Below are 119,500 nucleotides of genomic sequence, written 5' to 3' on the forward strand. Positions count from 1 at the left end.
TTTTTTAACATTCTAATTTATTTTTTAATCATAATATTAGATCAAATATTATGTGTCATTTTTTAATTGATCGTCATGTCACAATCACTAGAGAGTGTGTTGCACACAGTTCATGTTTTTAGATGGTTGTAGAAAATCTCAAATAAGTATAAATTTTAACTAGTAAAAGGTGTTTAATGGGTATAAAGCTGGATTTAAGTGTCTAAGTAAATTTTTCGGACAACTTTAAGGGGTCGCAAATGACATAAGCATTATATTTAGGAAAACTTACATAGATATATTATATTAAGAAAAAATATTTACCATCTATAGCAATAATATTTTTATTTTTAGTAAACACTCATAATACATTTATAATACAGTTTTAATACATATTACAGAGAATAATTTATAAAACACGTATAATATAAATTTTATTGATGAATAACATATTTATCACACCCTATAATACATTTATAATATATTGTGTCGATTTCTTACAAAGCAAGCATAATATATTTTAAAAATATTTATAACACATTTATACCACATGCATAATTCACCTTTAATACATAATGCAGATTTATCATAGTATTGCTATGTATTACTATAAATAGTAATAAATAAAAAATATTGCTAAAATTAGTAATTATTTATTAAAAAGTACTTACTCAAATAATTTTTCCTTATATTTATTCATATATATTTTTCTTTTGGCCCACGTGCTGGCCTAGCCTCGCTCAAACTACACATGCCAACGAACTTACTTGAACCAAACTAAAAACTCAAGTTCTAAATCACAAGGTAGGTCGGGTTAGCCCAACAGATCAAGTTCATACTGACGGCTCTTTATGCACATTTCACCATGTTCCAATTCGTAAGAACAAGACCAAATCATGTGAGAAATAATAGCTATTCTTATACGCGTAAGTATACTTGTCGACAACCAGGGAACAAACAGGTTGTCTCTGGTGTGAATCATCAAAATTATTTTTCAACTACAATATTGCTTTTTCAATCCAATAGTCGTCGATATCAATAGGCAAGTGTTATGACCCGACACCTAATCTTGAAGAAGGAGAAAAAACTTAGAGTCTTGGATAGGTTTGTAAAAGACTATAGATTCTTGAGGATTATTGTAGAAAAGTCTTGAAAGACACAGAGTTCTCAGAATTCTCTAGAATGTGTAGAGAATTCTAAAGTAAGGATTTCTTTGTAAATATGGAAGAACTTGTATAGAAATTTTTATTTAGACTTAATCCCCTTAGAAGTAGTATAAATAGAAGGGGCATTCATTTGTAACAAGCCATCCAGAAATCAAGCATTCTTCCAAGTATACAAAGCCTTCTTCATAAAAGCTCTCTTGTCTTTCTTTAATCTAGTGATCTAGTCTTAAATTCTTACTTGAGCTTGCAAGATCGTGAAAGATTCGTAAATAAGTTGTCAAGTGCCGCATGGAGGTCTTGGTTGAAGTCTAAGTTCGTGACAACGTGCTATCAGAACAAGGTTCTACTAAGTAAAATGGCAAGTGAGGGAGACATAAACGCCATTACCGCCACCAACGTCAAGCAAGATGTTGGAAGAAAGCACCATAGGGGAAAGAAGAACTCTAAGAGAAATGAGAAGGTGCTGCTCGAGCCTACACCAAATAAGGCCCTAATATCCTACTCACCCTCGACCACTAAGGTGAGTGACAATGAGCGAAGTTAGGAGCCCGTAGACAACACGCCCGGCATAGAGTGGATCGCAAGGGTAGATACTGCCCGGCAGGCCGTATAGATATTGGGCAAGCGCTTGAACAAGTTCGACGGCAAGTTTAAGACTTTGGAGGAATTCACCCTTGAGGAAAATGATAACATCCGGAAGGAGTTGGATGTGCGCAAGGTGGCCGAGTACGACTTATAGGAGATGATTACTTTCTTCGAGTGTCGGCTCATGGACGTGCTGAGCATGATAGAGACCATGAAGGCCGAGATGGTAGCACTCAAGGGAGATATAGAAGCGGGAAGATGTGTGACGCCCGGTGCGGACAAGGAGACCAAGATTGAGGCTCCCAAGCCACCCGTGTTCAAAGGTGCCTGTGATGCACAAAAGGTGAAGAACTTCCTTTGGCATTTGGAGAATTACTTCAAGTGTAATAAAGTGAGGAATAACGAGATGAGGATCAACACGGCTGTGCTATACCTAAGAGATGGCCATATTGTGGTGGAAGCGCAAGGAGTCCAAGATCGAAAAGGGCCTATGCACAATCAACACCTGGGAGCAGTTCCAAGACGAGTTTAAAAAGGCCTTCTTCCCAACAATGTCATCTATTAGGCCAAACACAAATTTTGGGAATTGAAGCAAACGGGCAGCATACGGGCCAATGTGAAGGAGTTCAATACCCTTAAACTTCAAATCTCCAACCTCACGGATGAAGACATGCTCTTCCACTTCATGGATGGGCTGTAAAGTTGGGCCAAAACGGAGTTGGGGTGTCGCTAAGTCAGCACCATCGATGAGGCCATCATCCAAGTCGAAGCCCCAATGAACTTTAGGCATGACAGGTATGATAGGAGCAAGGTCAAAGAAACAAGGAGTAGTCATGCCAGAGGTGGGGGAGATCGTAATAAGGGCAAGGAGCAACACCCTTCCACCAAGAGCCATGATGCCAACAAGTTCGACGGCAGAGAGTTCGGACGACAAGGCTATGATGAAAAGAAGGAGCAGACTACGAAGTGAAGCGGTTGCTATATATATGAAGGTCATCATGGCTATGCTAGGTGCCCGGATATGAAGAACCTTGGTGCCATATTGCGGGAGAGAAAGGACAAGGAAGTAGACCAATGACAGAGTTTGGTCATGACCCAACTAGGCATGATCGAGCTATGCGGAGCCATCACGAAGCAAACTGAGAAGGTGGGAGATTACTCTACATAGTATGTTGACATATCCATCAACCGACGGCCAGCTCGTGCTTTAGTGGACTTCGGAGCAGAAGCCAACATCATAACCAAGACGACGGCAACAAGGTTGGGGCTAAGTTATGGGCCAAGCAATACCCGCCTAAATACAGTCAATGCCTCACTAACTCCTGTGTGCGGAGTCACCCATGAGTGGATATCATGTTGGGAAAGTAGCAAGGTAAGACCAGTTTCACTGTCGCCCCCTTAGATATCTTTGATACAATACTTGGGCAGGAATTCTTCTAACGGTGCCACATGATCATCGATCCCTTCCTCCAACAACTTTTGCTGATGGAGTGAGGGGGGCCATGCATGGTACCTCTAGTCAAGGCGCCAAAAACAAAAGGACAAGCACACCCGTCGGCCATGCAGCTTGTGAAGGGCCTAAAGAAGGGGGAGCCAACGTCCATAGCCACTATTGCGAGCTCGGATGAAAATAATGGTGCTAAAGAGGCTCAAACCTTGCATAGAGAAAGTGCTTGAGGAAAACAAAGACGTGATGTCCGAAGAGTTATAGAGACATCTACCTTCGAGGTGCGAGGTAGACCATAGGATCAAGATGGAGCCATGAGCGAGGCCACCCGCATACCCGTCATACCGCATGGCTCCACCAGAGTTAGAGGAGCTGAGGAAGCAGTTGAAGGAGCTCCTCAAGACCGGTCATATCCGTCCATCCAAGGCACCTTATGGCGCTCCAATTTTATTTCAAAAGAAGAAGGATGGCTAATTGCGCCTATGCGTAGACTACCGGGCGCTCAACAAGGTGACCGTGAAGAACAAGTATCCCATCCCGCTCATTGCCGACTTGTTTGATAGACTTGTACAGGTTAAGTACTTTACCACGATGGATCTAAGGAATGGCTACTACTAGGTACGCATAGTGGGGGGAGATGAACAGAAGACAATATGTGTGATGAGGTACGGAGCTTACGAGTGGTTGGTGATGCTCTTCGGCTTAACCGACGCACCCGCTACCTTTTGCACACTAATGAACAAGATCTTCCACCCCTACTTGGATCAGTTCGTGTAGTCTACTTGGATAACATAGTCATCTATAGCAACACCTTGGAGGAGCATATGGAGCATTTGAGAAAAGTGTTCCAAGTCTTGCACGAGAATGAGCTCTTCATCAAGCGAGAGAAGTGCGAGTTTGCCCAACATGATGTGCACTTCTTGGGAAATGTTATCAGCCAGGGAGAACTACGGATGGATGAGGCAAAAGTTTGGGCCATCCAAGAGTGGGAGGTGCCAACAAAGGTAACCAAACTTAGATCTTTTCTTGGACTGTCTAACTATTACCGCAGGTTCATAAGTGCCTACTCTGCCAAAACCGCTCCACTTACTAAGCTACTGAAGAAAAACAAGATATGGGTTTGGAGTGAGGAGTGCAAGAAGGCCTTTGAATACCTCAAGACTATCGTAACAGAGGAGCCGGTCCTAGCATTGCCTGACTTCTCCAAGACATTCGAAGTGCACACGGATGCCTCTAACTATGCCATTGAAGGAGTATTTATGCAAAAAAAGTACCCTATTTCCATCGAGAGCCGCACGCTGAACGATAAAGAACGGCGGTACATCGTGCAGGAATAGGAGATGACGACCATCGTTCATTGCCTACGCACGTGGAAGCACTACTTACTTAGCTCCAAGTTCTTAGTCAAGACCGACAATGTGGCCACTAGCTACTTCCAATCACAAAAGAAGCTCACACCAAAGCAAGTTAGGTGGCAAGACTTTTTGGCCGAGTTCGACTATGAATTAGAGTACAAGCCAGGCAAAGGCAACATTATGGCCGATGCCTTGAGCAGAAAGTTCGAGCTGGATGCCATCACTACAGCACGTTGTGACATCCAAGATGCAATCAAGGATGGACTGCAGCATGATCTAGAGGCAAAGAGGCTTATGGAGTTAGACGCTCAGGGCAAGACAAGATGCTTCTAGATAAAAGACGGACTTCTGCTTACCGGCGAAGGATCTACGTGCCGAAATTCGGAACCATCAGGCGGGGATCATGAAGGAAAGTCATGACACATTATGGGCCGGGCATCTAGGGCAGCGTCGTACAAGGGCATTGATTGAGGCAATTTACTACTGGCCACGCATGCGGGACGATATTGAATGTTATGTACAAACTTGTCTTGTGTGCCAGCAAGACAAGGTGGAGCAACGTCAACCAGGAGAACTCTTGGAACCCTTGCCCATAGTGAAGCGTCCATAGGAGAGCGTGACCATGGACTTCATCACTTGCATGACGAAGTCCAACGGGTATGGGACGATTATGGTGGACATGTTCTCCAACTATGCTAGATTCATGCCCGCCACGACAGGTTACACCACCAAGGAGGCTGCCAAGCTATTTTTCAAGAATGTGGTGAAGTATTTGAGATTGCCATGACACATCATTAGCGATAGAGACCCCCGCTTTTGGAGAGAATTGTTCGAGATTCTTGGCACAATGTTAATTTCTCCACTAGTTTCCACCCGCAAACGACGGCTAGACGGAGCGAGTCAATGCCTTGCTGGAGTGCTACTTGAGGCACTTTGTGAGCTCACATCAAAAGGATTGGGCAAGGCTATTGGACGTAGCCCAATTCTCATACAACTTGCAGCGGAGAGAGGCCACAGGGCGGACACCGTTTGAACTAACCACAGGCCAACAGCCACAAACTCTACATTCACTACCGGCTGCATTCGAGGGCAAGAGTTTGGGGGATTATCATATGGCCAAGGGCTTTGAGGAACAGCTCGACACCGCCAAGTCTTATTTGGAGAAGGCAAAGAAAAAGATGAAAAAGTTTGCCGACCGCAAGCGTCGCCCCACAGATTACAAAATTGAAGACATGATCTTGGTCAAGTTCAACCCAAGGCAAGTTAAAGCATTGCGAGGCATGCATCAAAACTTGGTACGAAAGTATGAGAGCCCGTTCAGGATCGTTGCCAAGGTTGGCAAGATCTTATATAGGTTGGAGCTACCACCGCATTTGAAGGTTCATCTTGTCTTCCATGCTAGTGTCCTCAAGCCGTACCATGAAGACAAGGATGATCCTAGTCGAGGAGAATCAAGTCGGGCGCCACTCACAATTACCGCCTTCCATGATCGAGACATCGAGGCCATTATGGACTACCAAGCCAAGCAAAAACGAGGGCAACAAGCCACTGCTATGTTCCTAGTCCATTGGAAGGGACAATCTCCAGAGGAGGCCACATGGGAGAGATATCAAGACCTGTGGCAATTTAGAGATAAAATTCGAGAGTTCTTACAACAGCAATGCGTCGCGGTCGTCGCCACATCAGGTGGGGGAGAATGTTATGACTCGACACTTGATCTTGAAAAAGGGAGAAGAACCTAGAGTCTTGGAGAGATTTGTAAAAGACTCTAGATTCTTGTGGATTATTGTAGAAAAGTCTTGAAAGACATAGAGTTCTCTAGAATTCTATAGAGTGTGTAGAGAATTCTAGAGTAGAGACTTTTTTGCAAATATGGAAGAACTTGTATAAAAAAATTTATTTACACTTAAGCCCTTTAGGAGTAGTATAAATAAAATGGGCATTCATTTGTAACAAACCATTCAGAAATCAAGCATTCTTTCAAGTATACAAAACCTTCTTCATAAAAGCTCTATGTCTTTCTTTAATCTAGCGTTCGCTTAGCGATCTAATCTTAAAGGCTTACTTGAGCTTGCAAGATCGTGAAAAATTCGTGAGTAAGTTGTCAAGTGCCACATGGAGGTCTTAACTGAAGTCTAAGTCAGTGACACAAGGGCCCAAATATTTCTTCCAAGAAGCTCCTTCTCATTTTGACTAATATTTGCACTTCCCCCTCTGGAAGAATAGCATATCACAGAACAATCATTGGATTATTAGAATCATAAAACATAATAAATTAGCATAAAACAGGATTTAACATTCAGAGCTTCTGTACAGACACCCCCATTTCTTGATCAACAATGGAGCTCATTGGCCCTAAACATAACCCAGTGAACCAGGTACAAAAATGATTGAAAACTTGTCTTGGTCTCTGATAATTCCTTGGACTTCTTCACAACAAAACAGCTTTGAACTTTTCAAGTACATGGTTTTCCTGCCCCATCTTCCCAGGATGGAAGAGAGATTCTCTATTCAAATACTTCAGCATTGAGATTGAAGAATTTTTTGTCCTGGTAAGAGAGAAGAAATTATCATTAGTTTCTACTTTCTAACACAAACAAAAACCTTCAAGCGGTGAGTACAATTGTAAAGTTTCACATATCCATTGTGCCTAAAAGATCACCATATGATTGAGAGATTGTATTAGCTTCAAGAATGTGCTCCAAGGAAATTGTACATAACCCTTCTATGATTAACATGAAGGACTATTCAATATATGGACATCAATGTTTAAGAAAAAGGACGAACACAAACAATTTTTTATTGCTAAGAACTAATGAGTAAACTACTAATGACCGTTTTATTGCTAAGAACTAATGAGTAAACTACTAATGACCGTCAAATTACAGTGAAGAGCCGGAAACTAATATAGCAAGAGTTGCAGACTATGCAAAACCAACTGACCTCCAATTGAGCTCAAGGGAAACCAAACACTATGACCTCTAGATGAGTACAGCCAGGTGTGAAGGATTAGGATTCATCAAGTCCGAAAAATATGTTGGTAAATGAGAATTCAAAGTTACAGAACGCAACGTGAAAGAAGAATCTACAAAAGTTGATGACAGCGCAAAACATTTATTCAAACTTATAATATTTTAGAAGACTTTAAGTATTTTGATGAGTAGAGACAACAGACAAGTATGTCTTCAATAATCAAAGAATCAATCATGTCAAGCTAAAGAAAACAATCACCTAATGCTCAAGTTTGCTGCTGTATGAAATTAGTGAATGAAGCCCCGTTAAGCCTACTGACATGACAAAAACTGGCAGTTTCACCATCTCGAGCTATTCTCTCTTTTCTTCTACCGGAGGAAGAATGTAATGCTTCATTCTGACTGATACTCGTCTGCTTTGTTGAAGATATATTCTTGTGCTGCTTGGTAGCATTCGTTTCTGGCTGACTATAAGCCGCATTCTGGCTCCCACTGGAGAAGGATATTCTTGAATCTGAATTTTCCCCTTCTGGACTTCTCCAAAACTTAGGACTCAAAAATTCTGCACGAGGGATCATGCAGCATGTACTTCCTGTAAAATCAGTATCTGAAATCCTCCCTGTTGTTATTGCCAAATCATGTTGCATTTCATCGAGTAATCTCTCCAACCCATTTACACGTTTCTCTAAGGAATTCATTCCATTTCGTGAGCTGCCAATAAATCCCTGCAATGATGAAGAGATAGGCTGAGCTCAGCATGCGTCTCTTGGCACAAATATATAACTCATTCCTCTTAAATCGGGGAGACTGCAGGATGTGACATCAACTAAATGGAGACCAAAAGTTAAATATGATGTTCGAAGAGGTGCCGAGGGAAGAAGAGAAATGTACCTGGAGGAGGTCCAACAAACTGGACTGTTGATTTTCAATCTGAACGAGCTGTTTGCTGACAGAACAGAAATTCTCGTACTCTCTATGACTCAAGAGTGCATCTTCATCGATGTTTTCATCAGGTACATCCATGTTGTCATTGTAGTCCTCATAGAGTGGAATAACCCGAGAACCAAACTGTGAATTACCATATCTGTGGAACTTTTCATCAGGTGGTCTGTTGAATAGAGTTGACTTTACTTCTGAGTTTGAACTGCTACAACTAACTGAATCCACTGAATCTTGAACTCTAAAATTTTGACTCCTCTTTTCTTCACAAGCTACATCCAATGAAGAAGCCTGTGAAACAGTGTGCTTTGCTTTTGCCTTGGGGGATTTTCTAAAATCCAATTTACAGGAGCTCGTAACATTTGATTTTGTGCGGCGGAACCTAATAGAACTATTTTTCTGGGAGGTGATTGAGGAAGAACTACTGGATGCAAGTGACTTGGTTGAGCGGATTGCTTTCTTCGGCTGAGGGGTTTCCATGACTGTATCACTCGAACTTTTGGATGGAGTTGGAGAACAAGCACCACTACCACAATCTGGATACACAAATTCATAGTTCTGTAAATGTGGCGCCTCATAGGATAACTTTAGTAGCAGAATGTAGGTGAATAAAGTATTGCATTTACAATAAGAGGTTAAAGATGGAAAAGGGAAAAATCCACAGCAATCTCTTGCAGAAACATGCCATACAATTACGTAACAGTTGACATAAAAATAGCATCAAGGACAGGGAGACGAAGATGCACCATTTGGAAAGGGAAAATAGCCCGAAAGCTCACTATAACCCAATGTTGGAACAAAGTTATTATGATGCAGATGTGGCTATAATAGTATAGTTACTAAAAGGATTGAAATTTTCAGACAATGAAACTGGAAGTCTGGAAACAAAGGGTTAATTAAAGCCCAAGATTCCCTGGACCTGGACTCATCTGACAAGATAAGTTTCTAAGCATGTGATGATCAATCAGTAACAACAAGGGATTTGTCTGGACTCTGGAAAACATAAAAACTAGAAAAAAAAGATTTTAAGAAGAAAAGGAGTTCACAAGTTTTAATTTGTTCAGGACAAGTCAAATAGTAAAAAGCTCGGTATAATCTTCAGTAAGCTTCATTTGAGCCACAAATTCCATTTCCGTAGTGTTGAGGAATTCAGATTCCACTTCAGTCAGTCAACATTCAAGGAAACTTGTGTTTACACAATATCTCTAACAAACTAGAAATCAAATCTTATTTGAGTATTGTTATTTGTTCACTGCTCTTTCTTAACATGGGACTAGCCATTTTTGAATCCCCTCATTTCTTTGATTGAAAGAAAGACTATTGATACATAGGGTACTCAGTGCACTAAAGCTCTCGCTATGCACAGACCGAACCACAAGGGTTTGTTGAATTGTTTCACGACTAGAACCATGACATCCTCGTCACATAGAGACAATTTTACAAGTTAAGAAACTTAAAAAGACTATTGATAAAACATAGTAATACCATATGAAATCTAGGGACATTTTTATGAAGAAAATATAAAATTGTTTCCACAGAAAAGCTTAGGTTTTATTGGAAGTTACCTTTCTGTGGAAACTTGGATTGTGATCGAGGCAAAACATCATCTGAAGTGCCCGGAACTTCCTTCCACCATTCTAACGCCCGATTCATGGTTTCTCTCACAACCTTCACCTGTAGATTCAAAGCAGAGCATTCTATAAGCCAGTATTTCTCATTTAATTTTCAATATTTTAGATTAGAATAAGATCAGCAGTCTATAACTCCATTTCAAAAACAAATGACAAAAAAGGTAATGAAGTTATTCTTTCAATTATATCTAAACTTCATGGTAAATCAGATTTACACAGTTGTACACTTGAGTTCATGTATTTATACCTTATCGAATCTTCTGTTATCCAACGACGTTATACAGAACGCCTTCAACTCTGACAACAACTCTCTCTCGGAAACAGCCAACCGTCCCAATGTCTCCGCCGCAGCCTTCCGCACAGTCCAATCTTCACTACTCAACAACTCAGCCGTAATCGGAACCAACCTATTCAATACATTCTTATTCGAAGCACCACCAACACTAACAATACTACCAATGAGCGACAGCAACGCCGGTTTGGCTTTGAAGCTATCATTCTTCACCAATTTCATGAGCTTCGACAACATTTTCTTCAGCTCCGCCGGCTCAGGATCAGGTGATGATTCAATTGCCGCCGCAAGGCAAAGTGAAGCTCCGATCTGCGAGTTATTATCCTGTTCGTGCATGATAGCATCAATTAAAGGCTTCAAAATAGACGAAAACGGCGGTTGAGTAATTTCCGACGCAATGGAGGAAACAGCTTCTACACAAGCAGAGCGAACAGCTGTGTCAGGGTCACGAAGTCGCCGGAGTACAGTAGAAAGCATTTTCGCTAGATGCGGTGAAAGTGCGTCTCCGTGAGAAGACGAGAGAACTCCGATAAGCCGAACACATTGCCGGCGCACCGGCGATTTATCGGAAGAGTCGGTACTCGAAATACAAGTCAAAAATGCACCAAAACCTTCACTATTAAGACTCCTAGCTATAGACTCAAGGTCATTCGTCGCAACGGTGAGTGTATCACGGTCAGATAATCTATTGAGACAAGTATTTACTCTGTTTTTCAGATCACTAGGTAGTCTCTGCAGCGCCATTGTTGGCAAAATGGAAAATATACAGTCGGAAGAGAAGTAGCAGTGATACCGGAGACAGAAGTATAGATCGCCGGAGAAAGGTTGAAGTTACAGCCGGCGACGGTTACAGTGGCGGTGGTGGAATGAGAGGGGGAAAAAAGGAAAGTGAAGTGGGAAAGGTGAGTCAATGAAGCTGGTTTTATATGTTACAGAAGGAACGTGGGAAGGAGGAGAGCGATAAGTTTGGCAGGGAATTTATTGTCTGCACGATGGACCAGCTGGTTACATTGGAACTTCTTTTAAATTAAAATAATTTTACTTTAATTATTATAATTATAAAAAAATATTAATTGAACTATATTCAAAAATATGAAATTGTGGTCGCAATTACTGTAATTTTTAATCCAATTGTTGTTGTTATAGGTTTATTTATTAATAAGAATTATTAATTGAACAATATTGTTGTTTATCAAATTGAGAAATTGTGATCGAAAATATAACAATATCTAATTGAAAATTATCTTTAATCGGAATTAAAGTAACATCAATATCGAATCAGTCCGCTCTTTATCTTGAAAGAATCCATACGTGGCCACCAACTTTTCCAAAATAAGAGGAGATTTGTTGTTTATTGCTCATGGAAACATACAACATACATTATAATCAAGTCATTTACCTTAGAATACTCTTCAATTATCATTATGATAGGGCTATGTTTTTAACAAGAGTTTTTAATTGGATAATATTGGTTAAATATTATCAAAATGTGAAATTGTTTTCGCAATTAACGTAAATTTAATTCTATTATTATTATTATTATTATTATTATTATTATTATTATTAGGTCTATTTTTTTAACAAGCATTATTAATTGAACAATATTGATCAAATATTTTATTTTTTTCAAAATATGAAATTATGGTGGGAATTACAGTAATATCAAATCTAAATTATTGTTATGATTAATATATAGGTACCTACTGAATCTTTTTTTCAATGTCACAAGATTGTCCTATCACATCAGTAGATATATTTATCACAGTTACTATATTCTTCTCTACTACAGGAAGATTACTGTACTCCCTATCAACTTTGGTAGTATATACTTTGTTTTTACCATATAAATAACAGAAGGTTAATCCCTATATATATATACTTTCATTGTTTGATACGCAAACTAAATTATTTTAGATTATAAATTTTAGATCGATTTACCTTATTCCTGAGATTAGAGATGCAATAAAATATCACAAATTGAATGAGATATCTCAGTATAAATGAATAAAATTTATACTGATAGATAGGATAAGTTCATATTATTTGTGAAATACAACATAAATTTTCATCTCAAGATATTTTATTTTATCCATCGTACAAACGACTCCCCCAGTTCTACATATGCGATATGGGTATTTTAAGGGGCCAAAGAATATCTCACTTTTAAAAAAAATAAAGACAACCTTTTAGTTGAAACTTTTGATAACATGAATTGGATAATATTGTTGATACCCAATATTGTCATTTTTTCTAATTATTGTAATTGCATAGAGTGATTGCAACTCAAACTTAAATATGAACTTAATAGATAATTAAACTCTTAAACATTTGAACTAAATTTGCTTAAATTGAACAAATCAATTCCAAATAAAATATTTTAATTAGATATTTTTCTTTCCGATAACATTTATTTTGAAATAAAAAAAGTACATTATAAATTATTAAGAATATGCGTCAACGGGCCAAAAAAAATACTGTAAGTTTTTCCACTTCACACAGTACAATTCATGTTCCTATATGATTGGCTTTAATTTGCATTATTGTTCATTGAACTAAATAATAGGTGAAGAAAATGAATATTGCAATCTAGCATTAGCTAGGTCGTCTTGGTCATATATCATGATATATTATAAGGCCAACTCACTTTTGTAAGTCTACAGCACATGAAAAACTAGAAGAAGACAGTTCAATTATATTTTCACGCAATTTAATTAATATATGTACATAGATCCCACATATAATTAATAACCTACTCTCCTTTTTCATTATGGTATGTTTCTTTATTTTATGTACTTTTTATTTTTTAAGAATGATCGGAGTAATATAGGGTTGAATCTCACTATATTGTGGTAGCATTAACACATCATCACTTATAATATTTTGTCGCGTATTCAGATCGCATATCTAATTCATGAGCCTATAATTTTTTAAATGTCGCTCCACAAAGCATGTTCAAATTAAAAAAGAAGAATTGGATTTTAATTTGCAATCAAGAAATTGCGAGTTGAATTTAATAGTTCGATTGAATTATCCTGCTAAGATTTTTGATCATTTAACATTTTTCAAAAAATTGAACTCTTGTAAGTCTTGTCTCTTTTTTATTTTCCACTTAGTAATATGATATATTTTTTTAAAACTTCTTTTGATATATTTTCTTTTTTTTCCCTTTGCAAGTTATTTACTATGTACTATATATCTGTCGAGGTAAAGTCAAGATTTAAAATTTAATTTAAATTCTTTTATTTGTATTAAAAGATTAGCTAAAAAAATATTATATTAAATTATTTTTTAAAAAATAAATATAAAATCTAACACGTAAGTTTCTCCGCTCCCAACCATCAAAAAATACGTTATCTTAAAGCTAGACTAGACCAGGGTGTTTGGCTTAATCATTTTCATGCAAAATACTAAGATTCCATATTTGACAAAAGTTGTAGCTAAGGCCTAATGATTAAGACAAAAACACAACCTGCAATATAATTATGAGAAATAATACACTTTTCACTTATTGCATTAGTCTCTTCAATCGTGATTACTAACCAAAAAATAGGCATTATTGTTCCTTACAAATATTCGGTTTGTAACATGGTCTATGAGATATTCCTAGCTAATCATTTTTACATTTTCTATTTCCTTCTTGTTGTTTTTTCTCTTTTAGGGTTTGCTTGACAGAGGAACTAGTGAGTTCTAAATTATTTATTTCAGGATTATTACTTTACCCTTAATGTGGAATAAATATAATATTAGTACAATTTTGACTTTTAACGTGATAAGTTATCTTGTGATTTTATCGTAATCAAACATAAAATAAATTCATCCTAAAATTAATTTTGAAATTAGTTATCTCTTATCTCTCGTACCAAATCAGGGCTCGTTTGGATAGGGAACAATTATTCCAAAATTAATTATCGTAAAATTAGTTATACAAAAATTTTTATCCTATAGTCATGAATTAGGATAATAAATCACGAAATACATTATCACAGCAATGCCCGTTAGGCCATTTCGAGTACGAGTCCTCCTTCTTTTATAAAAGATACCTTTCGTATATTTAAATTGAAAATTCTGGACTATTCGATAATTACGGTTAATTACTTGAGGGGTAACTTTAGACAACTAATTTAATTGATGGACTAAATTATTAATTTAGTTAAAATCTTATACTACTTTATTTATTAAAAAGAGTTAGTAGGGTTAGCCACTTTTAGTACATGATTAATTTAGAAAAGAAAAGAAAGAAGAAGGAGAATTAACATGTTGCCGCGTCGAACACAAAGCAAGCAACGAAGTGGTCCAGTAAGTAATCCGATCATGTGCTGATGTGCCTGCATACATACAATTATGCACTGCTTTGTGCGGCTTTGAGCAGATAAACACCAAATTACATTGATTTGGAAGTCCAACGAAAAGGGAAGGCTCAAGTCTCGGAGTGATTATTTGATTACTTGAGGCAAGTGAATTTCTAAAACCTTAGTTTAAGCTTGTAGATGCCTATATTTCCGTGTTATATGTACTGGGGAGTAATGGAAATTGAACTGGGTTATTGACTGTATGATTGACCTTAAAATTAGAGATGAAGGGTATAAAATGGTGATCTAATGACATATATTAGTGGAATTGATATGTTGTGATTATGAATTTATTTTGGACATGTGAAATGACTATGTTGATGTGAGATAGGAAAAATTATTGTTGTTATTATGTTATTATCGTGAATCATATGAACATGAATTGATTGCATTGGCTCTGACATATTGTGTTGAGATTGAAAATGATATGAAACAAAAGGGTCGGGTCACACGCTCCGTGGCAGGTATTATGGAACAAAGGGGTCGGGCCACATGCTCCGTGGCAGGTAACATGGACAGAAATGTCCCCCATGGATTCCGCACTGTAATTCAGTGGATGTGTACCGATAGGACAAACATGCATCATCTCATTGCATTGCATCGCAATTTGTTGATATTTGTGAATTCGTGTTTACCACTTATTCATTTGTATATGTTGAACTTGACTTGATACGATTCACTTGATGAGACTACTAATGAATATTCGAGGACTGTATTATTATTATTGTGTAGAGTGTAGAGTTGGGCTGGTTTTATGCAGGTTGTAGTTAAGGAGATTCGGTTGGGATGACAGGAGTACTTGTATCTATTGAGCTTTGTTTAGTTTAGTTATCCACTTGCTGAGTACCGTGCTGTTTGGTACTCACCCATTGCTTCTACACTTGTTTAGGTTGTGAGCACAGACCTGCTTGATCTCCTACGGTTTACTACCACTTTCGAGGCTATTATCTCGAGTGTTGAGATAGCTGTTACATACATCTAGCGGACACCTCTTACTCTTTTAATATGTTTTAGTCCTATTTTAGAGACAAAGAAATCGTGACTGTATTTTCTTTCATATTTCAGTAATGAATTAGTGGCTTGTACACATGACAATCAATCTTGGGGGAGTTTGAGTTTGTTTTACTTGTTTTCGGTTAAGTTAAATTTGAATTTATTTCTTTTTCTTCCGCATCTATTTTCCGTTGGGTATTAAACTGACTTATCTTGGTGGGTTGAAATGAGTGTCATCACACCCATATTTGGATCGTGACAATCATATAATTTTATTTCAACTAAACATAGAATAAACTCATCCAAAAATTAATTTCGATTTTCACGTGAGTCTCTCAAATTTATCCATGTTTGGATCACGTCAGTGCAACCTAACATCTATTTATTTATCCTTTTTTCATGCCAAGTGTCATGTTTTGAAAATGTTGCGCCAATGGATATGAATATATTGAAGTACAAATAAACTAACCTTAAATGTAACGATTAATTGCTGAATAAAGTTACGTATATCGATATTAAGAGTGTCAGAATTAATTATGCAGAATTTGATTATTTTTAGTTAGTTTGATTATCATATTTCAAATCAAGCCAAGAAAATTAAAATAGAATTGTATGAGTGAATCATGTGATCAGGCTAAAAATGAAAGAGTCAAAAAAAGAAAATGGTTGTATAAAGAACAATATTACCTTAGGTAAAAAAGATTAAACACCATAGCCTTATATTGCACGAATATAACAAAAAGCAATAAAAGTGAAGCGTGGGTTCTTTGGTCTACTCAATCATTATTCTGGATTTAGTTATTTTGAGATAGACCCTTGTGGTCGGGCCCTTCCCCGGACCCTGCGCATAGCGGGAGCTTTAGTGCACCGAGCTGCCCTTTTTTAGTTATTTTGAGATAAGATGGAATAACTTATTCCATTATATAGATGTGATAAGTTATCCCACCACTATGATATAAATAGTGGGATAAGTTATCCCAAACTTGTCAACCAAATAAGAAACTAAAATTTTATCACTAGATTATTTTTTTATCCTAGAATTATTTATGTTTACCCCTTACACCAAACGACCCCTAAGTATGTACACTTCTTGATTAATCCAACTTTATAAATCAAGACTTTATAATATAATTATTTGATAGTGTTTAATTTAATTAATTTAAATTCACGTTGCTGGAGACTTGTTAAGAACAATTACTCAAATTTTCTTCATTTTCAGAGTTCGTACTATTTCCGGTTACATACCTTCGTCTTTGTTGGATACTTATGTGATCATTTAATTTAATTTAATTTTAGGTCTGTTTTTTACACTTCACTCTATAATTACTTGCAGTAGTGCGGCATGTTAGTGAAAAGGAAGAGTAGCCACTAGCCAAAGCCTAATAGGTCATTTGGTACGTAAGATAAGATGGAATGTTTCAGGATTAAATTTGATACTAAATTTATATTATGTTTGATTAATGGTATAATTTATTCTGAAATTAATTAATAACGTCAATCAAACATGATATAAATTTAATCAGAGGCAAAATTGAAATTTCAATTTTATGTGTTCTGAATTTTACAATGAAGATTTTAAGTTATTTTGGTTTTATAGTTTATTATTAATACAACAACAATAACAACAACAACAACAACAATGACCCAGTGAAATCCCACAACGTGGGGTCTGAAAAGGGTAAAGTGTACGCAGACCTGACTCCTACCAAGGTAGGACAGCTGTTTTTGAAAGACCCTCGGCTCAGTATAGTTTATTATTAATACATATTTAGTAAATTTATTAACTCAAATATCCTTTTTAGCAAAATCTTCTAGGTTCAGTTGACCCTAAGTGAATGTGAGCTATACTAACTTCGCCCTTGAATCTAATATCAAACTTTTAATCTTGAGATATCCACCTTATTCTATCGAATTTGAAATATATTTTACCTATCATATGAGATAATTAATTCATAAATTATGATTTTGAGATAATTTAATCTGTGCACCAAATGTTTCATTATAATATAAGGCTTTAAAGAATCGTTTGGTGTGAGGTATAAAGTATAATAATCTCAATAATAAAATACAATACTATTTTATTCTGCATTTGATTTGAAATATTAGACAATTCTAAAATTATTTATACCTTAATAATGAAATAAGTTATTTTATATATACGATAAAATAATTTATCCATGAATAATTAATTTCGAAATAATTTATACGATCCCTAACTCAAGAAGAGAGAGCTCATATGTATGGTGATTGACATGTGAGGAAGATATGGGAGACCCTGAATTTTCTTTAAACTACAGGCTATCACGTGATCTGACTGACACAAGGGTAGATGGAAACTTGTTGAACAGTAAATGGATTACTTCTTCTTTTAGTTAAGGGAAAAAGCTAAATATATTTTAGAACTATTTAAAATGAGTTAATTTTATTCTTCATTTCGTTTTTGACTTAAAAATATTTTTATTGTTACATTTTTAGTTTAGAATTATCTTGTAAGTATTAAAAATACTCTTCTTACAAACTGTTGCTCCAAAACAAGAAAAATGAGTCAGTTGTATTTTTGAACTATTCAAAATAGGATCATTTTGCCCTTCATTTAAAATTCTAAACAATATGAAATTAATTTTAACTATTTTAATGACATTTATATAAAGTCAATTTTATATTTTATATATAAGTTAAATTACTTGTATTATTTTTTCATCTAAATATGTATGCTATTATTTTTTTTTCAAAACTATTATACTGGCTTCGACTAAAATTTGAAATGACTTAGAGTTACAATAAGTAATATAATGTGTCAAGATATAACTGAATTTAATTTATTTTATAATAACATTTTTAGAGTTTTAATAAAATAAATGAATTCAAAGAACATATTATCCAATCTCCCCCCTCCCCCTCCCCCCCACTCAAAAGAACAACATCATTGTTTTTCTACTCGGAATAGTTCGAGGATAAAAGTGTCTCATTTTTTCTTATTTAGAGCAATCGTTGGTAAGAATGATAGTTTTGGGCTATTTTAATGATAAAAGACATTTTTGAGCCAAAAACATAGCAAAGAGTAAAACTGACTCATTTTGAATAGTCACAATTATATTTAGCCCTTTTATCTTCAATTAATTAGATTTGCATATTACATGATCTATTTTTTGATACAATATTTTCAAATAAAAAGTAAATCTCAGATGCTATGCTCCTTGGCATTTTGTGCTTATAAATTATAACACAAAAAAAGAAAAGTTCCATAATGTTTTGTCTGTCCTTTGGTTTGTAACTACCCTTTTAGTGCCAAAACCAAATATAAAAAGATAAAAGATAATTTCATTTTTATCTTTTTGGAGTTGTGTTTCATAGAGGCGTTTACTCTAACTTCTAAGATACTAATAAGATTATATATAAAATTATACTAAATATATTATTATTATTATTATTATTATTATTATTATTATTATTATTATTATTATTATTTATGAGGCATTTAGTAATAAAAATTTGAGATTTCAAGATACATGCATGAATTAATGTAACAAAATTTTGTAATAATTGGTTAACGTACATACACTTGAAAGCTAGATTAAAAATATTTGGATAAAATTATTTAATTTTGTGATCACATGCATGATTCTACCAAATGATCTAATTAAAACTTGTACTCCTGCCGTCATGTGATTAAACATGATCTAAAGGCCCAAGAATTAGATTCAACTTCATGATGACATTATAGTAATAATTTTTATTTCTTCAACTTTTAATTTATCGACATCTCTTATGAAAAATCTAGCATAGGCTAACGTTAATTATATTCAAGCGACTCTTGTGATACACATGTGTGCATGTGAGACAATACCTCTTACTATTGAAAAGAGACGTTAATTTACGTTTTGCTTCACATGCATGAGAATTAGTTCAATATTTTAAAAATAGTTTTCAAAAAATGGGTGATCGAAAGGTGAATTACTCTGCCTATTTTGGTGATCGTTATTTTTTCGTTGATTCGTTTAATTGCTTTATTTTGTCTCATTATTTATTTCGTAATTGATCGATTCCACCTCCAAAGCTACCTTATACTTCTTCTCTTTTTTCTTTAAGATAGAAATCTCTCTTACTGACTATCTTTTTCTTTATATGCAATATCAATATCATGCATTCACCATTACTACTCTTTAATTTCTGAATGGGGAAACAATTATTTCCTTTAATGTGGTGCATGTGAACATGGTAAATGAGGAGAAAATGAGGTCTATGAAATATGAATCAACTTGTTAAAGAAAAGTAGGCACTAGACTACTCTACACTTTTATAGATGCTAAGCTTTTTAACCAAAATTACAAAAGCCAGAAAATAAAGCCCAAGTTGGTGAAAAACAGAAATGTCCCGTGAATATAATTGATACAAGCTAGAAGAATATGTATCAATCATAGTAGAAGGAATCCAAAGGAGGACCAATAAACTAGATCGTAATAGACGTTGTAAGTACTCATTCATTCTTAATCAGAGATTTGAAGTTTGAGCTTTGAATACAAAATCATTTTTATCATGAAGTATTTTTACTTTCTAATGTGAAACTTTTTGGGCCAAATCTAAATTTAATATCGAACTCTTATACAAATATCGAATACCAATTTGAAAAAAATAAATAATCAAAGAGGAACAAAGGAAAGTATAAAATGTGAAATATTGATAAAAGTGTTACATATAAATATCCCCTTGATCTAGAAATAAGATAGGGACAATCCCTTTGGGTTTGAAACCATGTGACACATTTTGGATTCGATTGGAAGTTGGAACATTATTTGGCATATTGCCATGTACTGTTGTTATCAGATGGATTTTTTTATTATCTTCAAATTTTTGTGATTTATCTAATAAAAAAAATACTCTTACTACAATTTTTCTTTTTAGAGAAATTAAAAGTGTGACATTTTCAAGCCTGTCTAGACAATTTTAGGAGAATTTATAGTTTTTTTCCAGAATTATTATTAGAGAAAGGGATGAAATTCTTGGATACATATGGTTATCTAGAAGCTTTAATGTTCAACAATATTTTTTAAGAAAGGGAACTCCAAAGTATACTAAAAGAAGATAAATTTTGGACGATTTTATTGCGGAGGTGGTTGACAGTAACATAGATAAATTGTGTCAAATTGTGACGATGTTTATAATATGATACAATTCGCGATGATTAAGAATTATTGAATTTTCATAACTTTTGATCGGATTAAATAGTAATACGTAGTTTTTTTTTAAAGTTCATAAATAATATGTTAGAATGGAATCGTCAAAATTGGACTTTCTAACAAAAAATTGAATCGAAGGTCAAGTGAGCAATTGAAAAATAAAACCTAACGTGTTTTATGCTTTAGTGTAAAGGTAAGTCACCTATAGTCACTTTTGGGAATGATGTTTAAAACATAATCAAAATTTATACTATCGTATTGGACATGCATCCATACTATATTTATTAATTATTTCTATACTTTTAAATAATTGTGTATTCTATCACTAATTAAGAATTTTCTACTATATATTTAGGAACATACATGTAGATACATGTATTTTTCTATCAGATACACTACAATTGGGGAGAGAGGCGAGAGAGATGGGGAGAGAGACAAGTGTGATAGTCATGTATCCCATTACATGTGAATCACACTAGATGCACACTAGATACATGCATATGTATATATCTGGTGTGATTCGCATGGATACTAGTTAAATAGGAGAGTAATGAGCAAGATGGGAAGGAGGCGAGGGAGGCGGGCGAGATTTGTCTATGTATCCCAAATATATGTGAATCCATTTGGATACAGTTTATCTAGAACAAATTACATCTGATTTTGATCTCATGTATCCGGAAATACATGTATCTGAATGCACCAAAATTTGATAAGATTTGTAATATTACAAAGTAGAATGTATCTAAGGAATTAGCTCCTAGACTAATGTGAGTTCCGTAAATTTCCCAAATTTATAATGTATTTAAAAAATAATCACTTGTATGTCTGAAGCAACTCACAAAAAGTTTAAGACAATGCAAATAGCCAATACTAACTTCGTTCCTTCGCCTTTATTAGAGGCTTGACTTTTGAGTTTGAGCTTTAAAAATGAAAAAACTTTCGATAAAAATCACGTTATTCTCCTTAGTGAGTCTACCCAACGAGAATTCAAACGCCACTAGTTGAGCCAATATTATTTGCTAATATCGAATAATTAAATGAAAATATTTTTGATAGTGATATGTTCTAATTAGTTGTCAACCCTGAAAATTCATTTTAATAATTCATACTATATATCAATTACAATTTGATATGCTCACCAAACATATAATTATTTCATGTGACATACTAACTAATTAGTTCCAACTGTCAGTGTTAAAGCAGTAGAAGCAAACAAAATTTAAACTAATAGAGAAAGGAAATCAAGTACCAAGTATTCATTGACTTATTCCAGACCTTTGTGTGCTTGCTATTATTAGTTTGTCCTCTCTTCTTACTTTTTTTCCGTTCATTGTGGTCTGAAGTTTGATTAATTTAAATTAAACGTTAAATAAAATTTATTTAATGATAACATTTATTACCAAGGATTTGATAGATTTATGTCAATAGGGCTCAGAAGTAATGTGAATTCCAGTTTCTACCAAAAATTCTTCAATATCCACCTTCCAAATCACTTATGTAGGATTAATTAACTAACTTTTTCTTATATTAAATGGAAATAACATGAACTTTATCTTCTAAAATTAAAATCTAGATATTTGAAGATTTTTTATTTTTTTCATTTTTTTGCTTAGGAAGTTCAAATTTTTTAGGAATTTTGTAGCATAGTGTGACTTGTTAAAAAAGAAGGAAAATTGGAAAAACTGTAAGGGTGTGTTTTGTAGGGAGGAAATTATTTTTCGATTTTTTCATATTTAGTTGGTCAAAATATTTTTTTAAGAAAACTAATTTCTTTAAAAATGAGGAAAATGATTTTTTAGGATATGTTCAATATGAAGGAAAATATTTTTCATGTTTTCTAGAAAAACAAGTTGTATAAGTAATATTCCAAGTACCCAATGCCCCTGACCCCCAGTTCCCACCACACTTCCATATTTACAGTGTTCTGCTAAATTACATATAAATTCTTTTAAGATAAATATCTTTTTACTTTTGTATCAAAAAAAAAATCAACTTGTTTTTCAAAAATAAATAAATATTCCATGACAAAAAAATCCCTCCCTACCAAACCCATCCAAAAAAAATAAAAAGATTTGATTGGTCAATCTCAATCCCAACAACCAAAATTAAATTGTTTTGAATTTAAAGGATATGTGCCGACCATCAAACAATTTCGACGAAGAATAGTAGATGCTCTGGTCAAAGATATCGGAACATATTAACTATGGACTTATTTTTTGGCAATTTACTGATTCGACTAATATAAATTAGCTTGTTTTATATTGCTTATTTAAGAGGCTCACTCTACTTAAACTGATTTCTTTCAAAAAAAAATCGCTATAACTTCTTAATCAGTAAAGTCAAAAAGAATTTAAAAGGTTAATCAAAGAGAGAGACTACACTGAAATTAAGTTGACAAACTTCTGAAGAAGCAATGCACATAAAATATTAAGCAAATCTCACATTAAAGGAGATAAAGAGAAGTGATATATAAGAAGGGACATAAGTTCATGATATGGTACACACATTTATAGGCTAGATGATGATAGAACTTAAGGGACAAATCAGTAAACTTTGTTGGGTCAAAGCACACAATGTGTTCTGTCATGAACTTCAATTGTGATAAATATGGTAATAGAGCCAGACTCCCGAGGACACTGGTGGCATAAGCCTTAGTGAGGATGTTGGGTCCTATGTGAGGCTCCTGAAAAAGGTTGAGTTAATAAGAAGTACAGAAAGACTTCTAGATTGAAATTTTTTGAACGAGTGCATATGATATTTTAGACAAATAATTCATTGAAAAGAAAAAGAAAAATGAAGTGTTATTAGATAAATCATAAGTTCATATGGTATATATACACATTTATTGGATTCGATGATAACATAACCCAAGGTACAAGTCTGTGAGGTCAGCTACAACAAAGCATTCAATATAGTAAAATTTCCATAAGGTAACATCTATATTTGGACATCAATATTTAACATGTACCCAATTTTTTTTTAAATATATGTTTACTCACTTCGGAACTTATGGCTAATTTGTTTAGATATTTCTATCGGAATTTAGACAAAAGTGATTGATCTTTAGCCACATGTGAATGAATTTCAGTCAAAAATGTCCGTACTTCAGACAAAAATGGTTAAAAAGCCAGGTAAAAAGATTAACCTTTAGCCATGTATGGATGAAGTTCAAGCAAAAACGATTGAATTTTAGCCATACAAAACTTCATACATTTTATATGAAGATAGGCTTTGTCAATTCAGACGGTGCATATTTAAAGCTATTCTGAAGTGGTAAATATGCAAAAAATTTATAAACTTAGACCATAACTCACCAAAATTGAGTATATATACGCTTTCCCTGATAATACATGTCATAAGCTTGAATCGTAACATAACCAATTATCCATATTTACTAATTACAATAAACTTTAAATTAAACTTGCTTTTAATTTGATGGGACCATTTATTTTTATTGTTTTTTTTTCTTTTACGGGGTGGGAGGGGTGGGGATACGAGGCATTGAGATTTAGAATGAAAAATAGAATTAGCAATGAATGGAACCAAATAAATTCTATCAATAAATGGTACGATGGTGGTCCTATATTTCAACAAGATATGCTGGTTGACTCATAAGTGTTCCTCAATTAATAGGAACATTTTGTCTAAAATTGTAGGCGCCATTCCATCTCATTAAAAACAAAAGGAAAGAGAAAAAATACAGAACTTGTGTTGTACATATTGATGGTGTGTGTATATATAATTTTATTTTTTATTTTCTTTTGGTTTCCCACCTAGTGTTCGGTATTCACATTAGAGCCCGACTAAATCTAGATTCGCACTGGAAAGTCCCACATTGGGGGTAAAGCGTTCTCTAACAAAAACGACTTTATATCTTAAGGGACTCAAACCCGAGACCTTTGGTTAAAGATAAAGACCGTACTTACCACTCCATCACAATTCTGATTGGTGGAAAATATATATGTTTGGTCATCACTAGCTAGTTACAAGAAGTCACATGACTCTATAAATTTCCTCCTTTCAATTCCTTATGACAAGTCCCTATTTCTAGCTTATCTTCATGTGTACATTAATCATGGATGTTGTAGGTATCATCATCTTTTTATATAAGTCTCTTTTTATGCTCAATGAACTTTTTGGCTCTCTTGTTCATGTTTATCCTATGAGGACCATCACCAAGAATATAATTAAGACCCCATTTGTGAATATTCATTACCATGATTGTGACTCCTCAAATTTGTGTGTATGGCTAGTTGATCAAAGCCACCAATTAGCACCAAATGTCCATTGTTTAATTCCTAAGTGTTGATTAAGACATGTAAGTAAAATTCCTACTTTTAGGATTACATTAGCCAAGTTAGAGCTTCTTTGTCGTGAACGATAATAATGTATATCTGATCTTTATAGTGGAGTGGTAAGTACTCATTCATCCTTATTCAGAGTTTCGAGTTCTTAGTTAGGAAGCGTTTTAATTACAATGTGAGACTTTTATGTGTGAATCCATATTTAGTCGCGAATCCATATGGATATTTTTGAACCCTAAAATTCCTTAAAGTCAATTAGATGCATATAGTCAAGTGGATAATGTCATTACTATTTAGGCTTAGAGTACAATTTAGTAGTCTATTATATTGACTTTTGTTTTAGATCATGCTTTGTCTCACTTAATGATTCCCAGCTCTCATTTTTCAAGTGATGGACAAGTTTTACATAAATGAGGAGCAACACAAATATTTGACCCCCAAAAATAGGGAAAGAAACAATCCAATTATTAAGACACTTTTTATGAGTGATTAACTGTTAGGTAAAAGTTAGAGGCTCTGATTGAACTAATTATTGTTATTAAAAAATAAATAAAAAACAAAAACAAAAAGTTGTTTTATTCTTCCTAATGCAGTAATGCGTTTGGTAGAACTATTCCTTTAGCTTTCATAGCAACTGCTCATTAAAAGCGACTAAACCATGATTGAGTTTTCAACAAACATTAATCACTTTTTGTTTTCCAATAAAGCTATGAAAAGTCATATAAAAATCAATTATCAGATGCCCATTTGAGATAAAAGTGGTACTCCCACCGTCCCATATTAGATAAACATCGTATTAAAAATATTTGTCTCATATAATCACTTACTAAATTAAGATAGAATTAATTAATTAATTCGAATTTTATCCCTATAATTAATATGTTTTAGAAGTTTAAATTTTACTTTTTTTAAGATCCAAAAACTTCTTTTTTCAAGAGGCTAATTAATATGAGCAAAGGGCAAAATAGTAAAATCAAACAATCTATTAATGATTTCTTAATTATCGTGTAAAATTCAAAGTGCCCATCTAATATGGAACGGAGGAAATAGTATTTTATTTATTTTTCACTTTAATAAAGCTTAACAACTTTACTCTCTCTTCCTCTTTTCTATTTTAACTATCGTTTTGACTATTTGACTATATTTATGTCAATTAAAAAACTATAGTTTACTAAGTTATATTTATTTATTAATTATTTTTTAAAAAAATGAGCAATATTAGCAAGAAGTATTACTTCTTAATGTTAAGGATTATTGTTAAAAATAATTATCAATTTTACTCTATTGATATTATTTTGGTATAATTTTTTGAGCTAAAACAACGATTAAAATAAGACAAAACAAATAATATTTAAATTTGGCGGAATTAAGTAGGTGTGCCGATAATATTAAATGCTTTTCTTGATAATCTAGTACTTATACATCATAAAAAAGATTCATTTTGTATTTTAGTTATGATACCAGTTAAATCAAATAAGCAATTGAGAGATTAGAAATTTAGAATTATAGGATATTTCAAATTAAAGTCGTATTTACACGTGTTACGTGGATTAGATTAGTATGACACATTTTCAGTCAATCAGCTATTTGAAATTGGGAGTTAACAAGCTTTCGAGTAACGATAAAGTTATTTCCTAATTCAAATCGTGAAAATTTATTGTTAAAACTTGCGTCAGAATAAATTACTACACACTTCTGCGACTCTTTCTTAAGTCCTATATAAATAAGAGATACTTCGTACACATATTGTCCTTTATTTTTAGGTAAAAGGATAAATCAACTTTTAGGTGCCAATTTGAGATTGTGGTTTTGTAATAAAAGTGGTAGTGCTTTATTTATTTTCCACTCTAATATAGCATAAAAAAACTTTATTTATTGGTGAGAATAAACAAGTGTGCCGACAATCGTAACTATAAGTCTATTAATAGAAGTGGTTGTTAGGGTCTTCTTGATAATACAATAATACATCATAAAGAGATTCTTGTCTTGTTGCATTTTAAACTATGTAATTTACAATAGTCATAGATATTTACGTTGGGATAAATGGCCTACATTATATTTCTCGACGTGCGGTTCTTTTTTAGACTCTATGTAAATGGAATGTATTTCGTGCATTGGACAACCTTTTAATTTAAAATTAGAAGCAAACTTAATCAAAAATTTGAAATTTAAACTCAAAACGAAAAAAGAATTGATAGATTTCTATATTACTTTATGCGCTTCAAAATAAGTGTTATTGTCACGATCCTAACCCGACATGATTGACATCCACACTAACCCTCCGATAGGAGAACCATTATTACGACTCAAATTAACAGTTATCGCAAGATATAAGACATTTAAGGTACTAAACAGATTAAATATAAAAGAAAAGGGTGTTGAGTACTCATAAACTCAACCGAAAATGCCCATAGAATCTGAAAGTCAAAGTACCAAAACTCTAATAAGTAATAAGTCTAGAAAAAAAAGAGGATGCAACCCCAAATAGTCATAAGGAAAAACAGTATTTAAGAGTCTAAGTCCTGCAAGAAGGACTAAAATAAGAAGAGTTCACGGCAGCCTAAAAGAGATTGCTCACCCTTGAACTCAAGCAGCTACAAGTTCTCTATTCTAGGTCTCTCAGCAGCCGTATGAATATGTCATGTATTCAACAAAGACAGCAAGTGTAGTATCAGTACACAAATTCAACAGTGTGCTGGTAGGCTCACACAGCTAGGCAGTAAGCGAGACATGGACAATAGGCACACATATACAGAATAGACTTAACCATTAATATCTTATAACCAGTGCCAACATGATCACAGTTAATCAATCTCAATTATCATGTAATTTCACATAAGAGTCCTCTCACGGGACCTACAAGCACTTAATATATGTCAGAACGTGACATCGGTCCAAGATTTATGTCGGAACATGACACTCAATCCAAATGTGTATCAAAACATGACACCCGATCCAAGTATATAATTCAGTCAAATCACAATGAATAGTCACACTTATATATCTACCAAGAGCAGGTTCATCACAAGTCATGGCCAGCAAGTAATCATTTCACATAGATCATTTCATCCTTTACTATTCATATACACAAATGCATACAGCAAAGTAATTTTACAGGTACATGAATCACATACGGGGAAACAACTATCAACAATCTCAAAACCAAGCTTGACCACTCTAAAGTGCAGGAGATTTTTGATTCTGATTTCGTTCAGCTTGTTCTTGGTGTAAAAACAGTATTAACATACAAGTGATCAATATCATGGCCTAATGTATATGATTTATAACATAAATCCCCTCCTAGGACAAATCCATGATTCTAACCCCCATCTAGGGCTATTTTCCACCATTAGTTTTAGACCAAAATCCTCCCCCAATGATTACCAACTATAAATGTAGGTTCTAGGAATCGAATTACGAAGTAGGGGAGTAATAATCTTACCTTTAACATGAAAAATCATGGAAAATGATCAGAAAAGCCCTGGGTCGCCTCCTAATTTTTTAAGAACAGTTTTCAAAAGGAATACCATTTCTGGAGTTTTTTACCGACTTAAATCACGTATGTCCCGCTACAGTAGGACCATCCACCTCTGGCGGCCCCACCCTGGCGGGATTATTCCTCCTCTGAAGGGATATGCGGAGACAGAGAACTCGTAAAGAGTCTCCAAGTCTCCTATGTCACAACATACCCTCATCCCATGAAGCCTTAACATATATCCTTCCAGCCTTCAATTCCGAGAGTTTTACTCGCTCGAATATGATTTCGTAAAGCCATACAGGCTCCGTACGTCTTTTATATCAATTAAATCTAGGGGTGCTTATCAGGCGGATTGGACGGATTATTATGTTTAACGGTTTGACTTAACGGTTATCGGCTTTTAAAAGTACTAATCCGCTAGCCAACCTATAAGATATCGATTGGATTGGTATCGGATTAGCAATTATCGGACGGTTATCGGGCGGTGTATCGGTGGTATGATAACATGTAACAACAATATAATCAATGTCATATGAAAAGTTGTGAACAAATTAACAACAATATATAGGCCTACAGGCTATAATCACTTAAACTTCACACTTTCACAAATATACAAGCCTATAGAAGTACAAAACAGCCCATTGCAGTCAAGATTCAAGAAGAGTCCTGACATTATCAAGGAAGTCAAGAAGAAGCAAATGGCCCCTTCACACTTCAGAGGTTCATCCATGTGTAAAAAAACTTGTCAAAACTGACTCCAAATTCAACTGTCCTTCATGTGGCTTTTGAGCTTGCTTCTCAGCTTCCATGTCATATATACTACTAGCAACAAGACTTGAGAATACTAATGAACCAGCTGGGTTGGCAATAGTGAGGAAATTGTACAAAGCCCCAAAATTCTTTAAGCCAAACAAATCAGAAGCAGCAGCTGGCACAATCGCCCAATGAGCTCCATAACAAAGTCCAACCAAAAGAGTACCAATGTACATAGCTCCAGGCCAACCCATGGCAAAGAAGAAATGACCAAAGGCCATCACGACTTGGGCAATTGCCATAGCTGCATGTCTTGGATGTGCATTATCCCTGTTTGAGAAGGTAGTGCAAGAAATTAATGAGATTTGAATATTCATGATTAGCAGTATCTGAAACTGAAAGTCCCACCATAATCTATCATCTATTAAATACCATTCAACTAGAGCTAAAAAATTTCCTAAAAGAACAACGTATAAAACTGCAAATAAAAGCAAACAAAAATGCTGAAAGCAAACAAAAACAGATGAACAAATGAAACAGATAATGAAACAAATAAAAGCAAACAAAAATGCTGAAAGCAAACAAAAATAGTGTATTTATTTATACTGAAACAGATAATGCGCAAACACTTCTCAAATGAACAAAATAATAACTAAAAGCAAACAAAAATGCTGAAATAAGAAACAATTATCTGGTTCTGGGCAGCGAACCTGAACTCGAGCAGAAAGATGAGAACATATACATTTATATGTCAACTACAGTAGGCGTAGGATATTTTCCAGCACTGGCTAAATCTGAAGAGAAAATTATCATAATGAGTCGTGTAATAAGTATAAACCATGTACAATAATAATATACAACAAATATAATAAAAAGTATCATTACCTTGTTCAAGCTGTTCGAGATTATCAAGATCTTCCTCAACGCTAACAGATTGTTGTAATTTTTCACTTCGAAGCCAATCTTGAAGACACACTAGAGCTTGCACTAAATTAGGAGTCAATGAACTCCTAAATGAATCAAGAAGACGTCCTCCCGTACTAAATGCAGATTCAGACACTACACTTGAAACTGGTACAGCTAATACATCACGAGCCATTTCAGCAAGAATAGGAAATCTAGCTGAGTTCATTTTCCACCAGTTTAGGATGTTAAATTCTTTACTATCATCCTCAGTTTCTTCACCAAAATATTTATCTAACTCCGTTCTAGCATCCACACCTCCATTCGCTGTTTTATAGTTCTTTAGATCTTTCATGAATGATTCTAAAAGTCCTGTAGTTTGGGTACTTACTTGACTGTTAGGAAGCCCGGAAGTAGAAGTGTCCAGTGAAGAGCAAGGTGAAGATTGAGCAAGCACACTGCCTTTTGAGTTGGATTTTACATACTCGCTAAATAATGAAGTCATGTACTTCTTTATTTCTGCTTGTATAGATGGCCCTTTTTCACCAAACATCTTTACAAGTGCATAGCTAACTGATTCAAGCTTGTAACGAGGATCCAAAATACACGAAATGAAAATTATCTTGTTCATTTTTGCTGGATCTCCCCAATACTTATTAAATTTTTCTTGCATTTTTCTTGCCATATCGCTTAAACCAGTGTCTTCGCTTGCCATCAATTGATTCAAATAAACAGCAACAGCACAAATTTCAAGAAAATGAATATTTGACGTAACATAACGTGATCCGGATATTTTCAAAGTAAGAAGATAAAATATCTCAAGAAATCTGGTAATTCTTTTCACATGGACCCAATCACTACTCAAAAGTTCACCAGCAGTGATTCCAGTTTCAACATAAGAATTTTCAAGATAATGTCTCAGGCCAATTTCACGTGAAGCATAATTTGAAAATGCATTCTCAAATTCAACAGCCCTACTCAACATCAGGTAGGTGGAATTCCACCTAGTTGGAACGTCTAAGCATAAAGATTTTTTGCAACTAAGTTGTTCATCATCACAACTTTCTTGAAATCTTTTCAACCTCGCAGGAGACTGCCTAACATATCTAACTGCATGTCTAACACGTTCTATAGACAAAGATCATTCTTTTAAACCATCCTGAACAACAAGATTCATGATATGAGCCATACACCTCACGTGAAGGTGATTACCGTTCATTAAATTAGTTCCCATTTTTGTTAATTGCTTAGACAATTCTTTCACTGTCACATCATTTGAGCTTGCATTATCAACTGTGATAGTAAAGATCTTATTTATCCCCCACTCACGTAAGCACCTACTAATACCATTTGTCATATCTTCACCTTTATGGCTAATAATATGACAAAAATTAAGTATTTTCTTACGCATGTTCCAATCACTATCGATCCAATGGGCAGTGATACACTTGTAATTGATCCTTTGTATAGAAGTCCATGTGTCAGTGGTAATACAAATTCTCTGTTTTGTTTCTATAAAATACCTCCTCAACTTTTGTTTTTCTTCATTAAACAAATTAAAACAGTCCCTAGTTACAGTACTACGGGAAGGGATCCAAAAATGAGGTTGAGCCATTTTCATAAATTCTTTAAAACCTTCTTTTTCGACAAAGCTAAAAGGAAGCTCATCAACTATTACCATACGACATAAAGCCTTCCTATACTCTTCTTGGTCAAATTTCCAAGAGACAACAGCTACATCACCTTGACTTCCCCCTAGAATAGATTTAAAGCCTATGGTTGATTGTTTTTTATCAACAAGAGGAGTAGGAAGTTTAGGACATGTCGACAAATGACCAAGAAGAGTCGACGTACCATCTCTTGACTTAAAATAGTACAATTTACAGCAATGGCTACATTTTGCTTTCGTACCTTCGGAAGTTTCAACTTCTGTAAAATGATCCCAAGCAGCAGACCTTTTTCTCCTTCTTTTAGCACTAGCTGACAGAGTTATCTCAGCATGACTTACTGCATTTGAAGCCTCACTTTCACCTATCACCTTATCACTTTGTTCAGCCATGCTAGAAGATTAAGAGTTTAAGACTTTGTGACTTTGCATCCCTGTATTTCAATTAACAACTCAAAAATAAGCTAAGATATGGATAATCAATTTTATATCAGTAGTTTAATAATGTCAAATTCAGTGAAGCACATACCAAAATTAAGGGGATAAACACAATGGAGATTCCTAAGATGAAATTCATAGTAAGGGGATGTCCAAACAGTAGAGCAGATGCTATTCCAGTGAAAATAGTGGCGACAGTTGATGAATACTTCTTCACAATTGTATCTGCAAATGTAAAAACAAAGTTATGATTAGTTAATGCTTTTAGTTAATACATTTACAAGAAAATACAAACAACCGTGGAAAAATGAAATCTGCATGTTGCTCACTACCAGAAATGGGACCTACCTTGTATGAGCTAGGAATCTAAATTCAATAGCACATGCAAAATAACTAAAAAAAATCAAGCAATCCATGCTTGGCGCGCAGAAATTGGACAAATTTAAGGAGAAAAAAGCTCGAGTCCCACATACAACAGAAATATAAAAACACCAAAAGTTTAGGGAATATAAATCAGATGGTTAGACAAGATGTATACACTGATGCATCTTGTCAAGCGCAAATAATAAGAGGTTCCATGCTAATAATTCAACTAATTCTTCTAAAATATATTCTATTACCTTCATTGGTAAAAGCCAAAAATCTACTTGGGAAGCCAAATAAGTGAGAGAAGCCTCACCTGCATACTTGAAGAAAAACGAAGACAGGATTCCCTGAGCTGCATTATTGCATATTAAAAACACTGTTGCTCGTGAGTGTCCCCGTAAGATATCGAAACTGTCAGGTCTTGAAGAGCATTTGATACATTAAAAGTAAAATCAACAAGAAGTTTCAGAAGACATACTCTCGATAATTTCTTTTTTCTTGATCAGTAAATCCAAAGGTTGAAGTTCTAAAGCTCTGTAGAAGAGTTGATTGTTGAAGACTTGAAGTTCTAAAACCTAAACTCCTAAAGTAGGCGGAACTTCCTATTTTCCAAACCCTAAAGACTAAAGTGGGCGGAAGAAGAAGAACTGAAGAGTTGGACTAGGGATTAACATTTAACAATGAAGTAGTCAAGTTAGTAGGGCTTCTAGTAGAAAATTAGAAATGGGCCTGCCTATTTAATTAAATTGGCTAGGCCTGTTTAATTAAATGGGCTTGGCCCTTATTTTAGGTTTACAAATAAAAATTATCAATATTATATATATTTTATATGTTTAGGGATAAAATATATTAAAATATAATAAATTCTTAACGGATTAACGGTTTACCCAATAACAAAATTGAGTAATCCGTCCCCACACCGATAAGCCGTTAATTATAAAATTTAAATCCATTCTCCATCCGCTAATCCGATAACTCAATACCAATAAGCCAATAAGCCAATTTTGCGGTTGGGTTATTGGTAGCGGACGGTTTTGAACAGCCCTAATTAAATCAATCAAATTATAGGTTCAATCCCCCATATATTTTCGGATGACCTTAAACCTCACCTGACTCAGAATTTTTCCAAGTCTGGCCTAGGCTTAAAATTTTTCAAGTCACTTTTTCTACCCGAAGATTTTTGGCCCGGATTCCCTCCCCATTGACTTATCCATAATAATGGGGACAAGTTGTTATAGTTACTTTAGCAAATATCACGTTAATAAGAATAAATACAATGTGTAGTTTACCAAACTAACCCTAGTTTATAAATATTTCTTGAGGATTGATTATTATTAAGATATGGAGTATAAGGATATAGTTGGAAACTCATATAAAAACTTGTTTTGAATTCTTAAGATGACACTTATTTTGAAATGATTTTTACTTTCACTAAAGTGAAAATTTATTTTGAAATGAAAGGAGTATATAATAAAACTTTAGTGTGTTCATATTTTACCATCCATCTAAATGTGTATTGTTGTGTTATACAAGAACTAATAGATTTGGATCCATAAGTTGATCAAAGGGAAACTTACATAAACATATTATATTAATAAAATATTTATCATTTATAATAATTATTTTTTTTTTACCGTACATTTATAATACAATTTAAATATATATTACCCAGAATAATTTATAAAACTCATATAATACAAATTTTATTCATTGATAATATATTTATCACACTTTAATACGCTTATAATACATTGTATCAATTTCTTACCAAACAAGCACAATATATTTCAAAACACTTATAATCCATTTATATTGCATGCATAATTCACTTTTAATATATGGAAGATATGTCCTAATATTTCTATGTATTTCTATAAATTATAATAAATAAAATATATCATTAAAATCAGTAATTATTTATTAAAAAATATTCATCCAAATAATTTTTCCTTGATCAAACACCTACTGAGATCCATATAGTAGTCTTTTGGAGAGTTTCACAACTATAGAAGCCCAATATTGTTCAAGGGCCCAAACTACTAATCCAATATTCCAATCCACTAACAAAAACCTCTAATTGGGATGGATATGGGCTTATAGAAAATTGGAATATTTACACAACTAGGCAATCATAAGCCCTGTATTTATTCATTAAATAAAATTCTATTTTAAAATAAATTATCCAACAAAAATACAATATTATTTTAATAGCAAATTTACACGATTATATCAAATCCCCTATTTCATGCATAATTAAAAATTGTATCTGACTATTTTTTTTTCTCTCACTTATACTATCTCTATTCCCTACCACGTCTAAACTCCACCAATTTAGCATGATTTGGTTCAATTTCTTTTAGTTCAAATTAGAGATTTTCCAAAATTTCCACTTTTGTGATTATCTATATCAGGTAAAGATCTTATCTCACAGTAAGTGCATCTACATATTTGTTCTTCGGATTTTTATTTTCTAAGTACAATTTTTCAATTTTTTTTAGGGTTTGTGCTAAGCTTTCAAATTTTCACTATCAATGGTGGATTCTAGTACCCAAAAAAGTGTCAATGCATGGATGACTGTATTATACGCTATTGATACATTACGTATCCTAAACGTATCATGATACATCATGTATCCTAAAAATATCATAATACATTACGTATCCTAAATGTATCATTATACATGACATATCTAAAGGTATCATGATCCATCATGTATCCTAAAGGTGTCATGATACTTCATACTTAATTTTCTATGCATTAATCTTCATCTTAGCTTGTAGAAAAGTAGGTTCTGGCGATTGCACATTCAAGCAGTGATTTTTTATAAAAGTTTTGTTTGGGATATATTGTTATTGATCTGAAATTAAACAATCTGTAGCAAATCAATAACTAAATTTTTTAAATCAATGTAATTGATCACATTATTGCATTAAAAACTCGCGTCAGTTAAGAAATTACGTAATTAATAGCAAGTATCGAAATTTTATCTTCGATGCAAATTTTTCATAACTCCAATACAAAAAAAAGTAGCAATTTTATGTAAATAACAAAAGTATCACTGAAGTACATAATATACACCTATACTACAACTTTTTATGAAATTTTTTCTAAATTTTTTTTGTTCTTTTAAACACCTTGTGAGAGAAGACCTTAAAAGCACGTTTGAATTGGCTAAATTTAAGTAATTTTTAATTTCATGTATTAAAAGATACTTTTAAGTGTTGGAACTTAATTTATGAGGAGTACAAACGATTATAAAGGATAAAAAAAAAAAAGTAATCAAAGCGAAATAACCTTAAGCCAAAAGCACAAAAGCATGTTTAGATCGGCTTATATTTTTTATTTTTTAGGCTTAAAAGTAAGTGTTTAAAAATATTTTTTTTATTTTATCTAAATATTATGAAAGTACTTAGAAACTATTTTTGGTTTAAAATCCTTAAATAAGTCAATTCAAATAGACGCTAAGAGTCTGTTTAGATTGACTTATTTTAAGTAGTTTTAAGTCAAAATAGGTTTTATGCACTTTTGGAGTGTTTGGATAAATTCAAAAAATATTTATAAGCACTCGATTTTAAACTAAAATTATAAAAATAAATCATAAATTAAAATTTCTAACGTTGGAGTTGCCCAAGTTATTGCCTTTAGTAGGAAAAAAGAAAGAAGGAAAGATATATATTTTTTAAACGGATTAAAAAGAAAAGTAGGACAAACAAATTGACACGAAAGGAGTAACATTTAAATTTCGTACTAAGAGAGTGTTATTTTTTGTTAAAAACGATTTCGATGCAATTTATAGTCAATTAACATAAAAAAATAAAATAAAAATAGTTCCAAGTTATTTCTGTTACCCCCACCCCCTTGCTTTCTGCTAATACTTATCCTTTTATTTTTTAAAATACTAGTGTTCTTTTTTAAAAAAAATAATATTTTATAGTAAAAAAATTAATTATTTACTTTACTCATTAGAGAAAGTATGATAATCCAAGTTACGTATGTTGTAATTCTTAACTTGCAAGTTATTAAAAGATATTTCATTCTTTCCATAGAGTTTATTCTTTTCTTTATTCTTTTTCTTCTGTTTTGTTAATTAATTACTTTGAAGTTCGTCAAAGAAAGTTTGCAGCCAAAGCAACATCGAGTAGCATATCAATAAATGATGTGGTGTAATGGATAAAATTGTTCTTTCTTTAATCTGAGGTTTCGCTTTCGAGTTTTGAATAAAACAAAATTCTTTATAGAAAATACAAATTTTGATTAATCAAATTATAATACATATACCGAACACCTAATGAAAAAATAAATATCGAGTATTGATTATTTATGGATATGCAAGTTGATGACTGTTTTCTTCATTTGGAATAGGATAACTTATAAAAATCTCACTAGTTTAGGAGTTAATTACTTAGATTCACGCTAGTTTGCAATATTACGAATCTTACCAGATTTGGACTTCGGATACATGTATATCTGGTGCTACTAGATACATATATTTCGGATACATGATGTCAAAATTAGGTGTGATTTATTTTAGATACATTGTATCCAAGTGGATTCGCTTGTATTTGGGGGATCTCGCTCTCCTCTCTGCTATCTCGCTTGCCTCTCTTTCCATATCTAGTATCTCAGATACATGTATCTAATATTCCAGGTACATGTATTTAGTGTGATTCACATGAATCTGGGGATCTCGCTTTCCTCTCTGCCTATTTTAGCGTATCTAGTAGCAAAATTGCATGTATTTGATTTAAAATTTATTATAAAATTATTAATTAGTAAGACAATATATAATGATTTTAAATTGTAGAAAGAATTAGTAAATATGGTAGGAATGTCTGTTTAGGTAGTTTTTCCTTTGGAATACTCTTGGCATTAGCAATTGCTTAGAAAATGTATGGACCGGCCTTTGAGGCCCAAACTTAAATAGGTCAAATCCAAAACCATTCAAACAAGGATCATAAAATTTAACTTTTGCCCTTCAGACGGACTGGTATTTAATTTTTGTCCTTTCAAAATAAGTTTTTTATTTTTTTTCCTTCGGAATTAAATTTATGCCCAATGAGATATAATTAATGGATATTATAATGTAAAATATAAATTTATATCTCACGAATTTGTTTTTTTTTTTGCTTTGTGGTAGGGGCAAAAGTGTCAATGGCCCTAAAGAATTGCTTGTTATACTTCGTGGATACTTCGAAAGGGCTGAAGTTGGATGCCCAAATAAGCGCCTCCCATTAATTATTTTTTTATTGTGGAAAAATAAGTTTTATTTCGTTGATATGTAAAGCATGTAAGAATATATTTGAACTTTTTTTAAAAAAGAATAGAAAAAATGGGAGGCAAACAATAAAGGACAATTTTGAAGGAGTTTGGTGAAGATTTAATTATTTTTTTGTTGGAATTTTCAAATTGAAACTCGAAGAAAAAAAGAACAGTGATATTTTTTTTTCATATCCCGATATATAAATAAGTTGTATGTATTTTATATTTATAGTATATGTTATTTATATTTTTGATGCATCACTCGATATAAAGTGACATACACACCACATACAAACAACATACAATAACATAATTATATGCAACTTATGTGTAAGTTGAGTATTTTTACCAAATTGTATATATTTTATAAATAGAACTCTCGGTACTTTTTGAAAAATAGATTCTATTACTAAATCAGATAAATATTTTTATAATTTTTACATAACCAAGAAAAAAAATCCTAAAAAAAATAGGAACCCTAACCTTAAATTTACTAATTAAGGCAACCAAATAGGCCCAATTAGCAAACCCGCAGCATGCACAAACCTTTCAAACTCTGGTAATATTTTTTTTTCTGGACAATTTTGCCCTTAGTATCTTATATTTACTTTATTTAGCATGATAACGTACCTTCAAACCAAATTCAAGTGAAGGATAGTGGTATTTTGGTCCATATATAATTGGTAGGTTTCAATTTCAGTCTTTTGTGAAAATATAACTCAATATATTTATTTTTTAATTAATCAAAATATGTATTTTATATTGTAATAAACAACATGTTATATCTGAATTATTTTTAAAATTATATCACTATCAATTTGAAGTAAAAACACAAAACACAAAACACATGAATAAGTGAATCAGTTAATAATTATAGTAAATTTGTGAATACTCATAAAAAAAGTGTACATTTTAAATAGTTAAAAGTTAAATAGGATAGTCACATATCACGAGAAAAAATAAATTTACCAATAATTAAAGGACCAAAAGTGCTACTATTAAACCTGCTAGGTATTATTATATACGTTTAAACCTCATTATCATCCTTATATTGCATTCAAGTCCTAATAACCTACACGTAAAAAAACAGTGTTTCGGCAATTCTATTGAAGTTCGATTAAATAAAATTTGTGTATTACAAGAGTTTATTTATGAATTTGACGTTTTCAATTGAATAGTTTTATTTTCAAAGATTCTAACTCAAAATATTTAATTACTAACGGAAGAATCTCAATCATTCTACCATCACAACCCATAAATACTTCCTTTATTTTATTCATTACAGATTGTAATATATAAATACACACACCACATACACATTGACTGTAAATTGTAACAAGGAATTCAAACTGATAAATTTTCAAGAAACAAATGGTAATAAATGTAATATTTGTCAATCTGTTCTCACATTTGTGATTATAAAAGTCAAGGTACGAACCTAAATATCGATTTTAACTTTCCAGTGGTTATTACTATTGTTTTATAAAGTATGATATTATATTGTGTGGTGTTGTATTATTGATCATACGGTATTATTTTAATAAATTATAATATTTGAATAAATTGTATTATTCTCTGTCGTGATATAATGTTATACCTTGAAAAATAAGCCTAAAAAAAAGATACGGGGTAAAACTATTATAAAAAAGTGGGGTAATTTTTTTTTTAATTATTAAATAGTGAATAAAGACAAATTTAAATTGAGAAGAAAAAATTAAGAGAATGACTCATCATATCAAATTGATCATTATATAATGAGACTTTTCATCGTTACATAATAATACAAATAATAATAATAATAATAATAATAATAATAATAAATGAGTTAATTATGACCTTTTCCACTTTCTATCTACTGTATTAGACTATTAGGGATGGTTTTGTTTGGAATTTTAGGACACATAATCTCCACATAAAAATATAGTCAACATTACTCAATAAAATAGTTGGTTAGTCTTTTTTATTTTTCTCATAGCTAATATCTGCTTAAATTATATAAAATTTAACGTGGAATAAGAGTACAAGTAATAATCATACATGAGTTTAAAATATTAAAATGACAAAACCTACCTCATAACAGTAAGAAAATAACTTATAAAATAAATAAATATTTTCAATTATAAACTATATATATAAATATATAACATATAAATTGAATATTCATCATTACATTATACCGTCCTTGCATTGTTAACTCTTGCCTTGCCATTTTAAGTAAGTGTTTTGGCGATGGATTTTAAATATATTTCATTTTATTTAAAATTTATGAAATTGAATTTAGATATGATCAAATTGTGTTTGGTTACAGGTAGTGGAACATTTTCTAATTTTTCTTATCACTATTGTTATTATTATTCTTTTATTATCTTGTTATTCAATTTTATTATATGTTGATTATTTTTTTTTTGCATCAATTATCATATTATTGATATATTTCTCTTCTTCGTTATTTTCAGCATGCTTTCTTCATTAGTATATTTTCTTTTCATACTTAATTTAAATATACTTAATTTAAATATACTTTACTTGAATCGAGAGTCTATCATAAACAACCTCTCATCTTCAGAAGACAGGGATAAGCAAGCCTGCATATATATCATGCTCTTCAAACTCCGTTCGTGAAAAACAATAGTATATTGTTATTGTTGTTATTTGTTTCGTTTAATTATACTTTTTACAAAAGGAAAAAGAAATGAATTTATTTGAAATTTATAAAAATAGAGTTGAAAAATATGTTTGAAGGACTTTTCAAATTTAAATTTTTTATAACCAAACACTAATTTTAAAATAAATAAATAATTCTCACAGTCAAACAACACTTAACATAACTATTTATTGCATCTTTTGATTCCTCCATTACCAATGCTCACTATACTTGGCATAGTATATTCATGATTTTATTGCTTTGACCCAAAAAAGAATTTCAAGAGTATTACACTTGAAGAAATCGTTCGATACGCGAGATAAAATACAATATCTTTAAATAAAATTTGAAAATTATATATAATTAATGATATACGTTTATTTTAGAATGAATTAATCCAAGAATTATATAAACTCTAAATTTTAATCGTGACATAATTTAATTCGCATACCAAACGACCTTTATCCTCCATTCTTATGGACTTTTTAATCAACTCCTAATCACCTACAATTAGGTCTTAATTAAGTAGAGTCCATTTGGTACCATAAAGAAAAGGTCAAAATTACCCCCACTCCCCACCCCACCCCTTCCCCCATAAGCGGCTTTTCTTTTCTTCTCCTTCTAACTCTCCCTGTATTGATTTTTTTTTTAATTCTTTTAAATTACATATCCATCCTCTTATATATCAACAACAAAATAAAAAACAGCTAAGACTTATTATTACAAATATAAAACTCTCCTTTTTTCTCTCAAATTGTTGTAGTATCAGAAAGAAATTTCCTCCATATTATATTTAAAATCTTCAAATAATTAGCAATTTTTTTTTTTTTTTACAAAAATAAATAAATCAATCACAGCCATAGCCATAGCCATAGAGCTATAAAGAATTGAAAAAAATAACAATACATATTCATCACTTCTACACAGTTTTTTTTTGTTTTTGCTAAACGGAAGTGTTTTGGTTTCTTCCATTGGAGAGAATTTTTCAACCGCCATTAACGGACTCGTTTGAAGATCTCTGTAAAAATTCTTCGCTTTTTTTGTCATTGTTTTATGCTTTTCTTAAATTTCAAGTAATGTAATTTAGTAGATTTTGATGAGAATTTTGAGGTGATCTGGTGTTAAGAGTTAAGGGATTAGTAGTTGATAATTGTGATTAATTTGTTTAGATCTGTAATTTATGTGTATTTTGTTTCAGGATTTTGTATTTTATATTTTGCTAAATTGGAGGATTTGGAGAGCTAAATAAAAGCGTTGATTTTTTGGTTTAATTTTAACAATGGTGAAGAGATATGAAGATGTGTTGTTGTAGAGATGAGTTCTCAACTCAAACGTCCCATTGTTTCTTCTCGTGCTGAACCGTAAGTTCTTATTATTAACTGATAAATATGTAATTTTGTTGATTAGTTTGTGTTTAATTTTGAGATTATTAGGTTATATTTTGAAAATTTTAACGTATAATTTTGGTGACCTAAGGGTGAAATTTATATCTTTCATTCGAGCTGAACAGAGTAGTATTTTAGTTTAGTTGCAAAACAGTAAGTCTTCTCCAGATTTTGTTTTTTTCCTTTTTGGTAATAGCATGAGATTGGTTTATTTATTTGTTTTTTAAGAATATGAACGGATTAAGTATTGATATTGTAACTACAAAGTGCTCAAGCCTGTGGAAAGATGTGTTCTTTTTTCATGTGTTGTTATTTTTGACACAGCAGTTCTGGGCAATCTCCAATGATGGGGGGAAGCAGTGCCAATAAGCTAACAACAAACGATGCACTTTCCTATCTCAAGTCAGTGAAGGAAATCTTTCAGGACAGAAGGGATAAGTATGATGAGTTTCTTGAAGTCATGAAAGATTTCAAGTCTCAAAGGTAGAATTTTGCGTTGCTTCCTAGCCCTACTCCACCCAAAAAGTAATCCTGATAGGTTAACTGCCATTGATTTAGCAATATTTGGTGCTTTGATTAATTATTTTTTTCCTGTTTTCCTTGGGAATGTTTGTTTGTAGAATTGACACTTCGGGTGTCATAGCGAGGGTGAAGGAATTATTCAAAGGGCATCGAACCCTAATTTTGGGTTTCAATACATTTTTGCCCAAGGGATATGAGATCACTAATCCCGAGGATGAAGCTCCAGCAAAAAAGCCAGTTGAATTTGAAGAAGCAATCAGTTTTGTAAACAAGATAAAGGTAAGTCATCACTCAACTGATGAATGTTGCTTTCTGAATTAAAATTGCTTTTCTCATTTGACTAACGTGCTGCTTGCAGACTAGATTTCAAGGCGATGATTTCGTATATAAGTCGTTTCTTGATATTTTGAATATGTATAGAAGGGAAAACAAGGCTATTGCAGAAGTTTATAATGAGGTATGCTACTCGCATGTGCTTGAAAGTTTCTTTGTATACGAGTACAAAAGGAAAGCATGCATCTTTTCTAATTTCATTCTTGGATTTGATTGCTTTCAAATGTCACTACTGAGTTCGTATGCATAGTGAGGCGACTTTATGTTTTTGCAGGTCTCCTACCTTTTCCGTGGCCATGCTGATTTGCTTGAAGAGTTCACCCACTTTTTACCTGATGCCATGGCAGCAGCCCGAGCTCGTAATGCTCAAGCTCATAGGGCCCCTATCCTGCGTTATGATGAGAAAAGTTCTTCGATGACCGCAGTAAGGCACATGCATGTTGAGAAGGTAGTTTCTTGATGATGATTTCCTAGATTCCGATGTCGTTGAATATTGGCTGATAAATCAGGGTAATTTTTTTGGCTGGTTTAGAAGGCTACTTCACTAGTTGTCCGGGAGAATGCTGTTGATCGGTCTGATCCAGAATATGAAGAAACAACGATGAGAACTGAAAAGGAAAGAAAGGAACGACAATATGAGGATAGAGAGCTGGACAGAACTGTTCATGGAGATGTTGCTGTTGACCAGTTTGAACACAGTAAGTTTGCCTATTGATATAAATTTCTTGTTCCCACTTTTCAAAGTGATTAACTAATATAGGAATTACTTGAAATATATTTTGTAAGCATGTAGTCTTGGAAGTTGAGAAAGTAATGATTATGGGACTTTGCACGTTGTTGTATGGTATATAACAATTTGGTCTACTGAATTTGCTTTATGTATGTATCAGTTCTTGTAAACATATTCTAAGTTTCTTTTTATTAGCTTCATTAGATTTTTTAGTTCAATGCTTCAGTCGTAATCTGCTGATGTTGGAGCAGGTATGCAGGACCATGGCTTTGCTTACTGTGAGCAGGTTAAGGAAAGGTTACAGGATATGGCAGATCGAAAACAATTTTTTAAGTGCCTTAATGTCTATAGCAGGGAAGGAGTTACAAGAACACAATTACAAACCCTGGTATCTTTCTTCATTCTTTGAAATTGTTTTTCAATGAGCTTGGTTAAATTTTTGGATTTATATATCCTGGTTAAGGTTATTAATATCCTTGAAGTGATTGATTAAAAAATTATAATAGAAGTTTCAAACAAATAAGGCAATAACATATATATATATATATATATATATATATATATATATAGATAGATAGATAGATAGATAGATATACTCCTTTTGTGTTAGCGAAGTAGTATACGCCTTCATCTGTAGTGAGAAATTTTGTGTACGTCTCATTCTCTTGCTTTCAAGACAATGAATCCCAATGTTCTGTATCTTCACATACATCTGAGGTCTAGACATTAATGTCATCGACTATCAATTGCATAAATACTTTGAATTCCCCCTCCCTCTGTCCCATAAAGAAACAATGATGAAAATTCACGGAAGTATAATATGTTGCCTATACACATACTGATGAATCTTTTCTAATGAGAATGTGGTTCCACGGGCATGCATTTGGGTCTGGCTTGACTGTATGCTTGCAAGTGGAGTTTTGACATTAGTTGTCAATTACATCATTCAGTTTCTTGTTTGTAATGCTTCTACAGTATCAGTAAAATTAGTAATTGGAGTGAGAATTTGTTTGCATTAGGTTAGCAGCTTACTTCAGAAACATCCAGATCTCATGGACGGATTTGATGAATTTATTTCTCATTGTGAGAGGACAGGTAATAAGCTAATGATTCGTGTTTACATTCCTGTTACACTTGCATTTCTGGTCTACTGCTATTTGAGTTTTCTTTTCCAAGATCTTAATAACGTTTTGTCTAATTTGGAGCTTTTCTGCAGATGGATATCTTACTGCTATTCTGAGCAAAACACGTAAGAATGTCGTTATATTTAGTTTTGAAGATATGACAATGAATACAATGGGTTTGTGTCCCATGTGTATCCTCTAGATCTCTGACTTATCTCAATCCACTGCAGACACCTTACGGAGTGATGAATCCAATCCCAAGTCTGAGAAAGTAGAAGACAGGGACAAAGACCGAGATTGCGAGTGGGAAGAAAGGAATAGAGTTCGTGAGACAAGAGAAAGAGCCGCCGCTTATGGAAATAGAGATACACAAGGGCAGAAGATGTCCTTGTATCCAAGCAAAGATAAATACGCAGCAAAACCTATACATGAACTTGATCTCTCTAACTGTGACAGTTGCTCCCCGAGTTACCGGCTTCTTCCAAAGAATGTAAATCTGTTGTTTAAAATTACTCTATTTTCTTTTTAAACTTATGTATTATTGTCTTCTAAATCTTTTGCACAATGGTGCATGGATCTCTTCTTACTGCAGTATCCAATTCCTTTAGCGAGTCAGAAAACAGAAATTGGTGCCGAAGTATTAAATGATCACTGGGTATCTGTAACATCAGGAAGTGAGGATTACTCTTTTAAACATATGCGCAAAAACCAGTATGAAGAAAGCTTGTTCCGATGCGAAGATGACAGGTTGGAAGTTGTCTTGATGCATGTGGTCTTAAAGTCTTAACCTTTTTATCTAGTATGTGAGATGAAGGGATCTCTTTTCCGCCAACCAATTCTAGTATAGTTCTTAATTCTCCTTTGCAATTGGTGATGTCGTCATAATAATAGGTTTGAGCTGGATATGCTTTTAGAGTCTGTCAATGCGACAACACGACGTGTTGAAGAATTGCTCAACAAGGTCAATGATAATACTATCTCGAGTGATAGTCATATCCGTATTGAAGAACATTTTACTGGTAAGAGGAGAATAAAAAATGCGGATATTGCTATTTAAATTGTTGTTATCATAAACGCTTATGCACTGTTTTGGTATAGCTCTGAATCTAAGGTGCATTGAACGTCTCTACGGTGACCACGGGCTTGATGTTATGGATGTGTTGAGGAAGAATGCACCACTTGCCCTTCCAGTTATACTCACTCGCTTGAAGCAGAAACAGGAGGAGTGGGCGAGGTGTCGTTCTGATTTTAATAAAGTTTGGGCTGAGATTTATGCTAAGAACTATCACAAATCACTGGATCATCGTAGCTTTTATTTCAAGCAGCAGGACACAAAAAGCTTGAGCACTAAAGGTAATGTAAGATGACATTTTGCTGATGTAGAACTAGTTCATTCTAATAACTAGTTGAAGTTTGAAATGAAAATAGAAGCATTAATGACCAAGAAATTCGGAGATTTAAGTAAATTAGAAAACTGAATACCTATTTCTTGGGGCCGCTTTCGTGGTGCTAGCCGGGGTGTGACACTAATTTTGCATGTGGTTGTGCCCTCAAATTCAATTTGGTCCTGCTCTAGGATAATTCAAGTAACTAAACTATAAAGTGGAAATCTTTATACTCGTGTAATGTATTTCATTCGTTGTGAGCAAGTATTCAGGTGTTTCTGTTCCCTTAATTCGTTATAAGTATTGAAATTACATCTGTACTGCTTATGACTCTTCATTTGGTAATTGCAGCGGGTAGAGTTCAATTTTTCTTTAGGTGCTAAGTGATAAATATGGCTTCAGTCACAAGCTTATCTAGATTGAGAACCGCAACATAGTATGGCAACTTGATCATAGAAATTCTTTTCTTCAGCATTAGCTAAAGTGATTTTCTTGATGCTGATTTTTGCTTTCCCTATTTTATAATAATCTTTTACTACACATACGTTTGTCTTTATTTTACCTCTTCCTTCCTTATCTTCTTTTGCTTTTATAGATTGGCATATAGCTTCCTTCAATATCAAGTGAACTACTACTTCTGAAACTTTCCCATTTTACTTTGTATCGAGAAATTATTATTGCCTTTCAAACAGCTTAAAATGCATTGTATCTAATTTATTCAAAGAGGAAATGTAAGGAATGGTAGATTGTTTCGGATAGTTCTACTAGTAACAGGTTGCCCATCTTCCCATGCATATTCCTCCTTTGGACTGTAGAGTGCCTAGTGTCCCGAACTTCTTGTCCTGATGTTCTAGCACATTTCTTGAATTCCTGACTGCTAAATTTGTAATTATAGGATTTTACATTCAAAAGACTGCTACTTTCTCTTTCATTTCATTCTCTGTGGTAGTTGTCATACCCTACGGATGAGTTCCACTACCAACAGTAGCATTTATCGATAAAATACTTTCCTTTTTCTGCTTCCCTTTTGTCAGTAGCGTCTTCAATCTCCATCAACTCTATCTGTTTCCTCTTCTACCTTGCACATCCATTGCTCCAACTAGTATTTTTCCTACTCTTGTTTGGTTATCTATCTCCAGGAAACAGCCGTCCTACCTTGGTAGGAGTAAGGTCTGCGTACATTCTACCCTCCCCAGACCCCATGTTGTGGGATTTCACTGGGTTGTTGTTGTTGTTGTTGTTGTTTGGTTATCTATATGTATACTGATTATTATTTTTTGATATGGACTTTCCTTCTTTGGAGATTTTTCTCTAAATATATTACAGATTTTGCAGTGCATCTTTTGTGGTAAGATCTGCAATAATCACTTGATTTTCCATAAATTCGTTTTAGTGGTTGAGGATAAATCTGGAATACTCTCTAGAAGGAAACAGTGTAGCCTGGGGTGTCTCATGCAAGAGCTTACGATTTAAAATTGGCTCTTGTAGAACCAGAATGATATTCTTGGAAGTTGAAATGAATTTTTAGAAAGGAGCTCAAGAGTTATGGCTCTTACAAGTTTTGTCAAGAGGTTAGAATCAGTTAAGCAGTTGCATTAGAGTTCTACTTTCTAACAGCTCCAAGACCTACCAAGCAGAAAAATTGAAGCAGCAGAAACTCCAGTTTTGCTTTCACCTCACTTACTTGCCCTCTGAAGTCTTATCTAGCCTTAAGAATAATCTAATGCTTGCTCTGCATGAGAATTTGTTTCGTCAATGCCTGCCTGGTAGTAAACATATTTGAGCCAACTGTTTAGTTTTATAATAATGTTGAAGTTCATGTTTACTGTATAAAATAAGAGAACATGCGTTGATCACAAGCCTTATTTCCTGATTATTCCAGATGGTGTAAGGTGTATTACTACTTTTGGGCATGTCTTGAATTTCCTTCTATATAGGTGAGTAGGAGTATTGACATCAAGGCTCTAGTTTGAGACTGAAAGCTAATAGGAAAATTATCAAGTAGAATTAATATTCTCAACTTACAATTGGAAAATCTCAGCTTCCTCGAAAGATTAAAAACAAACTTTATCTGCTTTTTTAAACATGATTTGGAAATTTTGGTGTCCTTAAACTAGCTATGGTCGTGTAAATGAAGTAGCCTGTAGCTTTCTAAGCTCACGGCATTTCGTGCAGATGGTCTAATGTTCTTTTTTTGGGAAGGTTCCCTCACACTGATAATAAAAACCAAAAGGAGGTGCAAGAGATTTCACCATCAATATGGTTCTGACTTTTGAGCCATCTCAACTGATTAGCCTTGGTAGTCGTTAATGATAGATGTATTCTTTCGCTTGTGGATAGTCATGATTATGCTTTCACAGAAATCCGTAGTCAAGGTTTTATTCATCGGATTCTTGCAGACACTGGAGGAAGTTTGTTGTGTGTCAACAATAATGCTACTTTTTTTTTTTTGAGAAAGTAACAACTTGTATTCTATTTCCAAAATATCCGAACCCTGCCACAACAAGTTACAGGTTTCCTAATTACAATTGAGGTAGAGTATCAGGAAGATCTTCAACCCTTTAACAAAAATTACAAAGAGCTTAAGACATCTATAATTGATTCTAGATCTTCCATATAGTCCTGTTTACACCAAAATGAAACAACACTAAACAATTTATCTTCATCTTCTGGATGTTGTTGCTCTTGTTCTGGAAGCACCTGAGATTTCTTTCTCCAAGCAGACCACCAGATGCAAGCTGGTATAATTTTCCATCTATCCTTGTGGTCAGAAAGACCCTTCATATTTATGAAGATTTTCCACAGTTGATAGGTAATCGTGCAGTGTTGAAATAGGTGAGTTACTGTCTCAGCCTCTTCTTCACATAAGAAGCACCTAGGGCTTAGATGGATCCCCCTCTTCATGAGATTTTCTTGAGTCAACACAGCTTGTTTAGCCAAAAGCCAAGTAAAATAGGAGACTTTATAAGGAATTTTAACTTTTCATATAAGCTTCCAAGGCCAGTCATCAATGTGATCGTCATAAGGATTAAGCTTTTTGTAGGCCCCTTTCACACTTAATTTGCCTTGACTGTGACCCTGCCATTCCAATCTATCTTGGTCGTTAGAAGTTCCTTTAAATTGCTCCAACTTGTTGTAGAACTCAACTAACCTCAAGATCTCCCAATTATTAAAAGGTCTTCTAAAACTCAGGTTCCATCCCTGTTCTGACCAAACTTCAGCCACAGTGGCCCTTTGCTGCTGATTTAGAGTGTAAAATGTCATTAAAGGTATCCTTTAGAGAACCTTGTTCAAGCCAGTTGTCTTCCCAGAAGAAAACCTTCCTGCCATCCTCTGTTCATATACTGCAATTCTCTCTTAGATTGGCTACAAATTCCTGATGGACCTCCAAAGGCTGATTCCATGCTAGCGACCATTTTGGTGGTCCAATGATCTGCCATTTCATACTTCAACTGGATTACTTCTTTCCAGAGTGCCAGTTCACTAGATGCAAGTCTCCAGAGCCACTTCATCATAAGGCATTGATTCTGTGTTTTTAAGTTCCTTACCCCAATAATGCTACTTTCTTGAGTTGATTATAGAATTTTCAAGCATCTGTTATTTTTGTCTCAGCACTAGAAGCACATCTTGAATTGTTATGTAGAAAAAGATCATTTGAGAGATCAGAGTGCCATTATATGGAAATTTTTCTGTGTGAACTCTGTTCTTGCCACAAGTGCTTATTTCTCACGGAACTGATGTTTTTCTTCCCCACAGCCCTGCTGGCTGAGATCAAAGAAATCAATGAAAATAAGTGCCAAGAAGATGATGTGCTGCTATCTGTTGCTGCTGGAAATGGGCAACCAATTATCGCACATCTGGAGTTCGAGTATCCTGATTCTGACATCCACGAAGACCTTTATCAAATCATCAAGTATTCATGTATAGAAGTTTGTACAAGAGAACAGTTGGATAAAGTCATGAAGATTTGGACCACCTTCCTGGAACCAATATTTGGAGTTCCTCGTCAGCCTCAGGGTGAAGTGGATGGTGTGGATGTTGTAAAGGCTAAAAATCTAAATGCTAAAGATAAAACAGCAATTGAAGGGGAAAGGGTTTGTAGCCCTGCTAGTGGCTCAGGCATGAATTGCAGACAAAGCAGTTCCAGGAATGGAGATGAACTGCCTACATCTGAGCATTTAATTTCTTCCAGAGTTCAGATAGCAGATGGCGAAAATGGGTTTAAGGATGATAGCTCTCTTCATGCAAATGGTGTGATGCTGAAAATCGTTACTTCAAAGAACCTCCTTCAGCATGGAAAGGCAGACGCTAATCTAAACATGGCAGATGGGGCATCTGGTCTCAGCAGAGAGGCTTTTTGTTCTGACCAGCTAGTGCTTTCAAACAGCAGTACTGTGGGGGAAAGCCATGGAAGAGTCTGTAAAGAAATTGTTTCAGGTTCATGGGCTGCTCCCTACTCTGCATTTCTCTTTCATTTCGTGTTTTCTACACCTCTTCATGGGATTTGGTATTTGAAAAGTTGATGTACTCTTTCCATTATTAGGGCATGGTGCAGGCACTTCCAGAACTAGTAGTTCCACAATCAAACGTGAACCTGAGATAGTATCGTCTAATGACTCAAAGGTACTGCGTTTTAACTTTCAGATCACTGTAACCTCCCCCCCCCCCCCCCCCCATTTGTTCTCCTTGCTCAATCTCTTTCCTGTTCCTATCTAAGAAAGCCAAACAATTAGGAAATAAAATTTAGTCAGTCTTTAGATCAACCACTAGCAAATATCCTGACATGAATCCAAAAGAAAGAAGTTTTAAGATCCTGCTGTGAACTGTGTTTATCTGCCTCTTGCTCCCTTGTCAGGCAGTTAAGGGTGGCAGAATTAACCCAAAATTTAACGGGTTGGGCAATATGTATTTGCTAGTGGGCTGATTTGGGTTGTTCCCGAAGTAATCCTTCAGAGAATAGCAACCCAGATTTACCTGTTTAGATACCCAACACTGGTCGGTGAAGATACCCTAACAGTGATGTAAGCTCCGTTTCTTTAACTGCTCTCCAATTGGTAAATTCTAAGCTCAGGAGAGTATTCCTGTTGAACGAAATCTCAGTTTCTGTAAACTTCAGTAGCGTGCTAATACAGTAAACTAAATAAATTATAAAAAGAATCTCCTCAGATCAAATAAAGTGGAATCTTGGAAAACAAGACATTTAAGAAAAAACAAGGAAGGAAAATATCTGTTTAAGCTTGCAGAATATCTGTTGTTGCCCCCCATCTCTAATATCTATCCTTTTTCTCTTTTTCCCACATGATTTTAGGACGGAGGGTTCGTGGACCCAAAGGCAGAAGGTATCAAAGTTGAGAAATGTCTTGAAGAATCCATAGGAAAATGTAAACTTGAGAGAGAAGAGGGTGAATTAACTCCAAATGGTGATTTTGAGGATAATTTTACACCATCAAATGAAGGTGGTCAAAATGCATCGCATAGTTTAAAGGGAAGTTCAAGTAGTAAGCTGTACCAAAGTGGACATGGAGAAAAAGAAATTCGTGGTGGAGACAGAGGATGTGAGAATGATGCTAATGAAGAAGGGGAAGCGAGTGCTCATGGGACATCAGAGGACAGTGAGAATGCTTCTGAAAATTGTGATGTTTCAGGCAGTGAGTCTGCTAATGGCGAAGGTTCTCATGAAGAGCGTGAAGAAGATGGGGACAATGATGTGAATGATAACAAGGCAGAGAGTGAAGGAGAGGTGGAAGGTACTGCTGATGTCCACGATGCTGAAGGAGATGGTGCTGTTATGCCATTTTCAGAACGCCTTCTACATACATCCAGGCCTCTGACCAAGCACGTTCCTTCTATATTTCATGTCAGGGAGAAGGAATCACGTATATTTTATGGAAACGATTCATTTTATGTGCTGTTCAGACTTCACCAGGTATGGCTATTTAAAATCATGAAGTATAATTTCTTCACATGATGCAACATTAATGTTTCTTCTCTAAACTACAGACATTGTATGAAAGACTACAGAAAGCAAAATTGCATTCTTCATCATCTGAACACAGATGGCGAGTCTCAAATGCTATCAACCCCACTGAGTCATATTCCAGGTCACTTGAGTGATTTGTCTCCTGTTCCAGTGAACTTTGATTAATCTGTACTTAATCAGAACTAAGCTCCTCTTCAATGTTACAGATTCAAGAGTGCACTTTATAACCTGCTTGATGGTTCCTCTGACAATGCAAAGTTCGAGGATGACTGCCGAGCTATTATTGGAGCTCAGTCATATCTTCTCTTCACCTTAGACAAGCTGATATACAAAATTGTCAAACAGGTAAGTGCATATATTTTTCATTTTCTCTTTGTTTGGTGTATGCAGCTGTCTTGTACAATTCTTAGTTTCTGCATTTCATGCAGCTTCAGACAATTGCAACAGATGAGTTGGAAAGTAAACTTCTTCAACTATATGCATATGAAACCTCAAGAAATTCTAGCACATTTTCGGATTTAGTTTACCATGAAAATGTGCGTGCCCTTCTTCATGACGAGACCATATACAGAATAGCATGTGTAAGTCTTTGCAACATCTTTGCTTCTTTTTATGTTATGTGGCCGATCTAAAAATAGCATTCCCTTCGCCATTTAAATGTAGCATTGATAAACTACCTCCATTGCAGTCATCTAAACCAACACGTCTATCCATACAACTCATGGACTATGTTTATGATAAGCCTGAGATGTCTGCTGTTTCAGTGGACCCAAATTTTGCAGCTTATTTGAGCAATGAACTCCTCTCTGCTATACCTCAGAAGGAGAACCCTGGGGTGTTCTTGACAAGGTACTATATCAATAGAAGAGTGCTTTCTTGACGTTTTTTATAACATAGGTTAATGCATGCATCTCGTATTTTGCAGAAATAAACGGAAGTCTGGAGTTAGAGATGAAACTTTTACATCTGAGGCTATGAAAGGACTTAAATTTTTTAATGGTCTAGAATGTAAGATAGCATGCAGCTCATCAAAGGTACTCTAGCTATCCTTGGGACACATACTTAAGAACCTTGTCTCTCTTGCTAACTTTGTTTTTGTGGCTTTGGATGCCTAGGTCTCTTACGTCTTGGACACTGAAGATTTCTTGATCCGTTCAAGAAAAAGGCGAAAAATATTAAAGGAGAATTTTTTGTCTAATGGCCATTCAGAGTGTTTGAACAGGTCTAATAAAATACAACGCTTCCGCAGATTGTTTTCAGTTGAACATGTGCATTTTGCATAGAAAGGTAATCTACAGCTTCAGTTAGTCATAGTTAAAGTTCTATGACATACACAAAATGGAAAAATGAAGTCCAAAGGTAGAATTTTCACACATTTTACATGCTCTCGAAGGTTTTCTGATATTTGTTTCGTAGTTGATTGCTCGTACTTGTGGAAATTCAAATTTTGGACAGTGATACCATAGATTTTTTTAACTTTTCCTATTGAATAAATGATCCAGCTAACCGCTCGGAAAATTTGTAGGATGTCATTCTAAATTTTGATGTATATATTTTTTCCTTCTCAGTTGTAAAACACTCAAATTGTCAATTCCATGAAATGTTTCTTGTTACATTTATGTACCTTTTTTTTTCCTGATTGGCAGAAAAATTATTTTGGCTAGACTCTTGGTAAGCGAAACGTGACCAGTTCCAGTATTTTTGGATGGAGGGAGTATTAAGTAGATATACAAAGGGTCAATGTTGAGTCTTGTAGGAAAAATCTTCAATTAGATGTAATAGAGAGGAAAATAAAATCTTTCTTCAACTTATTTAATTGAAAACATTTGAAATGTGGCAGCTATTAAAGTGTGACAGGATTGTGTGAACCAACTCATATAAAGTCTAAAAAGATGGGCAAAGTTTTATGCTTACTTATATCTCAAGTATCCTATCTCAAGTATGCAGATTGGATTCTTTTAAGGGAAAATCACTTATATATACGTAATATAAGAAACATATTAACGCAAAGTGATGAGAGTTTTCAGTTTACAAAATATATCAGGAGTTTTTTTCATAAAACATATTAGAAATTTCACTCGAGGCTTGATATATTTGTTCAAAATTTCTCTCTAGGACTTTTAAAAATTATACTAAATATATTTTAGGAAAGGTGGACCGGTCCAACTCAGTTCCACGTAGAGCTGGGTTGGGTTGACCACTTTTATGATCCATCATCATGATGGACCAGCCCAATCCGTCAAATTTCAAAGCTTGTGTGGATTGGATCGATTCATATTGATAGCTCTATAATGAGTGGTGAAACTCAAGATCTCTATCGGCACCATTGGGATAGATAGGATTTTACCCTCACTGAAAGATTTATGAATTCGAGCTTTGGATATGAAAAAAATTGTGTTAGGGAGTGTTTTCCACTTAAATGGACCTCATGCAATACATCTTGAGGTTAGTCGAGACCTCATTGTAGATACTGAACATCACGTGAGAAATCAAAAAAGAAATAATAGAGATGGATAAAATTCTTCTACCCTTAACTAGGGGTTTAAGATTCAGAGTTTGAAAAAAATTATGTTAACAACTATTTTCCCTTAAATGGACCTTGTGTGATGGAAATCTAAATTTAATCTGGGCCAATGTAAATTCTCGATAAGGGTGTCAACAATTTTAAAACTCAATCAAACTGAACTGATTGTTATGGCTTTTTAGAAAAATTGTAGGTTAATATATTAATAATCATATCAAAAATTAGGATTTTTTTAATTTTATTTTATTAAAAATATCGAACCATAGAACAAATTTACATTATAAAATATATTTTGTATATAATTTAAATAGAAAACATCAAAATTTTGACGTTGAACCGTGGGAAATTCAGATGGAAACAATTATAAAGCTTTATATGTGTTATGAAACAAACTAAACTTAGTAAATTAATAAAAAGAAATAGTAAGAAAAGAGAGAGAGTTGAAAATTTTTGTATCTGTATACATTAATATCATGACCTATAGGCTATTTATAGCCGGGGAAGGGGAGGGAGTTATAATAACAAAATAAGTTGTAATGCAATTGGGTAGGGAAAAGTAAGGGGACAAAAATTGATGGGTGGGAAAGAAAAAATGGACAACCACCACTTGTATAACAACCCCCCTTGGATGTCCACATGAAATGTGCCTCATTAAAAACTTTAAAAGAAATAATATACGTAGTTATCCTGAACACCCATAGATATTGTGCCTCGTAAAGGAAAAAAGAGTACAAAGCGTATTTTACTCCCCCTGATGAAAACTCCATTTGATATTTTGGAGACGACGCATTTCAATCTTATATCTTAGCTTCTCAAAAATTGATGTTGGTAATGCTTTTGTGAATAAATCTGCAAGATTATCACTCGAACGAACTTATTGTACATCAATATCACCATTTTTCTAGAGATCATGTGTGAAGAATAATTTTGGTGAAATATGTTTCGCTCTGTCTCCTTTTATGAAGCCACCTTTCAATTGAGCTATGCAGGCGGCATTGTCTTCAAATATAACTGTGGGTACTTTGACATAATTTTTCAGACCGCATTTTTCTTCGGTGAACTGTATCATTGATCTCAACCAAACACATTCTCTACTTGCTTCATGAATTGCTATTATTTCAACATGATTTGAAGAAGTAACAACAATAGACTGCTTTGTAGATCGCCATGATATAGCAGTTTCTTCGTATGTAAATAGATAGCATGTTTGAGATCAAGATTTATGTGGGTCTGATAAATAACCTGCATCTGCATGACCAATAAAACAAACTCATATCAATGGTATCCTTTAGATATCGCAAAATATATTTGATACCATTCCAATGTCTTCGCGTTGAGGTTGAACTATACATTGCCAGCAAATTAACAGAAAATGTTATATCAGATTTGGTTGCGTTAGCAAGATACATAAGTGAACTAATAGAACTGAGATATGGTACTTCAGGACGAAGAAATTCTTCATTCTCTTCTGGAGATCGAAATGGATCTTTATCCACTTCAAGTGATCGAACAACCATTGGAGTACTTAATGGATGTGCTTTGTCCATGTAAAATGGTTTTAAGTCTTTCTCAGTGTAGGCAGATTGGTGGACAAAGACCTCGTCTGGTAAATGTTCAATTTGCAGACCCAGACAAAGTTTTATCTTTCCAAGGTCTTTCATTTCAAATTCTTTCACCAAAAGGGGTTCCAATGAGATTTATGTCATTAACATAAATGACGAGTATAACAAACTCTGATTCCGTTTTCTTAATAAAAACACATGGACAAATGACATCATTTATATAACCTTCATTTATCAAGTACTTACTAAGGTGATCATACCACATACGCCCTGATTGTTTCATACCATATAATGATCTTTGCAATTTGATTGAGTACATCTCCCGAGACTTGATACATGCTTCAGGCAATTTTAATCCTTTTGAGATTTTCATGTAAATTTCATTATTAAGTGAACCATAAAGGTAAGCTGCAATCACATTCATTAGATGTATTTCAAGATTTTTATGTACAACTAAACTGATGAGATATTGAAAAGTTATTTCATCCATAACAGGTGAATATGTTTCCTCATAGTTGACCCGGGTCTTTGAGAGAATCCTTGTGCAACAAGGCATGCTTTGTATCTTACAATTTCATTTCTCTTATTTTGTTTTCGCATAAAAATCCATTTATAACCAACTAGTTTTACACCTTCAGGGGTTTGGACTGCAAGCCCACAAACTTCACGTTTAGCAAGTGAGTCTAATTCTGATTGAATTGATTTTTTCCATTCTTGTCAATCACATCTACGTCGACATTCTTCAACGGATTTAGGCTTAAGACTTTTACTATATTGCATGAGATTAAGTGAAACATTACATGCAAAAACATTTTCAATCATGATTTTCGATCGATCTAAATTTATCTCATCACCGGTAGAACTTATTAAAAGTTCTTCATTCACTTGAGTCTCGGGTTCACTGATTTTTTCAGAAATATCAAGATTACTCAAATCTTGACCTTCGGCAGGAGGTTATTTTGTAGTATCATCTTTATTATTTCTCACGCTTCTCTTTCTAGGATTTTTATCCTTTGAACCCAATGGTCTACCACGCTTCAGGCGTTTTTGGGATTCAGAAACTATGATACTAGTAGATGGTCCTTTTGGGACATCAATCCGGATAGGCACATTCACTGAAGGGATATGTGACTTAGTTATCCGTTTCAAATCAGTAAATGCATCTGACATTTGATTTGCTATTTTCTGTAAGTGGATGATCTTCTGGACCTCCTGCTCACATGTGCGGATACCCGAATCAAAATGAGATAGTGATGAAACTTTCCACGCAATTTCTCTTTCGGATTCCTTTTTCTCTCCTCCTAATTGCGAAAAAATTATTTCATCAAACTGACAATCTGCAAATCGAGTAGTAAATAAGTCTCCTGTCAACGGTTCAATGTAGCAATTATGGAGGGTGAGTCAAACCCAACATATATGCCTAATCTTTGTTGAGGGCCCATCTTTGTACGGTGTGGTGGTGTTACATGCACGTATACCACACAATCAAATATTAGTAAATGGGCTATATTTGATTTATGACCAAATACTAATTATGATGGAGTGTATTTATTATAATTTTTCGGTCAGAGACGTACAAGTGCACAGTAATTGACAATTTTGTTTTCATTAGTAGAGGTCTTGCTATCAATTGTAGGCGCTTAATAAATGACTCTACAAGGCCACTTTGAATATGAACATGAGAAACAAAATGTTCAATTTTTATCTCAATTGATAAGCAATAATCATCAAAAGCTTGTAATGTAAATTCTCCAGCATTATCAAGGCGAATAGCCTTAATTGGAGAATCTGGAAATTGTGCCCTTAATCTTATTATTTGTGCTAACAACTTCGCAAGTGCTAGGTTGCGAGATGGTAAGAGGCACACATGAGATCATCTTGATGATGCATCTATTAAGGGCAGCCCGGTGCACTTAAGCTCCCGCTATGCGCAGGGTCCGGGGAAGGGCCCGACCACAAGGGTCTGTTGTACGCAGCCTTACCTTGCATTTCTGCCAGAGGCTGTTTCCAAGGCTTGAACCCGTGACCTCCTGGTCACATGATGCATCTATTATGACCATAAAATATCTAAACAATCCACTAGGTGGATGAATAGATCCACATATATTCCCATGTATACGCTCTAAAACATCAGGAGATTTGATGCCAACCTTCAGGGTTGATGGCCTGACAATTAATTTGTCTTGATAACAAGTAGCACATGAAAAATCATCATTCGTAAGAATCTTCAGGTTCTTTAACGGATGTCCAGTCGAATTTTCAAGAATTTGTCTCATCATTATTGATCCAAGATGACCTATAGCATAAATGTATTTAGATCAGTAAATTTCTGGTTTACAATCAAATGTGCTTCAATTGCACTAATTTTTGCATAATATAGGCCAAGCGATAAAGTTGATAATTTTTCCAAAGTATATTTCTGGTCTGAGACACTCTTGGTTATACCAAGATATTCAATATTCGTTTCATTTAGTGTCTCATCATGATATCCATTTCTGCAGATATCTTTAAAACTTAACAAGTTTCTTGGAATTTAGAAGAGAATAGTGCATCTTCTATAACAATCTTTATCCCCTTTGGCAGAAATATAGTAGCTCTTCTGGAGCCTTCAATCATTTTCGAATTACTAGAAATTGTTGTAACATTTGATTTTCTTCTACGTAAGTTAGAAAAATATTTTTCGTCTTTAAAAATGGCATGAGTCGTTCCACTATCAATTACACAAATATTCTCGTGATTGATCATTGATCCAAATAAAATTTGAGGCATATCCATATTTTTTCTTCAAAAAGAAATAAAGTAAATGTTATAATTAAAACATGACTCATTATACAAATTTTATTTATTTATATGAATTGAAAAAATACAAACATATTATTTAGTACAGATAAATAAAAAGAAATTATTTAAATATTATTAGGCTTATCAATATTCATATTTTCTTTTGAAAAAATAAAAAAATCAGCTACATCAGATGCAGAGGCTCAATATTATCTTCAGAGATAAAGTTTGTCTCTGAATTATTTTTTGCCCTCTTCAAGGATGCTTGATATAGCTGAACCAGACGTTTTGATGACCGATAGGTCCGTAACCAATGCCCCATACCTCCACATCTGTAACATATACTTTTTGATTTTTTCTTTGGTATAGCTTCTGGCTTTTCACTCTTCTTTTTATATTGCTGACCATTTGTCGGTGCCAGTCGAGCACCATGATTATAATTTCTTCTTCGACCACTACCACGACTGGGGCCATGACCTTTCTCTCGTTGGTTATAATTTGCTTGATTCACTTCAGGGTGTGGCAAAGAATCAACGGGTCGACTATCATAATTTTTTATTAATAGTTCGTTGTGACGTTCAACAATAAAAAGGTGAAAAAGTAATTCAGAATAGTTTTTAAAACCCTTTTCGTGATATTGCTGCGGTAGGAGCATATTCGCGGGTGGAAATGTGGAGTATGTTTTTTCAAGTTTGTCTTGCTCAGTGATTTCTTCTCCGCATAAATTTAATTGTGCTATAATTCTAAACAAGGCAGAATTATATTCAGTTATATTTTTAAAATCCATTACTCTTAAATTGAGTCAATCATGACGTGCCTGTGGAAGGATGACCAACTTCAGGTGGTCATATCTTTTTTTTTAGATTTTTCCACAGTTAAGGGGGTCTTTTAATGTGAGGTACTATAATTTTAACCCCTCGTCAAGATGATGGCGGAGAAATATCATGGCTTTGGCACGGTCTTGACTAGATGCCATATCATTATCTTTGATGGTGTCTGATAGACCCATCGATTCTAGATGTATTTCGGCATCTAGTGCCTATGATTAGTAGTCTTTTCCAGATTATTAAAAACAACAAATTCAAGTTTAGAGATATTAGACATTTTAAGAAAATAAAATTCTTACTCTTTAATTACCTTATTAAAATTGATCAAAGTGATGGAGGCTTGTGCTGATAACGTGTTATGAAACAAACTAAACTTAGTAAATTAATAAGAAGAAATAGTAAGAAAAGAGAGAGAGTTGAGAATCTTTGTATCTGTATACACTAATATCATGGCCTATAGACTATTTATAGCCGGACAAGAGGAGGGAGTTATAATAACAAAACAAGTTGTAATGCAATTGGGTAGGGAAAAGTAAGGGGCCAAAATTAGTGGGTAGGAAAGAAAAAATGGACAGTCACCACTTGTATAACAATATGGAATTTGTCTCATTTTGTGGAGCATCAATCTTTCATATCTACTACTAATATATACGTTTGAATAAGCAGGGGGACAACATGCTTGCAATGTGAATAAGCAGGCAGCTGATCGTCAACATGTTTGCATGTGTTGTTTGTTTGTCCATCAACTGCTTGCTTATTCTCATGTATATATTAGTCGCTAGCATGTTCGCACTTGTACATCAAAGGGCAACCCGATGTACTAAAGCTCTCGCTATGTGTAGGGTCCGGGGAAGGGCCTGACCACAAGGGTCTATTGTACGCAGCCTTACCTTGCATTTCTACCAGAGGCTGTTTTCAAAGCTTGAACCCGTGACCTCCTGATCACATTGCAGCAACTTTACCAGCACTTGTACACTAGTAGTAGATAATTTTTTTAATAAATTTTAAATAAAATTATGTAATATTTTCTTAATAATTTTTTAAAAAAATTATGTTATATTTTCTTAATAAATTTTAAATGAAATAAACATTATATTTTCTTCTGCCATTTATATTTTGTACTCATTTTTATTTGTCCACTTTAAATTTTGTACGCTTTTTAAATTAATGATTAATATGAACATTCTATCACAATAATTATATTGATTGATATATAATCTTATTTGAAAAATAATTTGAAAATAAATAATTAATATGTAAAGCAAAACAGACTGTTTATCCAAAGGACAAACGAAATTTGATTGCAACAATTGCATGTTCGTTTTGTTTACTGAGAAAAGACAAAAAAAAAGAGCTTAAAATCAGTGTTTCACCGTGAAAATTTGAAATTTAATTTAAAGTTATGGTTCAAATTTAAAAAGCAACTTAAAGCTCGTTTTCTAACTCACTTTTAAAATAGTAATACATTCAAATATGAATATTATTCAATATATCATAAATAGACAACCAATTATTATAATATGAATATTATTGGGCCTGTGCATAGCACGAATTATCAATCACTAGTATATTTAGATGTGTGCATTTCCTAGATAATTTTTCTTATTTTTTTCGAACCATTGACATCGTAAGCTATGTAAAGAATTTTGTATCATTCTTCTTATTACAACAATTTAAAATCATCTCACTCTTACGTGGTCATGAGAGTTGTAGGTTGAAAGCAAAGGGAGGCCAAAGAATCAAAAAATCAACGTCCCCAAAACCATTACTCCATTAAAATTCCAAGAAGAATAATCCGATCGTCATTAAAATTTGCACAATATTGAAACTTCTTGTTATATACTATCTTTGTCCCATATTAGATAGGTATCTCATTAAAAATGTTGTCTCATATTACTTGATCACTCACTAAATCAAGATGAAATTAATTAATTTTTTTCTATTTTACCCCTACAATTAATATGGCCTTTTGAATATAAACAATTCTCAATACTAGTTATTTCAATACTTTATGTAAAAAAAGGGCAGCCCGGTGCACTAAGGCTCCCGCTATGCGCAGGGTCCGGGGTATTTCAATACTCTATGTATATTGCATTAATATAACAAAGGGCAAAATGATAAATTCTTTCAATGTATTAATAATTTCTTAATCACCATGTAAAGTTAAAAGTACTCATCTAATATGGGACGGAGGTAGTAACAAATCAAACATTCTACAAACAGACTCCAATGACGTTTATAAAATTATCAAAAAAAAAGTTCAGAACATAATGACAAGAAATCAAATTTAATTTGATTATGCACAATAAAGTAACTAAAAATTTGACATTACATAATTTTTCAAAAATAACCATCCAAACCGTACTATTAATACCCCTCGTTTTGGATATGAAAACAAAGAGGATTGGTTTCCGAACGGAGTGATATACATTTTGGCTAAAATCCTGGTTGATCTACAAATAACAAATTGCTTCTTGTTATGGAATATACAACAATCACATTTTGTAAAAGCCAGTCACATACTATTCTGTCTAGTCTATGTTGCTACTCCAGAAAAAAGGGGGTAAAAAGGACAATGCTCCTAGCTAATTGGAGGACAATCAACTTTAATGTATAATTTAGAGGCATAGCCATATCTTCTGCATCAAATGTAGGATTCTGCTATGCCATGTATTTCTACTGAGAAAATCTCTCTCTTTTACATTGAATCTACACTTCATTTCCGCAGCAGTGCGTTCATTCTACCAAGTGTCAATACTCCTTAAAAGAGATGTATACAGATAATAGTTCTGATGGGAAAATACTGATTTTCTTGGTTTATTAACACTTCATCTACTATCGAGACGCTGTCGCTAGATTCTTGCCACTCTGCTTGCTCTAAGGCCTGCACAATCCCTTTATAGAAAAGGCAGAGCCTGGCTCAGTTAAATTCAAACTATTCTGAAACTGGTTCTAGACCAGTAGAATTCAGGATAGAGAGATAAATCAGTACCACAGAAAGAAGACGAATATGAGTCTACTTTGCAAGGGAAAAAGAGAGTAGTTGAAAATTGGGAGTTGATAGGAACTTTAAACTGTGTGAACCATGATGATCATGGGTGAACCATCAATTGGTATGCGTGACAAATGAGAAAATCACTAATTTGAAGCCTCGTCGACAGAAACTAAATTGATCCAAGTTCTATCTCTCTTAAGGAACAGTGGCTATAGTTACTTGCCTTTGAGTTCGACTTCTTAAGGAGACGATGAATTTTGGTCTGAATATCATCCTGCTAATTCACTTATAGGTGGGCGGTCCATTACGTTAGAGGCACTCTTGGCATTAATTTGCAGCAGTGGATCTATATCAGGCAATTTGGGAACCTGTAATCATGCAGAGTAGCAAAATGAAACAGGAAAAACAGAAAAATAAGGAGTTGCATAATCACCGAAAATAGGGAGCTTAGCTTTGAGTTAGGATCGTCCGTCTTTCTTTAATAATATAGGTTGGTGCTTAGATGTGTGCCCGTTAAACTTTGCAGTACTCAGTTCTCAACTTGAATAGTAATTATTTAGTTGCAAACAAGAGAGAGAAAAGATTGACTGTGAATGGGTGCCCAAGAAAATGCAAGCACTAGTGCAATATGGATTCCTTAAAATGGAGCAAGCAAGAGATGGATAGTCTTTAATAACATGCATACCTGAGCTAACAAATCAATCGTTCTCCGTAGAAGGCGAGCCAAATCTCCTTCATCCATTGCACAGTCCGTCATAATCTCTTTCCAAGTAAGACCAGAAGCCCAGGCTTCAACCATACCAGTGAATTGTCTATCCAAGCAGCAAGGAATCTGTGAATAGTTTGTTTCACATTAATAAAGTGCAACGCCAACTTGGAACATATCGTAAAGTGGGCTCCAATCCAACTTGAAAACTCACATTTACACCATGCTTTTCCTGGAGCTCTAGAAGTGAACTTTTTTGTTCTTCCAGTAAGTCTATGATATTCAAGACAGTGGTAGAGGGTTCATAAACGAAACTGCAGACAGAAGATGTTTATCAGAGCTTTCCTTTTCAGCAAGGAGGTTTATAAAACATTGGCAATCAAATAGAAGCCAAGAACTCAGCATTAAATTCTGGATTAAATGAAACCGCAAGCAGTTGTCTCAGAGGAATTGCACCCAAATTTTTCAATGGTACAACAGATAAGAACCTCTTTATTTCAAAAACCCAAAAATATCTCCATTATATAGTACCTACCACAATACAACTATCCAGCTATCCAATAGAGCAACTAATCTCCAAACTGCATATAGTCTTGAGGTCAAGCACTAGTAAAACAACGTGGCATCTAAACTATGGTTCACCTCCTTATCCACCAAAAATTCTGGAAATCACCAGGACACAAGCTAGACAACAGAGAGAAGCAAGTGTAATTCAAACTAGAGTGTAGTAAAAGTGAAACACTGTCCCCCTTTCGTAAGATAGACCTAAGGGTACTGTTATTGCCAACCATTTCTACTATTTAATTAGATTATATTGCATAAAACTTCAAATAAGATCTCAGCAAATGGAATTATTTCTCCAAGGAAATCAAAATATGTATGTTTTACTCCGCGAAAAATTGCCACACTAGATTTCAGCTGGATATTCAAACTCCTACTTAATATAATCTTTCAAGACAGCATCTGTTGAAATTTACTTTAGTTACTGCAGTAATTTTTAGTCTAACAAGTTGCTTAAGTTTAGGATAATTTGAATTTTAGATTTTTATCAGATAAATTAGTTTGTTGAGATATTTTAGTTAGTTTTAAATTTCAAACTATGCAGATTCTGTGTTTTATGTTGACTATTTAAAGCTCCTCAATGCTTTAATAAAATCATTGAAAAGGAATTGAAAGCAATTTCAATCCAAAGAGAGTCATTTTAACCAATTTTTTGCTGCCCCATCTTCTAAAAAAACCAATAGTGGTATCAAGAGCTTTATTGATCTTACGGGATCTGTGAGTTCTTTCAAAGAACTACCATACCTTTTTGAACCCGTAAGGGCTACCCATTTTAACCCGTTAGGGCTACCATTTTCAACCCGTGCTTATTTTCAAAGCATAGAGCTATGTTCAACAAATATAGATGTCAAGCAGCAGTCTCTCTTTGAATGCCCAAAAAAGTTTCACCGACAAAAACTATCAAAATTGGTCAGTGAAAATGAAATTGTACTTTGAAACATATCTTTTATGTGATATTGGGATGGAAGAAAAATCATCACAACAACTCTCTGCAACTCCGATCAATTTCCAAATGAAAGCACTTTCAAACAAGAGAAGATTATAGATGGTGTTTTTAAGCACAAAATCAAAAGAAGAAAAAGAACGAAGAAGAAATTTTGCAAGTTCAAAAAAATCAAAGAATCACCAACCACTAAAGCAGAAATTGAGGAGGAGCAATTTTATAAATTGCAGTAACTAAAGCAAAGGAGGAGTGTTGAAATTTACTTTAGTTACTGCAGTAATTTTTAGTCTAATAAGTTGCTTACGTTTAGAATAATTTGAATTTTAAATTTTCATTAGATAGATTAGTTTGTTGAGATATTTTAGTTAGTTTTAAATTTCAAACTATGCAGAGTGTTTTATGTTGGCTATTTAAAGCTCCTCAATGCTTTAATAAAATCATTGAAAAGGAATTGAAAGCAATTTCAATCCAAAGAGAGTCATTTTAACCCCTTTTTTGCTGCCCAATCTTTTAAAAAAACCAACAGCATCAGATTCATAAGAAATATTTGCCATTAATGAAACGACAGCCTCATCGAGGATATGAACAGATCAACTATGACCTGCAGTCTATGCAAGTCCATATCGGGGCATTAAGTCTATGCTGAATCAGGCCCCATTAAGATCATAGGCAGATTTAGGTTCTTAGTCGGGAAACCAACTTTGCCAAACCTCTGCTCTCTCTTTTTTTTGTGTATAACCCATCTTTTCCTTTTTAACTTTAATGTGACACAATCCAGCTTTATGCCTTCTCAAGGGGCAAGACAGAGGCAACTTATTGTGGATCCCTCTACCCAGAATATAAGAGGAAGGACAGGGGGGAAGGGAAATGCTACAGACAAAGAATAGCAGTAGTCGCCATTTTCTTAACAAGGACAAGTCCTTTATTTACAAGGTGGAGGAAAATTCCTATGGAAAGGTGTATGCAAGAGCTAGATAAACCTACAGAGTCATATGAAAATTTAAAGGAGTTCCCAGAAAATATGGAGTTGAAATCAGAATGATAGTACTCTCTATCTTGAGGACAAAGATTCTACCTGTTATTTTTCCAGGGCCGAAGCCTAATGCCTTCAGAAACTAGACTACCAAGAACTGCAGCCAACTGTGCAGGTTTTAGGTTCAGCAACAATTTATTTCGAAGAACCATCGCAAGCCAAAGTTCATTTTCTCCTCGAATTGCAGCTGCAGTTTCACCTAGGGGGAAAATGACGTGTGTATTGATATCCAATGCTCTACTTTCATGTATAACATTGCTGACCTGCCAAATATATAGGATGAGTAATTTCTCTGCTTTTTGGTAAAAGAAACAACCTAACTAAGGGCTTCAATCTCAACAGGAAAACTGTCTCAAGAAAGTCACCAGATCAAGTAAAATAACAAGTCATGGACGCTTAATGCAGTTTCCAGAGTATATTCTATTTTGAAAAAAAATATCAACAAAGAATTAGTTTAGTTATCCAGGCAAGGCAACATCATAAAAATGTTCTCTCAATTCTTTTCCTTTATAATGCACACCACCCATTTCATTTCATATGACGCTATTTGACTAGATATGAAGTTTGAGATCTTAATTTGACTTTATATAGCATAGTCATGATAGTGGAAGAAAAATGAAATTTTGTTTGACAGAGAAATCATCACATCAAAAGTTTAAAGTAGGGATTACTTTAATGAATCTGAATTCTTGAAATTATGAAAACTGTACAGAAATTAATTTTGGCGTCAACATTTCAGAAGTCCCAAAATGGGAAGTGTCGTATAATTTTAGAGTGGAGGTTTGCAAAAGAGAATGCTGCTTCCCAAAAGATTTCCCCGACGACTACAGAAATACACAGTTCACTGAAGTAAACTATTCATTCTTTCCGGCTAATTAGCAGACATTTCTAAACTTCCAATAACAAAGTTAATCTCCAAGCAAATCCCCAGAAAATGATGAAGGAGACCAACAAGAATAAGTTCTTACAAATAATATTATGATAACTTCTTCTCTTTCTATTTGGGTCAAAGATGGTCTTAAAGCATGGTGTTTAAGTACATAGGAGAATAGTACGCACACTTGAGGATAAAACAGATTTTATACAATAGAAGAACCTGAACATTCAATCATGTCCAATATGAGGATGCTGTAGCAGACATAATGGCCTGAGGCTGAAAAGTTGCACAACTACACGGATTATAATCAATGGCATGTCACAAGAAGATAAACAATAATATACCTGCAGAAATTCCTTCCAACCAGTTGGCTCAATCTGCTCTATACGACCAATCAAACGCTTCGACCTAACCTTCAACCGTCGAATCTTTTCCTCAGTGAACTTAGCTGAATCAATTATCTTCTGGTACTGTTTAAAGCCCTCTGTACGAGCTATCCTTTTTTTCAAACGAGAGACCTTATTCCTTTGGCTCTTGTAGCATTCTACTGCATCATTGTATGCTTGAGATAATTGCAAGACCTGATAATAAATCAGCAAAAAGATTTTTAAAGTGTACAAGTTAGGCTCAATGCTTTGATGTCTCACATGGTTTAAGACCTAAAAACAAAGCAAATCATATATCATGCGACACTACTTTTTTATGACATGCTATGCTTTTGTGAGTAGATGTGTGCAAGAGAGAGACACAGATAAGTGATTCGGAGGACCTGATGGCATAATCAAAATTTGTCAGTACCAGGCTATATGTCAATACAGAAGTATCACACTTTAAGCATTTTTCTTTTGAGAATGGTAACTTTTGTATATATCAACAGCACAAACAGTGTGCTGAAAGTCCCTATACAGAGTCCAAAAAACAAAAGACAGAAACTAAGCATGCCTTGTTCATCTTACAAGGATTCCATAATGTCTAGTATGGTTCATTATCATTTACACTTTACGCAGAAATCTGCAGTTTTAAGAAACGATGTCAAGGGTTATCACAGAAAGATGTTTGCGGCAGTGGCTGTATGTCACATAATCACCCATGGCAGCTGATCTTCAGGACCAGTAAGTCTATGTTAGTGTCATTAGCTCTTACCTCTGGAACTTGTAAAATAAATAATGATGAGAGTAACACAAGGAACAATATAAACAGGGGTCCTAAGTCCTAACATTTAAAAGTTTAGCCAAAAAAAGAACCACAGGTTGTCATTATCAAAAAAGAAGAACTACAGGTTGTCATTATTCCAATGGCATTTCACCAAGAAAATCTAATTGGACGTAAAACCTCAGAGAACCCAAAGTGTATACATAGTAGCAACTCTAACCATGTGAATGAAATCTCGAAATGGAGAACACTAAAATCTGCAATACCATTACTAAAGCAAAAGACTATTATTCTTGCTGACTCTTTATAGTGAACAATCCTGAAAACAGGCAAGAATGTCCCGTCTACCTAAATATATATGAGGTCCTTATGACTCCAGATATGAATATCTATTGGCCAAGAACAAGAATATTTACATTTTTAATAAACAGTAATACTAAATGGAAGATCAACGTATTCGACTGTTTCTCCATCGTCCCTCCTTCCCACATCCACCACCCCATCCCACCCTGCGGACCCGAAATAAACATGAAATGCAAAAGCAGATGCTAACAATAATCAACTTGAGGAGGAAATGCCCCTATTAGATAAAAACCATCCAACAAAAGAAAAACAATCACACCCGAGAATGAAGTTGATAGGCCGGGCACCTCATCATCTTCAGATAGACTACTCAAGACTTGAACATTTAAACTCCAAGACCATGTCTCCAAAGAACCTTCCATACACCATAGACCTCCATGTTCAGACACAGCTAACTTCTGCCACTGCATCTCTGCCTTATCAAGAAGCTCGCCCATAATTTCACGAGGCAAAGCATCAGCAAGAGTTAAGGCAGCATTTGGAAAGCCTGCTCTGTATACCATTCTAATCCACTTCTCTGTGAAAAGATACCAAGAGTTATCTGAACCAAGAGCCACATGATAAGATGGTTTAACATCTTCACCTCCATTATCACCAAGTTCAAGATTTTCCACCACTGTCTTTGATGCAAAGGCCTCATTGTCCAACACCTGAAAAAAAGAAGGATTACACATTCCTACTACTGTACGGTAGGTAACCAAAGAGAGAATTTTTAATTTAATGGGGAACTGCAGTACTATAATCACAAACAGCTTTAAGAGGACTAGAAATCTGCATAGCAACTGCAACCATAAAAATCTTATATGGAATATGTGAGAAATAAAGGAGAAAAATATTATTGAATTGTGTATTCAACATTATTATACTGAGCCCTATTAGTAGACACTACATTACAATCCTTTTCCATGTAGGACACTATATACTATCCTATAACACCCGCTGGTGCATACAAGTCACATGGTCCGAGCTTGTTACAGAGGTAACTAACACGAGAACCAGTGAGGAACTTGGTGAAAATATATGCAAGCTGATCACACAACTTTACAAATTTTATAACAATATCTCATGGGAGTATCTTTATAGACACAGCATTACAATCCTTTTCCACGTCAGACACTACATACAATACTATTCCTATTCTAACAGAATGCACTATAATAATGACCATTTATTCCCTCAATTTGAAGGAGAATGCATAAGGCATGAATCAAATGACTTGGGAAGATATGAAATAGAGAAAGAGAGAAACTCTTTCAACAACAACAACATATTTAGCTCCAAAGAGTCTAAGATAAACTCCAACTAGTTTAGGATAGGAATAGTTGATTGATTGATTGACCGATTGATCTTAGACAAAGAGTAAAGATTAGTGATAATATGATGGCAATATGATACTCAAGTCAGAATAGGAGAACATGGCAGAAAAATCAAAAGCTTTACAATCATGGCACCTGCAAGGAATTATACAATATATCAAACATGTCACCTATTAACTTTAACAACAAAAAGCAAGAACTGCATTAAGTTCTTAATGAAGCTTTCTACTTGTTGCAATTGTGCAAAGCACCTAAAACAGAGCTTTCTACTGTATGCAACAAGGTGTTTGCAGATCAAATGCCGAAGACACAGGCTAATTGCATCTATGGAGGCACACTGCAAGTGAAGTAAGCATCAAGCAATGTGCTTGTTGATGACACAAAGGCTTCCATACTAACTAGTATTAAACCAAAAGAAGGGTCACATGAAATGCTTACCATACTTTTAAGCTTTTCAGTATTCAAAGTATCAACCTTCCCCAGATAAACAGCAGCAACTAAATGTTGTACCCTGTCACTGTCGGTGTAGTGCAAAGACATGAATGGAAGGTGTTCATCTCCTAGCTCCTTTAACAAAGGTTTCAACGAGAACACTCTTTCCAGCTCCATTTTTCTTCGCAATTCAGTTCGAAGACGCTTTTCAGCCTGGAAAGGGTAGGCACAATGACCACCAATAGAATGTTTTCAGTATGCTTTTAAAATTACTAGAGCTGGAAGAAATAGTGATTGGAAACAGCGTAGGACATGCTGAAAACTAGATTACTGTTCAACAGGATGCCAACTAGAAAAGACACTCAATGAATAAGAGCCTTTTTCGATTATTGTGCTTCCAGAAACTGAAACATACAGGCCCGCGTAACTAGAAAGCCATCCTTTAGACTAAGAACAACATACCCAGTGTGATCCCACAAGTGGGGTCTAGGGAGGATGGGTGTATGCAGACCTTACCCTACCTTTAGACAACCAACCTAGAAAGAATATTTTAAGGAAACCAATACTTTATACTGGGCAATTAGGTAGAAGTAGTTTCACCATATGAAGTGGCACTCTACAGGCTTTTCAGGTCAGAAAGAAAACCATTTTATCTGATAAGCCATACAAAAAAAGAATGTTCCTTTGCCGGGAAACAAACTGTCTAATTTGAGGCAATAAAAGATCAAGAGTAACAGTAATGAAATTACTCTTAATTCTTCTTGGAGTTCAGCAATCTCCTGATATGCTGACTGCGTTAAGAGCTTCTGGCTCTTCCTATCAATTGCTTCCTCACTGATTTCTGAAGTAAGTGTCCCTATTTCCTTTTCTATTCTAGCAAGCTCCTCTTTTGCGGCAAGCATGACATTGCTTCCCACATAATTACCAAAACTCTGCTCAATTAACTTCCTTGCTTCTTCCAAAGTCCGTCCTGCTCGTGTGACTTTTATCTCATCTAACCCAGTTGATCTACGGGTAACTTTGGCCCCCTGGAGAATAAGAAGACATAATATCGTGAAATCAAAAATAAAATGAGTCGAGGAGGCTCACGTTGAAGTACGTACCGCTACGAGATTAAGCACCATTCCATACGAGGCGGTAAATTGTGAAACAAGAGGTTGAAGCCCAGAAAAAAGAACTTTGCAGCACTCCTCAGGCCCTTCATAAGGAGTCTGAACAAGAACCACGTGACCCTTTTCATCAATACCTCTACGACCAGCACGCCCAGCCATTTGGAATAATTCATTTGAGCTTAACTGGATTCGTCCACTATCTCCCCTTTTGCTGAGAGATGAAATGACAGCTGTTCTAGCAGGCATATTGATGCCAGCAGCAAGTGTTTCAGTAGCAAAGACAACCTTAACTAGACCTCGCTGAAATAACTCTTCAATGAATGATTTCCAAAGGGGGAGACATCCAGCATGATGTGAAGCCACTCCACGGCGGAGGCCTTTCACTGCAGACACACGCACAGCATCAGGGTATTGAATACGGAACTTCTTGAATGCCAGTTCAACTTCACTCATTTCACACTCATCCAGTAACCTGCAGTCTTCAAGATATTGGACAGCTGCATCACATCCTTTCCTGCTAAAGATGAACCAAACTGCTGGAAGCATATCCCTTGCCTTTAGATGCCACAGTGTGTCTATAATTTGAGGTACCTGAGGATATGAATTTGTAACTAAATTTTGTGAAGATAGTAATATCTATAAGTTACTTGTCAGGAAAATTTCAGGATATAAGTTAAATTGACAGTTTTCTAAAAAATGACAATTCTTTTTATAATTTCTGTAAAAACAATAATGCTCCAAAAAATTATCTACAAAAAAAAGAGGGTGATAAGCCGATAACATTGTAAAACAAAGATCAGACTCAATAAGCTTCTATGCATACCTGAGAGCGGCGAATATTATTTATATCGTTCTTTGAAAGGGGACGAACATCATTTTCACGTCTTCTTGATTTTTTTCTTTTTGATCCTTCTTCCCTGTATAGTTCACTGCCCGATTCATCATAGTGTAAGTAGTTGAGTGACAGCTTCCTGCACAGTCAGACCAAGGTAATTAGAAATGAGAACTTCAGCATCTTCTTGGGTAAGTAGTTCGTACTTGTCCTCCAAATACTACGGAAAACATTTCATACCACCATGATTTGTTTTTCACCATGCCGCCACAGGTTTTTTTTCTTAGCCAATCCATCATATAGTAGCTGAAATATAGTTCTTGAAAAATTTGTAGATACAATCTTTTGAACTTCAAAATGTATGTAGCATGCTTCAACAATATATAACTAATTTTAACATATGTTGTGAAAAGAGAGAACAGGGGCTCAAAATCTTAAACTGAATGAACTAGTACCTGGGAATCAGTAGTTTACCCAGATAATGATTTTAAATCATGCATATATTAAAGAAAATCAAAATTATAACAAGTAAAGAAATACATGCTACAAGTTCTTCCAATGTTATAAAGGAAATCAAGTGCAAATTCAGTGAGTACTATAAGTTCCAGAAACAAAAAAATTTGCAAGACATTGCCACTGATAAACATAAGACGAGAAGATCAATGAAAGAGTAAGGGGAAAATCCTACCTATTCATGCTTGTTCCTTTGTCATCAAGAAGAGGTAATAAAGCTGTCTTTGTGGAGAAGTGCCAAGTCAATGGAACTGGACGCTTGGTTGATGTTACCAACTCCGTCCTACCATGAATCTTGAAAGATCGTCAAATTAGAGAAGTGAATAAACAACCCATTCTTTCTTGTCATTTGATTAACTTTAACAAAACTCTAGTAAAGTTGAACTAGAACCGACAGCCTAGATCAAGTGAAACTTTCGCAGCCAAAATCAGCACACATAGGTCAACTGACTATTCTGACGGTATCTCCGCATAATCAAATCAAATTTACAGACAGACATGTGATGTAAAAGATGTAAACAGCAGACATTGAAAGAAAGAGACGCAGCATCCAAACTTTTTCAAGTTTCCTTAGAATGGAATTTCAATGCTTTTTCCTAAGAACAAGAAGGAAACTCAGGGCATCTTAAACAGAAAAAGGAAAAATTGACTACAAGGTCTCAAAGTTCACAAAATTTACAAGCGTCGAAAATGTTAAGACGTTAACTAAAATCAAGCCAAACTAGAAGGCAAATAACCTACAGTTCATTAAAAATCCTAGTCTTCTCCCTTGTCAACGCCAAAGGTTCCCCAATAACCACCAATTATTAAGGGGTTTACACTATTTAGCACATTATAGAAGAAGTTTGATAAATCAATCATGAACAATCAAATTGTTCAAACTATAAAGAATCCAATTATTAATCGCCAACACCTCAGGTTTCCCAATTACTACCCAAGAAGGCAGTTATGGGAGATCAACCATTAAACTTGAATAAAGTAGGTCATTATAAGAACCTAATCTCTTGCAATAGAAAAAGCACTTCGACCCCCCAAAAAAGTACTCTTTCTTAAAAAAAGAGTAGTATGGTAAACAAGACAAGCCTCAAGAATGTCACAACACAAAAGTAACATATAGTTTTGGTTCTCGTTAAATGGACAGTGGTTTAAAAGATAATATATGAATGGATAACTATCATTCCAGCATTTCTCTCTCTCCCTATATCTCTCTCTGTGCAAGAGCTTGACATTTGTGGGGGAAAAAGGGACAAACTTTCTAAATTATTGGTAAACTAAATGAAATCAGGAACATTTAGGCCAAGTGAAGTTTCCAAATTACCAGAATTTTGAATATGACACAATCATTACTCCCTCTGTCCCAATTTTTATGTGGCACCTTTTCCTTTTAGTTCGTCCCACAAAGAATTCACCCTTCCTTATTTGGCAACTATTTAATGGCACCTTTCCCATTTTAGCCTTATTGGTTCCCACTTAACACTTTATGGTGAAGAAAAGTCAACTAAAACTAAGCACTAAAGTGACTTTAATAAGGGCAATTGTCCATTGTTTCTTAAACTCCCGATCAAATGGTGCCACATAAATTGGGACGGGGACAGTAATATTATTTACCTATTTATCATATAATTGCGCCATTTCTCTTTAAACTTTATAAAACTCAACCTGGCTGGATAAGAAATGATTTTTGACCCTAATGAATGCTCACTATGAGGACAAATTCATCTTTTTAGCTTCTACTACTATGAATGAAGAAAAGATAAGACACTCCAACCAAAAGAACTTCAATCTGAAAAGTACAACTTGGAGGCAGCAACAAAATTAAAGGACCGGAGAAGCATTTAACTGATAGACTTCATTGGATATATAAGCAATAGATATAGATGAATATAACTTTTGGTGTAATCAGAATTTGTTCACTGCAATACCTGACCAATCCATCCAGCCAACTCATCTGGATTAGCAACAGTTGCTGAAAGACATATAAGTTGAACTTCCTTTGGGCAATAAATAACCTTAAAAGCAGAAAGAGAGGAGTAAATATAGAAAATTGGTAACTATAGAAAATTGGTACTCTGAGGCTGCTGACAAATTGAGATGTAAAGAACTTGCACATTCAAAAGACACATACTATTTCTTCCCAAACAGTGCCCCGAGATATGTCACTTAAATAGTGAACTTCATCCAAAACAATTACATCAACATGAAGAAGACCACCATCCGAGGAAGCAATCCCTACGCTGCAGAGTGAAGTGTAATGCCGTAGTAAATTAGGAATGAACAAAACAAGTAAATAAGTAGAAGAAAAGTCTGACAGTTTCTTTATCCTACAAACTCTTTTTTCTAACTTTTAAGGGAAGCCATGTTTTCATTGTTAACTTCTTGCTTAGAAAACATATTGCACAAATTATAAATCTAGAACTCAATAGCAGTTTTATGGATATATAGCCGCCTTTGTTTGAGTCTTTGAAATTTCTATAAACGAAAGCTAAACCAGATTGTCACATGCAAAAAGCTTTTTGTGTTTTCAAGCAATCAGCATGTTATTAAACTCAGTTTCTAGTGACCAATATGCAACAGTATATAAACCCATTGTGTACCTCTGGTATAGCATATTGCGCAAAATCTCAGTTGTCATAATTAAAATCTGTGCATCTCTATTAACAGCTGAATCTCCAGTGAGAAGCCCCACATTACTTTCACCAAATGTCTCACTGTAAAAGTACCACAAAATAAAATTAAATATCATAAACATAAATATTCTGTAGTGGGAAACACGATAAATTTTGATAAGAAGCAAATCATGTAAAACATGATATAGTAGAAGAGAGGGAGTATATTATACAAACATTCGTACCAAAATTCTCGAAATTTCTGATTGGATAAAGCCTTCAGAGGAGTAGTATAGAATAGTCTCCTTCCCCTAGCTACTGTAGCAACTGCAGCAGCTTCAGCAATCAAAGTTTTGCCGCTACTTGTAGGCGCAGACACCACAACAGATGAACCTCTCAAAAAAGCTTGAATCGATAAACGCTTCAAAATTTCACACAAAATATCAACATAACTAGAAAACAAAAAAAACAAAATTGATTATTCGTACTTTATACAGGGAAAAAATAAACTGACCTGAAATTTGTCAATTCGAAAAGAGTAAATAGAAGCAAGTTCATTCGCATCAATAATTCCATCACCAAACTCTATAACTTCATTCCGAAGCTTCTCAACTCTCTGCCTTCTCGATTCGTCAATGTTCAACACTTCACTACTAACGGAACTTTCCAGTTCATCTTCGCTGTCTTCGCCTCCATCCGAAACCTCCGCATAAACGTCGTCGTACTCTTCCGCCGCTTCATCATCATCGTCATCTTCTTCTTCATCTTCGTCTTCATCTTCATCTTCATCTTCGTCTTGAGACTCCGCCGGAAAAATTGACCTCGGAAACTTGTAGAAGATTCTAGATTTAGAACTGAATGGATTCTTCTGAATTGACTTGAGGGAGAAGAATCGTAGGGTTTGTACATGAAGAAGTGGAAATGGAGAGTGATTGGTTATGGAGTTTGCAGGTGAAGGGAAGAGGATAGGGAGTGTGGTCATGGCGGGAGAGAATTGTAGATTGCAATTTGTAAGTCTTAAAAGATGATTTATTCATAAAGGTTCCGTGATGTTAAACGGCATCGTCTGGAAAAATATCAAGGAACAGGTAACCATTTTGAAAACAATAACAATAGTTTCAATTTGACACATTAAGTCCTTACGAATTCAAATTTGGACCCATTTATTGGGTACGCCGTACGCCTTGTTTTTGTGCTCATGCTAGTACTTTTATGTGAAGGCTAGGGAACTTGACATAAAAGTACTATCAAAAGTTTTTATTTTCTTAAATTTTAAATCAATTCAAACTGTGTTGCATGGATTAAGACGAAAGAGAATATATAAAAGTATTATATTAAATTCTACCTAATCTCTATCAAAGCATTATACAATTATTGCTCGGTTCTATTATCGATAATCATTATAATTACACATTTTAAAAAAATTCTCTTTTTTTGCAATCTCTTTTAGGGACTTAAAATTGCCTACACATGATTCACATAAAATTAAAAGAATAGGATATTGTTAACCAAATTAAATCATGATAACTTAATTGAGATAATGACTGCATTTATATTAAACAAAACCTTATGCGATATGATTTTGGAAAGAACCAACGTAACTATAAATGTCTAATTACAAAATAAACAATTTCATAGTATCTTAAAAATATCAACACAACTACTGAAGTATAATGTTTCTCTCGGGTTGTTAGACTGCATATGAAACTATCAAACTATATCGGTGGCCATATTTCTGGCAATTTACTTACGGAAAAAGTAACTTGATGAAAAGAGTGCAAAAAATCAAACATACATGTAAACTCATTGATTAAATGAAAGAATAACAATCTCAGAGTGGGGCTTCTTATAAGATGACGTCCTCTCTCTCTTCTTTGGCTCACCTTAATTTGATTTTGCAAGGGGAGAGAAGCAGAATGAACAAATTTTACAAAAGAAAATGAGATTTTAGCGGATTTTGAATAGTAATTATAGTTGTGTATTGTCTCTCTATATTTCCCTCGAAAACAATTATGGAGTGGGAGAGTAGCAAAATAAGAGACTATATATATATATATATATATATATATATATATATATATATATATATGTAAGATAGTCAAAACGCGTTTTGAACGCGTAGTCAAAAAAGGAACAAAACGCGTTTTGAACGCGTAATCAAAAAGGGAGGTTCAATACGCGGATTTTACGCGTTTCTAATTTCCTATAAATAGAGGACCTCTTGCCATCATTTAAATCATTCCAGAAAGAGAGAGTAAGAATACAAAGAGAGTTATACACCGAAATAAATATTGTAGTCTTGAGTGTCCTCTTTAGTAGTTGTTCCTTTTACAAGAGAGAAGTGTTAATTGTTGTTTTCTCCTTGTATTTGAGAGCAGTGTACTCCCATATTTTAATAGTGAGATTCTTCTACCCCGTGGTTTTTCCCCTCTATCAGTTAGAGGGGTTTTCACGTAAAATTTTCGTGTCTAATTTATTTTCATACTAATTGTCATATCAAACTTTAGTTGTGGTGCTTCCTCCCCCAAAATATCTGCAGCTGTGTCCATCTATTTGATTGCCAAAGGCCATGAATTACAAAATGTTAATTCAATGTATAACGGAGATAACCACATTGACGACAACTTAAATGCTATTGTAAATGCCAATTGGTGACAACTTTTGCTACGTGAATGCCTGCCTCTTTCATATAGATTTTTAGGCATCAGCACATTAAATTTGATACAAGAAATAAGCAAAAAGATCCAAAAAAAAACAGAGAAAAAGATAAATGTCAATGCTGGCTAGTGAGAGATGCCACATCACTCTCTTATTATCCAGCTTTATTGATTTGGATGTGAGTACTAGTTGAGCTTGTGGAGGTGTCAAGAGGTTTGTAATATAGAGTTTCATAGTGAATTGTTAATTGATACGCGGCATTAAATTTTAATTTTGTTCATTTCATTTATTTTTCTATTTTAAAATAGTTTGTTACTTAGGTTATTATTTTATTTTATTTTAGTTTTATTCTCCCTTAAAATATAGTTTATTTTATTTTATTCCATTACCAAGTCTTTGGGGGTATTTCAATTGTATTATGTTACTTCGAAACATCTTTTATGACCTATAATTATGTATGCGTACTTTATGCATGTTGTTAATGAGAATGAACTAAAATATGAAAATAATTCATTTAATGAGTTGGGTGTAGGTGTCCTTACTGTTTAACGGGATTATGGATTGTGACATTTGCTTTATTTTGGTCAAAAAATTGTTATTGTTAGCAGCTAAGTAGTTGACTATCCACTTAATATTATCTTCACTTTTAAATAATTGTGTGGTGCCCACTTCAAGTGGTCAAGTTTCCCACATCTTCCCTTTTCTTCTCAATAAATTGTTAAGCTTTTGACAATTGAAATGTACTGAACAACAAACTAAGAAATACATATTGTATTCTCTGTTGCTCTCTTTTATGTTCCTTACTCTTTCCGCCTAATTAATTATTAAAGGTAGTATATTTATAACAGTTATAACTATTTTAATCGAATCAAAATATAATACGCCATATAAATTGATACCAACTCCCCTACGTTTTTCAGTATTGCCTTAGTTTTCTTAATCAACTGTAAGTTGATATCGATGACTAACATGGCATCTACATAGATAATTATAACAACCATATTAGTTTCAATTTTCTTTGTGAATAGTGAGTGCTCATATTGATTTTGAGTGAATTCAAGATGCACCACGACTTTCAATAGATTTGATGAGTTTCACTATAAAATATCACTGTGCACATCCAAAAATAATACTGACTCAATTATTGAGTTTTTAAAATGGAGAGACATGTTCTCTGAATTAAATATCTATGTTTACAAAAAAGATATCATAAGTAAGATCATAGAGAATATAGCCTTTTTAAATATGAGAATATCACATACGAATGATAGATATAGTCAATAACTTTAATTTATCAGTTCCATGAATAATTTTTACAAAGACCAAATATCTTATAATATTTTTTAAGAGAAAGGCGTGATAAAAATAGAAGATGAAAATGATTGAAATCTAAAATCAAGGAGTTGTAATATTTTGAAAATCTTAAGTATTATGTTAAGTAATTAAGAAGAAATATCCATTATACTCATAATTAGATTTCCAATTTTGCATTTTTAGGTGAAATTCTGAAATTTCACTAGCCTTAGTTACTCCCTTCGTTTCACTTAATTGTCATATGTTGACTTAATACTTCATTTAAGAAAATGTTTATTAAGAATTTATTTTACTAAACTAATATTATTAATTATTCTTTGAAAATTTTAAATTAACTATTTATATTTTATGTAGTTATTTAAGGTTAAGAGTATTATTGAAACAACAACAATATATCAGTGTAATCTCACAAGTTCACGTAACTATCACTTTTTCCCCCACAAAAGTCATTTAACTATTTTTTCTAACACGAAAATCATTAAAATTTGAATATACTAACACAAAATCACACAATCTAAAAATATTAACCGTCTCATGAATAACTTATTTTAAAAAAGCTAATAAATAAACATTCAATTAGAAAGCCCTATCACGACCCAAAAATCCAAGAACAAAAAAGCAGAGAAAAAACCCCGCAAAAAATATTCAAGAAAGGCAACATGCAAATTTGTTGCTCAATTTGCAAAGGAATTTACCATAATATATACCAGAAATCATATGGTAAATATGCAAAAACAACTTCTCTAAATCCAAATCAAGAACCTGCTCCAAACCAAAATCAACAAGAACCTAAAGGTGACATTTGGGAACACTACTTAAAAAAATGTTAAAAATCGACGAATTTCATCTGTATTTCAATGATTTTTTTAAATGAAAATTGACGAACTTTAAAAAATTCGTCGAACGTCTGTTAGTTATTCTTCGTACAAAATGTGCATAACCTATATTTAAAAAAAATCATTGTGTTTGGTATTTTATTCTGTTTTATGAAATTGAGGGATTTCATTATTTTTTTAAAATGTAAAATTGCAGTTGAAAAATATATATAAAAATAATTAAATATTTTATAAAAAAACATGTGTGATCTAGTGGTACAATTGCAACGTCACAGTAAATACCTGAAGTCGATTTCAAGTTGCTACTTTATATTTTTTTGAAAAACTAATGAATTCCATCAGTTTATTTAGTTAACTTGGGTACACAGAAGATTACCTTGTACGTTTCAAATGGTAGGGAAAAGGAAAGAATATGAAGGGTTATTTACTTTCTTTATATGAATTGCTTTTCAAATTGAAATTTTTATTTATTAATTTTTTTTCAAAAAGTAAAAAATTGGTTATCTATCGAAAAATTAGTATTTTCAGATTGTGTGATTCTTGTATTAGTATACTCAAAGTTTAGTGAATTTTAGGTTAGAAATGATAGTTAAGTAATTTTTGTGAAAAAAATAAAACCTACGTCATCATCTATAAAATTTACCCAATATGAAGAGGATAAATGTATAATTTAATCATTTTTATGTTAAAAATAATAATTAAATAGCTTTTATAAAAAAATGATAATTATATAATTATCTGTGAAATATATTTAATATTAAAAAATAAATATATGACTTTATATATATCTTACATAAATAGAAAAACTGTATTCGAAAAACTCAGGCTAAAGTTCAACAAACAAGGGTTGGCAATTGGCATTGGCAACCGCCAACCGCAGCCTTTAACGCCTATCCCTCGGTAGGTGGATCCAAAAAAAGGGTTCAGTCTAATATTTGGAGCTTTATTTCCTGGAAGGCCCACTATATAGAGCCTGAAAAAATAAGAAAAAAAACGTTGAAATAATTATAATCTATTTAGCACATCATTATATACTATAGTTACTAGAATATTTAGCTACTACTATCACATTCATCAATGTCTGCGTGACAAAAAAAATCAACATGTGTTTTGAGAGAAACTATGAATCAAATCATTGGAGAAGCAAAATTGAAAGCTCATTTATTTTATCGAAGGTTTCGTGGGAAAGGAGAGAAATATTTGAATAGTTTCTTCTTTTATTTTAGTATGTTTTTTTTATTATTGTATTTTTTTTGATATTTAATTTTAATATATTTTACTAGAGTCGAGAGTTCAGATTTAATTTTTCTACTTTTACAAGATAGAAATATGACTGCGTACATATTACTCTCCTCATATTCATATCCTAATTGTGGGAATACAATGGTGTGTTATCGTTGTATATAAGGAACATTTCTTCAAATTTTTACCAAATTAAAGTTCTTTGGTTATTACTAGGCAAGGGGTGCGTAATTTGATACGTGAATGGAACAAGTAAGGATATTCTAAGAAATTATTTCACCCCAGTTTGTATAGCTGATAGTAATCTCATCATTTTAGTTCAAATAATGGGATAAAATAATTTCAAGATTAGCTAAAACTCAAATCAAATATAGGATAAAATTAATTCCAATTTTTTTTCTTGAAATAACTCACATTTAAAAAAATTAAAACTAGAATTTGAAAAACGACCAAAAAAATAAATAAAAATGGACCAAAATTAACAAAAAACAACTTATGGGACACTCGAAGTGTTAATTGAAAAACAAAAAAGAGAATAAGCCGCACTCGAATAAAAAACAACTTATGGGACATTCGAATAGTCAGATTCTTCCTCTTTTTTATTTCTTTCTAACAGCTCCTTCTTTGATTTTTATTTAAATAGAGGAAATTTTGTGAATATTGATAAATTTTGGTTTTGATCCTTCTAATTATTAATTAAGCATAATTGATATATGCACTTTTAATCCTTCAAATCGTAAATTTTCACAAATTTCTTTTTTTTTGTTAGATTAGGTATTCATCTTTTTGGTTATAGTGTTCTTTGTGGTCATGGATATTTTTTTTTGCATGAAAGAAATATCTTTATCCACAATATCGATTGTTGCATATTGAAACGATGATTATACAGTTTCAATTCGTGATTAAAAGAATTTTTTGATCATTTTTGCTTTCACTCTAAAATTATGAAAATTCGCAAAGTATCACTCCGAAATCCTTATTTTTGAATCACATGCCAAATGATTAAAAGGCACTCATATTTATCTCATTGATCCATACGTCCGATTTTACAATGTTTAATGTGTGATGATGTATGAATTTTAAGGAATCGACGAAAGAATTTGTTTCTCAATAATAACAGGAAGACGTTGTTTTTTAACAGTAGGACGATTTTTTTAAAAATTATATCGTAATATTTCATATAATAAAGAAGCAAAAGCACACTTTTTTAATTAATTAAGGAATAAATATGCTCAATCAAATACTCTAATATAAGTGCTAAAAATTAAATTTATCAATACCCGAAGGACTAAATATGCAAATCTGCTTATTTCTAACTAAGTATATAAAAAATTCCAGTTTCCACCTTCTCTCTCCATTTCAGCACTCAACAAACTCTCTCTTCTTCGCTCAATACAGATCGAAGATGGCTCTATCAACAAGCCGAAGAATTAACCACATCTTGAAGCCTATATCGGCGGCCGTGTGCGCCACGCGCCGCCTATCATCGGACTCCACCGCCACCATCACCGTTGAGACGAGCCTCCCTTTCACCGGCCACAACGTCGATCCTCCTTCCCGCTCCGTCGATACAAGCCCTAAGGAACTCATGACTTTCTTCAAGGACATGACGGAGATGCGTCGGATGGAGATCGCTGCCGACTCTCTTTATAAAGCCAAACTCATCCGCGGATTTTGCCATCTATACGACGGACAGGAAGCTGTTGGTGTTGGTATGGAAGCTGCAATTACCAAAAAGGATTGTATTATTACTGCTTATAGAGATCATTGTATCTTCCTCGGTCGTGGTGGAACTTTATTGGAGTCGTTTGGGGAGCTTATGGGAAGGAGAGATGGTTGTTCGAGAGGTAAAGGTGGTTCGATGCATTTTTATAAGAAGGAAAGTGGATTTTATGGAGGTCATGGTATTGTTGGTGCTCAGGTTCCTTTAGGGATTGGATTGGCATTTGCACAGAAGTATTCTAAAGAGGAATATGTGACTTTCGCTATGTATGGTGATGGTGCTGCTAATCAAGGGCAGTTGTTTGAGGCTTTGAATATGGCTGCGTTGTGGGATCTTCCTGCAATTCTAGTTTGCGAGAATAATCACTGTAAGAAACAGAATTCTCTTTCGATTAGTAGTATTAATACTTAAAGTCCTTATTTTTTATTTTTTTTTGTTAGTAGCAATACACATTTGATTGATAAGTACACTTGTTTCCATAAGTTTTTGCCTTCATTAGTCAAAATTGTGTATATGTTGCAAGTGTTCGAGTGTTTTCTGTAATATTCTGATGGGTAGAATGTTCCCTTAACTAATGACTTACGAATTCTAGACTACAATTGACATTATACTGAAAAATAAGATTCATTGCCTTCTTCGTTAAGTATGTTATGCGTTGTCACTTCAAATTGCTATTTTGCTGATGCAGATGGAATGGGGACAGCAGAATGGAGGGCTGCAAAGAGTCCAGCTTATTACAAGAGAGGAGATTATGTTCCTGGTCTGAAGGTAATGTGCATCTCCTTTTTGTTAAAGCTTATAGGGAGGAATTAGATGATCCTGATTTGTTTTCTCTTTTAATTTGGAAGCTGATAGTTTGGTGAATGTGCTAGTAATAGTATAACACTTGAGTGAACATTTCTTATTAAATCTAGAATAAACGAAAATTGAGTTTCTGACATCCATAAGCATGCCCACAGGTTAAAGGTAAATCCTTCAAATATCCATATCAACAAAAAACATCCTTGTTGTTTTCCAAAATTAGCAACTTTCATCCTTCTAATATTCAAAGTTAGAAAACCAAGGGAACTCAAATTTCAGGTGATTTGCATCAGTCTCAATCAGACTTTGAATCAAATGAAACTCGTTTTTGACATCCTTTCACCACCAAATAATTTCTTTCTGAAGCCAAGCTTGTCTTCTATCTTTATAGTCAAGGCCATGTATTGAAGTTTAATCTTTTCAAGTTTTTACTTATAGAAGGAGGTGTCGACTTGTCGTAAATAATGTTGATTGCTTTATGATAAACTTGTTCTTGCCTTTGCATTGGTTTCGGACTTTCAGACGACTGAACCAGTGAATCCATCAATTTTCAAGCCAGTAGGAGACAACAAATGAAGTGTCAATTATGACAGTGTCATACTAATGCTTACGATCCTCCATCTTCCCTGAGGAACTTCTGTTGTACTTTAAACTTTCGGCTGATAATAAAAGAAGACGCTGTAAAACAAATCCAATTCTGCTTTAGCTCTTCGAAAAGAAAAAAAAACAAAACAAAAAAACCATGACTGTTATTCCAGTCACCTTCTAAGTTTAATGAGAATTGTGCAGATTTCCCAGCACTTTATCTCGATGCCTCTCTCCTCATTTGACCATGACTGTTATTCTGGTCACCTACTAAGTTGTTTTGACTTATAAAAGGAAACGAAAAGAAAGAGATGAAGGATGCCTTTTGACTTTTGATAGAAAAAGGGCATCCTTCAGACCTTCACTCTGATAGGCTATTTTGTGGGGTTGTGGATGTAGTGCTGCATGAGCATGGCACACATCTAGGAGACCTAGAATGATTGTCTAGGTGTGTATGATACACGTGTTATATTTACCTATATGGTCCTTCTACTACGATCAAGGTAGTGCTAGATTGTGTAGAAGATTATATTAGTTTTACCGCAGGCAGGCCTAGCAAGAAAAGGAGAAAATGGAAAAAAACAAAAAGAAGAGAGAGCTTCTCCTGCCAAAAAGACGGAGTAGAAATAGAGATTATTATATGAGGATCAATTATTAAGTTTCACTTAGTGTAGGAAATATTGATGTTTTGTGACTCTTGTGTTCTTTTTTAATGTTAAACAGATAGATGGTATGGATGTCTTTGCCGTTAAACAAGCATGCACATTTGCGAAGCAACATGCCCTCAAGAATGGACCAATTGTAAGTGCATATCATGCCTTTTCTCTTTTCTCTCTCTCTCTCTCTATATATATATATTCTGATAAGGCACATATCATGCCTTGTTCCAGATTAATTTTCAGTTGTAGTTGGCAGTAGTTCTTTTTGTTATGTAATTTCTTGTTTGTACATGTCTTGTACGCTGTAAAACATAATGTTTTAGATGCCTTGTGTCTTTATGTACTCTAATAATTTTATAGAAACTGTTAAGAATAGTGAGCTTTGGCCAATAAAACATTGACAGGAGGAAAGAAGAGGAGAAGAAATAAAAGGGATACTAGAATGAAATTGCAAATGTCGTTATTATTATCCAAACATTTATCCTTATTTATCTTTTATATGATTGTTTTATAGAATCTGCAAGTTCATTATGATGGTTTTTTCTACATAAGACAAATTTCAGGAATTTTTAGTTGGTAGCAATTTTGTAAACACTTAACATTTTAATGTTCTTTCAATTTGGTTCAGATTCTTGAAATGGACACCTATAGGTACCATGGTCACTCTATGTCTGATCCTGGAAGCACCTACCGCACTCGTGATGAGATTAGTGGTGTTAGACAGGTCAATACATCCTAGACTTTCTAATACATCTAAGCCTGTGAATACTGCAGAGAAACTCTTAATAATAAGATTATCATTAACTTTACAGGAACGTGATCCTATTGAAAGAATCAGGAAACTCATATTAGCCCATGATATAGCCACTGAGACGGAGCTGAAGGTAAAGATTACTTTCTAAAGCTTGTACCCAGGAAAACTATGTTTAGTGTTGCGTTGATCTTGAAAGGACTGCTCAAATCTTTTATCGGTTTTTATTCCTTCTCTCCAGGATATTGAAAAAGAAAAGAGAAAAATTGTAGATGAAGCTATTGCTAAAGCAAAGGTGAGGGCGGTGCTTTATCTTCTATTCTTTAGTGATTCTAATTACGGTAACTACTTTTTAGCTGATTAGTAACTGCTTATACTGTATTCCAGGAGAGCCCCATGCCTGACCCTTCTGAGCTCTTTACGAATGTATATGTGAAAGGATTTGGAGTTGAGGTATGCAATTGTTCTAATTCATAGTTCATCTCATTATATTACTTACTGAAGAGTGTATTTTCTATAAATTGAGTTATAGTTGCAAATTTTCTTTAGAAAACGTTATATAGCACTTAAGTAATCAGTTGCAACGGAATTCTACCCACAATCCTGAATATACTAACAAGATAGCACATTGTTTTGTGAAAAATATTGTGATATGGAAATCCATCCTTGAAATAAACTTCAGTAAATATGGTCTGGGCCTAGTATTCTGCTAAGGGCACTTTGACTAGCTGTAAACACATTTATTCCTATAACCATAGTTGTCATGTGCTTTAGTATACCCTGTTTTTTTAGTTGTCATCGTGTTGTACCTCTTTTATAATTGTTTAAACAAGTAGCTAGGGTGACTGGGAGTCTCACTCTCAGATGATCTTCTCTTTTATAAGAGTGGCCTATGGAGTTAAGTTGACAGGATTGTAATCCGATCATTGAATATAGAGGAGACCTTGGTAAAAACTAATGATTTTTTTTAATTTCCCTGGACCAAGGAAGTAATACTTTGCAAGCTTTATGGAGATCACTCACACAAAGGGGTCAGTTTTTGTGTCAATAGTCGGTTTGGCATTAATTTCCATTTGACAGTATATTGAGAAGGGTTAAAACTCTTGGTAAACAGAGTAGCATGCTTTGCTTGAATTTTTTCAAGTTACTGGTCCTTGCCTTGTATTCTTCTAAGAGTACTTTGCACTAGTGATAAACACATTTATTCATTTAGGTATCCAGAGTTGCCATGTGCTAAAGCACTCTGTTCTTGTCAAATTGCCATTTTGTTGTGCCTCCTGTAGTTCGATACTAAATGAGGTACAGTGACTTGGGAGTTTCACATGATTTTCTCTTTTATAAGAGTGGCCTGTGAGAACCTCAGTAAAAACTTTTTTAAAATAAATAAATAAATTCCCAAACCAAGGAAGAACTACTTTGAGCTTTATGGAGACTAGCCCAATTGCAGTTATTCTGTCAGTAGTTGTCATTGGCCTTACCTTCGAGTTGACAGCATATTGGGAAGGATAAACTCTTGATAACCGTAGTAGTAGCGTGCTGTGGGCTTGATAATATTTTAATCGCTGTTTCTATAGTGTGATAGAGTCAATAGGAATGTGGTTAAGTTATTCTCGCTGCTTTCCATTTCTCTGGTAAAATGTTGTGTGTGGAGCACATGTTAATGGCATGAAGAACACGCTGAGACTAAAGAAGAATTACAAACTGTTGTGACTGCTACACTAAGTTTTATGGAATGAAGAGATAGGAGATGCTTCAAACTTGAAGTGCTCTCTATGTTTTTGTGGATTAACCATCTAGTTAGTTGAGAGTACCAGCAGTGGAAGTGTGCTGTTTTGCTGTTCGTAGATCTTCAATGCTACGAAGTGTTTGATGTTTCTTGTAATGTTAGCTGTGTATAGTTAGAAGGATGCAGATAGGACAATATCCAATTAAGCTAGTGCCAAATAGATTTTGTTCTTGAATATGAAGAGATATTTGGAATTTTGTTAAGGTTTGTTTGCAGAGTAGATCCAAATCAGATCATGTGGTTGGATCCCTTACTCTTCATACTAGATATAGATATGATGGTTGTTGCCTTGAACGGACTTTAATTATTACTTATGACAGTTGAGACGATATTGTAGCAATATTTTTATTTTATCATATGAGGTGTAAGGAATATGTGATCCTGGGCTATCTAATAATTAAATCATAGGAGCCTTTTCCTTGATCAATCAGTCTATTGACTAACAGAAGGCATCTGAACTTTTTGCTGAGAGACCCGTCCTGTCCAGCTACATGAATAGCAGCTGGCTCCTTCTACTATGCTTCTTTTGATCAATCTTAGATGTTGGTTAAGTGTTCTATAATTCATTTACCGTAGTGATTGTAGTAGCTTGTTGCACTATCCCTTAAGTGATTTTTTTGTTGATTTTTGTTGTATTGCCTTAGAATTTATTCAAAGTATTTATATGGCATCTCAACTTCAAATCACCCACTTAAAACTAAATCCATACTCAATCCTTTTTCCGCACTTCCTAGTAATTACTACTGGACATTTTTTTGGAGTTTGTTAGCATTCTTGTTTTAGAAGTGTATTGGGGCTAGCGATTCCTTTTATTTTTGTTCCTTATAACTATGCATCTTCTTGAGGCCCTATTTTTTTTTTTTTTAATGGAACACCTTCATCAAAAATGATAGCTTTAGGATATTGAACATTTGAACTATGGAAAGAGTGGTTAAGTTTGAAGAGGTAATCCTAGTTCTTTGCAGCTCCGGTTTTTAGGAGAGTTAAGTTATACATAATATCACTTTAAACAAAAAAAACTATTCAAATAGTGAATGGAAGAACGACCGGAATATGTCTCGTTGAGGAGCAATTATATTCTGGGTGAAATACTCTCGGTGTAGAATGTTTAGATGGTTTGAACTGATCAGTGTGTGTTATTTTTCAGGCCTGGGGAGCAGATAGGAAGGAACTCAGAGCTACACTTCCCTGAGGGCCGTGGTTGCATTTTTTGATCCCCTTTTCATACGCACACGAGATAAAGCTATGAGTACAGCAAATAATTGTGATGGTAAAATCATTGTATTTCATCAAGCGTAGTAACTGAAATGGTTTGTCTTAAATGTAGGAAATTCCTCCCTTGTTAATGTTTCCTCTCTCTAACTGTAAGCACAATTCTCGTGTTTTTTTAAGGTTTTCCTCTATTCTTCCATCTTAGATGGTAATAAATTTGAGTGTAGCACCACTACACAGTGTTTTCAGCTTGAGTTGTTTTTACATTCATATCACCATTTTACCTCGTTACTTGAGATGAGGGTCTTTCAAAATAAGTCCCTCTACCTCCTCGAGGTAGGGGATAATGTCGGGTTACACTCTATCTTCCCCAAACTCCACTTGTGAGATCACAATGGGTATGTTGCTGTTATCACCAGTTTACCTCAGTATTCCTCAATTCATCTAAATTGTGTAAAGAGACGTAAGCCTCACTGTATACTAGTCTTCCTATCTTGGTCCTCTCAGTAGTCACTACACACTAGCAGGGTCCTATCATTGGGAAAAACGTATTCAGACTGGATGTTTGCATCAAATAAATATATTTGATTTTAAGAGTTACAAATTAATTTGAAATATATATTATCTATAATTATAAATGTTTGTGTGTAAGATACATACATGTCTTGAATTTGTTGATTTAGTTTATATTTTTGGTGGATCCATAAGTGAAAGTCATAAAAAAGAGATCTTTCTCTTTGCACCTTAGATCAAGAGGAAAGGTTGTTCATCGAACTTGTTGCAGTCTTTGGCTACCACACGACCCTTGTAACAAACAATCTATACACAAAAATTCAAGGAAAATAGTATGAAATCCCCTATATTTTCTTAATAAAATTATTAACAAAAATTGCATCTATATGACCCAAGTCGCCAATACTATATAGAGTAGGTTGAAAAGGTATAGATATGGGAATTAGGAGACAACATATTAGCTGAATGGTAGGGTACTAGACATTGGATAAGAGTGAAAAAAGCTATTTTCCCAGCTCACAGCTTTAAGCATTTCAATATATATTCCCCTCGTGGGGCAGCATATTTAAATGCAGCCAAACAAAACCGTCTGAACTCTGACAGGTATCTATCTGTCCACCAATAAAAAAGTATACCCATTTCGCTCAATTTAAATATCATTGCATCACCATTTCATCATCAATTCAAATCTGTGTGCTTTGCAACTTTTTACTACATTGGATTGGCTAATACCAGTTAGCTTTAATTTATTTATCTTATTTTTTTCGTATCAAATGTATGTTCTTTTTTTGATTATTTTTTATTTAATATATTTAAAATCACAAAATTAATGGTGTATTTGATACGGAGGAAAATATTTTATTTTATTTGATTGGTCAAAATATTTAAAAAAAAAATTTTTTGAAAAAATGACTTTTCTAATAGAATAAGGAAAACAAGTTGAATAAGTGACATTTCAAGTTTATTATTTCCTATCCTTCAGAATGACTCAGTTGGTTAGAGGATGGGCATTCATACGGGTGACTCAGAAGCGATCCCTCCTCATTGTCTTCTGAGTCGAGCCTGTCGCACATAATTGCCTAGTGCAATTACATTTCTGTATGATTTGCAAGCTATTAAATAGTAGAGAATTTATTTAGTGCGTACAAAATGCTCACCCTGAAGGGCAGGAGTTATAGTAATTGCGAGTTTTCCTTAAGTTTCAAAAAAAAAAAGAAGATTTTTGTCTCTTCCCATCTACTCAACCCTCACTTCTTGCCATCCTACCCCATGCCACCCCCAAACTCCCACTCTCCATTACCTCTCGTCTTCTTAGTGTTTTGCTAAACAATATATAAATACTCTTGAAATAATATTTTCTTACTTACTTATCATATACTAAAAAATAATTAAGAAACTCACTTATTTTTCAACAAAATAATTTTTTCGTGGAAAATATTATCATTCGTACCAAACACACCCTAAATATATTTTGATATATTTTAGATATCTTTAATTTAAGACCACAAGACTTGATGTCAAATTAAAATCAGACAAACAAATTAAAATGAAACCAGTATTGTTATATCCACAGCTCTGCTTGTTCAGAGAATCCTATGCACCTACCAACACTATTCTATCAACTGCCCTTCTCCAAAACCCATTTCACCCACCCATCCTTTTCCTGTGTTGTCTCTTTGTAATTATTTATACTGCTTAGGTTTCCAAGAGTGATTAATAAAGAGTTTATAAAGGATTTCGATAGCTAATAAAGAAGTAAGTTATTTATATATAAAATTAATATAATATTTAATTTATAATTTAAAAAATTGTATTATTAATACATGTAATGTATGATAGAAAGTGAAATAAATAATATTTGCATAACTAATGTTTGGATTACTGATATCTGACTAACTAATACGAGAGAATTTTATATTACACGTAGGAAAATATAAAATGTACCATATTTGGTAAAAAGTCAAATAAATCTTATAAGTTTTCTAATTTCATTTTAGAATTAGGTAATTAAGGAATTCTTCTCTTTTAAAGGCATTCCGTGATATTTTCAGTAGGAGATATATTAACTCGCATTTCCTTTTTTAGCGTTTCAATTGTAATTACAATTTATTTAATAACATTTTTAGTTGGTGAAATCATAAAACCATTCCATCCTGAATATTTGAAAATCTCTTTAATTTAAGGCAACGTTTGTTAGAAGGTGTTGGCATACATATATATATTAATTTTAATAATTTTTTATTTGGCAGCATTTTTAACCTTTTGTGTAATTAATGTATGTATGTTTATATTAGTTCTACCTCCGATCCATAAATATCATGTACCGCACCAAACAGTAAACTCGAATAAAAAAATGACTGAAATCGATTGTGAGGTAGAGGGATGAAAAAAAAGGTCCATTGGGCCTTCTTGATGTCTGGATTCAACTGTACCTTTTGTTTAAAAAAATAATAATTATTTGGGTTAATATTTTTTAATAAATAATTATTAATTTTAACGATATTTTTTATTTATTAATACTTATAACAATACATAATAATAGTATGATAAATTTACTATGTATTAAAAGTGAATTATGCATGCAATATAAATATATTATATGTGTTTTAAAATATATTATTCATGTTTGGTAAGAATTGACATAAAGTATTATAAATAATATTATCCATAATAAAACTTGTATTATATGTGTTTTATAAATTATTCTTGACAATATATATTAAAATTGTATTAAAAATGTCCAATGAAAAAAAAGTTATTGCTATAAATAATAAATATTTTCTTAATATAACATATTTATGTAAATTTCCCTTTTTTTAAACTAGATTTTAAGATATAAATTAGACTTACAATCAAATTTAACACATTTCAATTATTTAATAAAAATAATATGAACGTAACTAATTTCAATATAGTTAATTCTAACATTACTAATTCACTCTATATTCCATACATGACCTAACTTCATGCCTAAAGATACGACCAAGCAAAGTGACTTGACTTTTTTCTTTCTTTATTCTTTTTATTTCCCTCTTGGGAGTGGGGTGGGGTGGGGTGGGACCAAATACGTGTAGCCAATTAGAGAGTTGCTAAATTTTGGAATAGTGAAAAGTTTCAACTTTCATGTGCACCATGTTGATTAATTAATTTTTATTATTCTCTCTATTCCAGAATTTCTAGATTTTTTTTATTGTTTAAAATAATTTAATTATTCAAAATTTAAAAGAAATATTTAATTTTTTTTTTTATATTTATCCTTTTCATTAATGGAGTTTTCTAATTTTATAAGAGTAAACTAAACTACGTATAAAGTTATACTCCAATAAAGAACTACTTGTATTTATGATTTTACATTGAATTATCTTTATGATGATGATTAAACAAAAGGATAATAGAGAAAAATAAGATTCAAATTTTGTCTTTAAATATTTTTCTTAATATATGTGCATTACCTTGAAAATTCAACTAATATGAAACAGAGGAGGTACTATAACTAGTTAAAATATACTATATAGTTCGTCAAACGATGTCTTGTACATAACAAAACTTGTTTAAAATAGTGGTTATATAATCTAATAATAACATGTTGGTACCCAAAATCTGAAGCAACCCATTATAAAATTATATATCTTCTCTGTAATTCCAATTTCTTCTTTAATTATATACATATAATCGTGCAGTGAAATTTCTGCCTGTTCAAGACAATTAAATATTGGATTTAAAAAAAAATAATAGTGATAGTTTGAGGTGTGATTATCAAATATAGTAATAATTATTAAATGCAACTAGAGTTTCTGAAATTTCTTTGTATTAGTGATATAGTAACATATGCAAAATGAATAGTTGTATCGGGGTAATTTGTTGTATCACTGATATAAATAAATTGTTATATCAAAGGGAATTGTTGTATATTAATACAAAGTGAATTTCAGAAATTGTTGTATATATTACTGATACATATTTCGAAAACTCTCGCTATGTTTGATAATTTTTGTTAAACTCTTACAATGTTTGATAAATATATTTGTGTACATAGATCATGAGAATTGAGAAAATAGCCTAATGCCTCCCTAACTTTGGATTTTCAACTACACTTTAATCTCACGGGAGTTCTATTACTCTCCTGAATTGTTTAAAATGGAAATTATTACCTCTCTAAATGCTTACGTAGCAAAATAAGTGCATTTCACTCTTTTTAAAAAAGTAATAGAACCCCCGTAAAATTAAAATATATAGTTAAAAATTTGAATATAAATTAAAGGGCATTTGACTATTTTCTCCATAAAATATCATGAAATATCGACTTTCAAAAATAATGTTTACTATTTTAATAGTGTAATAGAGAGTTCTAGTTGTAGAATAAATAAATTAATAAATATAGATCCAGTAAAATTAGATTTAGAGGTTGGCATGTTTCTTTTATTAAAATAGAAAAAGAAGATCCACCTAAAAAAAAAAAGAAACATCTCGACAAAATCAGGTGGCTATATTTGTCAAAAAGGGAAATGAACAATTACTATAAATATGTTAAATTAATGTGTGACATGTTTCAATTTTGGTTTCCCCCCCCCCCCCCCCCTCTTTGTAATAGTAATTAGGGAAGCAAAAGCAGACAATTACGAAGAAGAAATAGAGGTTTCGAAGTTTTAGAGGGGGAGATATATCGAGTATATAATATAATTTTTCAAGGAACAGATTCAATTGAACCGTCTTTTCAATAGGTAGTTCACTATTGATGAAATCATTTTCTTTTGCGGAGATCGATTTTATGGTTCATTTCATTTATTATTTTAGTTAAATGATTTCCCCCCTACAAAATAGGTAAAGAAAAAAACACACAAATAAAAATTTTATTTTATAATTTAATTTTCTTTTGATACTCTGTTTGAATGATTGTTCATATTGTTTCATCATGTATTATATTGTATCACGTCTTATTAAATGAATACAACACTTGGATAAATCGCATCGTTTTCTATCGTTATGTAATGTCACACATCAATAATTTGAATGGTAAACCTTTAAGAAAAGTAGGATACGGGATAAAGCTACTATAAAAAGATAGCGTAAAGAATAAAATAGAATTATTCAATGTAAAGACATAGCGAGAAAAAAATATTAAAGTAATTAACAATGCATTAATTATTTAAATGAGACTTTTTATCATTACATAAAATAAGACTCTTTATCGTTACCTAATAATTAATTTAAACGATATAATATAATAAAATATAATAAACTTTAAATAATAATTAAAATAAATATAATATTTAAAATAACAATATAATATAATATAATATAATATAATATAATATAATATAATATAATATAATATAATATAATAGGTAACAACCATCCAAATAAAGTATATACAAATTGTAAAGGCTTACAAGGCATTATTTTTGCATCTCCCCAAAAGACTTAATATTCAATTTCATCCTAAGTTTCTCTTTACAACTATTCTAATTCTTGCCTCATGTTGTCATCTAATTAAAACAAGACATGCACTCCATTATCAGACTTAAAATGGTCACAAGAACACCCAAGTACATGTCCATCTGCTAAAAGTATTTGATTAGATGGGAAATTTATTTTAAAAAATATTAGTATATAGAAATAATATTATATGGAAAAAAACATATTAAATCGTATCAAATTTAACAAAAAAGATATTATCTCAAAATAAAGTATTTATATGTTATCTAGCAAAACACTATTGGGATGAAATATTGTGAGTAATGGGGTTCGGAGGTGGTGGTGTTGGGATGGTCAAGGAGAGGGGGTGTCGGATTGGAAGAGGTAATGAATTTGCAATGTCACTTACGTAACTTCTTGTCCTTATTTAGACTAAGAAAGTCATTTTCCTTATTTTTAAGGATCTTGTTTTCCTAGCAAAATAGAAGATCACTTTTGACCTATATTCTCGATATAGAAGAAAGAAGCCTTTAGCAACTACTAAGGAGTGGGGAACTACTCCTTTGATGTTTTGACCAACCAAATATGAGAAAATTGAAAAATATTGACCAACCCCCCCCCCCCCTTAAGTCTTAGTGTTGCATTTTCTCTTTATGGCTATTATAACTCTTGTTTCACCACCAATAGATGTGGTACACGGATGAAGCTATTCTTTTCTTAATTATAAGTTTCGAATTCAAGCCTTAAATATGAAAAAAATTCTTTATAAGGATTGCTTTAACCGAATGAATCCTACGCAACATGAATCCGAATTAGTCAGGCTCCAATGCGATAGCGAACACCGAATGGAAGAAAAAATAATTCTTGTCTCATTACTTCCTTTTTATTTGGAAAACTATCCTTAAAGGGTGGAAAATTTGTAATCAAGGAATTAGCTAGAACACTTATTATATCTCTAAACTAAATATTTGACTCTCTAATTAGATTAGTCCCCCTATCTTAATACCATTAGAACCAATATTGAAGGGTGTATCACCTTACTGACTACACAAAAGATATTAAAAATCTTTGTATAAATAACACTTGAGACCTTACTTGCTTCTCCTTCAAATTATCTCAAGACTCAAGAGATTGTATGAAAAAACTTGTAACATGTTAGCTAGTATGGGCAGGATAAAATAAAAATTAAATATAAAATATACTTTTTAAAATACATTATTATAATAAAGAAATACTGCAACATAAAATCGAATTAAAACAATTGTACCAAATATATCTAAATTAAAAGAGAAATACTTTGGGCACTCCGATACACAAAGTATTAAGTATTATATAGCAACCAGAGGCAGACCTAAATGGTGCCGTAAGTGTGCACGTGCACCCAGTAATTTTTTTTTTAAAAAAACATACATATATATATATGTATAAATAGTCTAAGAAAGAATCATATATTTAATTGTACACTCTATAATTAAAACTTGTCTAGGTGCATTGGTTGAAGTTGGGACTTTTTCTTGCAACATTGTTAAAAACAACGCCTTCTTAACCACTCGTTTTTTGCCACCTCATCTGCCTCAAAATTTTGGAGGGGTCTAAAATAGACGCTTTATTAGTCTTACCCTTGAGCCGTCTCTGATGCTGCCCCACCCCATTTCAATCTTCAAATTCTGAATTCGACTCTATCTGTACCCAAAAAAGTGTAAGGTATACTAATATTAGTGATCGCTTTTACAACTCAAAAGAGAAATACTTTATTCTTCAAATAAGATTTGCATTCCAAAAAATGTAATATGAAACTATTTAGCTTAACACAAATATTAGTACTAATTGTTTTCACATCTTAAATAAAGAAATTATAAGATGAAAAATTGAATCCTCACAATAAAAAAAAACAAAAAAAACATCGTGATCGATCACGTGGCATATATATGCGTAGCAGTATATGTAAAGTGGACATCAAATTACAACTCATTTTATTCACTCCCAGCTGGCATCCAGCTGCTCCTCCAAGTTTCCTATATACCTTTAACCTTTCTTTTTAACCTTTTAACTCTCCAATATTTATTTTTATCTTTTTCATAATTGTTCCATAATTACATCATGAGATTTTAAGTCTTAATAAGTTGTAGTCAATTTCGATATATATATATATAATAACTAGATATAAAAATATTAAAATTATGATTATTTTGGTTTTATTGAATTCTTATGTAGGGTAATTAAAATTAAAAATCTCTTTTTTAATCAGATGATTCGGAATCCAAAACAAAAACGAGTATATAGAGGAACTAAAGTTTATGAATTTTTATTGTAATTTTAATTTAATATAATAATAATAATAATAAGATTATATGATCAATAAATAAAATTATAATATAGATTCTGTTAAAACTTCATTTTCAATTAGACACATTAGTTGTCCGCCCGTACAAATTTAAATATATGAGTTATAATTTTCTAAAAAGAATAATTAGACGTGTTTATGGTATAAAACTATAAGTTACGTTTTTCGTTTTGTTTGTGCAAAAATAATAACAATAACGACGAAAGTCATAAATGTAAATTTAGACGTGTTATCCACGTAAAGAATGTATGGCAGCCAAATTAGTTTGAAAAATTAGGAAAGTCAAGAATCTTTTAACTCAAATTAATTAAGGCACAAAAAAAGAAATATAAAAGTAACCTTGAGGCAAAATTAGATGATTAATTTAGAAACTTGTTATTCTCTCTGTTTCATATTATATGTCCACATTATTTAAAATATATATCTTAATTTATTTATTAATTTATAAAATTAAAATTAAATTAATTATTTTTTTATTTTTCCTATAAAAAATAAATTTTAAAAACTATATATATTTAAAAAAGTTATTCTATTGTTTATTTGGTATTAATGGATAAAAAACACATAAAAATTATGTTTAAAAGAATTAAAGGATAAATTGATAAAAATATATTTTCTATTAATAATTTTTTAATGAGCGTGTAAAAATAAAAATAAAGAAATAATATGGGAGCAGATAACTTAAAATTATATAATGTCTTTTTGTAAGATTGATCTCTAGTGACCTCTAAAAACAATATATTTAATAAACTTTTAGATCAAGATATATGATTGGAAAAAATACTTTCACATGAAGTAAAACGGTAACTTTCCAAATAGACCTCCTTTTTTTTTTTCTATCTTTTTGGTTTTTTGATGACTTGATTGTAAAAAAGTATTTATCGGCCGAGCAACTCTTTGTTTTCTCCAAATAGACCTTTACTAGCTTATTTATGACAAAATTTTACTCGTATGATGTTTATACAAAATCATCCTACTTTATTATAATTGAGAGATAAATTAAAATAAACATTTATACTGATTGAACTATAAATTATTATGAATATATTGTAAGATATATTTCATTTATTAAGTTGATATAAGATGCAAATAAATATTTTGCCTTATCTAATTTAGAAGGTAAACAAATGGAAACGTCAATTAAAAGATAAACATTTGATTAGGTATAAAAAGAAAAAGTTCAAAATTGATTGCAAAAGCAAAGAGTTAAAAACACTAGAGCTAACTACCACTTAAACCCAACCGAAAATCACGTCTTTCACTAAATAGCTACATAATTAAATTCATTTTTTTTTGTTTTTAACGTATAATTAGTTACTTTTATATATTTATAGTGTATAATTATAATACAAAGGGTCATTATGTTAGTTTTATATGCAAAGAGTCCGTGTCTAATTATATAATTTGAGAAAAGTTCTTTCAAGTGAATAAAATGTTATTTATTTATTGCAATAGAATATCTTGGTTCTTGTTCTCAAAAATCTTATTGATGGATAATAAACTTTAAGTAATTTAATTTAAAGTTCAAAAATATAAAATAAAAATCTATTTCTTAACTAACAACTTAAAATTTTGAAAACAGGATTTACAGTACACTATATAAGTAAATAATTATTTTTTCAAAATATTAATTGTGACTTTACAATACATATAGTACTATTTTTATAATGATCATAAGGAAATTTTAAGCGAAGGTTTAAAATTAATTATAACTTAAAATATTAAAATAAAAATTTGATAACGTGGAAGGAAGAGTCCATTCATATGTCACTATACAAGAAAATTTATAAACTTTCTTTGTTAAAAGAACTTGAAAGTAGTATTGGACTATATATAATATATAATTTTTCAATCACCATTAAAAAAAAAAGATATTTTGTTTAAATGAGTGAACGAATTAGGTTAAATTTCTATCTTTCATTAATTAGTACATCTATCGTCATGTTGGTTTTGATTTTTCCTGTTCCTTTTCTTTTGTTCTTTTTTTTTTCCTATTTAAGAGGATTTAATGTACAATTTTAAATTCAATTATTTTAAATCAATTATTTTTGTTTGTAATTTTATCAATTATATAATTTTAGCTAAAATATTTATGACATTTATTAAGATTTGTCTTTAGGTCAATAATTGTATTGAGCAACCCGTGGTCTCTTTGTTTTGGAATTTGATACGAAGTTTGAAAAACAATTTTTTTTGTGATTTTATATTAAAAATATGTTAAATGTATTAAATATTATTTAATTTTATGATTTTAAATATGTTACGAAAAACTAAAACCCTTATCTTTCTTTCTCTAACTAATTAATCTTTACGTATTACTGTTAGGTTGCCCGTTAAGATCATATTACCACCTTGTTTTTGACGGTTAATACATATAGTTTCATGAAATATTACAATTATGTTGCATTGTATTCTATTATTTTGATGATTTTAATATATAGATAAATTATATCATTTTTATTTATTATATATCAATAATTTAAAAGATAAATTTATAATTTTTTTTAGAGTGAGTGATAATTTTATCGTAAAAAATTGGGTAAATAATGAATTATAATTACTACATAATAAGTATTAAAAAATGCTGAGAAAAAAGAAAGGAGAGAATAACCGATCACACAAAATTAATCGTAACAAAAAATGAATTTTTTCATTAACTATAATAATAAATTTAACAATATGATATGACAAAATTTAAATAACCATCAAATATACAGTAATGCCCTTTCCATTCTGTATTGGGTTTATAAAACCCAAACCATGCCTTCCATAAATTTTAGATTGTGACAATCATAAATCCCATATTTTTTTTCATATTGCTATTTATGGTAATTAATTAATTATTACTGATTTTTTAAGTAATAATCACTGAGTTTTCTGGTCTAATTTTAGTATTGTTGAACGCATCTCAATGTTCAAAAATATGTATATATTTGGTAATTTATTCTCCTTTCTTTGCCCTTTCCTCCTTCTTCTTCTTCTATTCTTTCCTTCACCATGATGCCAGTTCAATAACATTCATTATATAGGGAAGAGAAAAGTTATTGACAATATTTTCTCAACAAAACCCAAAAAACCCAGATGAAAATGGGTTGTTTTGGGTTTTATTTTTCTAATTTTCAATCGATTACAGCTCTTTGTTTCTTCTTAATTCTTGGGTTTTCGTTTTCCCCATTTGGGTGTCTTGGGATTCGTAGTTTTCCTGAGGAAAGACGATTTACAGAGGCGCCGGAGTACAGAAATGGTGTTAGATGTCCGGTGACGGCGGAAACCCAAACGATGGTTCATGTAGCGATGACGCTTGATTCGGAATATCTTAGAGGATCCATGGCGGCTGTTCACTCGGTTCTCCGTCATTCCTCTTGCCCTGAACACATCTACTTCCATTTCATCGCCGCTGAGTTCGACCCGTCTAGTCCTCGGGTTTTAACCCAGCTTGTCCGATCCATATTCCCTTCACTCAACTTCAAAGTCTATATATTCAGAGAAGATACAGTTCTAAATCTCATCTCATCTTCGATCCGACACGCACTCGAAAACCCATTAAACTATGCCCGGAATTACCTCGGTGATATGCTTGACCCGTTTGTAACCCGGGTTATTTACCTCGATTCGGATATCATCCTCGTCGACGATATCCATAAGCTATGGAAAATCCCACTTTCCGGTTCCCGAATCATCGGAGCACCGGAATACTGCCATACAAATTTCACGAAATACTTCACCGATTCTTTCTGGTCCGACCCGGATTTACCCCGGGTATTCGGGTCAAGAAACCCGTGTTACTTCAACACGGGGGTAATGGTAATGGATTTACAGAAATGGAGAGAAGGAGATTACCGGAAAAAGATCGAAAAATGGATGGAGATACAAAGACAACGAAGAATATACGAACTGGGTTCATTGCCGCCGTTTTTGCTTGTTTTTGGTGGGCTCGTCGAGCCCATTAATCACCGGTGGAATCAACATGGGCTCGGCGGTGATAATGTAATGGGCTCCTGTAGATCATTACATCCAGGCCCAGTAAGCTTGTTACATTGGTCTGGTAAGGGAAAACCATGGGTTAGGCTTGATGAAAAAAGGCCTTGTCCATTGGATTATCTTTGGGAGCCTTATGATTTGTATAAGCCCAACTACAAGCCCACTTACGAAAGGACTAAAATGAGACACTATCAAAATCATCATAATTTGGATTTTTCTAGTAGTAGTAATAATCTTTTTGGTTACTCCAATTATTTTATTTGATTTTTTTTTTCTTTTGACAAGGTTGATTTAAGTGATTCTTTGATAGCCTTGTACAGATTGATTAGTTGAAAAAAAAAAAAGAGAGAGAGAGAGAGAAAAAAAAATTAATGGGGTTTAATGTGATTTGTTTTAGTGATTAAAGATGATTACACGGATATTTTTTAGTAGTTTCATGGACTTTGGAACAATTTTTGAGCCAATTTTAAGTTTCTTGTTTGTTCACTTTTTGGTGTATTTCCTTTTTTTTTAAGTTTCCGCTTAGTGTTTGATATTCGTGTTGGATTGGACTAAATGTAGAGTTGCTATGAAAAGTCTCCTAGTTTAGGTTTCCATTTTTTATTTGATACTTGTGTTGAAGTTCGATTAATTTGAATTCGCTCCGAAGAATCTCGTATTGGAATTACTCCATTTGGTCAAGAAAGAAAAACTTACATATCATTCTATCATATTATCCTAATTGATCTCTTTAGTGTGTTTCCAATTTGCCATTTGTAAACTCCAAATAATAATAATTAGGCAAGTAGGTTAATATAATGTTGCTAGACCAAACTTTCTTAGTCTGTCAATTTTCAAATTAGTTATTCGCAGCACTAGTATTTGAAATATGTTCTACTAGCTATTGGACTATTGACTTATTAATAATATATATATATATATATATATATATACTGTCATACACGAGCCAATTATGTTTAATAGGGGTATTTTATTACAATATTCATGTTAATTGATATATAATCTTAGGTCTTGAGAAATGATTTGGAGAATAAGTAATTAATGTTGAAAGTAAAATTTGAAAAATAATAATTGTATTCTTGATATGCTAAGTGTAATATGTAAAACGAAAATCTATTTTTAAAATTCTGGACAAATTAAAATGAACGGATGGAATACTACAAATAACAGATAATTCAGCTAGTGAAAACTTTGTCATGCAAAATTGAGGAATAATTACTAAGCTACTCCCTCAGTTCATTTTTATTTGCTGTATTTTGCAAGTCCGTTAAGAAAAAATGATTTGAGAAATAAGTAATTAATGTTAAGAATAAAATATGATTTTTTTGTCTTTTCTTAATATTTTAAAAATAACAGCAAAAGTAAAAAACTATTTTTGACAACATTTCAGATTTGGATTCCAATCTTCCATAACTCATCTCAACTTTTCTGGTTTTCTATTACATATAAAAAATACAGGTATCTTCACAACATAAACTAATGTAGTTTTTGGACCTCTTGATTAGGTAATGTTAATAATTGTGTAGTTGTTTATGTTTCTTCTTTTATGAAGTTAAAATAAATAAATAATGTGATTAGGAACTTTATTATTTATTAATTATATAAGAGAATGATTGATTAGGATTGATTAAGGGTGTTGACAATGATTTATAACGGCAAAAGGGAAAAAAAGCTGAAGTGTTAAAAAAGGGAGGTGTCCAACTCATAAGAAGAAACTTTAGTTGTTACTTGGCATCAAAGTTGTTTTCAATCAATTTTTCTCATTTGTAGGTTCCTTACAAGAGAGATATGCTTAAAATATATGGTTCCAATTTATGAATTCGAGATTCTAATCTTTTAAAAGTTACTAAATTCTCATTTAATTTTAATTTGTATATATTGAATGGATTTTTCAATAATATAATCAAAACTATTAGGTTCGGCCAAAATCATAATTGAAGAGTTCACATCATTCTTGATTATAATCACACAAATATTTATGAATTAGGTTATTTCGGTGTTCTTGTTGAAACACGCAGGCATACTCTTAATTTCTGGAGACATTGATTCAAAGCTCGAGTACAGTCTATGTGTTATTTTTTTCTCTACTATGATGAATCTATTGATTTGATGTAAACATCGCTCTTCTCTGAAGATACTCAATTCTACACAATATAGAAATTAACATACTTTCAGGAAGAACATAGAATCCTAAAAAAATCAATAGCAGAATACGGGATGATCAGCATAAATTTACAAATCTCTTCTTATCTTATTTTGTACTAAAAATATTTTTTTTAAAAAAAATTTGTGTCGAATCAGACATTGAAACACAAAATTGGGTCAAAGGGGAGTATTTGCCTTGCTCAACTTGTTCCTCTGACTTAATTTGTATGCATATGATTTGTAGGGCTCCAAAATTTTAATGTGAATATCAAAATGTAGCACATGGATAATAGCTGGATGCTTCTTCTTTTTTTGGCCTTTTAATGACCATTGACTTCAAATATTAATGTACATTATATGTGTTTTGGTTTCTATAGTGGCCAACCAAAAATAAAAAGAAATCGTGCCAAAGATGATGTTCTAATTGGTGTGAATCTTTACTTAGTAGCCATCATTTGCACACACAAGATGACTTATTCATTAAAAAAAAAAAAGTACAAATGTTATATGTAATAAAAGAGTAAGCAAAAGAAAAGTGTCATGTATATGTTTTCTTTTTTCCAATTTATGCCAAATTATTTGGTTGTGAGATTCAGATAATAAGTTTGATGGTGTATTTAAGGTTTATTTGAATATGCAATGTGAAATCAGATTGATATGAAGTTGAAATTTTGTTTGAACATATAATTTAAATTTTTTTAAGTTATAGAGTTTTTTTCATTAACGTGAAACCCTCACAAGTTTTAAAAATTATCCAAGTTTCTTCAATTATTGTAAAAGCTACCAAATGATCAAATAATAGTTCATAAATAAGACATTGGAATATCCCAAGGTGTCATATTGATAAATAACATATCTCCATGTTCCGTTTATAAATAAATATCAACGATTATAAACTTTCAAATGACATAATTTTATAACGACCCACTAGTCAACAATAGTAGTAACTAGGTTATTCTTTAATATAATTCTCCACATGGTGCAAACAATCTTTTCACGGCAAACATATACCTCTTTTTGCAAAATTTAAAATGATGGATCTTTTTTTTATAGATAAATTATAAATTTATGGGTCAAATTTTACATTTTAAAAAGAATAAAATCATGATTTCAATTCATGAAATCAAATCTCATATCCAAACGCTAATTTAAAAGGCAAAAATGAATTCCTCATATATTGGGCAGAGGTCTTTTCCTTCACAATTAACTCAATTTGTTAAGTATTCCAACCAATATATAGATATTATTATGAATGTTTTGTTACTCAATATTTCATCAAAATACTACACAATTTGCAAAAAAAAATTACAACGTCTAATAAATACTGTTTTTGTCTCAATTATGTTTGAGTAGAGCCAAAGTTTAAGAACCTTTTTTTTTAATCTCTTTTGAAATTGTGATCTAAACCAAAACAAAGGCATTTGTATGACTATAAATTATTTCATTACAAGAAAAATGAGAAGTCTCAAGTTAATTAGTTTTAAATGAAAAAGTGTAACATTATTTTTAAGACCAAAAAAAAAATATGTCACATAATTTTAGACCGATAAAATATCTTTTTCAAAAGAAAAATTCTTATTCACCCACTAATTATCAAATATATTCTCAAAAACTTATTTATTTTCTGAAATAAACATACAAGTCTAATTTATCTAAGTTAAAAGATAAGTAATCTTTTATTTGATATTACTCAGTGTGTATGAATTCCAGAGTCCATTATCCTAGTAACATGAATTTGTTATTTCAAAAACATAGATTTACGAGAGCCATGTTCATTGTGGTTTAAAATCGAATAATAAATTGTGGTTGGATGGTTGAAATTTTTCGATTCTTAACTAAAGATTTCAAGTCAAACTCTTATGAATGAAAAAAAAAATTGTTTGAAGCATCGGCTCTAAAAATAGGCCTACAATACATAAATTTCAATCTTTTCGGACCTTAATACAAATATCAAACGTCGACAAATTAAAAAAAAGGTTTGAAACAATGAAAGCATTGATACCCTCATGTGAAAGCTTAGTGACTTTGGTAATTGCGTATTACTTACTTTATTTATTTGCCTTTTATATTGTTATAATAATTGCCAATTAAATAAATTCCCAAGTTGACGTCTCCTCACATGCTTTGTACAATTTCAACAAAAACAAAATCAAATTATTAGGCATATACTATATATTTGCAGGTATAATATGATTACTATAATTGGCATTTATGATGCAATTTTCACTTGAAAATTATACTCTGATTGTTGGAATATGAGGTGACCAATAAATATATTGTGTGGATTTGTCTGTAAGGATGGAAATAAAAGTCTGTCCTCTGGCTATGTCCTGATTCAATGCTTGAATATGAATAAATATAATACTCCATCCGTCCCATTTTAGTTCTCATGTTGCGTTTTTCGAAAGTCAATTTGACTAATTTTTAAAGTTAAATTATATTACTTTAACTCAATAGTATAGAGTAAAAAATTATATATTCAAAAACTATACGAAAAATATTATAAGTTACAATTTTTTTCATATCAATATGATAAAAAAATATATCTAAAAATGTTTGTCAAAGTTCATATAATTTGACTCTCAAAAAAGAAACCATGACAACTAAAAGGGACGGAGGGAGTATAAATAATCTATTCCAATATAAGTATTGCTGATAACGGTTTAAACTCGTGATCTATGTATTATACTGATACAATTTTATTGTTGTTCGACATAATACATAAATATATTTTTTAAATGGTATGTGTGTTTCTTGTTCAATTTTATGATAGTTTAAGTGTCTACTTATGCACACTCAAAATTAAAAGACATAAATGTCATCTGATACCAAGTTAAAGAATATGTTTATGTATTACAGCTCTCTTTCAAAAAATTTAATATTGAATTGATTGTATTTTGTATATTACAAATTCAAAGTTTAGATTTAATATTTGTTAAAAATTTAGAGTCTATAGACTATGATAAATAATCCCATCAATGAATTATAAGAGTTATTTGTCTCATATATATTCAAACTTTACTTACAGAGACCGCAATCATAGAGATGTGGGGGATTTCAATTTTGTATTGTTTCTATCGAATTTTAAAAATGTTGAGAACAAAAAAGAATGCATTTTTCACTTAACCAAAGAAAATTATCACTATAACATAGTTATTTAGTAACAATAGATTTTGTTATATTATCGCAAAAATATTAAATAATAATTAAATTAATGTCATTATATTCATTATCACTAAAACTTTTAGTGACATTTAATAGCTTCAAACCATTAGTTTAGTGACTTTATAATCGAAGCTAACTTTGTCCCCAGCAATTAGTCAGCAGGAACCATTTGACAAAGGCTGCATAATTTGTTCAATAAAATTAGTAAAACACACATCTGAAAGTTGGCAAGTCATTGTACACCCAAACCTAAAAAAAGGTTTTCTAATTAATTGAACAACCCTAAGCAAACTTTAATTTACTCCAATAATAAATAAATAACCATATCAAAAAAGAAACATAATCATCCTCCAAGGGTCGTTCTGATTTTCGTAACATCTTGATTGTTGATCTGAAATAACTTGTTAGATACTTCCTCTGACATAGCCGTCGTTGTTGCGAACGCGGCTGGTGAAGCCATTTGGACGCCAGGGTTCTGGCTACTCAGCCCAGACACGACCAATGCTTGCACCTTAGAGTCCTTATTATAAAGAAAATGGATCATAGCTTTAGGAAAAACAAAACAATCTCCTGGTCTTAAATTTTGGGTAAACAAGTGATTTGATGTGTTGATAAATCCAACTAAAAGTGAACCCTTTAGCAAAATAGCCACTTCTGAGGCTCGAGGGTGAGAATGAGGGGAAACAAGGCTATTGGGACCAATGTCTATTCTTGCCATAGTGACTCCTTGAGTGTTCATACCTGTTAGGGATAACAAAATTAGCTCATGAATATATAAATCGATGTTTAATATGTTTAAGTTTGATCGGATCATGAATATATGCATGATTTGTCCAATTCGTTCAGGAATTTGTTCAAGTGTTGATTTATTCCATTTTGGCGCGTTAAATTCAGCCTATCTAAAAGTTGGACTGATATATGTGTGTGTATATATATATATATATATATATATATATATATATATATAGAGAGAGAGAGAGAGAGAGAGAGAAATTCATCCATGAGCAACCATATCAAAATATTTGGGATGATTATGGGCTTGAACCATTCAACCATTTAGTTTACAAAATATGGTCAAAATATATAGATTGTATATACTTATACAAAATATACATAAACTATAAATACAATATACATACATATACATAACAAGTCTGCAATTTTCCCAAAATATTTTTATAAATATGTTTTTTTGTTTGATATATTCAGACCATTCTATAACAACCTCTTCTATAACAACATTTCACTATAATGGTCAAGTCTCTTTTGGAACTGATTTTCCTGTTATGTTATATTATATGTCCCCTGTAATAAAAACATTTTGCTACAACAACCAAAAACTATTCAGACAAATGATATTGTTATAAAGAGGCTTTTCCAAAAATAAAACCATAATAAAGGGGGGAAAAGGTGATTAAACAAATTCTGTGAATACAAACAAAGAAATTAGATCTTGGTTGAGTTTTTCCCTATTGTTTAGTCTATTTTGACCTAGCTCATTTCAGTCCACGTAACTTTTGACTCACACATATATTAACTCAGTTCGTTTTGATCCGCCCAAATTCAGTCCAACCCATCCATTTAATACCCCCAACATACCTGGCAAATTGAAAATTGTAGCAAGTGTCACATTGAAACCAAGTACTATGTCAATTTTACCAGGCTTGGACAATGCTGATGTTGCAAAATGGGAAGTGTCTACAATTTTTGGATTGATACATGGCACACCATTGTAATAGAAATTTTCTGTTGTCCCTTTTTTTGTATCAGCCACACAATAATCTTGGAGTGGATCCGGGTCTGATCCAACCAAGCCCAATACAACAACAAGTACACTCATACTCAATACTATAGTGCTAATTCCCATTTTTTTTAATGTACACTTAGAGATAACTAATTAGTGACACATATATATAAGTTTTTGTTTGGTAAGAAAATGTATTAAGAGATTGAGTAGCTTAAGAGCATTTAGAGGAGGAAAAAACAAGGCAAAGATTTTGATAATGACCAGAATTAGAAAGTTGAGGGACCACAAATGTAAAGTGCAAGGTTTATATCTAGTATAGGTTGAGTGATTTTTCAAAATTTGATTGATTTTTTAGTAGACATTATTATTTCTTTTGAGGGGCACCTTGATGTTTACCATGCAGCTAATTCACTTCTTTAACTCTTTTTGGGCCATGATATAAATGAGAACTTTAGATCTTTGCTTCTAAGGTAATAAATATTAGATTTGTCTGATACAGTCTATTAAATAGGTTCTTCTTCTGTCACAAAATAAGTGTACGACACTTTAGCAAAATTTCTTACTACAAAATAAGTGTTAGAAATTTAAGACAAAAATTAGTATTTTTTTTCCAATTATACCCTTCTACTCCATAGTTTTAATAGTATTTACTTTTCAAGAAGCATTTATTAAATAAGAATAATTTAGTAATCTACAAATTGTATTTATTGATTTCTTAATAGACGTACTTTTTGCTAAGGTAACACTTATTTTAGAATGGAGGAAGTAACATTTTAGGAATTTTTTACATAATCTAGCTGGCCATCATAAAATAAGAAGCAGCAATAACATATTCAATGTAATCCTACAAGTGTAGTTTGGAAAGTTAAAGTGTACGCAGACCTTATCTTGTAGAGATAGAGTGGTTGTTTCCGATAGAACCTCAGCTTAAATAAAGCATTTCAAAGCACTTTGAAAAAGGGAATACGAAATTTAAGACAATACCAATAACGAAATAATGCAAAAATGGATACTAGTAACAACATACAGAAGAAATAATAGTGACGACAATGAAATAATGTAAAAATCAAAACACAAAGACACGCACATGTGATTGCTCGAAGGCTCCCTTCAACAAGCAGATATATAATATATGTATGTATGTAGCCAAATGTAAGTGTGTGTGTATATATATATATATATATATATGAACTCGGAACATTTTCATGTAACATTTCTATTTTAACAATATTTTGTTAAATTCTATCAACTCAAAGTATAATCTCACTATCTATTTATGTGGATCAACCCATACTAGCTGAACTATTTTTGAATTACTATTTCTTATACTACATGGCAATTCAGTAAAGTTCACAATGTAAATTTATTTTAGTTTTTATAAAGGAAAATTTAGCTACTATGCAGCATATAATGAATGACTAATCATCATATGATTTGTATGTAATCAATGTGTATACATTATACATTTATTATCCATTTGTTATACGAAGAATACATATATTAGTGATGAGTAAAATATCTTACGAAGAGAAAAATTATAATCGGTTGGCTAAAATTGATACTCTCTTTGTCCCGATTTATATGATTCACTATCATTTTTAGTCAGTCCCAAAAAGAATGACACATTTCTAATAATAATTTAATTATAAAATGTTAATTTTACTCTTAGTGAAATAATTTATATGCCTCATCTAACCTCTTTTAGGCTCTTATGCTTTTATTGAGCCGAGGATATTTCGAAAACAGCCGTCCTACCTTGGTAGGAGTCAGGTTTGAGTACACTTTACCCTCTTCAGATCCCACGGTGTAGGATTTCACTGGGTTGTTGTTGTTGTTGTTGTTGTAAGCTCTGTGTCAAGTTAAATTAAATTACATAAATTGAGATGGAGAAAGTAAGATATTAATGGATTTATAGACCAATTCTGCATTTTGGCAGCCGAGGTCACATTAGATATGTCAAGATTAAGGTGCCGTTTGACCACAAATATATTTGGGAAAAATTAGAAAAAAACTTGAGAATTAGTGTTTGTCCATATAACTTGTCATTACTTGGCAAATATATTTGGCAAATATCCCAAGTTGCCAAGTCCTAGGAAAAACTAGAATTTGGGTCAAATTCTAGTATTTGGAAATTTTTTAAAATTTAAAAATTACCTCAAACTTTTATATTTTATAAAAACACCCGTCATTTATAGTGTTGGACTAAATGTCAGTCCTAGTTTATTGTACAAAATTTACACCATTATATACATATTTTATACAATTTCTATCCAAGCTTGCTCTCCGAATCACTTCCAATTACAAGTAGTAATAGTAGTTTTTCAATACAAATCAATGGAATTTTCATTTTATTTTCTTCCTCTTTTTCGAATTCATATTAGTTGTGTTCATTGCCATTACTTTTCATTAAACATACTCATTATAAAATGATAATACAATTTTAAGGTATTTAAAATAATTTTTAGAACTTATGCGTATAAATTATATATTTTTTTAAAAGGCAAATATTTCTCTCAAAATCTATGATTAAATGCATGATAAAATTTGACCCAAAACTTCATCAAAAAATAATTTGCCAAAAATATTTAAAAATTTATGTCAAACGCTAGCTAACTAAAGACATCTTCTTTGCTTTATGGCCTTTTTGTAGTTCTTCAGTGCGGTAATTAGGGTGTATGTGAAACTGGCTGGCCAGTAATTTGGGCCCAAAGCAATGCCCACAAAAGTGCGTATTTCTCCATGGGCCTGTCACACAAAGGTCTGGCATCTATCATATCTTTGCCTCATAAAACTTGATATTTGATTTACTAAGAGATAAGGAAGTATTGTTTGTATTTTTGCCCTGCAATTTGGTTCGACATTTTTGTTTTTGGATATGAAAGATGTGATATTTGGAAGAAGAAAAAAAGTAACATTAAAAAAGAGATTTGAAAATTGAATTATATGTGGTTATGAATTTAACTTGAAAAGACATAATATGTAAACGTATTCATTAATTTGACGTCAATGAACATATATGCTCTTTAACTTTTGGTGTGCACAAAAACTTGTATAACATTGAACAAATAGACACATTCGTCTTACATCTTTTTATCATATGGTATTCATGTGGAAGAACTAGGCTAGAAAAGGCACAAGATCGCCTTTTCTTGCTGCCATGGGGTCGACCGTGTCGTCCTACATGAAAATTTTGTGTCCTAAGTAGCGTTCTTCGTGTATTATGTCAAGTAAGACGCATGTGCCTATTTTTATACAAGTTTAAGTGTCTACTTGTGCACACCTAAAGTTAAAGAGCAGAGATGTTAGCTGAAGCCAAGTTAAAAGGCATATTTATATATTATGTCACTTGAAAAATAATTAAAAAATTGTTGAGTCTTAGATTGGTGGGGCATTAGAGTCCTTGATCTCCTTATATGGTCTTGGACAATCCTTTCATCGCGAGTTAGTTATTGGAGTTGAGCTAGTTTGAATGATCTTACAATTTTTAATTCATAAGTCAAAATCCATAAGTTAGGAATTCTAACTTTTGACTTATTTTTGTCCTTTTGGCTTAAAATGTGGAGAAGAAGTGTTGAGTCCCACATCAATGGACATTAGGGCCAAGGGGTGTCAAATGGGAGGTTTAGGCTGAAATTGGAGAGATTAAGAGCCCGTTTGGATGAGTTTAAAAAAGTAACTTTTATGTATGAAGTGCTTTTAGAATTTTGAAGTGTTGAAAGTTATTTTTATAAATAAGCAGTTGAGTGTTTGGATAAAAGTGCTTATGCTGAAAATAAGTTGTTGATGTGTTTGGCAAAACACTTATTTTCTGTCAAAATGACTGAAATACCCTTAAAGTTGTTAACACCATAATAAGTTGATTTAAAAGATTTTTAAACTCTAAAGTTGATTTAAATCAAAAGTAATTTATAATGTAAAATCACTTTCACTATAAAATATTTATTTAAGTTAATTTTTTATAAATACATGTTACTTAAGGGGAAAATGTGGTATCATTCGATTATTAACTAAACATTTTTATAAATAAGTTAATTTCTTGCTAATCTATTAACTACTCCCCTTCCCCTCGACACTCACCCTTAGGGATTAATAATTCAAAATTTAAATAATATGGTTTCCGATTATTGAAAAATAAAAGTTGAAGACGAAATGTTCAAACTCCTATAACGATATATGGAGTTTAAATTTTAAAAGGTTCAAATATTTAATGTAGATTATATGATATCACAAATTAGAGAAAATTGGCACATGATTGTCCAAATGAGCTTGCCCATGATTTGTTTTAAATTAAAACGTTGCTAGAATATGGGTTTATGGACTTTGGCTAATTCTATATCAATTTTCATAAATTTAGACAACAACTTCAGACAAAAAAAAATTAAATAGAACTTCATACCAAAGCTTCAAATAAAGCTCAAGCACGTCTCACTGTCGGAATTGCCATAGCTGTGGCATATCTGTTCTTGGTGGACTTCAGCGGAACAAAATGAGGTGAAAATTAGGGTTAAAAGAATAAAAATGGTAGTTTGAGAATTTAGTTAAAATATAAGGGATATAAAATTAATTTCCATGGTAAAAAAATGACTTTAAGCACTTAGAAAAAAAAAGTTAGGAATCCTAACTTTTTATTTTTGACTGACTTTAAGAACTTTATGGCTTAAAGTTAGCATTAGACAAACACGTCCAAAAGCTAAAAAGGGGCTTTAAGTTGGTTTTGACCAACTTAAATCCATCCAAACGGGCTCTAAAAAGGATTGAACTAGAGATCAAGTTGTGTCACTACTCGCCCAAATTTACTTTGGGCTAAAATGAACTTAAAATCATATTGGATCATGACCCCGGCAATTTGACCTCCTTATTTAAAAAATATTAACATTTTGCTATTTACCTATAGCAATTTGAATTCCAACTCAAGAAAATAAAAAAAATAAGTTCTTGATTTTGTTGAGGAAAGTCACCAAACATTATACCAACCAAATAAACACAACTGACTTAACGTGTATTTTATGAAAAAAAATATAGAGTTTAATTTTTCTTGTTTATTTTGACCCAAAATAACAAAATTTTGTTTTACAAATGAAAAGAATGGATAGATAAACCCTAGAAGATATAAAGTAGATAGTAATTCATACATCCAATATGACAACATACAGTGCACCAATACAAATAAAGAGTCTTAAAAACAGGTTAAATTGAAGATTAAAATTTGGACTCAGTTGAAAATCCTTTTAAAATGGATTAGGACTTGAATGAGATGATAATGACCCTATTTAAAATTATGTTGAGCTCAATCCATAAAATTCTGAATGGATTAGGCAAAATCACTTGTATTTGCGCTCATTTTTTTTTGTAACTAAACTTGATTTCATTACCAAAGTGATCATGGAATAATACAGATGAAAGGAGGATCGTTGGATATTATGCCCCAACAACCTCTTGGTATTTGGGCTCATTTTGACGATCCTATTAGGGTTCATGGGCAATCCCTCCCTTATGAACTAATTTTTGAGATTGAGTTTGGCTCAAGATTCATTTTTTTTACATTGTATCAGAGTCAAGTCCAACCCCAATTCATTATATCATCCAATGTTGGGGCCTCATCTGAGTCGGGTCCACACTTCAGATGTCCAATCTCAGTGTGTGGGATAGTGTTGAGTCTCACATTAGTGGACATTAGGGTCTGTAGTCTTCTTATATGGTGTTGAACAATCCTCTCATTATGAGCTACATTTTAAGATTAAATTAGGCCCCAAATTAGTTGTAGAGGAGCTGAAAGCCACTTAACTCTAAGAAGAGGAGCACCCTTTTTTTTCTTTTCCTCATAAGCCTCTGCTACTTCCATAACATGGGCCTTTGACATGTTCCCCATATATGTGGATTCTTATCTTCTTTAGTGATGTATGCATAGATCGGACCCCAACCCATTTTTGCCTAGATGTCGCTTTGCATTTGCTCGAATTTGGGAAACACTTTCCTAATCTGGCTTCTAAAGCTATTTTTAGGTGTCCTCTCAACCTCAATTTTGTGAGTGAAAAAAAATCATTTGAAAGATTGATCCAAACTATTTTTTTCAAATTTAAAACTCATCTTAAAAGTTTATTTTATTTTCAAAAAATAGTCTAATATATAATCAAACACTATTTTGATATGGACAACCAGGAGCTAAGATTCCATTATCTGAGAAGAAGGAAAAAAGAAGGTTAATTTTGAGAGTTCATATAATTGATGTACTTTTAAATTAACCATTTCACATAATTAGCAATGAAAAAGAATAATCATAATTGGACAATGACGACCAGTAAAATATTTGAGATTTGAACTTGTGATATAATGTTTGGTAGAGGTAGATATAGAATATCGGCAATATATTCATTTGAATTAGTACTTTTCGTTGAGGATCATATTATTATGTATAAAAATTCACAAAAATTATATCAAATCATAAACTTTGAGGTCATATAAGTTAGTATGAGATTTATCAATCTTTTGTATTCTCAATATATATTCATGTTTATATTAGTACTTGATTTATAGTTTTGTAGGTAGCAAAGACTTGGTCCAATTTTTTCCAAGAAAAAGGTATAAATGATAAAATTAATTCATAATAATATGATCCGCCTAACTTGTTCAACCAAATCATACTTTTACTACGGATTAACCTGAATTGATCTCTAGAAAGTTTGTGAAAAGAAAAACTAAACCTTTTTTTCGTTTAGATATGTTAGGTATAATTACAATAAAGAAAAAAATTATTTAATAATTGAACAAATTAAGAAAATAAATAGGTTAAACTTGATTAAAGTTGGAGACATGACGTATCATTTATCAATTTTGAAGCAATTCATCTCAGCTTAAGTAAAATTAGTTATTTATCCATTTATTAATTTAATTCATTTAAACTTACTGACAACTTTTAATCATTTAATGTTGTTTCAGATGTGTGTGTTTTCAAAGTAGAATTTGGAAGCATGTGTGATAATAAGTTGAATGTATGAGTGACTAATATGTATATTTTTTTTCAAAATCGAAGTTGGATGTATATGTATATATGTTAAGACATCAAATATATGTATGATCAATCAGATCAAATATATGTATATATGTTAAGACATCAAATATAAGTATATATGTTAAGACATCAAATATATGCATGGTCAATCAGATCAAATATATGTATATATGTTAAGACATCAAATATATGTATGGTCAATCAGATCAAATATAAGTATATATGTTAAGACATCAAATATATGCATGGTCAATCAGATCAAATATATGTATATATGTTAAGACATCAAATATATATATGGTCAATCAGATCAAATATATGTATATATGTTAAGACATCAAATATAAATATATGTGAAAATGACAATCTCGAATGAGACAACTGTTATGGAGTAAATTAACTTTGCAAAATAAGGTGAGAATAAAAAGAAAAAACAGAAGACGGAGAGAGAGTTGAGAGAATTGAGAAAGCAGTGTATATTTTCTTAATCAGTGTATGCCATTTATATTGAAGAATAAGACTATATTTATAGCCATATATATGAAAGTGGAGGAAAATATTAGTGGGCAATTTACCCATTTAAAAAGTAAATGGACTATCCACCATTGTAAAGTGGACATCCAATTAACTTAGTTGATAACACTCCCCCTTGGATGTCCACGTGAAATGTGTCTCATTAAAACTTTACAAAAATAATATACATAGTTATTCTAAACATCCATAGATGTTGTGCCTCGATAAAATCTTACTAGAAAAAATCCAGTGGAAAAAAGCCTAGTGAAGGAAAAAGAGTACACACATCTGGTAATATGCCTTGAGTGCTGCCTCATTAAAAATCTTATCAGAAAAACCCGGTGGGATAAAACCTTGGCTAAAGGGAAAAGAGTACAGTGCGTATTTTGCTCCCCCTGATGAAAACATCACTTAACATCTCGAAGACGACGCATTCCAATTTTGTATCTCATTTTCTCAAAGGTTGAAGTCGGCAATGCCTTGGTAAACATATCTACTAAATTGTCACTGGAACGAACTTGTTGGACATCTATTTCACCCTTCTTTTGAAGATCATGAGTGAAAAAGAATTTTGGTGAGATATGTTTTGTTCTGTCTCCTTTGATGTTTCCTCCCTTCAGTTGAGCTATACATGCAACATTGTCTTCATACAATATTGTTGGAGTGTCTTTTGTCAAAGAAAGACCACATATTTCTTGAATGTGTTGAGTTATTGATCTTAACCAAACAGATTCTCGACTTGCTTTATGAATGACTATTATCTCTGTATGATTTGAGGAAGTGGCAACCATAGTTTGCTTTGTTGAACGCCATGATATAGCTGTACCACCACATATAAATAAATAGCATGTCTGCGAATGACCTTTATGTGGATCAGATAAATTTCTCATATCTGCGTAACCGATCAATTGTGACGTGAAATCATTTGAGTAAAACAATCCCATATCAATGGTACCTCGAAGGTATCTGAATATATGCTTAATTTCATTCCAATGTCTTCGTGTTGGAAAAGAACTAAATCTTGCTAACAAGTTTACTGAGAAAGCTATATCTAGTTTAGAATTGTTGGTAAGATACATTAATGCACCAATTGCACTAAGGTATAGTATTTCAGCACCAATAAGTTCTTTATCATTTTCATGAGGTCAAAATGGATCTGTATTAATATTAATAGATCTCACAACCATTGGGGTACTCAATGGATGTGATTTATCCATATAAAACCTCTTTAAAATATTTTCAATATATGTTGACTGATGGACAAATATTCCATTTGTAAAATGTTTAATTTGTAGACCAAGACAAAATTAAATCTTTCCAATGTCTTTCATTTTAAACACTTTTTTTAGATATTTTACTGCCTTTAAAAGTTCTTCCAGAGTTTCAATAATATTCAAATCATCAACATATACTGCTATTATGAAAAATTCAGATTCAGACCTTCTCTTTAAGACACAAGGACAAATTGGATCATTTTTATATTCTTCTTTTAGCAAATATTCGCTAAGACGATTATACCATATTCGCCCTGATTGTTTCAACCCGTACAAGGATTTTTGAAGCTTTATTAAGCAATTTTCTCGAGAATCCTTGTATGCTTCAGGCACTTTGAACCCTTCGGGAATTTTCATAAAAATATCGTAGTCCAATGAGCCATATAAATAGGCAGTGACCACGTCCATTAAGTGCATTTCAAGCTTTTCATGAACTGCCACATTCATTAGATACCTGAAGGTAATTGCATCCACCACAGGGGAATATGTTTCCATATAGTCAATGTCAGGTCTTTGCCAAAAACCTTGAGCTACAAGTCGTGCTTTATATCTTACGACTTCACCCTTTTCATTCCGTTTACGCACAAAAACCCATTTGTGCCCTACTAGCTTGACACCTTCAGGTGTTCGGATTATTGATCTGAAAACTTCACATTTTTCAAGTGAAGTTAACTCTGCTTGAATTGCATCCTTCCATTTTGGCCAATTATTTCTCTGTCTGCATTCATTGACAGATTTTGATTCAAGATCCTTATCTTGTTGCATTATTTCAATGGCAACATTATAAGTAAAAATATTATCGACCACAATATCATTTCGGTTCTACCGTTTTCCTGTCGAGACATAACTTATTGAGATTTCTTCATTCTCATTATTTTCAGGTACTTGGACCTCCTTGGTGGTATCACCATTTGTTGTGTCTCTGGTCTCTTCTTGAGCAATTGCCTCCAAATTATGATCATCTTGATCATTTTTTTCTTTCCTTTTTCGAAGATTTTTATCTTTGGAACCAATTGGTCTTCCACATTTTAAGCGTGACCTAGACTCATTTGCTTGAACAAGTTATTCTACCGGGACATCAACTCGAACTTGAGCATTAGCAGCTGGGATATGCGATTTAGTAACTCATGGAAGGTTAGTAAATGCATCCGACAGTTGATTTGCAATATTCTGCAAATAAATCATCTTTTGAACTTTTTGCTCACATTGATTTGTTAGAGGATCTAAATGAGATAGTGACAATGAATTTCAATCTATCTCATTTTTCAACTGCTTATGTTCTCCCCTAATGTTAGGTACACTGAGTCATCAAAATGACAATCACCAAATCTTACCGTAAATAAATCTCTAGTCATAGGTTCCAAATATTTTATAATAGAAGGAGATCATACCCAACATATATTACCAACCTTCTTTGGGGACCCATTTTTGTGCGGTGCGGTGGAGCAATTGGGGCATATACCGCACACCTAAATATTTTAAGATGAGATATATTTGGTTCCCTTCCAAACGCCAACTGTAATGGGAAAAATTCATGATAATTTGTTGGCCTTATGCGAACAAGTGCTGCTGCATGCAAAATAACATGCCCTTATACTGAAATAGGAAGTTTTGTCCTTATTAGCAATGAGCTAGCTCTCAATTGGAGGCATTTAATCAATGATTCTGCTAGATCATTTTGAGTATGGACATGAGCGATCGGATGCTCAACTTTTATTCCAACCGACATACAATAATCATTAAATGATTGAGATGTAAATTCACCAGCATTATCAAGACGAATTGTCTTTATTGCATAATCTGGAAATTGTGATTTTAACCTTATAATTTGAGCTAACAATCTCGCAAAAACCATGTTGCGAGTTGATAATAAGCACACATGTGACCATCTTGTAGATACATCTATCAAGACCATATAATATTTAAATAGTCCACATGAAGGGTGAATTGGCTCACATATATCACCCTGTATACATTCTAGAAACGTAGGGGATTCAATCCCAACCTTAGCTGCTGATGGTTTAATAATCAGTTTTCTTTGGGAACAACCAACACAGGAGAATTCTTTAGATTGAAGAATTTTCTGATTCTTCAAAGTGTATCCATGTGAATTCTCAATAATTCTGCGCATCATATTATAACTAGGATGGCCCAACCGGTCATGCCAAATGATAAAATCATGAGAATCAGTAAACCTTTTGTTTACTATGGCATGTGATTCAACAGTACCAATATTTGTATGGTACAATCTAGAAGAAAGTACAAGTAATTTTTCGTGCATAATTTTCTTCTCCATATTTATTGTAGTAATATAAAGATATTCAACCTTTCCTTCATTTGCAGTCTCAATATGATAGCCATTTTGGCGAATAACCTTGAAACTTAACAAGTTTCTTTGAAACTTACTACAATACAATGCATTATCAATTACCAATATCGTTCCTCCAGGTAGTAATAAGGCCGTTTTTTCAGAGCCTTCAATCAATTTTGTACTACTAGATATTGTATTGACATAGGCCTTTTTCATAATTAAATGA

The 119,500-nt window shown here is 32.7% G+C and overlaps 8 protein-coding genes across 13 annotated transcripts; 5 read left to right on the plus strand and 3 right to left on the minus strand.

Annotated features, from left to right (window-relative positions):
* Window positions 1-3,830: 3,830 nt before the first annotated feature.
* On the plus strand, window positions 3,831-4,514 carry LOC129879848 (uncharacterized mitochondrial protein AtMg00860-like). The gene has a single exon (XM_055953566.1). It carries the CDS (start codon window positions 3,831-3,833, stop codon window positions 4,512-4,514), a length of 684 nt encoding a protein of 227 aa, XP_055809541.1.
* A 3-nt stretch (window positions 4,515-4,517) lies between these two features.
* Window positions 4,518-6,274, plus strand: LOC129879849 (uncharacterized). The gene is made up of 3 exons (XM_055953567.1): window positions 4,518-4,845; window positions 5,074-5,189; window positions 5,534-6,274. The coding sequence occupies exons 1-3, from the start codon at window positions 4,518-4,520 to the stop codon at window positions 6,272-6,274; spliced, it is 1,185 nt and encodes a 394-aa protein (XP_055809542.1).
* Window positions 6,275-6,623: 349 nt separating this feature from the next.
* On the minus strand, window positions 6,624-11,281 carry LOC129880261 (TORTIFOLIA1-like protein 4). 2 transcript variants are annotated; one of them, XM_055954215.1, is made up of 5 exons: window positions 10,322-11,280; window positions 10,009-10,117; window positions 8,396-8,979; window positions 7,764-8,229; window positions 6,624-7,081 (listed from the first exon to the last, which is right to left on the minus strand). In XM_055954215.1, the coding sequence occupies exons 1-4, from the start codon at window positions 11,108-11,110 to the stop codon at window positions 7,771-7,773; spliced, it is 1,941 nt and encodes a 646-aa protein (XP_055810190.1). In that variant the 5' UTR covers window positions 11,111-11,280; the 3' UTR covers window positions 6,624-7,081; window positions 7,764-7,770. The 2 variants fall into 2 exon arrangements, with proteins under 2 accessions (XP_055810190.1, XP_055810191.1); XM_055954216.1 differs by lacking the exon at window positions 6,624-7,081 and having other exon boundaries at window positions 7,763-8,229; window positions 10,322-11,281.
* Window positions 11,282-41,511: 30,230 nt separating this feature from the next.
* LOC129880262 (paired amphipathic helix protein Sin3-like 4) lies at window positions 41,512-53,768 on the plus strand. 3 transcript variants are annotated; one of them, XM_055954220.1, is made up of 23 exons: window positions 41,512-41,716; window positions 41,895-42,057; window positions 42,406-42,564; window positions 42,702-42,882; window positions 42,962-43,060; window positions 43,211-43,384; window positions 43,472-43,634; window positions 43,918-44,054; window positions 44,686-44,761; window positions 44,883-44,915; window positions 45,021-45,280; window positions 45,383-45,537; window positions 45,682-45,809; window positions 45,889-46,143; window positions 49,932-50,612; window positions 50,719-50,798; window positions 51,484-52,101; window positions 52,176-52,276; window positions 52,362-52,500; window positions 52,584-52,736; window positions 52,844-53,004; window positions 53,081-53,189; window positions 53,271-53,768. In XM_055954220.1, the coding sequence occupies exons 2-23, from the start codon at window positions 42,011-42,013 to the stop codon at window positions 53,436-53,438; spliced, it is 4,077 nt and encodes a 1,358-aa protein (XP_055810195.1). In that variant the 5' UTR covers window positions 41,512-41,716; window positions 41,895-42,010; the 3' UTR covers window positions 53,439-53,768. The 3 variants fall into 3 exon arrangements, with proteins under 3 accessions (XP_055810195.1, XP_055810192.1, XP_055810193.1); XM_055954217.1 differs by having other exon boundaries at window positions 41,515-41,716; window positions 43,469-43,634; XM_055954218.1 differs by having other exon boundaries at window positions 41,515-41,716; window positions 42,409-42,564; window positions 43,469-43,634.
* An 8,352-nt stretch (window positions 53,769-62,120) lies between these two features.
* On the minus strand, window positions 62,121-76,342 carry LOC129880263 (DExH-box ATP-dependent RNA helicase DExH15 chloroplastic). Of its 3 annotated transcripts, none has more exons than XR_008765356.1 (17): window positions 75,805-76,342; window positions 75,536-75,711; window positions 75,279-75,392; window positions 74,810-74,918; window positions 74,607-74,693; window positions 72,860-72,978; window positions 72,163-72,310; window positions 71,331-71,930; window positions 70,977-71,255; window positions 70,234-70,440; window positions 68,767-69,129; window positions 67,309-67,545; window positions 66,130-66,350; window positions 63,765-63,864; window positions 63,530-63,676; window positions 63,064-63,212; window positions 62,121-62,744 (listed from the first exon to the last, which is right to left on the minus strand). XR_008765356.1 is itself a non-coding variant. In XM_055954222.1 (17 exons), the coding sequence occupies exons 1-16, from the start codon at window positions 76,270-76,272 to the stop codon at window positions 63,114-63,116; spliced, it is 3,474 nt and encodes a 1,157-aa protein (XP_055810197.1). In that variant the 5' UTR covers window positions 76,273-76,342; the 3' UTR covers window positions 62,121-62,733; window positions 63,068-63,113. The 3 variants fall into 3 exon arrangements, 2 of the variants coding, with proteins under 2 accessions (XP_055810197.1, XP_055810196.1); XM_055954222.1 differs by having other exon boundaries at window positions 62,121-62,733; window positions 63,068-63,212; XM_055954221.1 differs by having other exon boundaries at window positions 63,068-63,212.
* Window positions 76,343-82,677: 6,335 nt separating this feature from the next.
* On the plus strand, window positions 82,678-89,111 carry LOC129880264 (pyruvate dehydrogenase E1 component subunit alpha, mitochondrial). The gene is made up of 8 exons (XM_055954223.1): window positions 82,678-83,430; window positions 83,752-83,831; window positions 85,173-85,250; window positions 85,737-85,832; window positions 85,921-85,992; window positions 86,101-86,154; window positions 86,247-86,312; window positions 88,793-89,111. Exons 1-8 carry the CDS (start codon window positions 82,746-82,748, stop codon window positions 88,835-88,837), a joined length of 1,176 nt encoding a protein of 391 aa, XP_055810198.1. The 5' UTR covers window positions 82,678-82,745; the 3' UTR covers window positions 88,838-89,111.
* A 10,962-nt stretch (window positions 89,112-100,073) lies between these two features.
* Window positions 100,074-101,706, plus strand: LOC129880265 (probable galacturonosyltransferase-like 9). The gene has a single exon (XM_055954224.1). The coding sequence runs from the start codon at window positions 100,211-100,213 to the stop codon at window positions 101,372-101,374; it is 1,164 nt and encodes a 387-aa protein (XP_055810199.1). The 5' UTR covers window positions 100,074-100,210; the 3' UTR covers window positions 101,375-101,706.
* Window positions 101,707-106,614: 4,908 nt separating this feature from the next.
* Window positions 106,615-108,288, minus strand: LOC129875171 (germin-like protein subfamily 1 member 1). Its single transcript, XM_055950615.1, has 2 exons — window positions 108,020-108,288; window positions 106,615-107,161 (listed from the first exon to the last, which is right to left on the minus strand). The coding sequence occupies exons 1-2, from the start codon at window positions 108,285-108,287 to the stop codon at window positions 106,764-106,766; spliced, it is 666 nt and encodes a 221-aa protein (XP_055806590.1). The 5' UTR covers window position 108,288; the 3' UTR covers window positions 106,615-106,763.
* Between the last annotated feature and the right edge of the window lie 11,212 nt (window positions 108,289-119,500).

Source organism: Solanum dulcamara, chromosome 2, assembly GCF_947179165.1.
Source record: "Solanum dulcamara chromosome 2, daSolDulc1.2, whole genome shotgun sequence".
NCBI lineage: Eukaryota > Viridiplantae > Streptophyta > Magnoliopsida > Solanales > Solanaceae > Solanum > Solanum dulcamara.

Coding starts and splice junctions, on each gene's coding strand:
- LOC129879848 (XM_055953566.1), top strand. CDS start 3,831: ATGTGTGATGAGGTACGGAGCTTACGAGTGGTTGGTGATGCTCTTCGG.
- LOC129880261 (XM_055954215.1), bottom strand. CDS start 11,110: ATGGCGCTGCAGAGACTACCTAGTGATCTGAAAAACAGAGTAAATACT. Junction 10,118..10,321: donor ATAACAGAAGATTCGATAAG/GTATAAATACAT, acceptor TTGAATCTACAG/GTGAAGGTTGTGAGAGAAAC. Junction 8,230..8,395: donor GTTTGTTGGACCTCCTCCAG/GTACATTTCTCT, acceptor TCATCATTGCAG/GGATTTATTGGCAGCTCACG.
- LOC129879849 (XM_055953567.1), top strand. CDS start 4,518: ATGACGACCATCGTTCATTGCCTACGCACGTGGAAGCACTACTTACTT. Junction 4,846..5,073: donor TATGGAGTTAGACGCTCAGG/GCAAGACAAGAT, acceptor CTTGTGTGCCAG/CAAGACAAGGTGGAGCAACG. Junction 5,190..5,533: donor TGCATGACGAAGTCCAACGG/GTATGGGACGAT, acceptor TACAACTTGCAG/CGGAGAGAGGCCACAGGGCG.
- LOC129880262 (XM_055954217.1), top strand. CDS start 42,011: ATGAGTTCTCAACTCAAACGTCCCATTGTTTCTTCTCGTGCTGAACC. Junction 45,810..45,888: donor TATTGAAGAACATTTTACTG/GTAAGAGGAGAA, acceptor GTTTTGGTATAG/CTCTGAATCTAAGGTGCATT. Junction 46,144..49,931: donor AAAAAGCTTGAGCACTAAAG/GTAATGTAAGAT, acceptor TCTTCCCCACAG/CCCTGCTGGCTGAGATCAAA.
- LOC129875171 (XM_055950615.1), bottom strand. CDS start 108,287: ATGGGAATTAGCACTATAGTATTGAGTATGAGTGTACTTGTTGTTGTA. Junction 107,162..108,019: donor TACAATTTTCAATTTGCCAG/GTATGTTGGGGG, acceptor TATCCCTAACAG/GTATGAACACTCAAGGAGTC.
- LOC129880264 (XM_055954223.1), top strand. CDS start 82,746: ATGGCTCTATCAACAAGCCGAAGAATTAACCACATCTTGAAGCCTATA. Junction 85,251..85,736: donor CCCTCAAGAATGGACCAATT/GTAAGTGCATAT, acceptor AATTTGGTTCAG/ATTCTTGAAATGGACACCTA. Junction 85,993..86,100: donor CCACTGAGACGGAGCTGAAG/GTAAAGATTACT, acceptor CCTTCTCTCCAG/GATATTGAAAAAGAAAAGAG.
- LOC129880265 (XM_055954224.1), top strand. CDS start 100,211: ATGAAAATGGGTTGTTTTGGGTTTTATTTTTCTAATTTTCAATCGATT.
- LOC129880263 (XM_055954222.1), bottom strand. CDS start 76,272: ATGACCACACTCCCTATCCTCTTCCCTTCACCTGCAAACTCCATAACC. Junction 70,441..70,976: donor AACTCCAAGAAGAATTAAGA/GTAATTTCATTA, acceptor TACCCTTTCCAG/GCTGAAAAGCGTCTTCGAAC. Junction 67,546..68,766: donor GTCTATCTGAAGATGATGAG/GTGCCCGGCCTA, acceptor ATTTATTATCAG/GTCTTGCAATTATCTCAAGC.